The sequence below is a fragment of the Chelmon rostratus genome, chromosome 7 (assembly GCF_017976325.1).
Source record: "Chelmon rostratus isolate fCheRos1 chromosome 7, fCheRos1.pri, whole genome shotgun sequence".
Classification (NCBI taxonomy): domain Eukaryota; kingdom Metazoa; phylum Chordata; class Actinopteri; order Chaetodontiformes; family Chaetodontidae; genus Chelmon; species Chelmon rostratus.
In genome coordinates this window covers 14,537,002-14,665,588 of record NC_055664.1, presented here as the reverse complement: position 1 = coordinate 14,665,588, position 128,587 = coordinate 14,537,002, and the positions used below count along the sequence as shown (strand labels likewise).

Here is a 128,587-nt window from a genome sequence, read left to right as displayed (position 1 = left end):
ACCGCGTCCTTTCACTTGCCACTTGCTGTTTCAGATGCATGAGACGATTTATTAATGATGCCAACAGAGACAAGATTATTGTTCACGTCATACTGTGTATCACAATTCTAATTCACGGTGTCTGCTCTTTCAGTGTCTGCCTCCCACTGGCCCCTGTGCTGTACCACAGTAGATCATACAGCCAATCACGTTAAAACTAACTCACAATACACAAAACTAGTTAATGAGAATATGTGTTTTGCTGAGTAAATATAATTTATGTCCACATTCTATGTCTCCTCCCAACTTGTTTGCTTAATCTGTACGGTAGTGCACTCGCTAAGGACAGGAATTCTTTCAGTATAATTTATAGCCTGGTATGTAGGCCAAACGTTTCAGAAAGTAAAGTAATCCAGTAAGCCATAGTGCCCCGAGCCAGAGCTGACTCACAGCTCCAAATCACCCACGAGGATTTACGTCAATAAGACATTTAACAGAAACTACCCTGTGGAGCCTAATGCTATCCAGGGGAAGGTGGGTACCCACAGCAAACCCAATCAGAAGTCTCAACCAGGTTCAAATCATTCAATCTTTCATTACTTTACGGTAATAACCAGTTCTGAGCCGTGGAGCCCAGCTTTAAAGAAACAGATAAGAGTCACAGCTGCATGTATGCATAGCGATAATTCATGTATGATGTTAATTATTCATCTAATAAGTGAAGTGAATTTAGAATTCATGGAGTCTGAAATGTTTCAGGCAAGAGTGCAATAGAAATCTGATCACAGGCCAGCAGATTCAATGCCTCCTTCTCTCCGTTTGTAGACCTTGCTGAAGACACAGCGTACGGCTTAACAGGCTGCGTCAGTGCTCTGCTTTGATGTCCTCGGAGATTCAGATTGGTGGTGATGGAGGAAAGTGCGAACAAGGGGAACAGCCTTAGTAATGAGGCTTAGTAATGACAGAGGAGGGAGGCGAGGGAGAAGCCTTTTAGCATGACTTATAGCGGTTTCTGAAGGGTCAGATATTTTTTTCCCATTTCAGCAGATTCCCAGTAGAAGAGTGTGACTCTTTGAAGATGAGCCGGTTCGATCTGATTCAAAATCATGTGAGGATCCACGTTTCTAATGTATTACAGGGATATGCGGTACAGTGTGTTTGATCTGACATCGGAAAAAGCAACAGGGGCACTCTTTCAGGTCCACAGATTTAGGGTCTTCATCTACTGATTTATAGCAGGTAATTTGTGTCAATGTTACAAAGTGAATTAGGGCACATTTTAATACAGTTGAAAGACTTGGATCTTGGATTTTGATGGCACTACCTGAGAGTCAGGGCTGGTCAGGTTTGATGTCAAGAAAGTTGATTGGATGAAGAACGTGACTCGTCTTCGGCATCCTGTTACGTCCCTGACAAGGACAAAACAGGACAATACGTTAGAAATGCAGGATGTGGTTGCTTTGGTGACAGCCAACGCTTGAAAAAATAGAGAGGAGCAGTGATTATAGGTTGGAGTGCAAGTGAAGCTCTCCATCTCCATCCGGGCCGACCCTTCGACCACGGGTGTGACGTACAAATGAACAACATCTGAACACAAGCAGTCAGCTGGACACCTTAGAGATGCACGATAGACACTGTGAACGGCGATGTGTCTCGGCTGTCCGCTTGTTTTCAGATGACCGAAATGCTTTTTAAAACCAAGTGTTAACAGGGGCTCTGTAGCGGGTAGGACGTTTGCAACATAGCAATTGCAAAAGCCCTCAGTGATGAGCTGAAACACGCACCAGATGACACAGACTCCCCAGGAGTATTGGCAAACTTTTTTGATATTGAAACAGCAAGATTGGCATGAAAACAGCGACCTGAAAGAGCATAAGATAGAAATACAAACAAAAACACTTTATGCAACCAGTCCAATGGACATTATCTACATACGCTGGATAAAAACAAACTACACAATCTGTTTAACAGGCTTGTTTGCAGACACCGTCTTAAGTTTTTACTGGCTGAACTTGCCCTACTGTGACCCAGTTTCTTAACTCAATTAGAGTTTTGCTAACGTTAATACTGTCTAAATCCTCAGCTGTATCCATTGCACTGTTATCAAAATGCCCATTGTGCAAAGGAGGGCTAAACTGTGCAACATAATGCCCTTGACTGCTTATTCTCAGTACTTAGAGAAGGGTGCAGTGGTTGAGCTTGTTTTTACTGCTATGAAAAAGAAAGCCTGTGCCAACCAAAGCCTGAGCTTATTGTTTGTGTCTCAGTTCAAGTTGAAAAGCTCTTAATAGGCGTTCAAAGTCTGTTTTGTTTTTTTTTTAATTTACAGTCGCTATTGCAGACAATTAAAGATGGAACTTTTATTTTGAAAAACTGAATTGGGTTTTGCCTTACACACTGTAACACAGCATAATGACTTAAATTAGCAAAATTACCTCCAGCGCTGATGTGAATTAGACAGGAAGCCCTGGACTAAGAAAGTCCATAATGAAAAGAGCTAATGTTGCTTGGCAACAGAAAAAAGGCAAAGTGGTATCCGACCCCTGAAACAGCATGTGTCTTTACCTGCCAACACAAATGGCAGCAGTGTATTTGTAGCGTATGCAGCAAGACGTAGTCGAAGTCCCTTCCTGAACCAAATGTCTTCCAGTGGCCTCTCCTCGCATTGGCTCGTCACGACTACCTGCAGCAGAGAAACTGATCTGTGAGCAGCAGCTGATACACGACTGATCCACACACCTGTGGGTCATGCAAGGTATCGACTGGGGTCTCTTGGTTGAGAATTTTTAAAACTGTGCAGCAATGTAGCTTTCAAACGTGACTGTAAAAAGCTCTTCAAGCCTCCTGTAAATTACAAATGTTTGAGCACACAGGAATGAGCACCGTACACACCGTACAGCATATCGATGCCACACTGGCAATCTAACATGCATACCGTGGCATTGGATTTTTACTCATGCTTCACGCTCGGACCGCCCCTCCACCTCTACGTTTTGCCATTTGTAAACTTTCTCACACTCTCTTCACTCATCTGCTTGAATTGTATGTGATCAGAGAATTCAAAGCTCATGAGGGATCAGGTTAGTCAAAATAGATGCTTCCCTCCTCTGATCTCCCCTCCCAGCTCTGCCTCACTAACTGTGTACACCACGGTGCAGCAATCAAAGAGACTTAATCAAAGCTGTGATAGAATCTGGGGTCGCTATTTTGGTCGTAAACAATCCATTACACTGGCGCTTGTGTGTGTGTGTGGCCACCCAGGGGGTGTTGAGGGAGACAGGAGCGGTCAACTGGTCAATTTAAGAACAGGTTTCAGTTCTTTTTGCAATGAAATGAAAGGAACATACAAGTGTATTTTCAATGTTTTTGCTTCTTAAGGACAAATGATATACTTGCTGACCATTTTCAAATGCAGGCTTTACAGGTTAGATTCATTTTTTCCCTGGCCAAGTCATTTGTTTTCATTCGTTTATCTACAGTATGAACATCTATTGGCACAGTCCATCACAATTACATTTGTCTGCATTGATTTGCGTTTTTTTTTTTTGCAGTTTCAGTGCACATTAATTTGAAAACTGCACTGCATTACTTCACAACAACCCTGCAACGTGCAAAATGAATGCAGACTTTATGCTTAAACAGGTTTAAAGAGTGTGCTAATAAATCTTCATTTTCAAAATTAATGGAAACCAGTGCACGTCGGGAATGTCGATGAAATGCATCCAAATCTCTGAAACACAACAGCATCAACGGATGCTGAACGGTCTGGCCTGAAGTTGCACACCTCTTTCACCTCTGACCACACCCGGTGGTGATGTCACGGCGTACTGACACACTCTGGAGTACACTTTTACATCACTGCAGCAGGATGAGAAGTTAAACCACTGGTCAGGTTGGCCAAAAAAGGTTTTCAGGAGATGTTAAGTTCTCTTAAAGATCATTCAGCTCTCTTCTTTTTGGTATCTGCTGGCTTTCAATGACAGAAATGTTTGTGACAACATTATTCATTTTCATCTTAAAAATATTAAGTAAAGATTCTTGGCCACCAAAGTAGAAAAGCTCATGTCATCTGTTCCGTTTTGGTCCGAGTCCTCATGGCAACTTGGGCCAGTGCATTAATAACTCCAGAATGCCAGAAAACAACAACAGTACAGGGTCTACACCTAAATCATGCCAGTTTATCAAAGCCGGCCTCGGTGGTTTCTTTTACATGACGAGAAGCAGGGGATTGCTGCACGCAGGATTAACTTGTGCAAACCAAAGAAACTTTTTGAACTCTGTGTTTTTTTGTGATTTGCACAGTATGAGCCCTACAGGGAGCATGTTTCTCTCATCTTCTTATTTGTCAGTGTCATCCAGAACCTGGTGAGGATGTCTGGGTATGCATCCACTTTGTAGCAGCTCTCATGTAAAGATAGGACAAATTAAAGGCAACATAAGAACCGTCTCAGCATTCGTCTAACAGACCGGAGCTCACAGTGTCGTCCACACGCCATGTAACTGTCTGTTATTATTTCACTGCCGCGTCAATAGGCAGCAGTAGCACTACAATGGAAGTGATCAACTGTTCTGCGCTCAGACTGAAACCCTTGTACTTTCTTTTGATGGTTTGAACCAAAAACATTCCCTTTTTGTATTGTTTGTTGTTTCAGCCATTCTAAAAAGGCGGCTAAGCTCCTGTGCCATAGCATTTTCACATGTATGTATACATTATTTGAATGCTATATTCGTCAGCTTTCCTTGTTTGTCACAAAGGAAACCAAAACAAACTTCTTTTTTTTCACCACCTTTAAAGCAAGACAAACAAGACTGGTGTGTTTTCATCTACTATAGCAGGCGCTTCACGGACTCAGTTCTTGTCTTCTCTCCAGTATCTTGCACTTAACACATGTAGCAATACCTACAGGATGGGGAAATTGTGTGATTCACCAGTATTTGTTTAAGTGGAATATGAAATTTTATTTCTAGATATTGTTTGTCTTTGTATAAAAAATATATACTGTACAGATTCAAAAGTATATTATAACAAAAAAAAACTTTTAGAAAAATATTTATTTTTACTGTTTTGTAATTTAGACACAATACTGTAGCTCCTCTATTGCCAGACTTACTGGAAGTGCCTCTCGACAATGTATTACAAAGTAACTATACAATATATTGGGATTATTAGACCATGTCACTAGCAGAGCAGTGTTGATGTTGTAATGTGAATATTGTTGAATAATAAGATTTATAAATGCTGGACACGTGTCTGTCTTGTTTTTCAGTCGTTTCCCCAACAACTCATGGGAGGATTTTCAGTTAAAATTGAACTAAAAATGGGGAAGTTGACATTGTAATCAAACATCACTGTAATATATGAGTTTGACTTCATATCAGTTACAATTGCAATAACACTGAGCATATATTTCCAGCTAGGAATGAGTAATCACTCTGTACTAAAGTTGACGTACAGAATAGTCAAGCCTAACTAACATAAAGCACAGCTCTGTGCCTTCAGCCTGTCTAGTTGTGGATCTGACCATGTGTGTGCTAATGACCTTGTAATACAACAAATAATGCTTTTTTTTCCCGCTCGGCTGAATCATTCTCACGCCATGCACTGTTCTGCAGGCTATTAAGACGGCGGTGAGTGTCAACAAAAACAAACCACTTACTGTCTTTACATTCCTATTCAAACTCTCACTCACGTGGGGACGGAGCCTATCCGCAGTGCACAAGGTCGGGGACAGGACTCACCTCAGGCAAGATACTGTCTGTTCAGGCGCTAAAGCAGTTCATACACATGGGCTGTTAACTGTCCTCTGCTGCATACCTGACTTGCATTTCAGTAGAATTTGAGAGAAAAGCCACAGTATAGAGAGAACATGTGAACTTCCCACAAGAACCACCAGCACCGGTAACCTATGCACTGCACATCTGAATTCAAGAGAACTGTGATTGGTGAGCAAGTGAATTTGCAGCATGGCTGAGATACTACAGTTAGACATAGTAAACACCTATTCATTGATGCTTCAGGACCCAGATGTGGTGCTTGCTGTGCTGCCATTTGGTCTGCCTTTAGCCCCATAGTTCAATAATCTGATCAATACTGGAAATTATTAGCTAGTCAAAACTGTCATTAATCAACTGAAAACAGCACTCCAGAGATTACCCACAATACAACAGACAAGCAACAGTAAAGTGAGGGATTCAGGGATGTTATGCTAGTAGCAGCTAATGTAGCCTCGAGCCTCTAGCCTGCAACAGAGATGTGGAGGGGGGGCTAGAGAGGTCTGGTAAGCTGACTTCTTTCTGACTCCACACCCCCTGATTTGATTTATTTTGTTGTCTTCGGTCCCAACAGCTGACTCAAGTGACATCACTTAAGGCAGACTTTGCGTAGTCCCCTCTGAAGACACAAAAAGGCTTTATTCAACTTTTTTCACATATGTAGTCGTACTCCCTAAGATCTGCAAACAGACTTTGATGTATAAAATGTTGCTATTTGTGGTAACTTCAAAAGTAAACAAACCCTGTCCTTAAATTCTTCAAATTGCTTTCAATGAGTTATCAAATATCCTGAAGGCAAGGCAGGAGATGCACACAAAGATGATTTCAATGTACAAGAGGTGTCTATGAATGTATTAATATCCTAACCCCCCCCCCCCAATTTCTACAGCATATTGATTGACATCAAAGTACTAATAAAACTCATTTCATTTCTGTACAGGTGTGGTGGCAGTAGGGAATTCAATTATTATTTCCTATCTGATAAACAGCATGTTTCTTAAAACCATGACAGTCAATAGGCGGATTGGCATTTGATATTATTGAGGTTTACACCCTGTAAAGCACATTTGACCATACAATGTTTAGTTTCATTTAGATTTAAGATCTTAGATCTAACCTTGTGAATACTGAGCATGTGTGAGAATCAAGCGTGAAGGGACAGGGAGGGCACTCCCATTCCCTCTGCAGTCTCCAAGGCCAGGTCTATGCTGGGCTGGCTTAATTTTAAAAAACACCAGTCTTACGTCGTCTCATGGGTCATTTTCCCTGGAAATATGGAGCAACCACTCTTTCGCACCAGGAAGACTGGTTGCACTCACTAAATGATGAGCTGTAATGCACTGCTGACGCATAAGTGTTAATATTAAAGGAAAAACGCCTGCAGCCATGTGGTTCTGTCATGCTTATAGGCAGAGCAACGCTTGAGGAATATGCTAATGTCAGCATGATACCATACATTTTTAGCATGTTAACATTTGCTTATTGGCCAAAAACACATTACAGCTTGGAAAGTGACTAATTTTGTAGGTTGTCATGAATTGAATGCATTAAATGTCAGCACCAAGGTGATTGCAACTCATCCAGAGGGGACATGAATATTTGTACAAAAATTCATGGAAACCCATCCAGGAGTTGATCACACGGCATTTCACTCAAATCACCAATGTCATTAGGATTCGTCACCTGGGAACCATGAATATCTGTACAAAATGTTGTAACAATCCATCTTGTGTAAATATATCACAGGATAAGTGAAAGTTTTGACCTGAAGGTGTATAGAAGAAACATCAGGGCATCATCCCAGTATTTAAGATTCATCCTCAGGGGACCATGAAAGTCAATACAAAAATTTATGGTAATCCATTTGGAATTTTTTGAAGTGTTGGACCCAGCTACCAACTGACTGACATTGCCACCAAGAACCATGCTGCTGACCAATTCTCATTGTAGCTGCTATTTTGAAAGCACATTTTGTGTAGAATATATTGAAATGATGTTGAGTTGAACGTCTAGCAATAGATTTTGCATATAACTTGAAGTCCACAAATATGGGCAAGAACTGCAAAAACACAGACAGGTGGCAACACACACAACGCATACAACATACCAACTCAAACATGTACACACTCCCTGACACACAACCAGCACCAAGGCATCGTTTGCGTTTGAGTGCTGCACCCTTCATGCTTTCGTCACCATTAATTCCTCAGACTGTAAATACACTCGAACGATTCAGTATGTTCAGCAAGTGTAAACATGTTGAAACTGCAGGTTACAATGTGGCCATTATTCCTGCAGCACACGACAATCACTGTTAACATGAATGTAAATCGGCACTCCGTCATATGATATTACAAATTAGCTATAATCCATATTTAATCGCATAACATTGCTACTTATATGTAGGCCAAAGCTACAGTCACACAACTGAACTCCTCAGAGGAATCGCAACAGCAGCCCAAGCAAAATCGCTAAGAGACAATACTCTGTTTTCTGTAGTTTTGAAAGGCTTATTCACATGAAGCAGATCAAAGCTTGAGAAAAATCATCGCCAACACACTCACACTTTTCAAGCAGAAGAGGTGTTATACTGTAACGTCTCTCCATCAAACCTTCGTGTGAATTCAGCTCTAATTAGCGTATTTGCTGTTCACTGAGAACATGTAACTTTATTAACTGCCAGTTTGGCATTTGTCGAACTCACAGATGGCTTAATGCTCTTTTAAGTCACATTAAAGGTACTTTTGTGCAGTAAGGATGCAAATGCATTTCAAACTGTTTTAATCAACATAATTCTCAGTTCAGCATCGTTCCACTCGCTGAAAGGACGGACAGGTGACAGGGTTTACAGGGGAGGATGCTGCATGTGTGCAACGCTGTGTACAACTGTACAGTACAGTTCTACTGTATCTCGGCCTTATCCAAGCCCTTCATATTTCACACCACATGTCACCATAGCAACAGGGAAACACGTAAGATTTGTCAATTATGAGTCCTCACAGGACCAGCTGTAAACAAGGGGCGAGCCCCATGCTTCCTTATATTATCACTGCTCTGAACAGGAGGCTCCAACCATTGTTTGGCTTTTTTATCGCTCAGGTTAGACATGGATTAAAAAAAAAATTAGTGAGCTCACCCAAATCTGTTCTTGTCTCGCCTTAAACATCACTTTCTGCACAGGAAATGCATAGGGCATTACTAGAAATCTAAAAAAAATATTATTTTTTTCATGGTTCTATAATGTTTTTTCAGTGCATACTATAATCAAACTCCACATTCTGGTTAATACAAGGCTTAACCCTATAATATCATGGAGTCAGGCACAGTTAATGAACACGTTGGGTCAGCATTTCAGTTTTTAGAAAATCTCAGCAGCATCAGACAAGCTGAAGCATTTAAAAACATCGGGCTGGTGTTAGACGAGGAAGAGATGTCTCTGCAGCCTGAGAGAGCTCATCTTCATTGGTTAGAGAACGAGGGATCAACAGTCAGGCCTGGTCTCAAGGTCATCAGTGCCATCCAGAAACTGTAAAGCTCAAACAGATACTCTACCTGTTGCATTGCCATAGCTGTATAGTGCAACCACTAAAAAACTAATTGAATTAGATATCAGCAGTTTCTGAGGGCAGATATGGGACGTTCAGAATATGCAGGGATGTGACAGTAGTACGCTAGTGCGTACCATGCGCCAGCTGCGAGTGCCAATGCAATCAGACACAGCATGCCAGGACAGGTGGGGGAAGAAAACGGTGTAAATGCTACCAGTCACTTTCTGTTTCCACATGCTTGCCTATCATTGATCCGTCCTGTGGTAATCAGATCTGGAGGAGGAGGAGGTCAAGGTGTTACACTGTTGTCAAGCAAGAAAATCTGTTGACTTCACAGGGGAACGTCACAGCATGCAGCTGTGCGTAAGACACACCACGTTTTGTAGCATTGTAGCAAACAAAAAGCATCCTTTTCTGATGCAGAGCTATGATATAACCCCGCCATGTGCCTCCTCTGACCTGGGCACTTTATTACTATTAAAGTTGTAAGACGTAAACAGGACTTTTATGAGACTGTGCTAGCAGGAGAAGAGATGATACTGCAGTGTGTGCAGAGCAACAAAGAGAGAGAGATACATCAGCAAAATAAACTGTAACTTTCATGAAAAGACAAATTAGCTGCAAGTACAACTCATTACAAAATGCAGACTGTGTGACCATTGTTCAGAGTTTTAATGGGGAATATACAGCAGGATCACATTTAGTAAAGATACTAAAATTATTTCAGAGCCTGATGGATGCCTGACACCGTAAATACCATGATTCCAACAAAGCTCAGCTGAATTGTACAGAAAGGAGGGAGTGCAGGGGAGGGAGAAAGGGAGGAGAAGGGAGAAAAGAGAAAGAGAGAGGAGCAGGGAGACAGATGGGCGGGAGGGTGAGAGAGAAAGAGAGGAGAGGGAGGGAGAGGACTGTGGATTAAGGCAGCCGCCTCCCCGTGGTAAGCTCGTGGTATCTGTCCGCAGGGTCAGTCGGAGAAAAAGGAGGCAGCGGGGTCACTTTGAGCGCATCCGACGCGCCGCATCTGCACGCTGCGTCTCGCTGACGCGCGCCAACTGCTGAGGACATGTTGGAGGAGGTAAAAAGCCTTGTTTGATCCGGACCGGTCGGCCTGAGAGTAACCGGGAAGTCGGCTGGAAATGAACTCTGGAGGTACGTGTCGGTCTCAGAGCATTCATGATAACAGTCGGCGCCTCTCCTCCTTCCCCATCCACGTGAGAAGTTTGACCGGAGCCGGCTGAAGGGAGGCCACCTGCGTTTCCGATTGGCTGTTTATCTTTGCGGCTCCAGCGACTGGACGACTGTTTCACAGGACACTGAGGTAGGTGGCGCGCGGTTTTATTTCCAGCCAGCTGACATGCTGATGCTCTTTGTTGGATATCCCAGCTTTGTGATGTAGGATAGCAAAAGATTAAATGTTTTTTTTTTTTTTATGAAAAATGCCAACAGTTAATTTCTCGTCTCTCTCACAATCTAACCTGATCTTTCACGAATAGTTCCGCTTTAAATCATTGTCATCTCGTTGAAAATGGTGTTTTCCCCACAGTCAGTCATTACACTGTTGTATGAACTGGGAAACGCTATGAGTTTGTGTAGTGAACAGTGGGCTCACCGTAAAATGCGCAGGGGGGGAAATCTCCTAAAGACACCTGCTGTACCTGCAGGGCATCCTGGCTGAGCAGCCTGCGCAGCATCCTGACTTCACATCTGCCACTGGGTCTTTGGATGAAGGTTGCTTGACATGCTTGATGGGAGGTATTTGCCACAAGCATCAACTTGGTAAATTCTGGTCTTTTTGAGTACCTTCAGACCGCTCAATAAGGTCTAATAACTACTTTTTTCTTATTATTATTCTCTCAGTTGTGCACAGCTCTTTGGCTCCATCCCTTCTCCCATATGCCTCCTTGGGAACGTTGGGTTTAATGCTTTTATTCTCAGTGATGACAGACCCAAGTCTCAAGTACAGAAACAGCTGTATAAAACCCTAAACAAAAGTGGACCTATTTATTTGGACTATTATGTGTATTCCCTCTACAGGGATGATTTAGGTCTTACTTTTACTAGACAATAGTACCACATAGATCAGTCATCTAAATAAGATGTTTAATTAAATATGTGGGAATCATTAAAACAGCTGTGTAACCATCACCGGTGTCCAGAGACGATCAAAATGAAATTCAGTTTACAGCAAAGACAGTGGAGCTGATGTGGACACCATCTGCATCCCACCCATTTACCCGAACCGTGACCTTTTCCCTTACTCCAACCACATATCTTAATCTAAGCAGAACCATCTGTGATTTTCTGTGATTTAAACCTCATCTTTCTGTTTAGTGGTTGGTGTGTGTGTGTGTGTGTGTGTGTGTGTGTGTGTGTTTGACCTTGTTAGCTCACGAGTTAGTTGAAGAGGAGAGGGGCTTTCACTGGTTAAATGCTTTTCTGTTTCTGTTTCCTCTAATAATCATCACTCCTTCACGAAGGCGATGTGTCCTGGCTAATGTGTTGAGGGAGTATTTTGACCTTTGGGCAGCTAAGCCTGTGAAACTTTGGATTTTCTTTAAAAAATGAGCCTTTTTTTCTTGCACATTCTCAGTTTTCTAATGCATACTGTACTTAGTTTTGCTGATGGAATATTGTGTGTAAGATCATGGATAGCTGTGGAGTGTAGCCAGTGGCTGCTGTATCACTCTGCTTCCACAGTCCTGCTTTGCACCCCATAATTCACAGTCCATTCACACTGATATCATAACATGGAGTCAGATCAGCCTCTGTATTAATGCACGCAGATGTATTTCAGGATTTCTATATGAAATGACTTTCTCCATCTAAATATTTTTCAATGCACACAAAATAATTTTCATTGTATATAAATGTAAAAGTAATCCACTTATAAAAAGGTACAGTTCACAAATGTATTTCTGTTGCACACACAAATATTTCTTGTTTTTAATAAATGTAGGTGAAATCCACAAATAAACATAATTAAAAGTATTTGCACTATTCATTTTTTTGAACCCCCTCTGAAGAAGCTGGATTCATGCTTTTCTTTTCAACAGGGATCATTATCTGTAGCCAATCAGATGGCTCCTCCCGCTTCAGCCCATCATGTAACTGTAAATCCGTGGGCATCATTTAATGTGATAGCTACGCTGCGATCCATTGCGAATCGATAGTTCCGAGTCAGTGTCTCCAACTTCCTATCTAAATGCATCTGCTTGGTTAAACATGGTCGCCTCAGCAAACTGATGTTCATATAATGTTTAGAGGCTGCAAGTCTCACAAGCATGTTAGCACACGTGCTGCATGCTCGCAAAGACCTCAATCAAGAGCAAATCAACTGGATGGAAAGGGCAAATACAAAGTTGTTGCAACATGTTTCACAACACAAACACTTCTTAAAGTGAAAACAGATGTAAAGGTTATTCTGCTTAGTGTTCATTGTGTGGCCGCCATAACGCTGTGACATAAGGTGTGCTTACGTCAGTGAACTCAGGCTAGATGGATCTTGCCCGAGTTTCCGGCTTTGAATTAAGTCTTGAATGAGTTCCTTGTACAGTGGACAGCATTACATCTGCGCAGTCTGCAGGTATGAATTAGGACATGAGAGGAGAACGAATGTCAAACAGCTGGCTGGAGGTCAGCCTCAGCATGGAGTCCTGTAGCTGCTCACAGGTAAGTGATAACTCTCCTGTTGTGCATACTATGTTTGAGTTATGAACGCTGGCTAGCTAATGGTTGTCTATCAGCATTACACACGCACACATAAACACCAGTGTTAAATGCAACATCATTAACATAGAAAGCATTCATAACTCAAATGTATTCAATCATGTATGACAGACGCGTTTATCACTTACCTGTGGGAAGCAGCTACCAGACTCCATGTTGAGATCGACCTGTGGGTAGATATGACGTCATGTGATTACGTTAAATGATACCTTCAAGTCTACGCTTACATGATTGGCTGAAGCAGAAGAAGCCATCTGATTGGCTACAGAAAATAATGCATTTGTAGGTCGAGCCACAACAGGGGAGTCTAAGAAAAAGTAAAGTTCATATACATATATGTGGATTTCTACATTTATTTAAAACAAGAAATATTTGTGTGTGTATCAGAAATACATTTGTGAACCTTCTTTTTTTTATTTTGTGTGCTCTTAAAAAAAACGATGTGAAGAGAGTCATTTATATGTAAATCCCGAAACACATTTACGAATCCCTCTGTACATTCATTAATACTGAGACTGATCTGACTCCATATCATGAAGTTATAACCTCAGCTTTAGCATGCTGACCTTTAGCAGCATACTAAGGTTTCAGCTGGGACTGTAGTCAATACCTCCAGAAGTACACAGAACAGAAACTGTATGGAAATATGACATATAGCTATGAGAGACGACACACGCCATTTCATGTATATTGATTAATAAGAAGATAAGAAGGAGGAGGAAGGGGGGCTGGGCTGGCGCAGGAGGTGAGCCGCACAGCCAACCAGCTGCGGTTTGTGATGGGTAGAGATCCGAATGAAGAGCTGCAAAGGCTTGATTGGATGACTTTGATTTTAGCTTGTGCTATTACAGTATCTTTGTTTATGAAAAAGGAACATTTGTTTGTACAAGGAAAGATCTATGAACAACAGCAAACATTCACACGTAATGCTTGCCCTGTTTCACCATACGTATGGCATTTCTGTCTTAACTGATTACAGGCGGCCTTTAAAGGCTGCTGCTTTGACAAACAAAGCTCATATCAGAGGTGGGTTGACTGATGAAACTATGTTGGCTCCATTTACAGCAGTCAGTCGGGGGCTTAGATATGATTGGAAAAAAAGTATTTGTTTTTCTCTGGTCTCATGGGTACATTTGTTGATGCACAGTAGCATTAAATCAGAAGCAAAGTGTAGACCGAGCTTGCGGCTAATGTTGCTTATTGGCTCTATTAGTCGACGCAGAACTGCTATTCAGTTACTTCCTTGCTATTTTAAACATTTTTTTTTTTGGCTCTATCATGAAAATGACTGTAACAATAAATGACCATGCTGCAGCAGTATGAAACATGTTGGAGCAAAGAATCACTGGTGAATGAAAGCTTGTGATGTCTGAACAATATATGGTAAAGACAAATTAAGCACAAGGGTCCTCTTGGAGTCTTGATCGAAGACCACTGGATGAACTTTAAAGGTGTAATATGCTATATGTAAGAAAGAATAGTTTAAAAGATCATTTTGATTATTATTTAAAATTATCATCAGAATGTGAAGAAATAACAGTTCTGACGTTGTGTCTAAGACGTCTTTGTATTGTGTTGCAGAAATATCTACTGTAGTTAGTGTCACGTCTCGTCAGATGTGTTAATGTGTTTTGTTCACTGGCGTCTTGTTATGCACTTCCTGTTTTATTGTGAAACCTTAACTCTCCTCTCATTTCAGACCCTTGACTTCCTGGTGTGTTTCCCACCTGTCTGATTGTCTGCCCCGCCCTGATTGTTTTCACCTGTTCATTGTTACCTCATGTATATATAGTCTGCGTCTACCTTTGTCCTGTGCCAGATTGTCTTGTGTACCCTGTCAAGCGTCCATGCCAATTCTAGCCTTGCTGAACACCTTGCCATCTTGTTAAGTGCCGTGTTTGTTCTTGCATCCTTAGTTTTGCACATTTTGGAAACCTTGCACCTTTTGTTTGTACTTTGTAAAACCAAGTTGTTTTTTTTTTTTGTTTTTTTTTGCCTTATTATTGAACCAAGAGCTTTTGTTAATAAATACAGCCTAGAGCGTCAAACCTTCCTCGGTAATTCTGTCTCTGCATTTGAGTCCCGATTCCCTCGAGCCCAACGGTCCCTGATATTTAGCATGCTAACCTGCTAGCTGCAGCCCATCCTGTCTCGTAGTACCACTTTGTACCTCAAGAGGCGATAGCCTGATAGTATAACCCCCTGTAGTTTCAGCCAGGTGATGTATACAAGTTTGTTTTGTTTCACAAGAGCCCTTTTTTAGTCTAATAAATAGAATAAACTCACAAAACGTGCAGAAAGGAAATATTCTTAAACCTAATGGCAGCTAACAGCTACAGCCTTAACAGCGGTTAGCAGTTACTCTGCTGCCCCCTGTTTGTTTGGAATAGCCCTTTAACAGGTGGCCAATTCTTACATATTGTACCTTTAAAGCTCTGAAGCTGGTAAGTGGACCCTGATGCTTAGTTTAATTGAACACACAGACCTGTGAACATTTAGGTACTATATGATTTCAATATTTTAGTGGCTGTAACAAGTGAGGCTAGAAAAAGTCACCCCATTAACGTGACGGCCTAGGGGCTAAAATGATCCAATTCCATCCCGGCTTTAGTGACTATGTTGTTTACCAGACATTCAATAACAGTGAGAATTAAATGATGTTTGATAAAGTGCTGCACTGACTGCAGCACAGTGTTTGTGGCCATGAGAAAAGTGGGTCTAGTGAGTATAAACACTGGTGGTACAAAAGAAAAAGAACCAGAGCTACTGTTTCTTTTCTTTTTTCTTTTTCTTTTGCAAAACCGACTGCTTTTGTGGACTACCGCTTCATATTGCCCTACTTAAAGCTGCTGTTGGTCTAATTCCTTGAAAGTAGGTCAAACCTGTTGCGATTAGCCAGCTCCTTCGTTCTGCTTTGGTCTTCAAGACAGAAAATCACTCGGGGAGAAATGTGTTACATGCAGCGCTAGTGGCACTATCACCGACAGCAATGGTGACGTTGTGTTCGTTTTCTTTCTTGCTGCATAGCAATCGCTGGTCCCCCGGAGCAATTACACTCACTGTTTCACATGACTACTGGAAACGTAGTGAGGGGGGAGGAGAGGGCAATACATGAAATAAGCAAGAGCAGTGTGAGGAGTTAGAATGAAAGAATCCATAGAAAGGGAGAGAAAGAGGTCAGTAAACATGAAATGGTAGACTAGGTGAAAGGAGATGAAAAGAATATAAAATTAGATTTTCATTCATTACATTTGTCTTTGTATACGCACAAGAGAATAAATTGGAATATATGAATGCTTGCATAATGTAGGAGTCATATTCATTTGGACTTTAGTGTTGCCATATTGTTATCAATATGCATTTGAAAGCCCACAATTTCTGACACGTTTTCCTCTACGACACTTTGTGGGACCGCAACTGTGTTAAATGGATTGTTTGGATTATTTGAAGTACGGCTATATGAGGTCTTTATCAATAAAATTTAAGCTACCTAAAACAAGCAATACCACTTTAAGTATAGGCTATATTTTTAAAGGATTTTCACCGCTTTACTTTGCCATCAGACATCCCTTTCTGACAGGAACTGAATCCATTAATATCGCTCTCTCCAAACCTCGGCCCAAACCAAACTCCTTTGACAAAAACACAAATTCACTGTTTTACACCAAATGTCTAATGAATAAAACAAAAATAAAAACCTATGAAAATCTAACAATCTCAATCCAATCAAAACATATGCAGTAAAAGAAACACCTCTTGAAGGCTTTTACGATAAAGCAGCTGCTACCAGGAAGCACTGATTTTGTATCTACGATAAAATACTACATAAATTCAATGTAGCTTTGCAAAGGGAGCATTGAACTTAACTGTCATTGTCATGTCATGCACATTGAGTCAAATATACTAGCAATTAGGGGGGTCAGATCAGAAGACACAGATTTTCCAGATGGATTGTACAAATAGGAACAGAAAAAAATGAGCACAACTCCAACAACAACACCTGCTTTACACAGGAGCCATAAAACTACTGAGTGGACAGCAGATGTTACTGCTTTACGTGACGCCTTTTTCCTTTGTTTGAGATATAGCTCAGCTGAGGGTGGTTTGGCCCTGCTCACGAGCGCTGCATGGATACTGCATGGGTTAGCTCAGGAATGTCCTGCAGCAAATGTGTGATAGAACAGATTGGCACAACACAGAACACCTAAAGTGGGAAATACCATGTTAGTTAGTTAGTTAAGAAATGTTAAAATTTAAGTATGCGGATGAGAAAGGCCCAGAGTGCTAAAAGTACAAGTATGTAATCCAGATGTTGCATTAATCCAAAATACTGTGTAAAGTATAAGTATGTGAAGAACAATGGCACTTTTCCATTATATTTCTTTACTTTATACCTTAATATTTATATGTAACATACACAAGTCCATAACTTTTAATGCTGCATGTCACTCACACATGCTGGCCAGCCAAAAATAGAAAGGTAGTGGAGGTTGCAAAAAGTTCAGTGCAAGACAAGCCCAGCTCAGTTAAATGGCACCGTGCTGGCTCTGCATCAGAACGGCTTCTGGTGAACCTGAGCTGTCATCAAACTTCTTGCACTCCTCCAGCCTTATTAGCAGATGTTGCAGAAAAACAAGTGAATAGCAGAAAAGCCTCGATAGATTAATTAAGACAAACACCCGCTTCCGCGTGAGAGCGTCAGAGCAGCACTTCTGTCAGTGTTGGGGAGATTCTGACACACAGAATTCATCATCTTCATCATCATCATCATGCCTTCACACTGTTTGTATAACCTATCCACGCTGACTAGTCACGTCAGACTTATAGCGAGTCAAATTTTAACAATACAGTAGAGTATGTAGCTGTGATGTGTGTGAATGGTGCCTTAAAATAGCTGACTGGAAATAAAAACCTTTTGTTCTGGAAAAAAGCACACTTCACCTGCGTCATTACAGTGTTGACTTTTTAGTTGCGATTTAAGCCTTAAGATCTCAAAAACCAACACAGAGGCCTCTTATTTTGTGTTTGTGTATCAGCCTCCCCTCTGCCGGCTGCTGCAGACATGTTTCTGTTTTTGTGCCGGGGATGAGAAGTGGGTCACATGCTTGAATTATCCATTTGCAGGGTTGCATGCATCAGTGCCAAGAAATTGCATTACGTGGGAGACTTCTGCTAAGGAGACACAGAGACATTTCTGGAGGATGGCAGCTGAGCAAGGACGCACACAGTGGAACGGACGCAGTGACGCCACGGCCAGAGAACCACGCTCCTCTCCCTGCTCCAGCCTGAAGGTACACAAACTGACACGTCTGGGATGAAGCAGCTCCAGCTGGCGTCTGTTTCTCTTATGGATGCTGTGTGTGTGTGTGTGCTAGGGAGGGGTCACATGCTCTCTTAGCATGTATGCTTGTCTATGTGTGCGTGTGTGTGTTTGTGTGTGCAGAGACCAGTACTAACTGAATAACCGCTGTGGCATTCTCATCACTTTAGAGTTTGAAGAAAACTTCACAGGGCCATAGTCTTTAAACTCAAATGTTTCCACCGTTGGCTGTCAAAGGTTAATGAGTGTTGTTAGTCCATATCAGAAGATAGTGTCAGGCAGCCAATCAGCAAACGCTGATCACTGATTATCTCATGGATTGGCATCTGAGCAGCGTCACCAGTGAGATGCGCGTGTGCGCAGCAGGTAGAGGACAAACCAAAATAACTGTTGGCTTATGATGAGGTCAACATTTGAAACTTTTTTTGTGCCTTAAACTGCATGCATTGCAAAATCGGTGGAACATTCCAACATTCCAAATGGAAAAATCTAGCTGATATTTTCTAGCGACCTGGTCAGAGCGCGAGGTGGCGGATATAGTAGCGCATATAGAAACTGCAGGAAAACAGGTCCGTATTGAGGTAAGACAGCTCCCTCTGCTTCATGTTTAGCACTGTTTATTCAATTATGCTGACATTTGTCTGTGGCCGATCAACACTTCGCCGCTCAGTTTCAAGTGTGTTTAGAGTTTCATGGTTTGACTTAGTGACAGCTGAGAAAGGTGCAGACCATGACTGGAGGATCAATAATAACTTATTAAATCCTGTATAGACATAGAGTGAAGCTTGCCTGTATGCAGTCGTCTACTATGAGGTTTTGCATCAAATCTGACACATATACATCTGGCAAACATACTAAACACTAAGGCTGGTGTATTTTGATGGTAAACAGCAGGGCTTTCATCTTGTTGGCACTTTTATATAGAGTCTTGCCTTCTCCCAGAATTCATTTGGGAGAAGGCAAGGCAGTACAGTACTGACGCTTCCTTCCTTCCCTTCACACACTAAACAAAATGCAACACATCCGCTCCCCTTTATGTCAAACACATCATTAAATCTGAATCTTAAAGTTCAAGGTACTTTTGACCTTGGAACAACAGTTGCCAAAACAATCTCACTCCCAGGTGAGAGGCAGCTGTTGTTCTGGACATTTCAATCATATCACACCATCTTAAACAGAAGATGGCTCAGTTGTTGTGTTCTCAGCATGTCAAAGACTTTCCATTCAGTAGCTGTTTTGGACCTGATGATCACATGATCTTCATCAGCAAATGGAGTTAGCGGAATCTATTTAGTCTGTCCTCACAAACACAGCAGAAAAAACTCTAAATCTATGTTCAGATCAACTTCAGTACATTTTTGCTTATCTCACTGTTATTCCCTGCACTTCTCTACAGCGTCTTCACATTAATTCTAACATGAAGCACCACCCAACGCCACAGGAAGTGGCGAGTAAGTACCAACTGTAATTTTCATGCATTAAAATGACATGACATGACAGCACAGATAACATTAGGGCTCAAGATGTGACATTTCCATTTGAATAATGGCTGCTGTGCAATAAGGTTTATACACAGGAATCACTGTGGTGCTGAAAATCCAGATGTATTGATGCTGTAGTTGGGAATAAAGCAAGACTGTGTTCAACATTTGACAGCAGAAAAGACCCTGCAGTTTTGCTGCCGCAGCCTCACTTGTCCTGCTGTGGTCAGTAGCACAGGGTGGCTATGTTGCTAATGTGGCCTCTGGGGCTAGTGTTTAGCAAAAGGAATTTGTGACATAGATGCCGCACACGGGACTGTGGAGCATCTTTATTTCCCCAGAATAACGATTGAGACGATTTAGGTTCATTTAGTTCATTTTCCAAAATAATTGTTTTCAATATTAAAAAAGTTGCTTCACATTTCTGCGTAATATCAAAGAAGCGGCATCTGTTACCTCCATTTTAACCTTATTTTTCAACAGGCAATACAGGTGATTCATTTGAGCACCATCATCTCATAAGAGTCAAAAAACAAGTGTGATATCTTGTCCTCTTGAAGGGAAAAAGTCATTTCGAAATAAGGACCCTCAAATCAAGCACACTTAGGCTAATGGCTTTCTACTTTAGCAAATACATTTTTTTTTTAATACAATAATGTGACTCTTGTGTCCTCTCACTGCCATTGTGAAATTGTCATAATGGTTACAACATTTCCCTCTGAGGAAAGATCAAGGAAATAAGGCAGAACATGATGTGAATCTTACATTGTTATAAATAGACCACCTCAGGCTTTTCTTCCATCTCTTTTCTTTCTCCCACCTCAAACAACCTAAAAAAAAAAAAAAACCCTCAGCTGGCTGAAAGCGTATCGTCTGCAAACAACATGAAAGTTCGTAAAGCCCAAAATGAGATCAGACACTCTTGTTGCTTTTTCCTCACATGAAAGTGATGTGAGACAATGGCGTTCAAGCAGCTTATCATAATACAGACTGCAGAGGCAGGACAGACTTCTGTTTCTTCTCAGAATTGTTTGGTTCCCTGACCGGTTGGGTGGGACATGGCACAGCCCGTTTCCACGCTAATCCTGTGCTCGGTGCTATTCTCTGCTTTTTGTTAATTCCACCAGTAAGACAGGAACGTCGATGCTCCAATGCCCCATTGTCTCACTCAAACACCATCTCAAAACAGTTTCTTATCATGTTATGTATTGTATAATAAATTCTTTTCACCTTTTTCACAATACTGCCAAATCATGTGTATGTGTGTGTTTGGCAGACTCCTGTGTTAGTCTAAGCATATCAGGAGGGTGTTGAGCTAAGAAGAAAAGCGGGTCGCAGGTCAGAAGGAGGCTTTGTTTAAATTTTTAAGCAGTCTTAATGTGAATCTCTTTGTAGTGATCTTTAATCTCAATGAGGCCACCGCTTGCTTGGCACCTGCTAAAAGCTAATTAAAAGTACACAGTGAAAATGTCACAATGCACGCCTTTGTTTAAAATCCCCAAAATGAGCACGCCGTTACTCAGAAAAAGTAATCCATTACTAATTGTCACTTATCACAAAGACTGAGAATAGCGGGAGACAGCTACAGGTTGTTCGGTCTGAAGGTAACAAAATCCACCTGCCAGCACCTCTAAAACTCAAATGAACTCTTCATATTTTGTTTGTCCGATCAAAAACTGAAATGTAAAAATAACTTTGCTTGCTAGATATAATTGACACAAGTATAAATTCTAGATATTGGAGCAAATGAAACAATTTGCAGCAGCCCACTACCTGTATTGTAATTATAGAAAATGAATAGTGTGCTTCTTCATAAATGGTTTTCCACGGAGCCTAATCTGTAAAAGGACTGATTTTTCATATTCACATGAGTTGAGAGTCTCATTTTTAATTATTCCACGGTATCAGAAAAAGTTGAATAAGTGCAAAATACCACAACAAATACCTCTGAATGGGAGGGTAGTGTGTGTTTGTGTGTGTGAGAGGCTGACATGCATCAGACATCTGAATCTACCAAAGCTACCAAATAACTGAACAACAATAAAAACAGTAGAATTGGGAACGTGACACCAGTGTTGTCTTAACTCCCACTGAGGGCCACTGCTGATAAAAAAAATAAGTAGGTTTATGATTAACAGGCTTGTACCAACAGAATGAGTGAGGATAGACTGGAAGTACAAATAAGAAGAGCCTTTTCCTTGCTTCGGAGGGGAAAGAAATTCTATGCATACTTGCAAGTTAATCCCTCCAGGAAACGCACATGTGATGAGCTGCTTCGGTTAGTGCCCCGCAGCATGATCTCAACAGAGGGCTGTTTGCATTGATAGGCCCTCTCCCATCATATCGTGCAAATGGAGACATGAGGAGAGGTACAGGGAGAAGAAAAGTTGTTACTATGAGAGTAATACTTCTACTCAGACCTACTGTTTTCCTCTATAACTTTGCTATTGTGGGTTTACCATAGCCAGCTGCTTCCAATTCAACTCTTACTAAACGGTCAGAAGGTCAGACTGCATCCTCAGTGCTGATTATTTGCATTTATGAGCGAGTTTGTTGGAATATCCTGTAGGTTATGTACGTATGCAAGCACCACTTCCAGCCATTGTTCAGTGTCTGAACGTGGCGTGTCTCCGCCTGATCATTTGTGTAATGTGACTCTCATGTGTGCTGCTTTTCTCATGTCAGGCATAAGAACCATGACAAAGGTCACAAACCGTTACTTATTTACAAGCACTTAGGGAGAAAGAGATGAAACTCAGTGTATGGGCGACACAAATCTGTTATTCCTCCTCTGTCAAAGCTCTGCTCAGAGAAATCGTTAGAGTGAAACCACTGTCACATTTTTAATTTGTCAAGCCATTTGTCAAGAGAGGAGCAGGCAGTCACATTATTAAGTTAAGGTTAAAGAGTTAAGGAAAAAGAACTGCGTGGCCATGTGGAAAAAGGTAGATCTCACCCGTGCAATCTGTCCAGGCTTTCACAGGGGTTGTAGTTTTTCAAGTGAATACTGAAATAGTCATTTTACTTTAACAAAGTCTTTAGGTTCCCCATAAGCAACTGGCCAATTTTAGCCTGCATGTGTAAACATGTGGATGTGTGTTCATTCCTAATGAATACAAACAATAATCATTGCTCAACAAGCATCCTCTCATCTGGCCGTAGCATAATTGGTCTCTATTTATCATACTGACATCTAGCTGTAGTTTGTTAGCTAGCTCAATGGGCGAAAAAGAAACATACACGGATTAACATAATTGAATAACTGGGGTTGGCATGTCCCAGTTCTTATGACATTATGACTGGATTGACATGGTGGCTCCTGTGTGTCTGTGTGTGCATCATCAGAGCATGTCGTGTCATCTCTAATCTAAAGTCGCTGTATGCACCGTTATGCTCGACAGATCGGTGCTAGTTTGGAAATAAATAGCTATATAAAAAATGTCTCCATGCTGCTGTTCTATGACACGGATAATTATGCATGTTTTATTTATAACATTATCTCTACTGCTTGCTCCTATAGGCATGCAGGGGCAAGCATGTGACCTTCGGTCAGATTAGTCAACTATTCCTGAACACAAATTAGCATTTCACATGAAGCTGGGTTTAAAGTGTTCTCCATGACACACTGATTAATTAACCATTCAATAAATACCCAACACTAAAATGTTAACATCCCAAAAGCATAGGAATGCAACCTATAGTCAAATCAACTCAGTTTTAGTCATATTACGGTAAATCATAACAGAAGTTTTCTTAGGACGCTTTTCATATAGAGCAGGTCTAGATCATAATCTTTATGAGATTATGAGCCAGTACATGGCAACAGTGACAAGGAAAAACTCCCTTTTAACAAGCAGAAACCGCAAGCAGAAGTATAGTGGCGCTAATAATAATGAAGAATAATTACTTTCATTTATGACAATGATTGCATTTTGCTTGTTCATTTATACCACAACAGCCAATAAAAAGCTAATAACCCTTAAAAGACTGATTAAGTATGTAAAGCAGTTGTGGGTGAAATGAAGCGATACTTTGGAGCACCTGTCACTTAGAATACATCTCAAGATGATGATTATTGATGATGCTGCTCATGAGTGCCGGGGAGTGTGTCAATAACTGAGACACACATCCCATAATGTAAAAAAAAAAAAAGCCAGAAGCAACACATTTTGTCATTTTACTTATCATTTAATTTGATTTTAGACATTTCCTACTCAGTGAAAAAAAAAAAAAAAAAAAAAAAAAAAAAAATACCACTTTGATGCTAATAAGATAACCGAATTTGTCTGGCATGATGGACCTCTGCCATCAATGAGTCTGTTAATTAGATTTCCTTTGGTCATAATTGTAGGAGAATTGTTGATCTGTTAGAGACGGCTGACCGCTCTTCAGACGCATTGTAGGACAAATTAAAACAATTCTGAATAGATGATCTATGGGGATTCCTTCTGTGTCTCAGCCTCTTTTCACTTTTCCTGTTTGTCGTCACGCATCGTTTTGACGCCTGTCCAGCCCTGCGCGAGTTCATCCTGCACCGATTCTCTCTTTGATCAATCACTTCATCCATTTGTCAGTCTGGCTGTCTTAACTTAAGCCAGCTATTCTCTCACTGTTGTTGACTGTTCATGCACTCTGTGTACATCTCAGCCCCATTAATCCTGTGATGCTGCCAGTTGTTCATTAGTGAACGTTGGACCGATGAAAGTGGGTTAATGAGGGGGGTTCATGCATCGTAGCAACTACAGCGATGCCTCTTTTTTTTTTATGTCCACTGCGATGTTTTAATGTCCGTGTGATGATTTCTATTAGTGATAATTAGGTGAAATCACTGTATTTCCTTGCATGTATTTTCACACTTCTGTGGGCATTAATGTAAAATCTGTTTCTTTGTTTCTTTCTCTCTCCTGTTCTCATCTCTCTCTCTTCTCCCAGATGTTTCTGGTGGCTTTGTCCTTTGCCTATTTTGCAAAGGCTCTGTCGGGGAGCTACATGAAGAGCACAATAACTCAGCTGGAGAGGCGCTTTGACATCCCTAGTTACCTAATAGGTGTCATTGACGGGAGCTTCGAGATAGGTGAGTAGGCCTGCCAGTCACTGCTGTTATTTTGTTGTTCTGTTTGCAGCCTCTGTGTCATGGGCTCCCCTCCCTTCTCTCTTTCTGCCTTCGGGACGGAAATATGAATGGGTCACAGAGGTATTCAAGCTGCAGATAAAGGATTCATCAGGCTTCCGAGAAGAGGACAGAGGGGTGTGTGTGTGTGTGTGTGTGTGTGTGTGTGTGTGTGTGTGTGTGTGTGTGTGTGTGTGTGTGTGGTGAGTCACAGTGTCGAGCAGGGACATAGCAGGTTCCGAGCTTTCTTTATGCTGTGGACAGCCGGACGCTTGAATTTGTAAGGTTTTCTCTACGTTATTAATATAATTTCAGCTTTCCTCCAGTAATATACACGAGCATTTACCAGCTTCTATTTGACATGTGAATCAGCAACAAGCAGATGGACCCTTCGGGCAACACTAAAATAATTTGCTGCTCTCTGCAGACACTTAAAACATCACATTCGTTCTTTTCTCGCACAGCATGTCCAAGTCATATTTTCTGCTGGGAATGCAGGTTAACATAAGGACAAGTAATGTTTTCAATGTGAAATGACGTAGATGGTAGAACAAAAATAAGCCGGGCGGAGAACTACAAGTTTGAAACTGAATAAAATCTTTCGGTGTGGAATTACAAAGCTCTGCAGGTTACTGTAGCCTGCTGCTCATCTCTGTTTGAGGCTCACCGTTCAAGGCTGCATTAGCTGCCACAAGCATAATACACCCAAACCTCTGACTGAGCTGTTGTCGGTGTGGTTGCATTTTTTATTTAAAGTTTCCATTCTGACTTCAACAATGTAAAAGGAGTGCAAGTGCTAAATTGGTGGGGTGCTACAAGTGCAACACTGTTCAGAAGCTTGGTTCAGGACAGTCAGATGGCTGAGACGGCTACTCTACATTTTGGTTTGGTTTGAGATGTCCTCTTTATAAATAGGTTTCATAATAATATTATGCATTAAGGGTTTACAAGTAGTGATGTTTTGCACATGGGGAAAGAAAAGAAAGAGTAGAATAAGAATATAAGTGATCAGCAGTCATTAAAAGAAATTGGAAGCTTAGCATCAAAATCTGTGCAGATTTAAATAGAAACTGGTTCCTGCTTCAGTGTCAAGTGCACGATACTGCCTATAATCATAAACCTATAATAATAAACAGGCATGTTGCTTTACAGCTATTCCTAAAACTTCTAAATAGAAACAATTGGACTGGATTTTTTAATATCAGCTGAGCATACTATGGGCAGACAAATCAACCTGTTCAATCTAACCACTGAGTACTGCAGAGGACCCAAGGAAAAAATGGATTGCCACAATATATAGATCCCGGCTGCACAGCTGTGGTTTAGTAATGACCTAGGGTCACATATGTTTTTATTGAAAGAAACAGGTGATTCTAAACCTTTGAAAGGTTGTCTATACCATACATATTGGATGCATACTTGTACAGTGCCACAGGGAAAATCAAATGATCAAAATCACAAGCTATCACACATCCTGCAGGCCCAACTGTTGACTATAGCAACTTAAAATACCTGATGCAGGTTGGATTTAGATTATTTGACCAAACCAAAGGTTAAATTTGTGAAAATGCACTGTAAGTTAGAAGATCTGGCTTATAGCACTGCCGTATAATGGAAACAAATACTGTACAAACTGTATGTAACCTGTGGTTCCTCTCAGCACAGAAGAATTCTTGATGACATTCAGCAAAATGTGTTCCCTGATTGTCCACTGACCAGTTTCTAGGCCAGTTATGTAAGGCTAGTCCATTCAACCAAACTGTCTCTTGGAGGTTATAAATCATACATAGCTTGCAGAGCAAGATGAGACCCAAAGAGACATGATTCATACAAGATAAAAGTCATTATACACTCAGCCATTCTACTTCTGTTCTTTGTGCCGTCAGGGAGGCAGTTTGGGCTTGCGGTGACACGATAGTAGTGAAAAATAATTAACATTTTTCTTCAACAACATTAAGGGGGAGTGTGCGACCTGCTGTTACTCTGATGGAGGTGGGGTGTATTTGCTGGAGGAAAAGGTGAGGATGACGCCTCCGGTGCCGTCAGAGCTGAATACCCTGGATCTCGCTCTCCCTCCATTTCTCCGCCTGCTGCGAAAGCTGCTTCTCTCGTGTGGCCTAGGCAACAGGCTTTTTCTATAGGACCGTTGCCAGGGTAACATAGAGGCAGAGCAGGGCAGCGTGAAGAGGAAAGAAAAAGGAAAGTGCACGAACCAAAAGGGGAGAACAGAGCAAAGACAAGAGGAGGGGGGAGAGGAGAGGAATAAGACTAATAAGGCAGAGAAAGGAGAGGAGAGAGAGCGCAAACGATGGATGCTGAATGGAGCCAGCTGAGCTCAGCTGATGTTTGTACTCAAACATATGCTGCATGACTCATTCTCAGCATGTACTGAGCACATACTGTATATCAAAATCCAAAAAGTTAAAACAAGGACAAAAACATAAAAAATGATCGTGAAGAGAGCTCTACGATATTAGTTTTAAAGGAAACAAATATCTCCTGTTTTGCTCTGGTCCACACAGCCGCAGCACTTAAACTCTAATTATGTATTAAGGTACAAAACTGTGTAAGAGGACAAGCCTCCAATCATTTCTTCTAAGCACACAAAAAGGTTACACACGCTCATTTTCTCATAATTAGCTGACATCTTGTCTCTCTCTCTCTCACACACACACACACACAATAGCTGAATGATTGCTGGAGGGTTTGACGTCATCCTGTCGAATGAACCTTTACAATAGAGGAAGGTCATGCAGCACAGCATAAGCTTATCTCTCTACCGCCTGGTTTACAGTGTTTTCAGTGTCACTGATCGTAGGCAAAATGCACCAAAATAGCAATGTTCCCGCCCGACGCCGCTTCATTGTCATGCCATCTCTCAGGTTTGCTGCTACACGCCATAAATAACAAACAATCTCTTGGAGCGCGATGACAATGCTTCACGTGTGAGAACACAAGCCCGTCTGCCTTTCAGATTAGCCACATTAGCTTAGAGAATGCACAGCCTCACCCTGAATCCCTGATATTTCTGCCTGGCTCCACCCTCGCAGGTAACCTGATGGTGATAGCTTTCGTCAGTTACTTTGGGGCCAAGCTCCACCGGCCAAAGATCATTGCCGTGGGTTGTGTACTGATGTCCATCGGCACCTTCATCATCGCTCTGCCTCACTTCATCATTGGTCGGTGAGTAAAAACAGCCCACAGGTAACAGAACACATCGATAAAAGCTGCACAAGAGCTACATAGCATATTTGTTTATCTCTTAATTTAGTTTTGTTGTTGATGTGCAACATGTTCTCATCCCAGGTCGTCAAATAGCGATACCACATTGTCACGCTCCTCTGCGTCTCATACAGACACACAAGGTACCCTATGGCATCTTTGTGCTTCACACATGGTTAACACTATCAAACGGTCGCTCCTGTGAAACCCTCTGTAATACTTCGTTACCATAAAGAAAAGATTGTGCAACGGCTGCACTTTGGTCAGGTGTAGGCACCAAAAGTATTTAGTTTAGTTTAGTTTAAGTACTAGGTTTGGGACGCTAACTAAACATTGGTCTCCTGGGTGAAAGTCCTGTGTGTGACCCACACCTCTACTCCATCCTACATGCCTCTGTATACTATGTCACCTTGTTCTGAGCTTTTCATATTGCAGTGGATGGATTTACATTGCAGGCAGCTGAAAGCCCACACACAGACACAGTGTGTGAGATGCTGAGGGGCGTGATGAAGTGTTGGCATTTGACGCTCTGGGAATGAGATCGGGATCTGATGTGATATATTTTTGCATGCGCGTTGACTGAACTGAAAATGAAACAGCCAATTCAATTAAAGACATGCTGAGACTCAATAAACAACCAGATAAAGTCTCACTGACACAACGGGAACACCCAGTACATACAGCACAATGCACAACAATGAATGTTTTAAGGGCAAATCAGGAGATTTGCATCTATACGACAGCAAAACATCATGTCAATATATCACACTATTTTCTATTTTACTTCGGGTTAGTATTCAAGTGAGGATGGTTTCACATTCCACTTTTTCCAATGTCCATACTGACATGTTGCTTACGAAAATCTACTTCCAGTCAGATTAACAGATTGCACCCTAAGACTACGTACAATTATTGGGTTTTATCTGTTTTCCATTTCGTGCGCAGCTATGAATTTGAAACATCGGTGCGGTGGGTCGTGAACTCAACAATGAACCCCTCTCCGTGTACGATGGGCTCACCAGCAGACCTGACCCAAGGTGGTAAACTGCCTGAAGTGCCAGCCACAGGTGAGCATTTACGCACGCACGCACACACGCACACACGCACACACACACTATTGTAGACAAGTAACGATGTGCTGACTCATCTTTTCCTCCAGGTTGTGAAGGCGAGTCCAACCTGTCCATGTGGATCTATGTGCTTCTGGGAAATGTCTTGCGGGGGATCGGAGAGACGCCTGTGCAGCCGCTTGGGATCTCCTATATAGATGATTTTGCTACTGAGGAGAATGCCGCGCTATACGTTGGTAAGAAAAACATCACTTTATCACTGAGGATATTCCATGCACATGATCTCCAAAATGTAATTTAGAAAATGCGCAGCTAGACTCCAGCACCAGTGCATCAATTCTACTCTTCTCATCCTTATGCATTAGTAATAAAGGTTCTCATTGCTGACCTGATACGGGGAAACATTTACATATATAAATATAAATTTACATAAATAAATAAACCTGATTGTATCAGATTTGGACAACAGCCTCTATAACAATCTGCACTCTGCAATCAAAACAGTTAATCAACCGCTGATTTCAGGGTAAAAATCCTTTATAATATGCACGTGGCGCACTTACTGCATGAAGCAATAATTGAAGTCTGGCTGCAGCCCAGCCGCACATGGCGAAGCAAACACAGCCTTGTTTATAGCACAGGACAGTATCTCACAATAATGCCACGCCTGCTGAACGCTCTGCCATGGGCAACAGTGGTGTTTTGCTAAAAATGAGCCTGTAGTGTCCTACAGTCGCAGATTATGAGTGCTACTGCAAAAGAACAAGCTGATTTAGCAAGTCGTTCCCAAACAATGAGGTCTTTAATACAGGCTGAAAAAATGTGCGTAGCGTAAACCAACATTTATGTAAAGAAAATGTGGCAAAATGTCTGTGCAGTACTATTATCTACAGTGTCTCATCTGTTAATACAGACAGCCAGAGTCCTAACTGTTTATCGTATCCTAGGCTGCGTGCAGACCATCTCAGTGGTTGGCCCTGTGTTTGGCTACCTACTGGGCTCCCTTTGTGCCAAAATCTATGTGGACATTGGATTTGTAAAAATGGGTGAGTTTAAACATTTCTAAGTATTTTAAGGTCAGACAGTTACGTGACTTCAGATTGCCTAGACAAATTTGATGTCATTAACTCCTCATCCTAGACTAAAGAGCTCATGTGAATGGATTTGAAAAATAATTCCTTGCTTTCACATCATCATATGGTGACTTACGCACCTCTGACAGCTTGTAAACACTGTAATTGTTTAATGTTAGTGATCAGAATAAACAAGAATAATAACTCTTTATATAACCGGTGGTTTCCCCGCAACTTATTGCAGATTCAATTTTTAATTTTGTAATACATCCATTCCACATCTAAATGTCTGCTCTGAAAAAGGCCTTTTCATTCATAAAACTGAGGCATGACATTATCAGATGTGACTGCAGGTAGATCTCAAGCAGTCCATGTACTGCTCTCTGAACAGGTGTACAAGATTAGCATCACTTAGTTAATGAACGGGCCACGGTGAGGGAAAAGAAGGACAAAGCCTTGTGATAGACTACAATCAAATAGAGTGCAGCAGAGGGAGAACTAAGGCAACAAAAGAAAAAAATAGAAAAGTAGCAGAAGACAGGACTGAAGAGAGGGAAAAAATAGGGAAAAGGGGATGGGTGTGCTGCACTGAATTTTAGGTGGGAGCTATGCTTCAAAAAGGCAACTTCAGTGTGTTTGTTTTCCTCAAAATATGTATTATAATAACAAAAAACCTCACAGCATTTGTCTTGCTTGGGTAATTTTAATTAAATCCAATGGACTGACAAAACTATATATAAAAAAGAGGGAATTATGACAAATAAGTAAACAGGTCAGAAGACCGTTTAACAGACAACTGAAAATAGATCCATTAAAAATAGCAAACCCAAGCCATAAAGTCTGGCATGTGTAATGAGCATGCTGACTACAGGTTGTTAGGGTTGTCTGATGCCCTCTGCCACTCCTTAAGGGCAAATCTGCCTCAAGCTTTGCATCCATTTAGTTGATTAGCCCGTCAAGTAAACAGAGTTCTGTAGGCCTTAGATAACCTGCTGAACTAAGTCAAAAACATAATAAAATTGCCCCCTGCAGGGTTTATATGTGGTCTGTGTTTAACAACAAGCCACAATCAACCTGAGCATTGATTCACGTCTCGTCGTCTGCACCCCCAACGCAGAAACTATCACCATCACCCCAGCAGATGCTCGCTGGGTGGGCGCCTGGTGGCTGGGCTACCTCATAGCTGGGGTCATCACCCTGCTGTCTGCCATCCCGTTCTGGTTTCTGCCCCGCTCCCTGCCCATGTCCGGGCCCCGGGGCCCAGAAAAGTGCACACCAGAGCAGACAAGTTTCATTAAAGACTCTCCTCTTCTGAAGCACAAGTATCCTGCAGACGACAATACGAGTTTCATAGAGATGGCCAAAGGTAAGGACGGACTTCGAGGTCAGCAGTCATTAAAAGATAAAATGGGCTATTTTTATACTCTGCGCTGGTAAACTATGTTCTCTGGAGGGCTATCTGAAGTACTGAATGCTTATTCTATTATGTGAGTCAAATAGTTTTTCAGATTCCAACAATGGTGCCTGTAGTTGTTGTTGTTCATAAATATTGATGATAGAATATTTTATACGCTTGAAGCCATTACACTGCATGTAGAAATGAATGAACTGAAAACAACACATAGACTGCACTGCTTCTCATCTACTTTTTTTTACAAACAAAAAAGTGTTCCATCACAATAATCCACAATATTGCCATAATCACATCATACTTCTACACATAGAGGCTTTAACATTGAGATTTCTTTCTGACTGATCAGACTGTCAAAACAATGGACTAATTTGACCAACTGAAAGGTGGCCTGAGGAGGTTTCATGTGAAAAAACAAAGGACCACAAATGAAAAATGTCCACATTTAGTGTCTCTCACCCAAACTCATTGAGTGTATCCTTTAGGAATACACTCAATGAAAATAGTGCGAAACCAACAGCAGGATGTAAATCATGTAAAACATTGCTCTATAGCACCCCTAGTGGCAAATAATTCCACATGCTACCTTTAAATTTAAAGTCACCACATGATTTTCACGCAGGTGTGTTTCAGTTCCGATTTGTACCCCTCTGCAGACTTTATTCCGACCCTGCGGACTTTGCTGGGACACCCCGTGTATTTGATCTACCTGTGTGTGACGATCATCCAGCTGAACTCCCTCATTGGCATGGTCACCTACAAGCCCAAGTACATCGAGCAGCACTTCAGGCAGTCCGCCTCGAAGGCCAACTTTCTGATGGGTACATGTGCTTTGAATATTGCTCTGTGTCACACAAGCAATTCGTGTACTACAACCTGTAAAATCGGCATACACCAGGCCCAGGGAAGGAATTTCTGCTTGGTTTACATTATATGGGTGAAAGAGCTCTCGGATGCGGCCACTTAATTCTAGTGTTCACAACATGCGCTGTAGAGATGACATATTTAACATGTTTATCATTCCAAGCCTTTTTCCCCTGTTAATTTGTGGTGTTTTGCATTTGCTGAATGAAGCAGAAAAAGCCCTTTGGAGGGGAGATACTGTTAAAGAAAGGAGAACTGTGTTGATTATGTTCTAATTATCCCACTAACCGCCACAACTGCAGAGACGAAAGCTTTGTGAATATGAAATGAAATATCTAACGAAGTTGGCAACATTAGATGAAAGTATCTACGTGCATGTGGTCTCATCAAGGGAGATGCCTGCACAGACCAGACTGGCTGCATATGAAAGAGAATGCATTATTAGTGACCAGAGCTAACGACATGGGTATAGATAAAAGACCATGCCTTCACATTGATGTTCAATGAAGGTATAAGAGAACAGACTGAAATAATAAAAAGCAGGGCTCTTCTCTGATCAAAGGGATTTGGAATTTGTGTCTTATTTTTTTCTCTGAAAGTGTCTCAGTAGCTTACTTGCACGCGTCATTAGCAAGCGTCTGAAAGCTTTGATACAATATTAAATCACATTGTCTGAGTTTGCTCAAATCCAGATTTAGCCTTTAAAGCACCAGTGTGAGGGATTCAGTGGCATCTGGCAGTGAGGTTGCAGATTTCAACCAACTGAATACCGCTCACCTCACCTCTTCCTTTCTAAGCGTGTAGGAGAACCTACAGTGGCCACGAAACGTGCAAAAAATGTGAGCAGCGCCCTCTAGAGCCAGTGTTTGGTTTATCTATTTTGGGACCCCGTGGAAGAGAACCCACTCCCTCTGTAGATATAAAGATCTAAGCAGGTCTAAGGTAACAAAAACACAAGACTTATGTTCAAGTGATTACCAAACAAGCAGAGGACATCCCCCAGACATTTAGGGGACGTTTATGACGTCCACCATTGGTCTGATACTCCTACCCAAAACCTAACCAATCATAACTCCTTGTGCCGACACCTAACCAGCCCAACCAATGAGGGCAACAAATTTGTAGTTGGGCATTCGTAACAAGGTATCGTTTGATCTGGTGTGATGAGTGAATGAGATGTAAATCAGACCTTTAGGGAACATTCCCAGACCTTCAGAAAAACATGTTGAGAACGTCCTGTTTTGGTCCCCTATAATGTTAATGAGGACATTAACAGGACTTTTCTGGCCTTGTGTATACTCACACAATAGCCTTGTGTGTACAGAAACACACACACGTACATATACTCATATACACACACATACATGTATATATAAACTAATGAAAACACTTCTGAATATCAGAATCTATGTCTGCCATATTCTGCCAATAAAGTCCCCTAAATCTCACACATTGGACCTTCAAGGCAGCATCTACCCTCGGGCAATATTGATCGTGTGTTTTGCTGTTTCTCTTAATCTTAGGTGTGATCAATATCCCAGCTGTGGCCCTGGGTATGTTTTCTGGAGGTCTACTGATGAAGAGGTTGAAGCTAAACATCATGGGAGCGGCCAAGTTTGCCTTTGGCACGTCACTGATCGGCTACATCCTGTCACTGTTGTTCTTCGCAATGAGCTGCGAGAACGCCAAGGTAGCCGGGGTGACGCTTTCCTATGAGAGGTGAGTCACAGGTAGTTAAACGGTGGGTTGGTGCTCTGTTGTCAAATTATGTTATTATGCTAAATTCAGCATGGCAACATAGTACAGACAGACCAGAACCCCGTGACAAACGTTAAACTGAGAGTGAGAATGTGGAGTGGCATCTTAGCAGAGCTGGCACCGGATGGGCGTAGGTTTCCATGGGGGCCACACATGAAGGAACAGCATGAGAACCGCTGACAGAACAAGCAGCAACATGCAGACTGCTGTTCAACACCGTGGCAACCGCTGGGTGATCGCAAGCTTCACCCGAGCCAGAAATAACATAACAGAGCAACAAAACAATCATCTCCTGTGTGTGCCCGATGCACCGCTGAGTCTGCAAACCGAGCTCCGGCGGCAGACACAAGTGAAGTGACACTGCCGACAAAACAGATGAAAAGCGGCCAGATGGGCGCAATGCGCTAATTAAGCGGCAGTGAATGTGCTATAGTTGGCACACGCAATCAAAGCCCAGCAGTCCTTGGGGTAAATAATATTTCCTAATGTTCCATTAACTCTGTATTTGCTTTCTCAAATGTGAACCCCACACTGACACCACCCACGTTTAAAGAAAATGCAAAATAATAACATGTAATAGTAAGTTTTCCTACATGATTTAAGTTTTTAAATATGTGCATATCCACGTGTGTGTGTGTGTGTGTGTGTGTGTATTTAGGAGAGGAAAGCGATATTATCATTAAAAGAATGCATCATTTACTCAAATACATTAAACTGTGCATCAGTTTCTGCTAGTAATATTGCTTTGGCCTTTATTTTACTAATGCATTACAAGTATGCTAAGCACTTAGCATTGGTATAATTATGTCAAGAGTACTACGACAAATTATGTAGTGACATTATAAATAATTGCCTCTAATTTGTGCTTTCTCTTGCTTGCAGCGTGGAGACGATATCTTATGATAAACACTCAGTGTTCACGGCCTGCAACTCAGACTGTTTTTGCTCGGCGAGTGACTGGGACCCTGTCTGCGGAGAGGACGGCATCACGTATGTTTCTCCCTGTCTTGCTGGCTGCACCAGCTCTGCCGGCACGGGAAAAAACACAGTAAGTTGTCAAGTTATAACAAATATTATGCATGGGAAATGTATTTATGGTTTTAAAACTCATAGCAGTGCGCGGGCTGCGGTCTTAGCGCTATGTGCAGTCAAAGACACTGTTGATGCCATTAAGCGTTGTTGTTAATGTTATCGTGAAGTATTATAAAAAGGAAAGAGTGGACAAAAATGTATAGACGTATCAGTCTGTTGTGACAGATGTTTAACGTCTGCTGCAGTTTGCTGTTTACTGTGCGGTCTCTGTGCATTTCTGTCCTGGTATACATGGTCACATGTGTGCGGCTATACATGTCTCTCCAGGTCTTCTCCAATTGTACCTGTGTCGGTGTGGCTGGTAACTTTACGGCCAGCACGGGTCAGTGCCCCCACACGGACGACTGTGACAGGATGTTCCCGTACTTCCTGGCTCTCTCTGTCATCACTTCCTTTATAATCTCCCTTGGGGGGACACCGGGCTACATGCTTCTCATCAGGTAAGATGGAGGACTTTGGCTAAATTACCGTCACTCACAATGCTACAAAGGGTGATATTAGCTTTAATGTCATCATGAGCGGTATTTCAAGTTTTGTATGTTTTGGTATATGTTGCATTTTCCAGATTCTCGACATATGAAATCATTTTACATTTGATATACTGATGCAACCTTAATTTGGGCCTAGAAGATGTGCACCCTGTGGAGCTTCTAGCTGGTGCTGATTTTCATTTATAGCCCGCAGATGCTGCTCGATGTTGATTCAGTGGCAGTTTTTATGTAATCTGCTACTTTGACAGGAAAAAATAGTACATTTATTTACATCTAATCACTTTTTGCAGATCTCGTGTCTGCTTGAGCTGCTCATTGCCCAAGACTCATGGGAGGTGTCACATGTATTAACAGTGGCTTTGTCAAAAAAAAAAACAACAACTGTTTAATCACATGATTTCTTGAGCTTTAAGCTCCTTGGTATGATGGTACTGGGTAGAAGAATGTGGCCAATTGAGAATCACTTAAATCCTTGAAGACCAATTTCTGATCTAATGTGCTCAAATCAGGTCAGTCAGGGAGACTCTTGAGTTAACAACTGAAAAGTGGAAATGCCTGTTGACTTTTTTGGGGGGGGGCTTTTTCTTGTAGCAAGAGCATCTTTCCTTACATCAACTGTCAAATGACTGATACAACAACTGATGCTCCTGACAGCTGTGATAGAAGGAATCACTCAGTAGTTAGTAGTTTTTAGTGGTTAGTCGTGTTTTAGAGATCTATACAAAAACGACTGGCTGTCAAAGTTCTAAATCTTGAAGCAGTGGGAGGCTGCAGCAGAATGTTTCTTAAATCTGAATTAATATTGTGTTATGAATGACGATAAATGACGGTCGGGAGTGAAACAGGGATCTCATCCCTCATTAATTTCCTAAAATGAATGGTTCTTCTGATACAGAAGAAATAGGTCATGACAATTGGTGCTGTATCTCTCCCACTCATTTTTCTCAAGGGGATCATGAGACGATTGGTTGTTCTGTGTTGCTGCCATTGTAATTATATTATTTTGTTACTTGTCAATTGCAGGTATGTGACTCATTACTTGGGGCAGTTCTGTCTGGCTGATTAGATCAATTTGCTCAAGGTTAAGTTCAAATCCTCTCGGATTCAGCGTTTCCTGACAGATGCATGGAGAGCAGAGAATGCAGTTCATGGAGTGGAGGCTGGAATGGGGGGTTTCACTCCTTGGCCCCACTTGATAGTACCTGTTGAACATGCATTCTGGAGTTTTTTGTGCCAGCTCCTGGTCCAAGACCCTACTAGTTTGACTCATGCACACATATTCATGCACATCCCTGTTTTAAAGAAAATAATTGGAATATAGACATAATGTTGTAGATTAAATACTAATATTTTAGGATTTTACCACAGGAATTGCACTGGAATAAACGCAGTATAGATGTAGCCCAAATCATGTTTTATGAACTAGACATAGATTCTCTTACACCACAGCACCCCCTGCTGGCTGATGCTCCACTTAACACAGAGACCCTGTGTACCGATGAGACCTTCTGTAGAAGCAGGATAGCACACCCGATGCTTTCTTTTATCCTCTGCTTTGTTCTCAACTTTTTTTTTCGATATACTGGTGTGAATTTTCCAGGTAAAAAGGTTTGCCGCCTACACGCAACACAGATGCTCACACACACTTAAAGACACAAGTACAAGATCTCCTAAAGCAGCAAGGAATGCACTGGCAGCAAACATGTTGAATGTTTGAAGAGTGTGTTACGGAGCAAGCTTTGTTGACATTATGTGTGTACATTGGTTTGTCTGAGCACGAGATGACTCTTGTTTTATTGGGTAAGAAAGGAACTTGAGTTGACTGGCCTTGAATGTGTTCTGTTTTGCGCTGTAGACATTTTCTAACTAGTTTCTGATGGTATATCCTGGAAAACCTACATTGTTTTCTTCTTTCAGGTGCATTAAACCACAGCTGAAGTCTCTGGCCTTGGGTTTCCATGCTCTGGCGACTCGTACACTTGGTAAGTCTCCTTCAAAACATACAGTATATCATCTGTCGAGCATGTTCCAGTGGCTCGAGGCCAAGATGCAAAACTTTCCTGTCGTTTGAGCCTCCGTGTGACCAAAAAATGGTTGAGTTTGCCAAAAATTAAGCCTAAATGTTTATTCTGACTGCTCTGAACAGCATTTGCAGAATCTGTTGAATCTGTTCTGGGGGATGTGGTGGTGAAAATATGCTTTTGGTCCTGCAGCGGGGATCCCAGCACCCATCTACTTCGGAGCAATCATCGACACCACATGTCTAAAATGGGGTCAGAAGAGGTGTGGGGGCATAGGAGCCTGTCGAATCTACAACACCACTGCCTACAGGTAGTTCTCACATTCAGGAACACGACAGAGTTTTGGTCATCTCTCATTTATTCATTAAGATCAGATTTTTTTTATATTTCACGTGGGAATGATTACAAGGTTTTGTACAAAGTGGAAATTGAACCAGATTAGCACAAAAACAACCACTGAGCACCTTTAGGTTGGTATATGTTTGACATGTCTGTTAACTTCTACCAGCGTGCAGTACAAAGCTTAAATAATAAGCCATTAACACTTGGAATGGTCAATGGCCAACTTTGAAGGAACTAAATCTGTGTTGAAGTCGCCGCTGCAAAGCTGACTCATAGTAGGCTCCATCTTTGTGTGTGTTTGCAGATATTGTGACTGCAGATTCCTTTGACATGTAAAATAATTTTGTTTGTGATCTGTCTCATGTTGCTTTAAGGATTTAATCCAATCCACAGATTGCCTGACCTCGTTTTATGTCTCTCAAAACTTCCTCAGTGCAACCGAAGCTATTATGAGCCACCTTTGGTAGCATTTGCAACAGTAATAAACACTAAGTGTTGGTGAAAATATATTGCAGAGGTTTTCAAACTGTGAGGCATGTGAACCTCAGACAGAGAGAGAGGGAGTTGAAGAGACATGAGGTGAAAGGGACAGGTGGATGCCAGTGATTTAAAACAATGGGAAACGACTTATTTTACGTTGGCCCCACAGCGGCTCTGGCCCAGCTCACGGAGGCAGTGGCAGTTTAAGTACTATAAAAGTTATCATCACCTTACAGGAATTTGCTTTAAATTTGTCACAACTCAGTCACATCTGAACATGCACACATGATAAGATAAGATTCAGGCTAACTTACACTTGACAGCTGATATCATTTTCCTCGATGACCATCATGACTAAATGTCCATTAATCCGCTTACGAGAAGAGGAAAGATGATCCTTATAAGTCCAGAACTGGCCTGAGAATGATCATATTTTTAAGTTTCCTTGAGCATGAAAGTAATCTCTTGACACTCATCTCTACATCAATGGTCATGTTTCAAACAGGAACTGCTAATATGTGTTTCGCATATATTAATGGTGCCAAAATGGAAACAAATATAGGCTAAAAAAAAAAAAAAACAGGCTCAAATTACAGCCCACAGCTGAGTAATTAACTCCATAGAAAAATGATGCTTTCTTACATCTCAAACATTTGTTTTCCTCTCCCACCCCCAAAATGGAAGTTAGCCTTCACTGAAACTCAGTCCTTCCTCTCCCCCATTCAGTTCCTCCTCCTGCTTTGTCCAGCGTGTTGTTAAAAATCTAATCTTTACCAAACGACATATCTGTTTTTACATCCTAACCTCAGGATAGCATATCTGGGTCTGACTCTGAGCCTGCGGACTATCTCATTCATCATTTGCATCCCGGGCTTCATTCTGCTCAGTCGACAGCTGAAGAAGGAGGAAAGAAATGGCATCCATGGAGCTCTGGCCAACGGCGGGACAGAGCTGGAGGCGCTCAGGAAGGAAGAGTTTGTGATCTCTAATTCTGACCAATCACAGCAAACCTCAGACAGCAGCACAGACAGGGAGACGCGGCTGTGACAGCAGAACTGACCTTCCTCGTTTCCCACACACACACAGACACACAGACACACACACACACAGACACACAGACACACAGACACACACACACACACACACACACACACGAGATTTGCAGGGAATCACATGTTGTAGCCGATCATCTCACATAAAGCATAAAATCTATATTTGTACTACTGGACCTGTGAAGGCTTTGTGAATTTGACAGAAATTTGATATAACTGAAATATTTCTTGAATGTACATGCTGTTTTTTTCCTTATAAAGAAAAGTATAAGAGGATTTTTCTTTTTTAATGGTGGCACAAGAGATTAGACAGGAAATGTGACTTGTACAGACTGCTACAAAGAAACAGAGTAATTCTGAAAACCAGCACTTAGGAAGCTTTTTTCTTTCTAAATTAGTTTTTCTTCCTGACATCCCTGTTCCCGAACAGAAGAGGAGAAGTGGCCTTATTAACCAGAGGCACTAAACTTAAACAAAAATATAAGGACGAGGAAAGTAAGGCCTTCGAACGGACAGAAAGGGAGGATGTTCCTTTTCAGAATTCTAAATAGAGAAGAAAACTGTCGTGGAAGTATGTGTCCCAACATGTATTTCAGTAACTCTTAGAAGGCTTAGCAGTTGTTGATTTGATATGTGCCTCATTCACTCAACAGTTACCTCTAAATCACACGTGTCATCTGTCTTGCTGATGGTGGAGAGGAATTTTGTAACATTTTGAACAGATATTTGAACTCTACTTTATTTTTACGGTTAGATTTCAGACTGAATGTACATCTTTGCACTCATTTAGAAAAACAAATGCTTCATTTCTGACTCTTTAAAATTTTGTCTTTCACTTTAAGCCCAAAGTCAGGTCTGATTGTATCGCAGTTTGTGTTGTGTGCTTTAGGTGTCAGCTTGTTCCTTTGGCATTCATACTCACTAAAAATGGAAAATGTCTTTTAGTGGGATCTGCTTACCTCTTTGTCTGGTGCTGCTTGGATTTCAATATGGATGTCGTCCATAAGTGGGCAGGACCATATGTTTATGGTTGTGTTTGAGCTCTGCCTTCAGGTTTCCAGCCATTGTCATACCCTATGTGTTATTGATCAGTCTCTTTAAGGTTCCGTTTTTTTTTTTCCCTGTATTTTTGCACATGCATGATCTCCTGTTCCAAAACCCATTTACAGAAACCTCATGGTCTAATTCTTAGGTTTTTCCTATCACATTTTATTCTCATAAAAAGCTTCATCCCAAATTTAGAACACTATTGTGTGGATTCTGTCAAAATAATTCCTCAAAGTAAAATATATTGATTAGCTACTGTATCGCAAAACAATTGTTTTCAAAAAATGATACTTTTGTCTTTGTAAATGTGCAGCGGATTATCAAGACTTTATCGCCCAAATGGATATGTACCATGTTGGCAACTTACAGTATGTGGTGACTGTATTGTCTTTTGAATTCAGGTTCAGTTTCAGGCACAGGTGAAGAATAGACTCAGAGAGGAGCAGCAAGTGGTATAGAGGAAGGAAGTCATTATCTCACTAATGTAAGGCATTTAACTTGCATTAAAGAAATCAGAATGTAAATAACTTTCTTGGATTATTTTTGTAAAATTTCAAAGGATATCTTAAATGTAATACTAAAATAAAACTTTTAATATCCAATCAAATTATGTGTTGGTGGTATGTATTCAATGTGCCAATTATTCAAAACGAGGCAGAGCATGAAGAAGTGTGTGTTTGTTAAACAAAATGTACTACATCCAAATAAAAAAGGCACGTTTAGCAGATATTTGTCTAAATCAGAGATGTGAGAACACAACTCCAGCAGGCGTTTTGCAAATACATGACCTGAACTGTGGCAATAAGCTATTTATTTATCATAAAAAAGGGGGGCGGGGGGATGTTGAAGCATCCAATGATTACATTTTCAACACCTCTGTCTGGAAAACTCAAATCTAATCATCAGAGCATCCTCTTTTCATGACACATATAGACACAACTTGCACTGACCCAAATATGAACGCTTGAAACTTGCAGTGGAGCAAATTTACAAGTCTGAGGCTTCTGTGGCTCAGAAACATACACAAGACATATCTGAACTCCTACCCGTGACCCAGATTAATCTTTTTTATTTTATTAAACCTTAACTAAGATTATAAGTGGTTGAATCCAATTCCATATCCCGACAGATATTCAGTTGTAATATATATCCACGGATACATTGGATTTTAAGGAATTAAGGAAGAAACTAAAGACAAAAGAACATTAAGAAATGGAAATCTCCCATTACTATCATTCACCACCTCTACTTAGGTAAAAAAAAAAAAGTACAGATTATCAAGTGTAAAACAACAACAGTTAAGGATAACTTCTCTAGGTGCAGGTGCACATGCAAAATATATTTGAACAGCCATGTAAGCACAGACTCATTTACATACAGCTATCAAGCTCAAAGTGGGTGTGGCAGGTGTCCCTGCTACATACACCATTAAAGAAACAAAACCTTTGTATCAAAATACATTCATAGCTGTTGACCACAGCGATAGAGTGCTCTAGCTTCTGACAAATCTTCTGCTCTACACGGCACACTTGGCTAAAAACAAATGAGACAAACCATAAAACACCACCCATCCTTGTTGCATATTCCCTTAACATATTAAGGGCTCTGTGATCAGAAATGGGCCGATTAACGGCTGAATTCTCAGCAATTACCTTGCACAATTAATCTGCCTGATCGAGTGTGCACTTGTAAAAGCAATCTGCTTAGTCACACTGTGCCAAGCAGAGGCAGGACGCCATCAAATGGTACTCTTTGCATTTAAGCCAGTCTAGTGCCCTCATAAAACTTCACCTTTAAAACCATCACTGTTATCAGCCAACGTGTGTACCTCAGAGGAGTCAATCCTAGTTGTGTGATATGTGCTGTGACACGAGGTGTTGCATGAAGATAAAGCTCGTGTTGCAGTGGCTCTCTCGGGATTGGGGCCAAGTTGCCTGATAATCACTTCAACCTTTAAGCATTTAACGATTGCTAGTCGTCCTTTTTGTTTCCACTATCTTGAAGATTCTGGAAAGACAAAAAAAATGAAAAGATGAAAGGGTCAGCTGATGTGGTGTGATATTATGTAGGGCCATATTAAATGTGTTGGGGTTTTACTAAACTTGAAAGAAGAAATTGATTTTCACAACTAATAATGAAAGAATATCTCTTCCGTTTATCGACTGTAAATCCAACCTCTGTGTTTCTTTAGTTGATCCTGAAAATTGATGGGATTTGTTGTCCTTCGCCAGTATTAACAACACTGACTTAGACTTAGACTTTGAGTTGATGATGAAATAAACATAATTATGGAGAGGCCATGCCTCCAACCTGCCTGATGCTTATCAATTTGAATGTCACTCTGAAATTGTCATATCTAGTGAATGACCCAACAAGTCATTATCCTACAGTGTTTCAGATTTAGCATCACCTGAAGCTCCTGATGCTCTTTCAACAGCCTGTCGTACTCCCTGGCAAGGCCCTCCATCTGCTTCTTCATTGCATCTGACTCGGACTGCGAGTTCTTCAGGGCTGGAGAGGAAGCAAGCATCCATCAGCACAGGGCATCCACATTGTCTTTAGCTACCAGAAGTGACAAGTTTACAGTCTACAGCTCTTGTATAAACTTTCCTGCGGTCAAAATATAAATTTAACATTAACACATGTATAAAAGCAAACATTACATGGATACTGACCATCTACTGAGGTCTTCAGCTCTTCTTTCAATTTCTCCACGTTTTTCCTTAACAGCTCCATCCCCTCTGCGGTAGCCTTATCACCCTTCCCTTCCATCAGAGTCTGAAATACATCAAGTACATGAAATAAAGTTTTTCAGCTATGTGCAAATGCGGTATGAAGAGTTCAGAGTGTGTATTCACATCTAAAGGTGGATGATGAGGGGAACCAAACTAAGTGTGGGGGTTAGCTCAGTGTCTCAAACAGAAGTGGTATAGTCTAAAGATGTATTGTTCACAGGCCACTTTGTGAAGGCAAAACAGCGCAATTCCAGGTATCCCAAGGTATAAAAAACTGAAAAAAACACAAGTTCTATCAAACAAAGACAGCTTCCGACATAATTGTGAATAACAGGGTTGGTGACAGAAGACAAAAACAATATGTGATCACAACTCAAATAACTGAGGGGTTATGCCTATCTGAGTCTGAATGTAATCTTGACAAATCAGCGGAGTTACAATGATAAGCAAACCAAAAAAAAACAAACAAAAACCCTGCAACACCTCATATCTGCTGTTAAAATTTTAACTTTTAACCATCTCATTCATTAATAGTACAGTCTGAGTCTATTAGCTTGTTATATTTAGGAACTGTCTGATGCAGACTTTGCAGTTGTTGTTCTAACCAATCATTAATCTCAAGGGCTGAAAAATTCAGTGCCAAACCTGCAGCTCCTCTCATGGCCACTTGAGGCTGGCTCCAAAAGCGACTCAACCCCCATATTAAAATGCTCAACTTAACAGCCTGATACAAAAAACAGTTTTGGTCTCTATAGCTCCTTTTCTCCTTCATGACAGCTGTACAGGGGGTGAGTTTTGATATAACTCACTCGTTTAAATTATATTAAGGCTTCTTTTTATGCAAATTTATGTGGGTGGCTGCAATGAGTGACAGCTAGCCGCTAGCTTTCAGCAACCAGGCTTCATTCGACCCATTCTGCTTCCACCCATGCTCCACCTTATTGCCCATTCTTGGATTAGCCGGGAGTCCTGCAAAATCAGGCACGGCCAAGTTGTCGACGGCCAGAGCCACTATCACTAAGCTTCACGATGGCTCTTCAGGAATCTATGGATGGAACGAAGACTACATCCATGGTTTTACACATTCTATGGTTCTAACAGCTGTGATTTGACCCAACCAATGTAGAGCCTACCTGTTTCAGCAGCTCATTGTCCTCCATGTATTTCTTGGCAGCCTTGTTAGCACCGTCAGCCTGTGCCTGAAGAGCAGCCGTGGTGCTGGATACTGATGCCAGTTGGTTAATCAAGGTGATCACTCGCCTCATAACCCTGCAAAAAGACACAAAATAACAGTTAACTTATTTTCATTGATTATTGATCTGTCCTCAGAGTATCAATGTGAGAGAGCAAAGACTCACAGCCAGAGGAAGACAGCAAAGCCAGAGATGTAGAGGTTCCTCTGGGCTCTGAAAAGCTTCATGTGCAGGTGATCATACATGTTCGGTTGCAGCTTAGCATCTGTGCCAACTTCTTTACCTGAATATTTCCTCACCTCACGCACTGCATCTGAAGAAAAATATGCAAAAACTAAACAGTTAAACCATTTCAAATATGCACCATAGTCCTGTAGCTTTCAGTTTTGAACTTTTGCCAACCATTATATGGTCTGATTCTGTTACAAAAGTCAAACTGCCGACAGTGCAGCAAATCCCCCAGTCTGCCCCCAGGTCACTGTTGATGTTTCGAAACGCAACAGTTCACACAATCTCAAGTGGTCAGTGAGCAGGTCACAACTCCAATTTGGAGCTATAATCTACAGTATCCACAAGTCTGTATGAAAATCTTAACACCCTTTATGTTTCACTTACCAAGGAAGAGAACAATAAGTACAATGATCATTGTGAGAAACACTTTGTTCCATATCCATGTCAGACTGTTCCATATCCTCAGGTGGAAAATACTCTGCCATCTGCAATCACACACACAAACACATAATCACAACCCTATATAGGCAAGAAGTAAAGAAGTATGTAACAACATGTCCCTGAATCACTCACTGTGCAACATACAATCACAACCTTCTGCAAGATCACCAAAATTGACAGTTGATTTGTTACTGCGTATCCCTTGCTTTGGATTTTAATTAAATTGATCACAAGCCATTATGTATTAATTCAAACATGACACACAGATATGAGTCTGTTATTTACCTCCTGGCTGAGATGAAGGGTAAACAGAGGATGACAAGAATGCCAATTTCCACATAGAGAAAAAGGGCCACAGCAGTCCACTGCAGCGTCATCTCTACTGAAGGTCTCTGAAGATAACCTGATATAAACATGAAATGTTACCGAATTACAGGTTAAAACAACAAATATATAAATAAATAAAATTAAACAAAGAAAGAAACTATCAAGATAATTCTCAATCGGTACAGTTGGGAGGTTTAGCTAGCGTGTATGGCTTTTCTTCCACTTGGACAACAATACAGCCTCTGTTGAGAAAAATTACTTAATCTCTTTATCCACTCCTTTCACAGTTCACATATCTTAACGTAAACTCACAAAGGCTAAAGTCAAGTCTGTCAAACTCTTGCCATTATAATACAACTTATTTACGTTACACCGTCATCAAAATCAATGTGTGACAGCAAATGCTGTTTATATGCTTATTTGAGGCAAACACCCATAACAGTAGCTTTTGTTTTTCAAAAAGACTTTAATCGTTTCAGCTTCTGTCCATGTTCAAAACCACAACGTTAAATCCAATGCTCCGTTGACACAAACCAAAACAGCTAAAGCTAGCTAAGTAGTTACGCAGTTTGGAAAATGGCAATACGGCAAGTATCTAAGTTCATATTACAATTCAGACATAGATACAGAACTTACCAGCAAATCGAAAATAATGACTGAGACAGAATGACTTCAGCTAACTTCAGAAATCATCCACAGCAACGCTTTCCTTCCTGTTTCCTGTTCCACAATCACCACGCTCGTGTCAGCACCGGCTAGCGCTCGCTCGTGTGAATGACTCAACTTCCGGTTTCGATTTAGCAAATAAAACTAACTTCAAGATCATGTTGATATTTCAACGTTAAACTTACTTTAAACGTTTTTCATTCCATTTTGTTATTAGACATTCATATCAATTAATTAATATATCCGGTTTGAAAGTTTATTGTCTGTTCAGACTTTACCTTTACCTTTTACCTTCAGGACACAAACCTTGACTTGACTTTGAAGGCAAAACTACAACACATCCGGCATATTCCTTCGGGAGGTTAATGGCAAAACTAAATTTACATTCAATTATGCTCGTTTCCTTTGACTCAATATTTTTATTCATTCTGCTGCTAAAATTGCAATGCATAAAGAAGTAATCATCCATGAAGTTGATACAAGTTACCTAGCTTGCTGTCAGGAAATTAATCATTGCACCGCTGTCTCCTTGTACTTTTTTTTTTTTTTAGCATTTCTTCTATTGACCTTTGAATATTCTTCATACATGATGATCTTATTGATGAAACTGATAAAAATTCTTCTGATCTTTGTAATCATGTTACATGTGCTAAATATCGCATGAGAAGCCTCAGTATGCACTTAAATGTACACCTCACAGTTTAAGACAAACATTAATAATAACAAGGTATTCTGTTAACATGATACTGTTTACATGGACTGGATAAAATAAAATTCTGCAGTAATAAAGAAGAAAGACATCAGCTTTACAGATTTATTTGGCATTAAAATAAGGCAAAAACAAAAAGCTAAAATCAATTATAATACATTTCAATATGTACATGTTCCCAGATCATGCACTGACCCGTATGTGTTTTGGAGGTAATCGATTACAGCTGAGGTACTGGACAGAGAATTGAACACTTTTCTCTCAGGCTGGGAGCTGACCCTCTCCAACATGTAGATTAGATGGTGGTGGAAGCAGGTGAATGGAGTGCCCTGCTCAATAGAGATGTCCACCCAGTCCCATATACACTCCAATGGAGTATCCTCATAGCCAGTGAACATGGCGGGGTTAGCAAGTAATCCCCGTGCAGCCATCACACCTAATGAGCAAATCCAAACAAACAAGAAATTAACAAATTCAAAGGCAATATTGTCATTTATGCACCTGTAATAACTTGATAAGTGTACTTAATTCAAGAGTGAAATGTGTTTTGAACACATTTCACTCTTGAATTAAGTACAAAACCAACCTACCATCCACACCAGTAAGCTGGTGAGTAGACTCCACATCTCGGAGGTACTTTATGTCCCCATTGGCAATGACAGGGACGGATACGCTGTCTTTGATTGTCTTTATGGCATCATAATGGACTGGCTGGTGGCGTTCATCTGATGTACGGCCGTGGACTGTTATCCACGACACACCGGCTGATTCAGCCTTCTGGCACAGATCCACCGTCTGTCTCAGGTCCTTGTGAATTCTATGGGTGATGTGACATTCTTTCATTACTATAATTATCATTAGGTTATGACCCTCATTTTCACACAGTTAGATATAGGTACATGCTAAAAATAAGAGAATATGTATTTTGACATACAGTTTTAAAAATCTGTTAACAATATGTCATTTGAGAGTATTTCTTTAAACATAAACAATCTTGACAAAGATCACACTGATCTTTTTTTCTAATACTGACCAAGACTACCACATGGTACACTTGACAGTTAGAAGTTGGTCAACAAACTACTGTATGTATTGCTCAAACTGCTTCTAAATAACCTTAAACCTAGTTTGGTATTTCTCTCCTACAATGTCTTACAATGTTACTTATCTGCCAACATATTCACAGATACTACTATATCTGGGATAAGTTAGTACAATGTCAATGTCAACCTGGTTCAGGGTTGTTGTTGTTGTTTTTTTTTTACCTGATTTTGATTGAGGCTGTATAGTTTGGATTGTCCACTTGATTTCTGACATGTTTGACCATGTCTTTTACAAGTTCAGGCTTGTTGATGAGACATGCACCATAGCCAGCTGACATAGCCCATCTGAAGACACAACAACAAAGCTAATCAAACAACCAAGATAAAACATTGCAAGTATGTTAAGGGGCCACAAGGTTCAATAGATTTTTTGTCTAATTATCCATCACAAGCACTCTGTTAGTATTCAAAATTAAATGGATTAAAACAGAGGTATATACATTACCATTACATATAAATAATTCTGCTATTAAAATGCTGAAATAACAGAATAATAAAAAGTGAGTGGGGGCCAAAATGTGATCACAGCCTATTGTCAGTAGTTGCACCTTTGGGGACAGCCACAGTTGAGGTCAACTCCATCTGAGAAAGGTGCTACCACACAGGCTGCATCAGCCAGAGTCTGGGCATCATGGGCAGCAAACTGCACTATTAGGGGCCGATCATCTGAGAAGGAAAAGGAAAAACAAACAAGAGTGATCAGAAAGGTCTTCTTAACTTATGTCAATAACAAAGCTCACGATTAATAACACATTCATTCTGACAACCTTGTGTAAAGATGTTGTGCATTAGAAGTGTTGGTGCACCAAGACATTATGATGGTACATCATTACAGCTCATATTGCATGTTGCTACTTACGTTCATTGGTAGTGAATTCACTGTCTCTGGCTTTGACAGATCGCATGAAGTCAGACGCAACTATCATTGGGGTGAAGCAGATATCACAGTTGTATTTCCTCACCAAGGACCTGAATGCAAGCCTATGGTGACAAAAAAATACTCTATTGACCACAGTGTGCAACAGACAAGGACAATAAAAGGTAGTTGTGCCTAATATAGTGCACTAGTGTTGGAAGCAGGTGAGCAGAGCCTTGATGTAACACTTGACAATTAAAGGTTAAATGTTATAACGTATGCATTTAAATCGAAGTGTTTTTCTCCTTGAATTTTACATGTGGTTCAGTACTGGAAAACAACAAAAGGTGATATCTACCATAATTGAAAGAACACAGACTCCACTTACTTTGAATATCGAACCATTGGGGCACATATTTTCAGCACCTTTCCCTTTTCAAACATGTCCATGATACTCGTGTTGCCATTAGAAGTCTTCATTATTCTCACGTAGCACTGCTAGCCAGCTAGCATAACAAGCTAACACGCCAAATATCCAAGAGCCGAGCGTCGTTTCAGGATAGGTTCTGTCGTCTGACATCTATTTCATTGTTTCGGAGACGAGAAGAAAGTCGATATGTATCGTAAAATCCCACACGTTCATATAAAGCTACACAAACACAGCTAGGTTTACTTCAGAACAACACTAAAACAACGACGCCTGAGTCCACCATGCGGGAAAAATATGTGGGCGTGTGCGCTGAACGCTTACGTCACACAACGCAATCTGTATGTTTATTTTATTTTATTAAATACATATTTATTTTTCAGATCATAAACATCCATTGCCAATATAATTAATTTAGAATGTGCATGACGATGTAATTATTATATAAATATTTAAATTGTAGTTCGATACCACCTCTCCATATCTGCGTCATGGCCATTCATGCAATGCTGCCTTCAAGTTCTGCAGGGAAAAGGTAAACTCGTGTTTTTGAAATTACTAACGCACATAATATGGCCTTCCGCTTGTGGAATTGGAACAACTTGATGAAAAGGGGCTCATTACACACATGCAAATTAATTCTTGGTCCTCAAAACGGCCTTGCTGGTTTGCTTTAAACAGTAAACATGTTAAACTACTTATTTTTTTATTTTTTGCTTTCTGCACCATACAGACAATTCTGTTGTCATATTTTTTTTATATTTGCCCTTTTTCCTACTTTGTGCAGCAACTGCTGCGCAAGAATGTACCTGACAAACTCAGCACCTGGAAAAATTCTCAAGAAACATTGAACTATGCAAGAACAAATGCTGCACTTAAGACAGTCAGTAGAAGAGACTCAGAAGTCAAAGGATTACAGAGAGGCTGTGAGTTAGATAAAAAATACATATTTCTGGCAGCTGTCAGAGGTTTTCTGATTTTTGTGATTTGATTTGTGTCACTTTGTCATTATAATCATTTACAGTGACTACTACAACAATTTTCCCTGATAATACATTTTCTTAAGACTGGGGCAGCATTTGCATTATTACCTGCTATATGTGTCTAATGCCCTGGCTATATATGGTGGAATTTTGATACCGGCACAGTTGCATGTTATCTCACTTATGGCCATTTTCCAGTGCCTCTATTGTGTAGTGCAGTCAACAGAAAATCTTTCTAAAGCAAAATTAAGATCTATAATGTTAGACATGTGGTCTGAAGCAGGGAACCAAAACTGCTCTGGAATGAAAGCAAATTCCCTGTAGTATTTCCCCTCTCCGACCACAGGAGGGCATCAAAGCAGCACGATTCTCGTCTCTAAAAGGAACAATTCAACCACAAATGTTATCTTCCTGCCTGAACAGACTGACAGCACATCCATCTATGCAGATTGTTTTAGTGTGATTTGCTGAGGTTTGAATATATCATTCACTCAATGGAATCTGACTTCAGTCAAAGCATCAAAAATGATTAAAAACCACGTCAAGTACAGATATATGTGATTTTCTCTGGGCGAGGCAGGAAAGACGTGTCTCATGCTCACGCATTTTTAAGAACTTATACCTGCCATTCCTGTGGTCAAATTTTGTTAGTGTGTTTGTGATTTTCGAGGCCAAAATAATGAATAATTACCTCTGCAGTCACCTTTAAAAAAAAAGGACAAGGACAACCATCTCATAAAACACACAAGTACTGAACTAATGAACACTTTATTTCAAACTGGCACTGAAAAAGAGACTAATACCAAAAACAAGCATCACAGATACATCAATAAGGCAGAGAGGCCATCACGAAAATATGCCTTGCCGTGTCTGTGGAGAGACCCGTGAATCAGCTGATAAAAATCTCACAACCTAAAAACTTCAACAGAATAAATACAATTTCAATCCAAGTCAAGCCGAAGAATGTGATAGCAGTGGAATGCAGCTTGTATTTTCACTAGTAAGCTCGTGAGTAATATCACAAATACAATCCACTTCTCAGTAAACTCCACACACTCAAGATCCATCTATACTACCTACTTAATCGGTTTGTTTGAGCTTACGCAAGTTCTCTTCATCTACCAACATTTACATAATACAATATGAATCGCAGCCTAAAACAGTGGCCAGAGGGAAGGCATGGGAAGAGCTTAGCTTGTGCTAATGTGCAGAAATACATAATACCCTGTGAAGAAAGTATATTCACCACAACCTCTGTACAGTGTGGATAAGTTAGTGATTCCTTAGCATGCACCCAAACTCCAGCACCACATTTAATTGCCCTTCCTCTCCCTCACATACCCGTCCGTCACACATACAGTTCTAAAAGCACTCTTCTCTAGGATTACAGACAAATTCTTTGAGCTAAGGCGGGCCTCTTCGTTCCAATTTAAACCAATCACTCTGCATACTTGACCAGCTTGATGTGACATGAGGAGCGTGAGAAAGTCTTCTCATCTCCATATGAGTTGACCTTAAAAAAAAATAAAAAAATCAAACATCAGCATGCCTCTGGAAACCAACAAGCTGCAAAGTGAAGCATTTAATGAAATATCCATTCCTGATATGGGCTGATGTCTTGTCACCTCTGATTTCTGAAATATTGCAGCACAGATGCTTCCTTTCCACATCTTGGGAAGGGACCTTAAAAAGGATAACAGGCTACACAAGTGTAAAAAGACAAAACAGCAGGTCAGTGGCAGCCAGCCTCGGGGGAGTTACAGTATTGGGGCCTTGGGAATAACCACACTTATGTGTCCCCAGCCACCTGTCAACCCCCTCCCACCCTCACTGAGGTAGCTCTCTGCGGCCAGTCGCCTCCAGTTCCACACTGGAGAGGAAACGCCTGGATAGCCGGTGGCAGTCGTAGCTCAGCTCCGTGGTGTAGACCGCGCTGGTTTTCTTGGGGTAGATGATGGTGGTACTCTTGAAGTGCTGCGGCCGATGGCGAGGCTGGAACTCCAGCTGCGTCTTGTAGTGGCGCCAGGTACTGTGGGGCATGGCCATGATGGTCTGCCTGCAGTGTTCAAGGCCCTGGCCCCATGGCTGCAGGGCCACGCCCTGGATGAAGTGGCGGTCCGAGTTGTAGTGCACGGATGAGGTGTATCTGTGGAGGAGGGAAAGTGGAATGGTTTCACTTGGCACAGAAGTATGGATCATCTATTACGCTACAATGCAAAGTCTATCCAAGTCCACCGTCCTCTTGTTCACACACTTTGCAGTTGTTTGCCTTCTTGGTGCACGTTAAAGCACAAATACCACAGCCTGCATGTCCTCATGGTGTGCCATTTCTGTAATGCCTATCTTCACTCCTCTGGCAGGTCCAATGCTGCACAGAGGTCACATCAAAGCCAACCCACCTTACTTCCTTTGCAGGTAATGGATCAAGTGCTATGCCTTCCCCAAAGGACAACGGTTGTAGTTGCTGGAATGACCCAGTGGGTAAAACTGGAACCTGCAATGCAAAAATCAGACTCACTGTCAATACAAAAGGGAGCCAATACTGGAAGCTCTCGCTGGCCCAGTTCAGCGCTGAAATGACCCACTTTCTTCAGCTGGCCAGAACATGCAAGCCGGGACGTGTTATTGTCAAAGGACTCTCACAAGCATTTGTTTTGTTAGACTTAAGATTGGCTCATAGGTAGTCAGCAAACAATGGGCACGGTGTGATTGTGCCAGCAACAATGTCAGAGCTAACTTCCTGTGCAGGCAGTGGCACAGTTATTCCAATGCAAGGCTAAAATACCCCACAACATCAAGCTGTGCATTTGTGGAAACCATCAAGCTTCCATGCGTGGAATGGTGAATTCCTAACAGTACGCCAATTCTTCCAGATCAAATTGCAAGTAATGGAATGTACTGGCATATTAAATAAGAAATGTCCAGCTGCAATTTGTGGTCGTCTGCCTTTCTGCAGAGGGAGTTCATACATTGCTTAGAACAACATATAGTCAGGAAGTCGTGTTACCTACCAGGGAGCCCCTTCCCTCGTCTTCAGACACCGGGCTCACGCCCCCGGCTTTCTCCGCGCACGCAGGCAGCAGCCAGGCGCTGGGGCTCGGGCTCGGGGGTAACCCAGAGTCCGGGCTGTCAAGTCCTCTATCAGCCCTGCAGCTCATCACATCCAGTGGGTCTCCTTCACATACATTTGGCAAGTTCAACCTGCCAACCATTTCTGGTTAAAAGTTGCAAAACTCCAGCGGGTAGAAAACGCAGGTTACGAAAGAGAAACACTTCCAGATTGCAGTTCCGTAAAAGGTCCTCGGGTTTCGTTTTACTGCAGAGTCCCCGCGGTGTTACCGCTAACCTCTTCCCGGACAGGATGCACGGCTGCCCGCTGGAAATATAATCACCCGGGCGGTAATTCAGTCCCACGACCGCCACCAGCACAGACCTTAAAACCGCTTCACAACAAGAAAACTAAACGCTATCCTTTACTTTAACATCTAAGACTATCAAAGCATGACCCAGGTCCGCGGTGAGTGGGTGCTGAAGAGTTGAGAAAGTTTGTCCACTAGTGAGGGTGTCCTGCCGCCCGCGGCTCGTCTTCAGATCCACAAATATTAAGAGAGGAAACGCCTTTTGAAGCACTTTCAGGCTCCTGATTGGCTGGTGGATAAGTGGCAACCAGACACGGAGCTGGTCATGGGAACTTTTCCAGAGGCCTCATTCAAAAGCGGACCCTGGTAATAAAATAAAATAAAATAAAACACAAAAAATAAAACAAAACAAAATAGGTTGATATTTTTTCCTGGTATTGTGCATAACCTGCAGATTCAAGCAGTTCACACACATTTGATGAAGCACAAGGGAAAAGTCTGTGGCAATGTTTTAATAATGTTCAACAATTGCCTGTGTTAAATACAAGTCAGACAATACAAACAAGTAACATTTTGTACCTGAAGGCAGGAATGTGTATTTTGATCCCCAAAGGACCTGCTAAACTGAGAGGCATCAATGAGCAGGGCACTGACTTCAATAAGTTGTCCTTTCCTTCCAGAAACTGTGATGTACTCTTACCATCGTTGAGGATGTGGGGGGCACTTGGCAAATACGGATAAAGATTAGTTGCCAAACTATATAGAATTTTGCAATTTCACAAACAAACAAAACCTTCTTTTCACGGCAATGCAAAGAAGACAGAGGATTAAATTACCAAAGCACATTTTGGATTGACTGCACGCAGGTGTATTTATGTCACATACCCTGTTTTAATTGCCAAGCCAAACTACAGGGATTTTAAATGCCAAGACAAAGCCGGCCTCATGTCTGACTGAAGATGCAGGAAATCCAAAGATCCTCTTTGTCCCAGACTTGGGGTCTCTCAACCCGGAGTCTGGGATTCGTTTTAATCCACCGTTGACAAAAACAATCCTGGTACCTACGATGCATATCCACTTTAATGGGTGAACTTGAAATTAAAACAGTTTGTTCAAACATCAATTTAAATTAAGATCATGCTGCCTGTAATCATCCAGGATTAGACATGTCCCAGAGAAGCGGCCAGAAATTAGTTAACAGCGCTGCATTCGGGTGTAAACACACTATGTAACAACGTACTAATGTTACAAAGCGCAGACATTAGTGTCATGAAGAGAAAAGGTGGGAGATTACAGTAGTAAATGACATGTGTAACAATAGCAAGTAGCAGTTGAGGAATGTTCTTTATGATCCAGCATCAGCTTGGCTTCGTGTTACTGTCAGTCCGAAAATTCGGTCCACTTTTTGCTCTTTCAGTAATTCTCCACGATAACTGAAGTCTTTGAGATGAAAATAATTTGCAAGAGAGGTGAAGACCATCCCATCCTGCTGCCTTTTCAATTTTCAAAATGCGATTTCAGTGTGTGAGTGTGTATGTCTGTTCACAGTCTCTTCTTGATGAGCTTCTCTAGTTTGCGGATGCGGGAGGACTCCTGCTCAGGGGTGGGGGCACTGAAGGACAGAGAGGGGCCGTCGCCTCCGGAGGGTGGAGTGGGGAGCCTCTGCCTGAAGAGGTCCAGCATGCTGCTCTGTTCACTGCGCTTCAGACCCTACACACACAAACACAGAGGAAACCACAAAGCATTAAAAAAACCTCTGTAAGCAAAATAAGAGGAAAATGTCAAACGAAGAGTGTGTTAAAATGCAAGGTCGCAGTGTTAAAGGAATTGTTCCACATTTTGGGAAATAAGCTCATTTGCTTTTTGCCAAAAGCTAGATGAGAAGCTAAATACCGCCAACAGATCTGTACGTTCAGTATGAAGCTGGAGCTGCCGGTTAGCTTAGCTTAGCATAAACACTGGAAGCAAAGGGAGACAGCTTGTCTGGCTCCATCCAAAGGTATCAAAATCCACGTACTGCCAGCTCTAAAGATCACTAGAGCACCTTATATCTCATTAGTTTAATATGTACAAAAACCAACTTGCAAAAAAAACCTACAACTTGTGTTTTTTGCAAGGTTATATGCACATTAATAAGTGAACTTTAGAGGCGCTGGCAGGTAGATTTTGCAACCTTAGAACACAGACAGGCAAGGTGCCCCCCCCGATAAGCTAAGCTAAACTAACTGGCAGCGAGATCCAAGTCCATATTGAAGATACAGACACTGTGCGAGAGCTGTATCAGTCTTCGCATTTAACTGCCAACAGTAAAGCAAATAAGCACATTTCCCCAAATTTTGAATTATCCCTTTAAATCACTGCTTGAGTCACACCAACTGACCTTCATGTCCAGAATCTTCTGGAAGGTCTCAGGGTTGCCATCAGCCAGGAGCTTGATGTAGTTATCAACAAACACCACTGGTGGTTCATGTGGGGCCATCACCACCTGCGGAAAAAGTAGAGTTTAATGCTGGTTTCACCCCTCCCTCCTTTCCTGTGAACCATCATGGGGCGACCCAAGCGATCTTTAAATGATCCCACATGGGGCAGCTAAGGCCCAAATGAGGGGATGGGGGGGGGGGCAAGGACTAACAAAACTGAGCAGTTCTAGCTGCAAACAAAGTTGAGACTATGCTGCTATATTTAGGAGCCCACTCCTCACTGTTTTTCCCCTTTTACACACCAATTACTCCATGCTTGAGTGGGCAAGAATTAGATTCACCGGTAATTATTTTTGGAGTATAATGAGGCAAAAATAAGCATTACTCAAGAGCAGGCAGAAAAGGCTTAATGGGGCACAAGTCTTCCAGGATTGGACTCTCTTAGTTGTTGTTTTTTTTTCCCAACAATAGAGGCTGGGTGGAAAACGAGGATCGGATAGCTTTTCTTGCAGACGCTAAAGAGCAGGCAGACCAACACATGGCTGACAGACCCCCACCTCCTGCCTCATGCATACGCATGCACACAGGGATCATCTCACAAAATGTTTCTCTTTTCCTCCACTTCAAAAAAGGACCTCTTCTGCCCTTTTAGGCTTTACTCTTCTCTTCTTACTCAAGGTAAATATATATGAGAAGGTGAGCAGCACAGGGAGGGAGAGAGAAGAGCAGGCATGAAAGGCTCAGGATCGTGTGGAATTCTTTGCTTTCTTACTAGCCTGACTGAGTGACTTACTTAGCAACTGTCCTGGAGCCAGGCCAAGGGAAGGCCTGTAGGGACCTTGTAAAAAAGGGAAAGAAAGGGGGGAGAGGGAGTTTAAGAATGAAAACGGGCATAAAAAGGGGAGAGAAACAGAGTCGGGGGGGAAACATTCAGGCTGAACAAGGGTGGAGGGGGGGGGGAGGAGGAGGAGGAGGAGGAGGAGGGGGTGGTCTGCCTTTTAAATTCTCCCCAGAAGAGAACTTCAGAGGTGGGAGAGAGAGAGCTGGAGCTATGCTGGGCTGGGCTGGAGGAGTGTGGAAAACAGCCACGTCTCACAAGCATCGAACTGGCCAGGAGAGGCCGTCTCAGACAGACAGAGCAGAGCTGAGCGCTGGCTCGCCATACAGGCAACACAAATACATTCATCTCTAACACTCAAAGCAGATACTTCAAATCGATTTAAGAGGTGGGAAAAACACAGTGATTACTCTCTTCTGTGAACAGTTTAAAGCTGCGCTAATCAATACTTTTATATTAACAATGAATCAAATGGCTATGCATTATGGGAAAGCTGTCGCTAGTGGCGACGAACCCACAGAGATTTATCACCCGCTTTCCCCTCAGCGTTACCGTTTTAGCATCTTTCAGCTCATTGTTTGGCTTTGCGACACAGGACTTTTATTGTTTTGGTTCGACATTCCCTCCCTCTTCAGCGTGGCAGCTTTTTTTTGGTTTTTCAGCAAACAAGCTCTGCTGCGGCGACTGTTCACTACCTGCCTTGCACCACACAGCAGAGAGACAAAGTTAGCGACTAGCTGGAGAATATTTTGGAGAAGTTGGCAGCTAAAGAGCCAGCCGTTTTCCTCAAGAGTCAACACCACAAACTGCAAATAAATGCTTTTGTTAGTCCATGTTTCCTACATGTGTAAAAAGGTAACTGTTCGCTAACACGTAACGACTTTATAAGGTGATAATATGTCAATGTTGTGATTACAACATGTTTTGCTGCTCCCGAGGGGGCAAAAAGGATTAAGGCTGCTTAAGGTCATACTACTTGACATCTATTTGCAACATCAACAGGATGGTTTTGATTAGTGTGAGATCATTAAATCAACTCCATAACACAAGCTGACACAACCTTCAGTTGTCCCAGTGAATTGCAGTTTCTTGGTGGGGGTAAAGCAGATTTAATTTCAAGCCCTAGCATCCCAGAGTGTAATTTAAGACTATTGTTGGAGCGAGACAGAGGGATTCTTGTGCTGGCCCTCTTTTGATGGGTTTGTCTTTCAGAAGTGTCATTCTCAGTCCAAGGTGGAAGCAATTACCTGTGAGGGACCCTGATGGTACACAAGGATGATGGATAAAATGCTGGCTAGAGCGCAAAAGTCTCTCTTTAATCATATGGGCTTTGTCTTTCCAAGGCCAAAAATGGCCACAGAGGCATTATTACTATTTTTAAATTTAGTTAGGACTGTATTTGTCTATCATTCCAATTATTACTAAGAGTTTTCTTCTGCCGGATGTCTATTACCAGGGTCTTTCTTTTGCTATTTCTTATAGTATCAGATTCCGGGCCTCCAGGATAATTGCTGTATGTTCTGCTGTCACAGTAATGTATGCAAATCACTCAAGGGGCCTTCATGCAGTGTCAGCTACATCTGTAGGAGCCATATAGATCACATTCCAGCTGAAAGGGCTCGCTGGCACTCGATTCCATAAAAAAACAACAAAAAAAACAAAAAACAAAAAAGAGACAGTAGTGGGCTAATGTGAATGCATTCTATAATTCCATAATGTAAAACCCCTTTTAATGTGTGGCAGATGAGTGGAAATTCATGTGTATACATTCAAGGCATTTTTCCAGGGAACAAAGACAGGCCTTACACAGGCCATATGGAACAGTGTGCATCCCAGCAGAAAACAGTCAGAGGAGGCAATCAAATATGAAATGTTGAGAGGGGTCTGTTAGACAGTCAATGTCTGAGACGATACAAGGAAAGTGCACCTGGAGGCCAGAGTCTTAGACAATACAATACCATGAACTGAAAATATTTGCTGTCTGCCATTGATCCACTGTTTTTCACTGCAAAGCTTGATTAGAGCAGGTCACTCCAACTGCTACATCAAGACATTCCAACCATGATAACTTCAGGAAGGAAACAAGGACTTGTGGGAGTCCAAAGGAAATCAAAGGACAGACAGGCGTGTACTGTGTGTGTGTGCATTTCTGTACACTCCAGGGACAGTTAATTAGGGTGGGGTTAATCTATGGCAGTCGCATACCAGTGTCCTCCAGGGTCACATAAGGTAATTCTGAGGCAACCGGCTCAGCCATGTGTTTGCTCTCTCACTGAAAACAAAAATCCAGCATACACCATGTTATAGTGCACGTGTGACTGTGTGTTTTCGTGAGTAGACGCACGGTTGCATGCATTTACTAATTGACTCACTCACACCTTTCCACTGGCTCAAGGTCAACCACATACCGTGTTTACAGAATATGTGCGTGTGTCTTGCGTTGGCCCATCTCTCACTCATTAAACCAGCAGTGCATGAGCTCCATTCCTATTCCCTCCCTACCTCCTGTGAGGTGGCTTATTTTATGGAAACATGCTCATAAAGTGCTATTGTGAGTGGGGTTAAAGACACAATTAAAGGGTTATTCTGCCCAAAAATAAACTGTAAGTAGATAATCTGCTCGAGTGACTCAAGACAAACATTTTAAAACTGACTCGCCAGTCAAACCACAAACGCTCAAAGGAGAAATGTTTGCTCAGTCTATTGTTGCTTCTAACGATGGAACCTCAATCAGTGGAAAAAGCAGTTCGCTGCAGGTTGTGCTAGACTGTTCTTGGTCAAGCAACACCAAAGCTAATGTTTAACAGGATACGGCAGAGTTTCAACATTAAATCTGTGCAACGGCAAACAAGAGATAAAGAAAAGTCATTCAGACCACACTTGTACAAAAGTCTCTATCTGAGGCTCCGAGCCTTTAAAGGTCACAAACTGAAGCTCTGGTTGTAAAAATGACCAGCATTAACTGAGCCACCCAAGTTAAATGTCATAAAATTTCAATTGTCCCATAAAGATTGAGCTGCTCTGATAATGTGTTTAAGTTGAACTCTTTTGTATTTAGAGTTGAACTCAGGTTCCCATTAAAATCCATCAGTAAAAGATGCAGGGGCTCACCCTGAGTTTACATGTGAAAGGTAAATTGTTTAAAATTTATCTCTACTGGTCTTAGGAGCAAGGTTGAGTGTCCTTTCAACATTTATCTGAGGAAAGTTAGGCTCTGCGCTTAGACATATTTGTACCTGAAAGCTGCATGGCCAAAAGAGTCTGAACAGAGCTGCTAGTCTGGTGTTGGGTTTGCATTAATGAGATAACCCCCTCCCTGCTCACCTTAAGGATCATCTCTGCACGGGTCATGCCTTTCACCACTATCTTGGTGTAGCTGGCAGGTGCCTTGCGGAGCACCTGAGAGCCTATGGAGGGTAGATCCAGCAAGACTGTCTTCAGGGAGTGAGTGTCAAGGAGGAGCTGGTGGAGAAGGATACACAAGATGGCAATCCAGGCATATAAAAACAGTTATTCAAGGTTAAACAAGTATACCAGCGCACATAATGAAAGTGCGGTGTGAATTTTCTGATGTAACAATCATGAAATAGCGCACATACACGTATGGATTAAAATGTGCTTAAGATGACATCTCACAATGCAGCTCAAACGAAGCTTTAGGGCAGATTAGCATAAATTAAACTTACTTGTTCAGCTCCCACCATGCTGATTGGTTTACATCTGAACAGGTGGTTGATAAATTTGGGAATGAAAGAACTGAGGAGAAGAAAGAAATGACAAATACATCAACTTTAGGAGCCATTAATCAAATTTATGGATAGAACAATAATGTGTGTGTGTGGGTGTGGGTGTGTGTGTTTATTGTACTTTGTGAACTTGATGCAGAATTGTGTGAAATATTTGCGTGTGGAGGCCAGATTGTCCCTGATGATGGGCACATTTTGCTTAATGTGCATGATGATAGACGTCACATAAGGACTCTGGTCACCCACATGCTCCACACTCTGCCACGGCATCTGAGAGAGGGGGAGACAGGCAGAGGGCGGAGGGAAGCATTAGCATCAGACGCTACACACAAGTAGTGTTAAAATATTATATCATCAGGCTTATGTGGAACTTTTTAAGTTTCTCAATGATGATTGGTGGCAAAGAGACATTCACAAAACCACCAGGAAATGTGTGAAACAACATCTTCTCACAGCATCTTTTAAGGACAAAAATATGTAATGTTATTTAACTTGTGGCAATGGTATTGGTTTCCAATACTGTGAGTGTGTGTCTGTTTGTGTGTGTGTGTGTGTGTGTAACCTTGCTCATAGCGGTGAGAGCAGGGTCACAGGCAGCATCGAGATCTTGAACGAGTAGCTGGATACTGTTTGAGATGACACTGAGAAAACATGAAAGTACATAAAGGACACCATTAAAACACATCATCTTCACATCATACAAAGGACGCCCTTTTTCACAAAGAGAGAAATGGTTTACTTACGTGCTGAATGTATCCATTTCCCCGGTCAAATTAATTCTCTCCACCAGGACTTTATCGACTTTCTCCTTTAGCTTCTCTTCCAACTGGAACAAATGCAAACACAAACATGAAACATGTAAGAAGATACTTACAGTGCATCCTTTCAAATGCGTGATGGTCTATTTCTTTGAATATTGATTTAAGATTGCTGAATGTGTGTTGCAAAAAAAACCCAGCAGGGAAGAAAACTCTCCGGTTGTGTTGTAATCATAACGGCCACTGTCAGTTCCTCTAAACACTGATGAAACACAGGTCAAACATCCTGTAACTGCTCCATTATAGGCATCATGCTCCTGTGCATGTGCGTGTGTGTGTGTGCGTGCATGCCTGCTGTGTGGTAGCCAGGCAGTACTCTGCAGTGCTAAGGATGCTGCAGATCAGGCAGAGCTCGTCCACAGTGAACTTTGCAGCTTCTGAGCCTTCCTTCTCTTTCAGCAGGCTGCTGATGGTAAGGCCACCGCTGTTACTGCTGGATCTGGATGGATGAGAGATAGATGGAACAGATTTAGCCGTTGTATTGTGTTAGCACTTGTGAGAAGACGTCTAACGATTTCTGAGTGAAAGCTGGTTTCACTCTCGTTTGTCTTTACATTTGGATTACCGTATGCCTTTAAGTTACAGGGTGAATTAGAGACGAACGCCATGATGCTGTGTATTGCTTTTCCAAAGACTGGCTGATGTGGGCCCCCTTTGCTACGAAGCTTAAAGAAAAACTCCTTGTGGAACACATCTTTTTAAACCACAGGTAAAGAAGGCCATTTTTAGTAACCGAGACACAACAGACATAACTGCAAGCAGACGCAAATGTCAGGATGCTGCGCCAGTGGCGACCCAGTCGTTAATAAATGTCATAACAGAGACGTGGGTAAAACCACAACATTCTGTAGTTCAAGCTCCTTTCGAGGGCCCCCTTCAAAACCTCACAAAACCAATTCACAGCACACAACGTTGGACGGCCGTGCCTGCGTGTGTCTGTAAGTGTGCACACTTGCAAAGCATTTGAGGGCACCTCTGAACAATTTTTGTAAACGGCTCAGAATATGGTATACATTAGTCAGCGAGTGCGTAGTGTGTAATTAGCATGCATGCATATCTGGGACAGAAACAGAGTTCCTCTGTGTGTGTGTGTGTGTGCGCGCATGCACACCACAGCCCAGCGATGACTTCTAATGTGGCCAATGAGCCAGAGATGTTTTTGCTGGTAGCATATTAGGCTTTGCCACAACATAACCAACTCCAGATCCCTCATAGCGTGCCATCCCAATCCATCAAACACAGCGAGGACTGAAGACATTAAGTTTCATACTGAAACTCCTAAACAGCTCCATCACCATACCAAAAGAATGAACAAATATGAGCGTGACATGCTTGTTTGTGAAAAGTTAATCCCGAAAAAATCTGTGTTTGTGTTACTGCCCAGAACATTGAATGATTATTGTGGATGGAAATGGTTGAAATACTAGTAAGACTAGTGAGTGAACAGTATGGGATTTACTCCAAACACACAGAAGTGGTGTTCATTGTAATAAAGGAATATGTCATCCAGCGCAGCGATGCGGCTAAGGATGTGTTTTCAATAGTTTTTGGAAAGCAGCGTTGAGGTCTATGGCTCAGTGGAACACACACGTGCACACACGCACGCACTCACGCACACACACCACTTGTTTTTAAGATCAATTCATTGTTGGCTTTGGACTTGTCATGGTAATTGTTGAAAATCAGAAAAAATAGATTACTGCCAGAATTATACTTCAATATCATCTTCTGCTAGAATAATATTTAGAGAAGGTCACAGATTAGATAAGTCAAATTTTCTACTTAGACTCTAACTTTTGTATATCAAGGGAGAAGTTGAGGGTTTTTCCTGTCATTTCAAATCAGTCAGTTTGTCTCAGAGCCAGCATCTACTGGCCCTTACGGGGCGTATTAAGCCACTTCCATATTGGCTTCAGCAGCTGCCACAGACAGGACTGTTGAAGCAGATGTAAAAGTGACTTAATATTGAAGCCGTCAGATTTGACAATGCCAGCAAAAAGTACAGTTAGTTTAGTTTTACTGTCGTTTTAATTCTAGTATGGGATGAAGTTTAATCAAAGAAAACTAAAGGTAACTCCAGTTCTATGCCAAGAGTCTGACTTGAGCCAGTCTTACTTAGGCAGGTTTCCAGAGAGGATCTTCCAAGCGTACTCTCTCAGGAATTTCTGGAAGATGGTTGTGAGGGCGATCATTGGCTCTCCAGTGCTCAGTTGGGAGCACTGCACCATGCACTTCTTGTAATAGACAAAGAGGTCAGCACAGCTGGGCAGGACCGCTCCGCCCTCCTCCGTGCCTGCCTTGGGTGGGCCTTGTGCTCGGAAGTCAGCCACAAACCGGTCAATCAGTTCACCCAGGTTCCTGCAGATTGGACAGCCAAACCCACACAGGTTCACGCACGGACACACACAGACACACACGGTTGAATTAAAGGCACATGAAAGGAATTAAAAAACAGTAAAAACACACATACAATTGGTCCCTAACCCCAATAAATAAATAAAAGGATAAAATAACAGGCACATGGACAGAAAGCCAGATGGATAAATAGGTGAAAATAATCCAAGCATATCAAAATCCTCAGTACTACAGTCAACAGGTCCACAGTCGGTTGGTGTGGCCCGATCCTACTGAATCTTGGAAATAAAGCCAAGAACAAAACAAGCAGGCCACTGTTCTCCCCTGCTATGTCCCACTGGAGACAAGCTGATCTGGCCTGTTTAAGGCCTTTGGACTGAACTGAAATGAGGTTGTAGCTGCAGAATAGGTCAATTCTGTTCCCTTGGACAGACAAACAGCATTTAACGCTCTAGAGAGCCAAGAGCCAGGGGCTGCATGCAAGCACAGCAGTCCCAGAACTGTGTTCAGTTTCAGGAGCCTTCACCATGACTGGGACAGGGGAGGGACTGACGGAGGATAAGTAAAGGATGGTGGGAGGTGAAAAATAACGCAAAAACAGGAAAGAGACACTGCAAGGAAAGGGGGAAAAATCATAATAAAGAACAAGAATGAATGAAACAAAACAGGGATAGTGTGCACAACAGGAATGAAACAAAAGTTGCACAGAGAGAACGAGACAAGAGGAGGGGTACCGAGCAGAAAAAAAATAAAGAGGTGGGAATGAAAATAGGCAGATCTGCTGTGGCAGCACTTATTCAACCTCCCTCTCTCTTTTTCTCTCTACGTCTGTGGTCGTGCAGCTAATGGGAAACATTTCTGCCACAGTGGAGACAGAGGCATGTACAGGAACAAGGGCTGGAAAGACAGAAGAGGCAATGAAGTAGAATGGGAGGTGGGGGATCTGATTGATGAGTGGGCAGTGGAAAAAGGACGCATGTGCCAGCTTTACACACAACCTGCTCCTGATTCTGGGTCTGTGTACCACGACCCAGTTTGGCCCTGTCTGGCTTGTGTAAGTGTGTGTTGCTCACTTGTCTTGGGACTCTATGTAGACATATAGATGTGGTTCAAAGCACTTGGAGACAATGCCATGGAAAGGGTTGTCCGGAGCTTTCGGCTTCCTGGGCTAAAACAATGGAGGCAAAAATGAGGAATCAGTGAAATAACAGGTTTTAGTTGTAGCTCCTCTGAGTACCAATCAGTGAGTTTATGTTTTGCTTCCAACTCAGCGAGCAAACGTAAATGTCAAAACACTGAACGCAGAAACAGTTTTTAAAGATATGGCCTTGTGGGAGATTCTACATTTGATACAGTGCCACGTGAAAACGAAGCAATTGACTTTCCAAGCATAAAATACACTCAGCTACCACTTTATTAGCTCTACCTAGCTGTAACTGGTGCAGTCCAATACAACAGCCCTGCAATAAATCCTACGTTCAAGAAGGTAGTAATGTTCAGTTTTTGTTGAAATTGCTTTAAAGAGGTGTGGATTCAACTTTATGGTCATTTTGGAGGCTGCAGTTTGTGATGCTGTTGAACTTGTGTTATACTGAGAGGTATTTCTAACCTCGTTGCAGAGTGGAGCAGTTTTACTTCAGTGTACAAAATGGATTACATCTACATAAAAATTTTTGACCAATTTAAACACAAGGGATTGGTCTTATTCTTGATTAATCAAGCAGCACATTGCTCAGTTCTTTGTTAATCCATTGCTTAGTTAATGCCAGATGCACGCTGGAGGATTTTCAAATCTTAACTGATTTTAGAAATGTGAGAGACGGCAGACATAAAGGCAGATCTGAACGATTTAGAATATTTTATTCCATATTTGTGACTTCAGAGTGGTGATTGCGGGGCCTTGGGATCTCAAAGAAACTCGCATGCTGAAACATGACTTCAGACTTCATTCAGACCCAAATGGCGTTTTAGGTCACTTGAACAGAGATTTCCTAAAACGCCTGCTTAGGTGCATATTTTTCAAAACTTCCATTTCTTTGCATTAATGAAATCATCACCTCAATTCACGCATGCTCTTTGTCGCTTTGTGCAGCGAATATACGACTGAAACAACAACAACAGTGGACTACAGATTAGTTTACATTTGGTTAGCACTGCTTAGTTGTGTGCCACAAATGTGTTAAATAACTACAAATAATTAAATAATTAACTACTGTTGTTTGTGTTTTTAAGTTGCTACCACCTAAAGGAAAATAAGCTCACTACGCATGGTCAGAACGTTCTTCTCTGCTATTTGACGCATCATTGATGGAGACTTTATCGCCACCTACAGGCCAAACATGCTTGTTTGAGCATTTGTAATTTTGCATTCCTGTGTGTATGGACATAATTTGTAACACAAAGCTTGTGTGGACAGATTTTTTTTCGAATGAAACGGGAATACATCTATTTTAAAAACATCCATATATGTATGGTCAAAGCCTGAAGGAAGAACATTTAAATAAGGCTGCTACACTCCTGTTCCACTTCCCAATGCATTGTCATGAGCAAATGAATCATCTTCTCTTTAAAGAGAGCACTTTAGAAACAAAATGGCCTAAAGAAAGCTCCACATCAGAGGAAGCAACTAACATCTAACAGTCCCTTTATGTAGCAGAACAAGTCAGATGGGGGTCAATCCAGGTTAACTCACCTTAGCCAGATCCTCGTCCTTCTCTGTGCCCACGTCCTCGTCTGGCTCATCCTCCAGGAAGGGGTTAGTGGGGTCCAGAGGGCTCTCTGGCCTCTTCTGCTATAAAAACAGATAAAACTTCAGTATTCTTTCTATTGCACAATTATGAGGATCATAAGGGATTTAAATGCTGCTAAGGCATCCGATGCCAACAATGCTCTTGACTCACAGATCTGCTTCTGTAATTATTACAAGCTCTTTCAAATTAAATCCAGGTTTCATCACTTTCTTCCATCTTCATGTAGACCATTTCGTGGGAGGCTTTGATGAAACTGCACCTCCAATTAGAAAATTCCCCTCAACCAAATCCCTGATTGAATTACAGAACTCAACAGGCATGTGTGTAAACTGAACTGAAGACAAAAGGCCTCTGTCTAGCTCACATATTATCAGTTCTGAACAAGCTCAGCCTAGTTGTGCGCCGACATTAATCATAATCTGTCCATTCTGTGTGTATCGCTTCCACCTCCAGACACCAACATGACCTGGATTACGGGGTATCTTCAAGATGAGACACCAAGAGTACCTCTTTGTGTGTGTGTGAGAGTGGAGAACACAACAATTACAAATGAGCAGTTTCATGTAAGCTTGTCCAAACACAAGCAAACAACATCAGAGGGATATTTTCTGTGTTTGGACACTTTCAGCTTGAATAATTCAAAGCAGCTGGAGTCGATTGACGTGCGTGTGCTGTGTGCGCTTTTCTCACTCCGGGTATGTCCGTCAAGGTGCATCCTGTGAAGCGTTTGGCCAGAAGACCTTCGAAGTTTGTGGTCCTCTGAATAGCGAACAGAAGCAGCTTCACCTCAATCTCCTTCGCCCGTGTTCGCATCACTTTGGCGAGCTCCACCCTGGGGAACACGCAAAAAATGGAATATATTACCTCTAACTTCTACACTTTGACATCCCAAAAGGCTTCAAATGATCCTTGTTAGTAAATAACCGTAGTCTACATCTGTTCTCTTAGCAAAAACATGTCTCGTCAGGTTTTTTTCTGATGACACTACTACGATTTTTGCCAGACTTTTGTTTTCTTGTCAGTTGCCGCTGGGAGTAACACACAAACAGAGCGCCACTTTTTCTTCTCTCGTGTAGCTGAGGGGAAAGACCGAGAAGTGGGGACACTAGGTCACTGCTCATGTAGGCCACCTACGTCAACTGCACTGAAAGTGCAGACTCACACCAGGCACGCCAAGCCAGTGTGGTTTACTTCATGATGCAGAAAAGTCCCACAACCAATTTCTCAATTCAGCCTTTTTAATTTAATTACGTTCAACCTCTTTTTCTTTTATTCTTTTCTTCTCTTTTCTTGGGGACGGAGAGGCAGCATAAAATACCCATTAAATAGGCTACAGCCACATTTGAAACGCTCCTCGGTGGGTTTTCATATTATATGTTGTGTGTGTGTTCACCTGGTGATGTTGCAGAACTCTACAGCAATGCGCTCTGTCATGCACCACTCCTCAGGAAACATGCGTCCATACTTCTCCTCATAGTCAAGCAGCTGACGTTTGATCCAGGCATAGCGGCGATCGATTTTATCCAGCCACGCAACCTGAGGAACAGGGCGGGGGGATACTTTTTCATTAAATACCCTATTAACACCTAAGATGTGATCTCGTACATCACGGAATTCAAACTCTCACTCACATCTTGGTTTTCCTGGAATAACACCAGGTACTCTGAGAGGTGCTGCCGGATGAACTTTTTGATGATCTCCTGTTTGATGCGCGGGTCCAGCACATTGGCCACCAGACAGGCATCTCTCAGCACATTACTGGGGCCACCTGGTCTCTGGACAGATTGTGGAAAAAAAAGTTTGACATAAAGTTTCATCAAGAGGGAGCGCAAGACAAGAACATTGCAACTCTACAACATATTTACCTTGGAGCCCTGAGAGGGGAAGGCTTCTTCAAAATCTGCCAGGATCTGAGTCCCTAACTCACTCTGCGCTGCCTTTACTCTAGATAGGACAAAAAACAATCACACTGAATAATGGTTTTCTCAATCTTACAAACATACTGGATTAACAACAATTTCATGTGGAAGCATCCAATATAAAACAGATTTTTGCCTCCTCCGGCTTCAATATTTTGGCTCAATTACCACTGTGGCAAAGAGTCTTTGAAAGTTAAAAGATACCTTCTTTAATTATTGTTCAAGGATTGCAGAGAAAAACACCCTGAAAACAACACTGATGGCTTTAAAATGCCTGAAGTGTCACAGCATCCACAATAAGATTGCTAGTGTGAAATATTTCAAAAACCCCAAAAAGGTCTGTCACAGCCAATTATTTCCCAACATTTGGTAAATGTTTTTCAAAACCAGCACATAAGTATGCAGGTGTCTTTATGTGCAATGCATTTTCTACCAATGTGAACACACTGGTTTCTGGTCGATAAAGCAAACAACAAAGACGTGACAGGAAAGCATTTACATAATGAGGTTTGCTTAAGAAAATCTGAGTCTGTAGAGTCCTCAGAGAGTCTGTGCTCTCCAGAAGGACTCCAGGCTGGGTTAATCCAGGACAGCACCCAAGCCATGACAGTCTTCCAGAATAAACACAAGAGGGTGGAGAGACAGTATCACAGATGGATGCCGACTGAACTAGTAGCCTTATGTCAAGTGTCCGTTCCCATCTAAATGTGCAACTGTCCCCCTCTGTCTGGTGGGTCTGGTCAGTATGAGTCAGCTGTTTTATCAGACTGAGAACAAGCTGTCAGCGGAACCCATCGAGACTCATATCGCGGGATCTCTTGAAATAACGCGACATCATTTAAAAAAAACATCGTTCAGCCCTAGTGCAACACAGGCAAACATTTCATCTCACTGCATTGAGCGACAATGAGGAAAAGGCTCATTTAAATGCACAAATGTGTGGCCTTTTAACTATCTTGCTGTTATGAACTAGACAAAATGACAAAAACTGCACATGTAACAGTGACAAGTAAACGCTTTAGCTCGCTGCTGCAAACATCTCAGAGCTACTTTTCCTCCTGGCTGTAATTTGGCAAATCCCCATCTGATCCTTCATCTATATGCACTGCCTTTGTTTGTCTTAAATACTGCTTGCGTCTGTCTGTTGTCTGCTTCTGCTATCTTATTGTGGTGGCTGATGTATTAGATCTTGATTCTTGCTGTTAACCCTTTTCGTCCAGCTGTCTGCCCTGTCTTCATGCATTCCCCTTCCCTGTGTCTCTCCTATCATCTGTTTCTCCAGCAGAGTCACTTCTTCCACGCAGCTGTTATTTGGTATGAACGCTGTCTGCCACACCTCAGTCAAAACAGAACAGAAGGTCACGCTTTTTTTTGTTTTGTTTCTGGGGATCAGCACTGCTTTGAACCTGAACATAAACTTGGCCAATGTGTCCCAAACCGATTCTGGTATTCTTGGAAAATAATAGCAAAAATGGAAATTTAATCAGCCAGAGCTGTGGGAAACAACAGCGTAACAATGCACTTTGTTCTGTGTGTGTAAACCTTTGTGTGAGAGCTCGTGTGTTTCCACAAAAGGCCACATCCAGATATTGGCACAACTCTGTCCAGACCAAAAAACATGAATGTACAACAACTGATAGGCATGTTGCAAGCATGAAAAACAGTCTCGAGGGCATAATGTAATAAAAACGCATCTTCCACACACGAGTGGAAGCACATGCATGGAGATACAGACACGCCCTCACAGAAGTATGCCTCTTATCTCCCACAATGGGAGAAATTCTGGCATAATAGGGCCCTATTGAGTGGGTTTCCTTCCCGTGTGTTCCTGCATGTGTGGGACTGTGCATGTATGTGCGTGAATGACTGCATAAACAGGATGTAATACGCAAAACACCTCCAGCCAAATACTGTAACCACCCCTTTCAACAGTTCGGCTGAAGAGCTGTGGAATATTTCAGCTGAAGGCAGAGACAGAGCTCTGAACTGGCTACTGGAAATCACCAAACAGTGAGCTGGAGCGAAGCACTAAACTCAAGGGAAAGAAAGAAATTAGCTTATGTAAGCAGACATCAGAGTGAGTGTGTGAGTGTGTGAGTGTGTGTGTGTGTGTGTGTGTGCGTGTGTGTGTGTGTGTGAGATAGTGTGCACATATTAGTTACCTCTCAGAAAGCTGTCTGATCTGGGGTATGCCCATGTACTTGTGGAAATGTTCAAGCACATTGACCACCCCCTGCAGCAGGTTGGCCACCTCGCCGTACTGCCTCTTTCTTGTCATTGCTCTGGAACACAAATGCAAAAAACTTCTGTTATTATTTTAAAAACAAAAAACAAAAAAAATCTATCTTTATATTATCCACAATTACAGTTGTCAAGCGTTTACGCCACACGCCTCTGTAAACATGTTTATCCATATCACTGGAGCGTCAATCTAGCTGTACATCGCTCGCAAGTGTAATTTCAGCCATACTGCAGGTTAAAACCACCCACTCGCCTTAAAAAATAGGATACAGATTACAGACAGATATGGATGCTATAGATTAAAATGAGTAAGGCCCTTGTGGGGACTGCACTGTATGCTTTTTTCATATATATCTGTAACAGGGAGACATTCTCTAAATCAGGTGTTGCATCATTATGCATTAGCAGCTTTTACCCCGCCCCCTAGTTTTTTTTTATTTTGTCAACATTACTGAAAAAAGATCGGACTGCAGTCATTCGGCCGGTGGTTTGTGGGCTATTTAAGGTTTGATACCAGACCTGCCTTGTTCTGGCAGCAACTAATCCTTTATCCTAAAATTAAGCGCACATGTCACAACGACAGTCTCTCGGAACAATTCCAAATGCTTTGTTTTGGTCAAATAAGCTTTAGGTTAAACTGTCTAGGTCTTTTGATCTGATCTGTTAAATGTGATTGTACCCACTCTAAAGAGTCAACACCCCCTGCCAACATATGCAGGTGGTTGAGGGTGGTGATGGATGTGGTGAGGTGGCGCTTGGCATGGTCCAGCTGCTTTATGTCCCTCGTTATCTCCTTGACCTGTGCAGGGAGAGGAACAAGACAGACAGGTTGGTCGGGTGGGAAAGGAAAAAGAAAAGGTGAATGAATGTATAAGAGAGGCTCACTGGTGATGGGAAAAAGAGAAATGGGTCAAGATGAAGGACACACCCGCTTTGAGAAATAATTGTTCCTACGTGCCTTCTGAGGGAGGGTCTGCTGGTCCCCCTCAATCCTTTCTCTACTCACCCAGCCTACTGGCCTTCCTCTGACTCTCACAGACACACACACACTTGCAACAGACAGACACATGGAAGCTGCATTACCTCGACTTTAAATAACTCTCCCCACTGTCCTCTATTGTAACAGAAGGAGGATACAGGCTGTATCTCCACTGTGCTGGGGCCGTATCCCTGTTAAGCTTCGACAAGCCACCTTTGTGTGTGTGCGTGCATGTGTGTGTACGTACCATTTGTTCAGACTTCTCTGCCTTGTCCTTGATGTCTTTGATTTTGCCAAAGAGCTGCTGGATGGCTATCTGGGCCTCTTCCAAAGCCTGCACAAAGCAAACAGGGCAATATGAAACATACACAGCTGTATGCTGCACAATAACCACTGACAATGTGTGCATGTCTGTATTCTTGGGAGTGAGCAACACTACAATCAACGGGCTGAAGGGGTTTGGAAATTTGGGACCAAGGAATTCTGAGGCCAAAGTCCAGCATGTCAGAATCACACCTGAAGCAGAAACAGGAGCAGGAAGTGGAGGACACATGGAAAACCAACAGACCAAAACCTTGAGAGGAGCACAGGGGTGAGAAACCTCTCACCAAGTTAATTTCCACATACTGAGAGTAGAAGAAAGCTGAAGAAAGCTATCATACAGCACGACTGAGTGGAAGTTTTCTACCTGTTGGTCTGGTCAGCACAGACGTGAGAAGATCTTTCATTTTCTCATCTCTAACAAATGAACCTTCTTACAACCTAAAATGTTCTGTACTGCGCACGAAGTGTGAATGAGGCAGCCTAACAAATGCGCATCTAAGTGCCGCCTGGTGTCTGTTAGAAATATTAAAAATGAAACAAAAGGGACAGTCTGGATTTTCTTTTATCCACAAGTTCATGGGAGGAGAACATGGAAACTTTAAGCCGCTGATTTATTTCTCATTCTGTTTCTAATCACCCCATACATAAAACATCAACTTCCTTTTAGAGTTCCTTAGAAAAAGCTATTCTAAGTTTGTAACAATACTTTGTTGTGAGAAGAACAGCGGTGCAGAATAACTGTGTGTCAGTTGTCACATTTCCAGGGATTTTTTTTTAAACCACTCTCACCACTGGCTTTGATCCATGTGAAAAATTATCCTGCTCATATCTGTTCCCAGTTCTGGACAGGGGGCAAGGCGGGTGGGTCAATTCCAAAAACACTAATTGGCTGTCTAATTGATGAGCTATCTAGCTGACATACAGAGGTCTTAGGTTGACACATGAGCCATAAGGCTAATCTCTGTATAAAGGCTGTCACTATAAAGAGATTATTAGCAGTTTAAACAGCCTATAAAGCCAGACCGGATTAGATAACACTACACAGTTACAATTGTAAGATAGTTAACGTGCTATTCTAATATTTCCCCATCATCTGACATTGCAGCTGTTCTTTGATGTTCCCAAACAGAGATTGTGCTCCGACATCTGATGCCAAGGTAATTGGCTCCTCTTGGCCCGATGCTGTGGCGGCACTGCCACACAACTTTGACTCTCCTCACACACACACACACACACACACACACACACACACACACACACACACACACACACAAGGAATGCTAACAGCCGGCACCAGCTGTGCAAGGAATTTACCACTTTTACAAGCACCTCTAAGAGACAGCGAGTGAGCAAACACGCGAAAACTGCACACATGCACGCACACACACATAAATAAATACAGCTTCCATTGACAGCAGGGGATTCATTTTCCTTCTTGAATGCAGTCAAAGTGACAGTGTCGAAGAGACGCAGTCAAAGTCAAGATGCCACCATATGACCACACCATAAAACCACAATGAAGCCATGCTGATCTTTAGCTCTCAGAGGGCAGTTTTAACCTGAATGTCCTTTAACTACGCTAAAATTTCACCTACTCTGTGTAGTATGATTTTGTGTCTAGACAGTCTGCTTTGGAGGAAAAGACAGAGAAGGACTCTTCTTCAATCAAGATAAGCGATTGCCGACTCTCGCCTGCATGCATCCTTACTTCTTTTTATGCTTCAAAACACTCCTTTGGTTGTTAGGTGATTGGATAAATGAAGCGGTAAAAAAATGAAGGCAGGTTAAGTGATTGCTCTTTGATCCACGGGTGAGGAGGAAAGGAGTACCACTGAATCTTTAAAGAGGTTCCCTGGAGGAGTTCTTGAGCAAACAAAGTGCATGTAAAAGAGGCCAGAGCCTCCGAGGCTGCAATTGTCGCTCATGGAGACTCAGCTGAGTCGATCTGGCTCGCTTCCTGGCGCTCATTTCCTGTATTTAGCCTTGAGGAAAGCAGAGAGAGAGAGACCACTGCCCAGAAGGCGCCTCCGTGCCCGAGATGTTATCTGCTCTCACACAAACACGCACATGCAGGTTAGTGTATCCCTAACATGCAATAAGCAGCACATGCTCCATGGCACACATAGTCAATACTTTTCAGCACTTTTCAAAGCTTGAACAGGCTTGAGATGCACTTCACTCTTCCCTCCGACATATTAAATGGCACTTGCGAGTTCAGGGCCAAATACGATAAATCAGATCAACCCAACGGGGTTATTTTGACGGTTGGAACGCTGCGTGAGTGCAACGCTTCATGTAAACGTTTTTAGGGAGACAATTTGGAGAGAAGAGTGTTTCACTTAACAGAGAAAAGTGTAGCTCAGGAAGCACTTTGTACAGAATCACTCCTCGAGTTAAAAAAAACTGTTTTGTCATAGCTATGCCTGAAGAAAATAACAAAGCACCACTTTCGAATGCATTCTGTTCTAAACAGCAATACGCTGCTATGTTGCTAGTACGCTTCTCCTTGATTGTTTAATTTCTCCTTCATATTCAGTCCTGGAAAACAATATAACACTTTCGGTGTCAGTGTTTGCAGATAATGTAACGATCAAATTTAGTAGGCTATACTGAACAAGTCACTAATCATAAATGAGCCACAGACTGATAGAATTCACAGAGAATGTGACCCAGATTTCCTTTTAAAGAAACACAAATGCAAAAAACAGAAAGTTACAGGCACTGCAGAAGTATAAATTAGGAGACAGAAGCAAGAAAGTGACGGTTAAGAGAGTGTCAGGCAGAGTTCTGAGAAGATGAAAGCATGGAAACTAAAACAAGCCGCGAACAGCCTTTTCTGAGTTAACGTTAAATATTTACATTAATGTCGATTCTATAGGAAGACCACCCGACACTGTGTTTTCTAATGCTGCTCCCTCAATGCCACAGTGGACACATAAAGAGTGCACACACATACACTCAGAAAGAAAAAACGCAAATGCCAGGCTGCCAACCATGCAAGCAGCAAGTACAGCCTCACTATTAGGGTGTGTGAGAGTGTGTGTGTGTGTGTGTGTGTGTGTGTGTGTGTGTGTGTGTGTGTGTGTGTCTTTATACCCTGTGCACAGCAGCTCTCTATGGCAAAAAAAAAAAAAAAAGTTACTCAGCCATCAGCTAACAGGAACATGAATGGCAGGCAGTAACTAAGAACAAATGTTTGCTCTCATTAATGAGATTCTCCAACTCAGACTTCCACAAATAGATTCCAACCAAAGTGCTTTCAGATCCTTCATTTCCATGAAAAAAAAAGAAGAAAGGAACAAACGCAAAACAACCCATCATTAGCGCTATGATATTGAGTTCAGCCGACTGTGGAGCAGGTGTGCATGCGGTATCTGAATCGCCATAACAGGCAGGCGAGAACACCGTGTGTGGTAGGAAACTCTGGGCTGGCAGACTGGTCAGGAGATTCCCACAATCTGCCCTCAGTCTTCAGCACTTTAGCAAATAGCATCTGTTATATTTTGATCACACGGAATCATGCAGGTTAGAAGGATTAGTCTGGATTGGCCTGAAATGAGCCACACATGAGCACTGTTATACTGTCTGGTTAATGACAGAGTTCATGTCATTATAATTGAGGCTGTCTCTCCGCCACTGGACACCCTGTATTACAGTCAATCATACTGACACCAATTTAGCTTGCAAGGCTGTGCGTGCATGCATCTGTGTTAATGTGATACAAAAGTAATCTCAGTATTTCCTGGGCATGTATTCAGCGGAACCGCCCATGCTAACTAAATGCTAAATATGGGCTCACGGCAAATTAAGCTAAATTTCATAAAAGTACAGCATATACACCAAGTACTGATCTTATGTATTGCCCAGTAACACAGCCATCAACACATTAATATCAGTTCACCAGGATCTGACCAGACAGTCACATTTCCATATTCTCAGTCCTGCAGCATATTATTGTCTGACTCCCTACAGAAAAAAATAACACAAGGGAAATCACTCCGCAGACCTCCTCCTCCACGCTCTCCTCCTATCTTGCGCTCTCCATCCTTCACCATAAATTTAACCATCTTGGGTTTAAACCCAGGGATTGCATTTAGCTCAGTGAGTGAGTTCAGTCAACAGCAGAACTGACTAAAATGCTGATCTTGTTGATTTTATTCTATTGCTGTCTTTATGTCTCAATCACCGTCTTGAAATGAACACCTCTCCATCTTTCCGTCTGCAGAAAGGATTTTCCCTCTGGAAATGTTGGAATGGCGCTGTGGGGGTTGGAAAAACAAACTGAAATTATTGTGTGTGACTGTGTAATGTTATTGGTCTGGAGGGGATTTAGAGCGTTTCCGCTACCAAACGGTAGCTAACAGTGAAAGACAAGGCCACCAGGCCAGACACCCTGACGACAACACACACCTAATCATGTCAACTGGTCAGAACATACATGGCTCGCCCATCAGGTGTCACGTTCCCTTTAAGCCGCAACTCCTTGACAGAGAAAGGAGCTGGATTAAATCAGCAGGGGCTGTTCTTTCCCATCATGCTCCCACAAGAAAAGGCAAAGACTCAAAAGCCTGGGTTTAAAAGAAATTTAAGTATTTACATACGGGAATCTCTTTCCCAGACGTGTTTTCCGTAAAGAGGGGCAGTTTGAGCAGTGGGAATGGTTCTGAGTCATCTTGTCCTTTTCCATGGAAGCAATGTGGAGAGAGGAAAGAGCAGGCGAGCGGGAAGAACATGTTTTTTTTGGGTTGGGAGCAACCTATGGCAACATTGTAATTTCAGAAGAAGGATGCTGTTTTAAACAAAACAAGTGATCAACAGGCCTGGTGCTGTGTGTGTACAATATGCAGCTGTGATTGTTAATCTTCCCCTTCAATGCATGCAAGGTCCACATGCTGCGTTCCTACAACTGATCTTCTGTCTTAGACCGACACACATCTATCAGGCTTTTGCAATAACAAATGCTCTAATGCTCTACTACTATCAACAAAACATTATTCAATGGCTTCTTCAAAACTTGAATCTGATATCTAATGAAAATTATAAATGAGATAAAAGCAAAGTGATTTTTTCTAGCCATATTGCCAGAAAGATGATGAAAAAAATAACAAATTTAGGTCTAACCCCTGCAGTCTCTTCCTCTATGGCCTGTAGTTCAACTCACCTGTCTGCCATCCTGGCCCACGTTGGTCTGGCCTCGCACCACTGTCCTAATATTGTCATCCAGGCGCCTATCAAATGTGACAAAAAAAAAAAAGGTACACATTTAGGGTAAAATTCGAACAAAAACAAGAAATGTATCATTAAGTCATTGACATGAACTCACCTAATCTTCAGACGAATCTTGTTTACCACATCATCAATGTTAGCCAAAGACTGTGGGCAAATACGAAGACAGGAAATTAGGAAAACATGAAGCAACCTTTCGTCATACATCCAAAAATCCTAATATTTGACTTGAAGTTGTTGCTTGCAGCTGTCTGGGAGGCCAACAAGCCACAAAGTGTGTGTACATGGTAGAATGGATGGATTATCCACACACACACACATACTATTTTCTATGAGTAATAACCTTTATTTTATCATTCTGGGACCTTAACCTGCAGTTTCATGTGTTGTGCTGTTAATCTCATATAAAACAAAACAGACCTATATACTTTGCAGCATTTAATGCATTTGTGCAAATAACAATCTGTATGTCAAATACAGGGCAGGTGCACTTCACCTGTTGAATAAATACCCAAAACCCAGTCAGGTAAAAAGGCATGCATACTACTGGGAGTAGTTCTGCAGGACATAAGCACAAACTACAGAGTTACAGTGACCCCTCATGGAGATGGAGTATACATAGACCTGTATGTCAATGAACTATACTGTATATACAATTCCTAAGATAAAGTGAAATAGACTTATTTAGGATTCACAATACACACAAATGGTCACATACATGTAAGCACACATATACATATGCAATGACAGACATCTACACCTATATATCAGTGCATACACTGTCATGTGCAGTACATACACATACAGACATATGTATACGAACTTATATAGAGTCTATTTTTCTGTTCAGTAGCTTTTATTCTGTATCTGTTTTGTCCATGTGTTTGTTTAGCTGTAAAACAGTTGTTTAAAAGCCTAATCAAAGTTAGTAATTATAGTAATGTGCTATAAACAGCACATTACATCTGTTCATTAATTTAATCATCAATTTTCCTTTGGTTATAATGGTTACTTGCATTGTTCCTGTTAAATAAAACAACGTACATGATCATCCATGCACAAATAAATTCCAATCTAAGTAAATTCTTTGTTTAGTGAAATACATAAAGTTTTTCCAAATTTAAATTCAAATTATCAAGATGCAATTTTTCACACAAGACACTTTGACATGTCAGAGTCATAACAACACAAGCGTATTAAACACAATATCATTAATGATGGCTTCATTTCTGGTATTGCTCATGGGGTCCTGGCAATGCTCATGCTGGCTGACTGGACTGTCATGACTTACTGGGACACCTGAATCAGGACAATAAGCAACACCTATGCTTTTCCTACTATGACAAGTCAAAATGTCTGAAAATGGCCTCTTATTTTCATGAAAACAGCTTTCAAACATACCAAAGACAAAACCTGTCAACCCACTGGTACCACACTAAAGTAGACATCAGTATGCATGTCACCAGGGTAAGTCTGACTGCAGATCATTCCGTGTCACTTCACTGTTACCTGCTCGGTTGGAAATAGTGTGTTGATGTACTCCACAGCATTGAAGTCCGCTCTGTCCAGCGGGTCTTGGCTGGGGAAAACCTTGAAAACACAACAGAGAAACGACGTTCAATCAGACAGCCACGGCCGCTAACAGCCACTAATATTTGATGGTGTAGGGATCATTTCAGTATGCAAACAGGTGATGCCTTGTAACTCTACTCAGTGGTTTAAGAAATAAATTTAGTCAATCATTACTAACAAACAGCACAATGATGTAGGATGAATGGAAGGACTCATGCATAAGCAGGTGGCGTCCTAACATTTTTCGACGACAATCACCAGAGGGTAAAAGGCAGAGACAACTTCGTATCGCATTATGTCCTACTAACGTTACCATAAGACTGAAACTATTTGACAAACCTTTCTGTAAATTAAATGCTTTATGTGTAAGTTAACTACATTACATCTAGCGGTCGTAATACAGCAGTGTCATATCTAGTAAGCCCCCTGTTATTAGCCTGCTAACAGCTGGCTGTGTGTTAGCAAGACGAGCAACAATGTTAAAAAAAAACAAAAAAAACTGCAATAGTAACAAGGTCGACCCGCTACCTGTTCAATGGCTAGTTGCACCTCAGGGGTTAGATGCAGAATAGCCTCCAAATCCTCAGCAAACTCAAATTCTTCCTCCTCCATCATTGTCAAAACAAATCCAAAGACCTCTCCGGCATAACACTTCCTGGTAAGGAGGCCTCTGGGATACCAGATGACGTTAGAGAAATGGTGCGTTCAGCGCCCTCGGAAACCAGACCACAACTATGTATTATAATTTACACATACACGGCTCGCTTCCTCTTTCTACCGCACCCATTACCTGACACATTGGGTACAAATTTTATCTGTAATAAGATAATTTGTCCCTGAAAAGAACGCATGAGTGGCAAGCGCGACAAATATTTGGGCTAATATCTAGGCTAATGCTAAAAATTACTGGTTGCCAAAATGTGACAATTGATGAGAGTCAATAAGTGATGCGTATTATAATTAATTATAAGGATGTAGCATATTGTTATGCAAATCTTTTACTCTTTTACACATTTACCAAATTCATATGTCAGTAAGAATTAAATATTTTTCTGACACAACAGCAGAAAGTGATGTTTCAAAACAGCCATCCACAGATTCGCTATTAAGCTACCCCCAAATTAACTTGTTAGACTGGTCATTTTGTTTTTATTTAAGATCAACCGAAATTGTATACAGGGTAGCAACCATTTGTAGTTACTGAGCAAGAGCTGTTGAAAGTGAGCATCAGACCCCACCCCAGGGTACAGCCAAGGTCTGAGTGTGTGGTTTAGTGACATAAGGGTAGTATTTTATTTTTTATAAACACAACTACATGCATCAGTCAGAACAACAAGGGGGGAAACATGATGCCAGTGAATGAAATTTTAGGTTTTATCAGCATTTTTGCCCCCCTTGACTTTCTTATTTAACAACATAACTTAAAAACCAACATAAGATATATGTGTTGTTTGCAAATGAGACCTTAGCCGTAGCTTCATATGATCATGATCTTGCACAAGAGCAGTTAACAGTAAGAACTCATGAGGAGCATGTGGAGTGCATTTAAACAACACCCCTAATAATTATGGGCAAAGGACATCAAATATAGATAGATTAGAAAACATGCACTTTGAATTCCACCTCCAACCCTTAAAGCCCTGCTTTAGACGAGGTTATGAAAATCCCTTCACAGAATATTTGAATAACATTTTTCACAGCCACAACCTCTTCCCCCATTGTCTGCCTTCTACACGTCTTTAAATCTCTTCATAGCTCTGCTCTGATCTCAATACATCATAGTCTGTCCTGAACTGAAAGTCATTCCATGGCTTTTTGTCTCTACCACACCTACTGTATCAAGAAATTTACCTCCTACTGCAGTGACATATTGCTGTCATCTGTTCACACGTCACCATTTAAGGAGCAACAGTGCCCCCTGCTGCTGCTACAAAAAAGCAACACACAAACACTCATGCCCCCATAAGCCTCAGCTTCTAAGCATTACACTGTTATGTTTTATTCAAGGGAGAGGCATATAAACCCATAAGAGAGCTTTTAGTGCAGCATTTAAAGGACAAGACAGAATAAGAAAGGAAGCATGGCAAGACAGACAGAGAGAAGAGCAGAGGAGGAAAGCAGTGGAGTGGTGAAAAAGCACAATATGACAGAAGAATGAGGAGAGCAGAAGTATCAAAGAACGAGCGGGGGTTGAGGAGGAAAAAAAAGAAGACAGAAAAGAAAGGAAAAGACAGAAATGGCGGTATCAGGTTAAACAGGATATTATTTATAGGGATGAAAATCAATAGGGTACACAGAGAGCAAGACACATGATGATCCGGTGGAACAGGTTCTCATTGTACCTCAAGGATTAAACAGTCATCATGAAGGCTCATTTTTATAACTGAAAGCAAAGACATATAATTGAAGAAGCATGGAAATGGTTGAATTTATGACTCATAGGACGAAGTTGCAAAGGCATTTGATTGAACTGAATTGTTACAATTCATTAAGTGTTGTCTGACATTTCTGAAGGATGTAAGGATGTAATGAAATGCAAAAGAGGAGAGTAGAACACAGATGAAGTGAAAGAAAAGCAATGAGAGAGAGAGAGAGAGAGCAGGAAGAGGGAAGAGATGGCTGTAGTGTGTTTTGTTGGTGTGCACCAGAGCATCTCTCCCACAGAGGAAACACATCATGTTGCACAACTCACCAGGGGTCACAACTAACACTGCAGACAAGCAGTGTGTGTGTGTGTGTACGAGCAAGAGTGTGTTTGTGCACATACATTTTAATACCATGTCTGTTCACATGCGCACACACACACACACTTACACACACACACACACACACACACACACACACACATATATATATATATATCTATATGGCCCTGAATGGTATGCATTTGTCTGTCTGTTGTAGCTGGTTGAGGTGAAGATAATTGAACTTCTTTATATACTGTTGTCTAACCTAGAGTTCTGGCCACCACCAAAGTGTCACAAAAGAAATGGAAGGGACCAGAAGATGATGAATGGTGCAGGGAAGAAAGAAGAACAAACTTCTACTACAAATATTTAATGTCTGTGGTGGACAACTGAATCATGTGTCCACCACAGACAGTGTGCCCGGCACTGCTTTTTTGTTAGAGGCAACAAGCCAGTAAAGTAGAGATAATCCAGTAGTTTAATCTTAAACTATTAATTGTATTTCACAAATGTATCATATTTTTATGTAAAATCTTAATCTGCAAAGTAACACATTAGTCTCCACATCTGGTATTAACACATTCAAAGTCAGACTGGAGAACATGAGTGAGTAGATAACCACAGTCATGATAGCACTTAATTAGCCGGACGGTCTCTGATAGCTTGTGGAAAGCCGTTTGCTGCTAATGCCAGAGCTGACTATGCTGAACTGTAGTCACTGACAGCTTTTTGTCTTTCCTGTTGGCTGGGCAGCGTTCAAGAAACAAGAGCCGTCAGGTCAAGCAAAAGCAAGTGGTTCAGCAAGGCAAAGCATGCTTGAGTCTCTGGAGAGGAAAAGAAAGGCAGATGAGATTAGTGCACGCAGGATGAAGTAATCAGGAACTCTTGGGCTTATTCGTGCCGATTAACGTGATGTCTTTCAGGGTTGTGAAGAGGTGAAGATTCAGAGCACTGATGAGAACAGTTGTTTCAAACTCCAGAGAAGGACACCCTGAATATGTACCTATGGGTCAGGTTTTTGTGACAAATCTCATTTTCTGAAATGGAACACATGTTTTCAAGTTGAGCGTTCACCTGGTGAAAATGCCCAACAGTCACTGAACTGTGAACTCTTAGTGGGACGACGGCCTGGGAACATCTGTGCGTGTCACCACTCACCACCGCCTCCAGGGCTGCGTCGAAAGCTTTCCTCCCAAAATCAGCTGCTTCGAGCACATTTTGCAACTGGAAAAGCACCGAAGATTTGCAAAGTGGATGCAGCAGAGTGGTCCAGGGGTTTAACTTCTCCTGGAAGGGGGGGGGGCAGAACCAAATTTCCCTCAACATCCAGTCCAAGATGTTCTGTATGACGGGATTTCCAAAGACTGTTGCATCAGTCAAACACCAGCGCCTTGTGTTTTGATTGTTTTGCGCAATTTAAAAAATGCATGTTGACTTCATGTGCAATTAATGTGAGAATAAAATGTGGAACATTGTTGGACCTCCAAATTGCTTTGATTGGTGAAAGGCAACAAGCTCTGTGAATGTGTCAAAGTGTGTAGAGCGAGTGGACTCACTCTGGCATGCAGCATCTGCTCTACAAAGATGTCTCGACGAAGCAAACTGAATCTGTTGCAAATGCCAAAGTTTGGGGAATTTGAGAAGGATTAATCAAAAATTAATCAGAAACCAAAAAGCTTGGGAATGAATTGGCTAAGATCTCTGACTGGCTCAGGATTTATACCCCTGTGACACGAGGCAACATCGCATGAATAAAAAATATTTATTACATCTTCTCGTGTTCTCTGCACTCACTTGCCTCAAGGAACAACCTGGTGAAGGAAATGAAGCATCCCATCTGTACAGACCTTTAAGAGCGATACAAAGCGATAAACGTGCATCTTTGACACTCATTTTTATCATCTGCGGTAGCGTTCGTAGGCTCCATCCAAACACATTTTTTGGACCAGGACTCACGGGAGGTTTCCGCTGAAAGCCAGATGAGACGCTTTCAGCTCTCAGGATCCAAACAGCTTGTCTGGCCTCTTCAAGATGATCACACTGCATGAAGAAGTGGAAAACAGCATGAAACAAACAATCCGCAAGCAATCCACTACCAATATCACTGTAGGTGAAGAGCGGCTGCGGCGCAGAAAAACTCACAAGGCAGAGATTCAAGCCTGGCAGAACTAGACGCTTTGCACTCCAGCCCGTCTTCAAGCGGCACCCAGACGGCTTTCTGATCAAGCTTGAAAACTCATCAACTTGAACATGCAGATTTTGCCATATGAGCTCCTTCTTTTCCCATTTGGTCTCCACCACTCATCTACAAATGTTTGTGATTTTAATGAGATAGCACCAAAATGTGACACATGCTATCATTGAGTAAGCAGATAATTTAATAACGGTTTGGGTGAAAATAAGGGAAACATGATATTCTGTCTTGTATATTTGTTGCCATGAGGCACAAAAGACATAAAAGATACTTAAAGATAAATTTACTTCATTAATTAGCCCAGTAATAAGCAGTTGGTGTCACGACAGCCTTGGTATGCATCATGCTTAAGTGTGATTAAGCTAAGCTAAATGTCATCCTGAAATAGAACATCCAACCATTAGTCCTCTCTGGTACAGTACCTACATGCTCTCTGCGACACTAAGCATAATAAGAGCATACGGTTTTAACCATCCCTTGATCAGTTAAAATTAATATGCAAATTCAAATGTCAAGGTTAAATTTAATATGAAGATTTAAAGAGCACCGCAATCATCTTATTTTGCCAAGATTATCTGTCACGGTGGATTTAGAGCCTTATTTGTCTGTAAGCTGATGAGGAAAATGAAAGGGAAACAGAATGATGGTTAATTTTAACTCTTAAATGAATTCACCCACAGGGACTTCAGCATTGCAATTGTCACAGTGGCAGGTAAATTCAAAATGATTGTGTTCATTTATTTATGAGGTGCAGGAGGATGACTCCCTCTGTGATTTATTTCATTACTCATGTAAATGGGAGGTTTAACAGGAACATGAGGATGTCAGTGTTTTGGCTTACAGTTGCAGTTGAATTTAACACATTTTTTCAATTAGCTTTCGCTGACAGAGTTGGATTAAAGAGAAATGTACGTGCTTTTTAACAAAGTGAAAGTGATTTAGCACCCTCTTTGCATCATGCTTACAGCAGCGTGGCAATGAATGGACACAGTACACCGTCGGCCTTGCTTTGGGCAAAGTTAGCGTGCTAGTTTTGGATGCTATCGCACATTACGTGGGAGCAAATGTTCAATCTGCAAAGTAACACCTGTTCAAGTCTTACAGCCATTAAAGCATTCAGCCCAGCATGTTCATATTCACATGTGCAACTGATTTGACACATTGTAGCCTGGTTTAGCACATCTCTCCAATGGGTGTGTGTGTGTGTGTGTGTGCGTGTGTGTGTGTGCTGATCGAAGGGCAATATCACACCTGGCCTGAGTGTGCATATGTCTTTAGGGTATGACATACCCTAAAGACCCCAAAGAACACCTTCCTCATGTCAATCAGCATGCGCTAATTTGTAGGTGCGTCCATGTTTCTTTTCATAAACATGCACGTGTCTTCACGCACATGCACGTGTCCTCGCACACGTGCGTGTCTTCGCACACACGCCTGTGTATGCATATGGTGTACATGAGTGTGCCGGCATGTGCGCCAGTGCGTGTGCGGTAACAGATGGTCCATTTAATAACCTTGATAGCATGGTCGCCTGTGGAGCTGGCATACCCAAGATGTGGGGAGTGACCTTGTTTTTTATGACCACAGAGAGAGCAACCTGTTACAACTGGGAGTCTGTATTGTGTGTGTGTGTGTGTGTGTGTGTGTGTGCCTGTGTTGACTGAAGGTCAAAGTTCAATTCCTTTCCTCACTTTCTCAAACCAGATACCCACTTGGATACTTTTAGCAAAGGTTAAAACAGAAAGCAAACTAGTATAACAAATAGTAGTGGCAGTAGGCTAAATTACCTTGAAACATTGGTAAACATAATTTAAAAGCAAATTTTAAAACTTGCCTAGTTTTGGAAAGGTGCTCATTCACTTTCGAGGTGAGAGTTAAGAAGACTGATACCACTCTCATACATTATTTGTCGATTTAGGTGGCAGTCAGCGGCCGGTTAGCTTAGCATTGCATTAAGACTGGACAAAGGGGGGAAACTAGCTAGCTAGCTAGCTAGCCTGGCTCTGTCTGAAAGAAACAAAATCAACCAACCAGCGCTTCTAGCTTCCAGCTTTAAGATTTATCATTTGTATTCCACAAACAAAACAACTGCTCTGTACTCCTCTCGTTGCTTCGCTAAAATATTACCGAACAAAATTGTAAAACTAGGAGGAACAGAACAAAACTGAATCTTTCCAACCCACACAAAGCCTGAAGACAAAAACAAATGTAGGGCTTTAATAAAGCTGCATCTAAATTTACATGAGGGGCATTAAAGACGAGCTAGTGAACAGGGATCTAAATCATCACCTGGGAGGACATGTCAGCCAAAACGTACTGGTTGAACAGCGAGAGAGCGCCTCTTTGCAACCTGGTGTGACATACAGCTGGGGGGTGGAATCCATTTCCTGCAATAAACAGTGGTGCAAAATGAGACAGAGCCCCAGAATTAAAGTGAGAAAGATGAATCACGAGCAGACATCGCGTTTAGGTTAGCGAGGAATCCTCCTTCTACTAGCACGAGAAAAACAATTTCTGTTTCATTAAAACAAATCCTTTCAGGATTTTTTTCCTCCCAAATCTCGCACCTCCATCTGTCTGTATTTGTTCGCAAATTTACAATTCTGCCTCTTTTTTGTCTCATTTCACCTCTTTTTGTCCGCCCTAATTGCCTTTTCCTCTGTTTCATATGACTGAGCTGAGAAGTGCTGGGACAAAAACAAGAGAATTACCGTGTGTAGGAGTGTTCGCGTGTATGCATGCGTGTGCGTGGGTGCAAATGGCCGTGACGGGGCGCGCGTGCGATCGAGCCGCACGCTTGCGTGTTCCCAGGAGCATGTGTGCATGAGAGTGTCTGTTAGAGTGTCTGCGCACCTTTTATGCCAGGTTGTGTAGGACCAATCAGAACACGGAAGACCCTGTAGTGGCAATAATAGCTGCAGAACACAGGAAGTTTGAGGACAGTAATGACTCTTTCCATCTCAGTCTCTCTCTTGATTTTTAATGTCTGTCAGAGAAATCGACGGGGTAATTACACGCATGATTCTGCTGCTCTCTTTCATCCTCCCTGGGTGTTTCTTTCCACTCCGTTCCTGCGTTCTTCTTTTTTAAACGCTCCGACTGTTTTTCCTCCGTGCCTCTCTCGGGGTGTTTTGGAGCGAGAGTGAGGCTTTGTGTCGACGTTCTTTCATGCATCGAGGCGGCGGAGAACTTGAAACGTACGGAGACGATGCGGAGGAGAGGAGAGCATGAGACGGCGAAACGCATGTGGAGGAAGATGGGCCAGAAAAGGAGGAAACGAGGAAGAAATGGAAGAGGGACCTTGAAAGAAAACAGGAAACATATGAGCAGAATTTGCGTGGACTTTTCATGTAAAACTACACATTCCCTACTTTACTTGTTATGTGTGACGTCACTGCACTTGAACGCTGCTCAGAGCTCCATCTTCTCCATCTTAAATTTAACCTGCTCATCATAGCTGTGGTCTATGCTGTAATCAGAGAGTAGACCCCAGATTTAGTACTGGGGTTTCTTGCTTTGGGAGGCAGCAAGTATCAGATGGACTGTCCTCGCCCCTTTTCTTTATGCTTCTCGAGTCCAAAAGGAGCCACTTTAAAGTCCACTATATTGCTCCTTCATGGTCATATATTTATACAGCCCATACAAATATTCTAAGCTTAGTTTGAAACACTATGGATGATAGAGGGCCATGCCTCTCTGCCTCTCTTCTCTTCGTGGGCGTAATCAGTACCTGTTAAGACCGTGATTACCCCTAAATATTGATGAGTACATTTCAGCGGTGTAATTAGTTCACTGGACTCATTCATTTTCGTTGCCAGATAAATGCGCCCTGGAGCTGTTGCATCGACACACCGGCACGCGGGCACGCAGGCTAACACACACTTCATCAGACCGGATTTCTGGGATCTTGAGGAAAATCCACTTCTGGAATTAACCGCAAATGAAGCGAATGGGAGCTCTGGCAAGTTGAAACCACTTCTAATGCTCGTGTTTCTGTGCCCTGCACTGTATCTCATCCTGGTCAATCCACCCTGGCTTACTCCAAACCAAAATCAAACTTCACTGTATTCTACTGCTTCACTCTGCCAATCGTACATTTCTGAAAGAAAGAAGCCCTGATATGGAACGACAGACTGTATACGCCTGAATTTACACATGCTATCTGCATACAACAAGCATCTGATTTACTAAGACAGCAACTCATTGCAAAATCTGTTCCTGTCTTCCAATATTAGCTAGCTATATTAATTAGATAGCTATAGCCTCGTGCCCTAACACGTTCTAAGAGGTAAAACTTTCAGCCAATTGATTTGCTGGCTGAAACGATAACAGCTGGTGTCGGTTCTAATCATCTGTAACTAATCAACATCTGTGATGGGCCAGCTTACATAATTAAACTCTGGCTATTGAACTAGCTATTATGTGCTTAATGTGCAATAAGACTAGATATAAGAGAGACTGCTGAATCTTTCTAGAGCCCTGTAACAGGTTTGGTACCTCATTTCCCGATCTTTTCTGGGATAATGTTAGCAATCCTAGCAACCAGTCTTGCCACTTAAGTGAAACAGTCAATTGCTATAGTCACTGTTTAATCTTTTCATTATTAACAGCTCAACAATACAGTAGGAAATCAGAGAAGTGCCTATTCTGTGGCTGGTTGAAAGATATAAATAATTAGTGTTGGTACCGACTGTAGACTCAGCTGTGTATACATTAAACACAAAACCCAAATTACAGACTGCAAATGCAACCAGCATACCTGTTGCTGCCGTGTTTTTCTGTTTGATAAGGAAAATGGGTGCAAGAATGTTTCCTTTCATGACATTTTGTGAGTTTATTTTGTGTATTTGTTGGATGGAAAAAGTTTAGAGAGCTTGTGAAACGTAGCAAACTCGCTGCTTGCATGCAGCGCTCAAGGAGTGTGCCAGTTCTCGGTATCGTGCAGCAGTCTTTGAGCCATTTTAATCCCAGTGACTATCTTTATGACTGTAGAACCTAACCTTGATAAACACTGTGGTACAGTTCTGTCATACTGCTGTACTGATGTCAGCTCCTCACGACCCACCTGTGGATCCTAACATACACTCAGCAGGTTGACGGTTGTGAGCAATGACTTGACCTGTTTAAATTCAACTCTTTCTTTGGGTAATTTCTTCTTTGCCTCTTCCTCTTTCAAACCTCTTTGTCTTTTTGAAACTCTGTCTTTGTCTCTATTGCACAAAGTAAAAATACCTTCAAAATAATGCAAAGCAAACAAAGAAAGCCACTATTGTTTTGTTGTGTAGTGCCCTGTGTTGTTGCAGCTTTTGAGGGCATGTATTTTCTGCTAGTTGGTGTTAATCTCGCCTTCATAAAATGTGTTAATGCCCAGTGTTAATCAGGGCTTCTGCTGAATGTGTCTGTGCGAACAACAGGCTGCTAAATGTCAACTGTTACCGGATAATCTGCTGCCTGGAACCCCGTGATAATGATATATGGAGTATGCGTTTCTGTGTGGGTGCCCCTGCAATGGCGCATGCGTGTGTGTGATTGCGAGTGTGCATGTGGTGATTAAGACGGGCTATTTCTATTTTCCTGGCTCCCTGAATGATTTCCTTTTGAGTGCAAACCCTTTATTCTGCCACTTTTATTAAATCAGAGGGAGACAGAGAGAAATCGCGACAGAGGAAGAAAGAGAGGCTGAATAGAAGAAGGATACCAAGCCAAGGAGAAAGACAGAAGAAAGACAGACTGAAAAGGAGAGACATAAAGACAGAGAGGGAGAGTTTTAGAAGGGAGTATAATCCCTGTACTGTTTGTTGTGGTTCCTGTCTGCAGGGTGGTAGAATTTGAACGCTCAATAAAAGCCTGACTTGGGCTCAGATATCCCAACTCACACAGCAGTCTTTGCCATAAGTGCTTCATTCATTGTTCCTTCAGCCTGGGAACCAAGAAAATGCATGAAATGAGCAGCCAAGACACAACATGATTAAACACTGAACAACTGGATAACCGTAGCGATTGCCTGTATCAAGACTCTTTGTATCTCATGCGGCAGTACACATCACGCAGAGATACTTAACGTAGATACACACCAGCATGCATACGAATAATCAGCGTGTCTCATTAAGTGAGGTTATCAAACCTCAGTTAATTGAGTCATTCTGCTAGATAATAAGGTCACCTTAATTTCCTCTCCCTTCTGCCTTCATTTTAACCTCCCGTTGATCTTTTTTCTCCCTACTGATGAACTCGACTTTCCTCCTTCCTTCAATCCTTCACCTCTGGTCCTCTTTCTTTAAATCTCCTCACCTTTCTCTCTTTCCATTCAGCAGCGGCAGCAGAGATAGAAGACTGTCTCAGTGGAGGTGGGGGTGGGGTTTCTGCTTGTCTGCTAGCCCTTATCATGTACAATTAAGTGAAAGATGGCCCATGCTCCACCTCTTTGCTGAGTTTTGCCAGGAGTTGGGGCGGAGTCAAGGTGGTGTCAGCTTGAGTAGCTGTCACTGAACGTCACAGTGGCTCTTCAGAAACCTGTGGGCGATGTCATGAAGACCACATCCATGTTTTCAACAGTCTATGGTCAAAACACAACAGTTGTTTCACGTAGCGTAGCGATATATGCCACCCGAAGCACAGACTGAGTGTAGCCTATACACTGCACAGCTGTTGACACTCATCAGTGCTGGAAAGCAGGACAGTGGCTTCTCCTCTTATGTCGACAGGCATCATCTCGCAATGATGCATCAAGATGCTGGTCTGGGTTACCTTTTAGCTTCACGGGCACCCCCCTTCTCTGTGTCTCTACATGAGCACCATCTGTGGTATTCCTGTGTCCACCTGATTAATCACTGGGTAATATTTTCTATGGGGAACCACAGAGGAACACTTCCAAGGACTGCAGAGTAAATCAAGTTCAAGGTAATTTCATTCATCTATTAAAAAAATATAATGCCGTCATTCAACATATCATCCAGAGTGCAGTATAACTGTGAAGCGCTGTTCTTTGTACTGAATAAATAGAATAATCACTTCACTAGTACACTAACATTGACTGATTTAATATTTTTCAAGGGGTTATGCTTGTCTTTCACAAATTTTTCTTCTTCTACTTTCTACTCCCAGGAACTTCTGATGAAACATTTGACTGGAAGGACCAGGGTCTAAATTAGACCAAGAGCAAAGAAAGAGGCCTCGCATTGTTTATCCAGGACACAGAAGATTTTTCTGATCTCGCAGCAATATCTGCAGGACAACAAGGTTCGTCAGTGCCCTCCAAAACCAAACTTTAGCCATAACGACAACAAGTTAGGGAATGATTGTGGTCATGCAGCATTACTGACCGTCAGTTTGAAACAGGAAACAACTCAATGGGAGAGTCAAGAATTTTGTAGCGAATGGCTGCACCTCACTCCCCCCTTTGCTCCTGTCAGAAACACTGCAGCCCCTTGATTGCTTTGTCACTTGAATGTAGAAAGATGTTGTTTTGGGGCTCTTGCTGAAATGACTGATGCTGTCATTCTTCTTGAGAGGACAGTCTTCCCAGAACTGTCAGTGCTGAATTTGCTGCACTGACTGTTGCCAATTTGTCAAAGTCAAGCCTCAAGTAAACACTTTTAGTTCCTGATACAGATACGGAGCTCAGTTCCCGGGGTTCTTTTGTTCCGGGGGGACGAACAAACATTTACTCTGTTTATTACGCCGACTATTCGAAGAGAGGATGACCCAACACTAAGCTCCTAACTGACATCAATGTGTTTCTTCAGCAGGAGCTGATCAGCAGCATCAGCCTAATCAGCTTGATGCCATATTTGCCACCTCATGTTCTACCTACAGCCGCTGTAAAAGGGTGTCCCTGCCCTTGAAACGTGCAGCACACGGGCACAGCAAACTGAAGTGCAGCCACTGGAAGACTGCCTTACTTTACGCAGAGTAACCAATGAGTAAATTATGAACAGCTGTGCAGGCAGATGGCAGATCACAAGAACAGGGACACAGCAGAGGCAGGGACTCATTATGGGCATCTAGTGGCCAGGTATGGCATGACTGGTGCCATACCATTGTTAGACTTCATAGGTATACCTTTCCCGACCCAAAGACCGTTTGCTAGCAAAGGTATGGTGAGAGGAAGTCAAGGTCAGAGTCTCCACAGTAGTTCAAGTAAAAAACAACTTTCTGGTATAAGATTTTCACATATCCTTGCAATTAAATATCATTTACATCACCCACATACCCTCTTCTCCAAGCCGTCAAACCAGAAAGCTTCACATTCACGAATTCCAGTTGTCACCATATCTAACAAATGGCCTTTCTTCTTGCATTCAACAAATCAGTCGGCTGGCGGATGTTGAACTTTAAAAGTCATTGTTGAACCTGTCATTCTGTCTTTCAGGCCGAGTGCTGCACAACCCACCTCGTCCCCGATCACCACGGCGATAAGGTCTTCATACTGTATTAGAGTCACCCGTGAAAAAGGACTGTCTGTCGTCTCTCCAGCACCACCAGTGTCTCAAGTCTGGGCCTGAATTTCAGTAAGATGTTTGTAGAGATGTAGAGTTTAATCACCATCATAAATTCACACCAAATATTGTCATACTTAAATTAATCTCTCCCAAGTGAAATATATTTTTCAAATCTAAGATGCAGGATTATGAAGTAAGCCGATTCAAGTGGTGCTAATTGTGCCTTCTCTTAAAAACTCTTGAAACTTCACAGAACATTAACAAACTACTCACAGCTGTGTTTAACAATGCCACATAATGACCGCTGGTGCTCCGCCACTTTCATCCCTGAGCAGACATCATTTGATAAAAAAAGGAAATAGATCTGCTGGGAATGCCTTGTTTTATGACGCCTCACCGGGGAGGCAGCTTGCAAACGTTTCACTTTTACATCTACCAACTATGCACTTACTGCCAAATCTGAATGCAAGCGATTAAAGATTTTAGAAAGCAATCTGGAGAATCTGCTTAATTTCAAAAGTCCATGATTTCCCTGCTGGCACAAACCAATGTTACACATTCAGATGAGTTCAGCAATGAAATGTAAAGTGCAGAAAGGGAGAGGGCAGTGTTCTTACAGGCTGCATGGTACTGATGTTTACTTTGAACAACAACGCTCTTTATCTGATCCATAAAGATGCCACAAAAAAAAAGACTAATGCTGACACTTTTATGACCCAGGATGTGAATGTGTGTGTGTGTGTGTGTGTGTGAGTGTGAGTGTGAGTGTGAGTATGTTTGCAGTGCTAGACTCATATTTCCTGTGCTGAGTGTGCTGAGAAAGTAGTTCTCTGATGCTTTCTAGGCCAGAGATACACCAAGTGATTTCAGTAAATGCAGCATTTTTGGAGTGTATAGTCTCTCTCTCTCTCTCTCTCTCTCTCTCTCTCTCTCTCACACACACACACACACACATGCAACACAGATTTGGGAGCACACACAGGTGCATTCAGATATTTGCTCTGTACCGAAGATTATTTAATTCAGCACCAAGGTCACGACAGTACATAATCTTTAAAGTTGTTACATGTACGTGTACACACACACACACACACACACACACACACACACTTAGAGCTGTTATTGACAAGAGTTCCCTGGTGTGGTTTACCCTGCAGCTCCACTACAGATGAAACACGTTAGCCTTCCCTCCTCTGCTCTGTCCTCTCCTGAGCTGGTCTGGTCTGGTCCTTCTGCTCTGTCTCATCTGCTCTCCTCTGCTTCGGTTATGATTGCTCTGGTTTTGATCTTTTCCATTTGGTTCTACTTCATCCTCTTATGTTTCTCTCGGTGTCTTCTCTTATTTTGCTGTGGTGTTGCTCTGCTCCGGTTCTTCTGGTTGTTACGCTTCCATATTCTTTTTTTCTGTTCTTCAAACAACATCACAAATGACTGATTTTGGATAATAACACTGCACAGAGTAACTTTTTAAATTATTTAAAACTACCAGTGGACGAATGTTCAAAAAGATGCCTGCCTCAAGATCTACTGCTTCATCCCATTAATGACTGTTGTTTATCTTCAGCTTTTCCACCAGATGATGCTTTATTTAACATGTTGAATGAACTTCGAACATATTTGCAAAACGTCTGTGTTAACATCAGGTTGAGATGTTTAGTGGTCTTACCTCTGACATTATTTCATACATGTTCCACTTATTACTCCTTTTTTAACATAGTGACTACAAAACAACTCCATTTTGGACCTTTTGAGTCTTCATATCTATACATATATTCAGCAACACTGTTGCTATTATAGACAGGGAGCAGACCTGACAATATCTGTATTGATGATAGTCTTCGAGCGAGTCATTTTGATAAAATTGTCAATACGTGATTACACCAATCGACCAGTGTGGGTTTTTTTTTTTTTCCTTTATAAGAAAGCTGTTGTTTTGTCGAGTCAATGTAAGAACGAGTAACACAGGTTTATAGAGAGTGTTTCCTTCCTCTGTTTATGTTTGCATTTGATACTGCTGCCAGTGGGTCTTCAAACAGAACTGAAGACGTGCAGCTGTGCCTTCAGTAGATAGTGAAGGAGACCCTTCAAACAGACCATTCACCAGCGGGTCCTTACTAGGAGGCTTTCAGCAAATAGTCAATAGACCAAAATTATATTGCTGATTTCTCTTACAACAAAGCAAGAAGAAAACCTTACTGAGACGTTTCTTTGATGAAAAACTTTTGACGCCCCTCCACAGAACAGGCGTTTAACTTGATTTAGATAATCATCTCCTGGAAAAGAACAACTGGCCTTCACAGGCAGTCTTTCGGGCAATGCAGAGAAGAAAAGCACTAATGCTTTTCACCTTTGACTGTCAGCCGAAGTGGATTTTAGGCTTCACGTTTCATCCTTGAAAAACAGAGGAGGCTAGCCGGTGGACAGTGTCTCCACACAGGCTGGATAGCTAAACGGCTAGCTCACGGCCCGAAGTTAGTTAGTTAGTCACAAGGGGATATAATTCAATTTGTAGTGACAATTGTACAGCCTGAAAAGTCGCTCTGATGTTGTTATCAAGGTTGTGAGTTGCATTATGGGAAATGGAGGATCCAGTCTGTTCAATTTTAACAATTATTTCTTGTCAGTCGTTCATTTTGTAGAGGAGCAGGACTAAATACCACTTCAACAGAAAATGTGTTTAGATGGTAACGTCGCATTTGAATAGGTGTTTGTACGATTTGTTGGTTGTCGAAACGGATCTGCACGTACAGGGAACGGTGTGTTCCTGTTTCGTGTCCACAGGGCTGCATTTGTTCATTTAGGTTGACACTGATAACGTTCCGCTGGCTGCAGCTGCTACTCAGGGAAACGAGGTGGCACTTGCATCCATCAATTATTGGCATGCATTATTCAAACGTTCCATCTCCTGTGGATGTCAGTATGAGTGGACTCTAAAATGTAAAAACTGTGTTTTGAGTGTTGCTAATTTAATAGAATTGATTGTACAAATAGATACGGTGACTAATGCAGAAAAAAGTTCACACGGCAGTCTCCCACCTCTCCCCTCCCCCCTCTGTCTGTCTTCCTGTCTTCCTGTTCCCTTTCTCTCTTTCTGTCACTGCTTTTCTCCATTTTTCCTCCTCACACCGTCTCTTTTCTCCACACACACCCCTTCTGTCCATGGTGATTTCTCAATCTTCCTCTCTGGTCACTCACCCCCCCCCCACCTCTTCCTGTCTTCCTCTCTGGCTGTCAGTTGGTCTTTTCCCCGGAGGCGCAGTTGCTTCTACAGAAACAATTTCAGACAGCAGACAGAAAGAAAGGCATAGAGAGAGAGAGAGAGAGAGAGATCAACAATGTGTTTATCATGGAAGTGAGGAAGAAAGGAAGCAACTGTGAAAGATCAGGAGCTGCTGACAGAAGGATGGGTAAATGAGGAGAAAGACAGTGGAGGGAAGGTGACATAGAGAGCTGGATGAGGTATAGCACCCTTGAAACCTGTACCTACATGGACCTAAACCCTGGATCTGTTTTGTGTTTCCGCTGCAGACACTATTCTTGAACGTAGGCAGAGTTGTTTCCGGGGCTTCAGATTTAACCCCCTTTACTTTTCCAACAAACAACAGACAAGACTTCTCTTGGCGTTGAGAAGCTGCAGCATTTGTTAACTGACACGTTGTAACCTACACTGCACACTCACTGCCAGACTGACAACTTCCTGCTAACCTTTTCCTCCGCTTGGCTCACATCCACAGTCACTTTTCAACCTTCGAGTCCCAGATATGCCAGGCACCTCGACAGAGGGGCCGCTCGGCGGAAACTTGGCTTAAGACTGCTGGTGAAGTGAGGAAATAAACCATCAAAACACTGCATTCAAACTGGCATCGAACGGTGTTAACAGTATTTCCCGTTTTGCTTCTGGACTGGTCTGAGCTCTTCACATCACGATAAACACATCTGACGCGACAGCCTGTTGTATGGAGGGGTTCAGAGGTTTACAGATTCAAACCAAAACTAGCGCCAGCTCATTGCACAGTAAGATAAGGTGGAAGTGGTTGTTATATACAAACAGCGCGTATTGACTCCCATTAGCATGCACAACATATACGTGTGGCTGATGTGAGTGATGTTTCACTGGCTAATCAGCATAAATGTGTGAGAGCTGCTCCATCTATAATTGTTTTGATCATATTTATGATTAACAGGTAATGAATACTGAATGCTGTAGTTCTTTAGTTCACCATAGATGTTTAATTATCATTATATATGTATATATATAATGTAAAATATGTGTTTTAGGATTCAAAGCTTTAGTTATTTAAACTACACTGGCTTATTGACTTACTTACATTTTCAAATGGTTAACAAGTCCCTGCTATCACTTTAGTATTAAATACTTTTCCCCATTTTGCATAAGCCTCTTACTGTGAAATATTTTACACCCTCCTCCACTCGTGCACTTTTAAAACAAACCATTTTTAGGTTGAAACCCTGAACTGAACGAGCTGTGGTCATAATAAATGCTGCACAAATTAAAATCTCTTGGCCTCTACTGCTACAGATACGACTGAATTAAACACTGACCACTGTATTAGATATACAAAATTAAAGCTCTAATCCTATTTGGACACTCATCTGTGTATCGACTGATCTACTGCTACTACAACCCAAACTGTGTGTGTGTGTGTGTGAGGATACATACAGTATGCGTAACCAGCATGTCTGATTTAGTACATTGAGAAAGTTAAAAGACTGTTGTGCTGTGAAAATGCACAGTTCATGCAAATACATGCTTTATTTTCTTCACAAGGTTCCAAAGTGCTTTACAGAAAAAATGAGTAGACGTAAACAAAACAAATAAAAACAACACAGTGATCATAAAACAAGGAAGAAATACAGTAGAAAATAAACTAAAATGGCAAGAGTGAAATGAAAAGATCCAGCAGCATGTTAAATATTCATGAACAGTTTCCTATAAAAGGCTGTTGTGAGAAGGTATTTCAAAGGTGCTAATGATGAAGCCTGTCTGATTTCAATAGGCAGAGTGTTCCTCAGTAGGTGGGCTCAGGAACAACGAGCAGATCCACTGATGTAAGGGAATGCCCAGGCACATGGGGAGTCAATATATCCTTCATATAATGTGGAGCAAGGACAGGAAAATAGATCATCAGATGATTAGTAGAATTTTAGCATTTCATATATATATATATATATATATATATATATATATATATATATATATATATATATATATATATATAAAGTGTATTGAACTAATCCGTATGGGAAAAAACAAAGCATGTATGACTTCATGTAAATCAGTGGGAGAAAAGCCCGACCTGATTTTGGGGATGTTCTTGAGCTGAAAGAAGCAAGACTGCATCAAAAATTACTCCAAGATTTCTAACAGCCTGCTTAATATTTTTAGTCAGGGAACGTAGAATGAGACACACAACCTGGCATCATTCATCCAATTGATATCTGTGTCTACTCATGGCCCTTTTTATCTGTTGTCATGCTGTTATTGTCAGTATGATTTCTTTCTGAAGAAACAAAGTAAGTAAGTCTAAAACACAACATGAGAGTGTTTTATAATGGATGGTTTCTACCTGCCTGTCTGCAGTGATCCTGTCATTCACTCCAAACCCTCCAGTAAACTCAGTTTAACCTTTAGGAGCTTATGTTGCTGTACGCTGGCACAGGGTAAATAAATTCCGGAGGAGTGGAAAACATCTTTATTGCAGAAATGGACCTGAGTCATATATCAAGCAGCCAAGAAAGACGGTGTCATGGAATTGCTTGTTGATGGCGAGACATTATTAAACACGGCTAAAGTCGGAGAAAATCTTTCCGTGGTCGCAAAATGACCCACGAGCCGAGGAGCTTGACAGGCGAGAGCGAGAGTGCATGACTGAAAAACACCCTGAAGGAATATCCATAATCTGTAGGAATGCAGCGATTCCATTATTTCTCTTGTGATACTATTTCTGAGGCCTAAACTGGATGGTAGCAGTTCTGTACCAGTGTTCATTCTTAATTTTTAACTCTCTCTATATCTCAGATATACACATAGGTGGGTTAAAGTGACTGGCAGGGGAGGGGAATCCTTGTCCTATCAAGGTCCATTTCAATTTTATAAAACATCCTTCGAGGGCCACACTCAGTGGTGTCTCTTTGTGAGAGTCCGCTTTGAAAAGAGTAGGTTGTCGGTTTGCAGCTCAATGATTTAATTTTCTTTACCACTGGAAAAAATAATAAATAAATAATGTAATTGCATTTTTTGCATTTACGAATTGCCTACTTGATCCAGCCCGCAGCTGGATCAAGTAGTCTCTCGGGCCATACGGAGGCCGGAGTTTCCCAACCCCCGAGATAAAATAAAATGAGGCAAATTTTGGTATATATTTGGGCTAATAGTGCCAAAAATCTGTGCTCAAGCTTGTTCCCCATAATGTAAATTTGTGGAATAAGATACTCACTAACCAAAGCAAAGCTCATAAATCAGGTCTCATATCGCTAATCATGTTTCATCTTGAAAACAGGCCATTTATCAGTGCAGAGCTGCGAGACTAATGTAACAGTTATTATTATCTCAATTACAAAGAGGAAGGAACAAGAAAGCATAGGACTACAACTCCAGGATGACAGATTCTATCCACCTATTGAACATCTATCATCTATATATTCTGAACACAGAGCGGGGATTGAATAAATGTATAATGAGGTTTACATGTATTCAGAAACCTAATGGAAATGTTTTGAAATGTGTAAAGTGTGTGCTTGTGCGTTCTTGTCCATGTGTATGCCTACAACTGTTTTTTGTGTATCTCTGTTTGTGTGTGTGTGCATGAGAGAGAGAGAGAGAGTGTGTGTGAGTGCAGCACCGTGGAGAATATCTGAGAGCAGGCCACGTAGCTGAAGGTCACTCTGAATGGAGGCAGATAAATGAACTGGAGACACCAACAAGCTTATTACTGTAGAGCGCGTTCACGTATAGCACACACACACATACACACACACACACACTGCTGTGCACGCTAGCACACACTGGCACACCCTGCAGAGACTTATTACTGCTACTGTAGCGACATGAATTGCTCCTCCTCTGATTCCCTCTCCCTTGCCTCTCTCTAAATCTCACTGTGATAACCTCAATTGCTGAGACCTACAGCAACTGATACAGAGGGTCTGGAAACAATACTCAGAACACCTATACAATATCATGCAATCCAGTTCAAAGGGCCTGCAAAAAATAGCACTTTTGTGAAGCTTATAATGTGGTCAACCTCTTGTTTGTGGCCCAGTACCTCTGCAGCCTAACGTCTTTACAAATAAGTTTATAATTTGATGAAGTGTCCTGGTTTTATGCATGCATATTATGTTCATAAAATCATTAAATCAATCCGTGAAACTTGTTAGTGTAAAAAAAACCTGCTTGCTTTTAATTAAGTGGCATTTTTGAGTCAGTGGCCATTTAGTGTGTATGTATGTGATGCATACACACATCAAAATGTTCTTTTTTAATGCAGAAGAAACTGCTGGATACTAGCAAACCCATTCACCAAGTAGTGCCTGTACCCTGTTTCCTTTTCTTATAGACGGATCAGCAGAAAGCTTCATTATTATTATACAGGTTTGCAGATGAATGGCCTTGCTGGAACAAAAACTTTAGAATTGTATTAGGAATTTTCAAATTTCATATCCCACCTTGAATGATACTACAATTTTAGTCCAGATTCCACCATAACTGAAGGGGTACATTATGCTGTTCATGCACCTCATGTGGTTGGGGTTAACATTCTAAACTGCTGCAAGGACACTGCAGAGTTTTTCAACTTTTTCCAGGAGCTTTTGATTTTTTTGTGTCTGACCCTACTTCATGCTGGCAGACTGTCACTGCAGGCAGGCTTAATGACAAGAAACAGATGGAAATGTCTCTGCCTGACACAAGATGTTCCACACATGCAAAAAAAAGCCAATATACAGCGTTTACTTTGATATTGACCAAGACGTGACCATGCATAATGAAGCATGGACTCTAACCATGACAATGTGCCATCTAGAAACTGAATTTCTGGGAGGCCTGTGAAAATCCTCTCTCAAGATTTGAGTGAGTGGTGCACTACAAGCAATTGAAATTGACTTGTGTTGCCCTACAGACCTTGTCCATTTACAGAGAGAATGTGTGTCTGGTGTTTGACAGCAATATGTGTCCAATAGTTTGTGAATACTAAGAAGAAGACACACAGCAAGTGACAAAAAAGCGACTGTCTCGATTTAGAGTGTGAACTGTCTGGTCCGGTTGAGGTTTTCCTCCTCCGTGTTCACACTTGTAAATGACAGCCTGTTGGACAACTCATATCAAAATGTTGAGGGTGGTTGTTCAGTCTTTTAAAACACATTCACCTCCACCTTTGCTAAAACTATCCACACACTGGCATTGAGGCTGCAGAGGGAATAGCTCGAGGACTCATAGGGAGCAATTCAGTTTGGGGAGTTTATGCACAAGGAATATAAATACAGTATCTGCCCACCAAAGCTAAAATTAATAAGATTGCACTGCTTATATATCCAACGTTGGCACTGTTCTATGCTGAATTTACATGCTTTTGATGTGGTGGGACTCACCAGCATCCCAGTGTGCAAAGGTACATTGGGTGGTTATGGTGGATGGGTGGATGTGAGGACCACAGGCTTAGCTAAACCCAGGTTTACATGGTTAAAGGTAGGGGTATGCTTGGAAAGAACTACTTTGTATTACACATCGTGGGGCCACGTCTGAAGGAAAAAGGCATGTTCCCACCAGATGAGACATAACACTAGCTTGCTGTTAGATGATGTTCTTTGACACTATTCACACCATGAAATTATAACCAGGGGCAGGAGCGTCATGCAAGCCAAAAATCTGGGAAGACACAATTAGAGTGGGCGGCATTGGTGTCCTTCCCCAGAAAAAAAAAGATGTAGTAAAGAAGAAGAAGAAGAATGACAGTTTTCTGCAATTTGACAAACATATTGAAAGCCTGTTGACCATGTTGTCTGCTTCCTCCAGAAACATTAAGGAGCATAAATCACCTAATCACGTAAACAGACTACATCGGCAATGTAAATTCATTTAGCGAACACAGATAATAAAGCCACAGGTGAAAAGAACCTGTCGAGATGGTCACAGTTGTGTTTTCAAACACAAGCAGCAGGAGTACAGGCCAGTCTGTACTGTCATCACAGAGCAGTGGCTGCTCCATTGCCAATAAAAGCTCAGACTGAGCAGTAGTAAGATATTTTACAAACTGCTCAGCCTCCTTGAAAAATGTGGGTGGCACTATTAGTCAAATGAAGAATTTTCATGCCTACCGTATGTGCGCGTGATAAAAGTGTTTATTCTGATTAGTGCTGAAGAAAATTAAACAAACAGGATAGTAATGGTACAGATAATGAAATCGGGAATGCAGGATGTTAATGATGGTTGTCAGATCGAATCACGATCTGTTGAGTTATTTTTAACGGAGACTGACAAGTTTTCCATTGAATGTGATCCAAAACATCTACTGGTTTTTGCTGTATGTTCACTCGTAAAAAAAAAAGATGTTCCTCCAGATCTGGTTTCAGAAATCTTCAAGTCAAATACAAAACAGGTGCCTAGAACAAACAGTATGGGTCACCATGACAGCAATGCAGATATGAGCCCTCACTGGCTTCCCACCAATAATATCGATACAAGTATGGTTAAAAAGAAACATTTTTTTCAACTCCTGCATGAGCCACACCTGCACATATTCTGTTTATTTACTCAGGCATGATCTTGGCTTTTCCCGAACCCTCTTTGAAGAACCTAAAACACTTTGAACCATCATGCTGCTCTGCTCATCATGTCTGTGAGATTGTGAGTTAAAAGTGGGTGAAGGAGACAGCCAGGGAATGATTGCGTGGCAGTGCAAAAGAACAATTATCAAACTCTGACTTTATAATTCCACATCTAGTTCAAGGAATCTATAAGAGGCCCTTAGTTTTTTGGGAACATGATGATCTGGATTCTCTTGTCTCATCATTCAGCCTCATTGTGTCATTTCTTGGCTTGCGCAAAACCCTTCATGGCCGTGTCCCAACAACAAGATTATGGAAAAGATTAAGCCACATTTTTGACAGTTGTAATGAAATCTGATAAGTGGATATGTTATGCTTATTTTCTGTTCTGTCTTGTTTTGGGAAATTTGATTCTTGATTAAAAAAAACTATTTTTCTAATGGAGGTAAACACACATTGCTAAAAATAAACAGAAAACATGACACCAAACAGCTATATTTCGCAATTTTACATGTGATGTGAACGTTACATGTGCAATACAATATAATATGTATTGAAATAGACAGCCAGGTGGGAGTTAACTGAAGTTAGTTTTCTGAAGTGACAGAAAATGGATGTTTTGTTTTCTGTGTACTTACATGTGTGCCTCTTTGTGTGTGTGTGTGTCAGAAAAAAAGTAAATCCAAGGTAGCCAGATATGCGTCACTCCATCCTGTGAGCCTGGAGGGTCGGTTTTAGAAATAACAGACTGGTGCGTGTAGGTGGGCTCTCTCACTTTTCCTTTCTTTTCCCCTCTTACATCTTTTTCTTTCTTACTTTCTCTGTCTTTCTCTCCGACCACAGGTCCTCCTCTCACTTCCTCCCACTTGCATTTAAGAGGGAAAGCATCTTAAGAGAAGCTGCCTTCCTTTTCAGGCCAGTAATCCCGCGTCTATTCATCTTTTCTCCCATCCTCTCTCTTTCACCAGACACTGAAATGTCAAACACATGATTATCTGCCTTCCTCTCTCTTATCTCTTCCAGCTGCCCATCTCCTCCATCTTTTTCCTCTCCACCCTCACTTCCACATTCTGGTTAGTAGCCTGTGCGTCTGATCTGTTAATTAAACCCATGAAAAGCTATTTTATCATTGGTTGACTGCAAGTTCCCTAATATTAATTAAGTGTTGAGTTTTGACAAGTGTTCACTGGAGTCAGATATGGTTTTGAACTGGGTATTGAAAATGAGGTCAGACAAATACAAACACTGGCTTTTGATCGATGCAGTTTTTACTCTGAGCAGAAGGTTTGCAGTGGAGATGGCTTTGCTAGTTTTTTTTTTTTGCGAAAGGAGTGAAAAGACCTTAATGTTGCCTTCACTATCAAAATCCTCCACCTGTATCAGAATCTTGAACAAAACAAAAGCATCCCCAGCTGACCAAACAAAGTTCTTGCGTTCTCGACATGGAATCTTAGTAGCTGCTGCGGCTCAGATGTGTAACCTTTGAACGCAGCGCCATGTGTTTGCTGTAACCCCTTAGCACACAACTACAAACTCTGGCTTCACATTAAACCTCCACTTAGGCTTCTGGACACCTCCATCACTCAACCTGCTGAAATCCTACGATTCACAAAGTGATGTGAAGTTTGGCCCGTCAGAAGAAGCAGCTCTAACAGTTCGGGAGTAGTTGTCCCTCATGGAAGGCAAAGCAGTGGGGAGCTGTTGCGGAGGAAAGCAGGAATGTCTACAGCTCAAAGTGATGAAAGATTTCTGCAGAGCTGGAGCAGTCCCACAAAGCTTTAGAGGAGGAGATAAAAGCTCTTGGCAACAAACTGAATGAATTTGATACTGCCACAGTAAATCCTACTCAGAACCTTTCACCAGCTGGGTACTTGAAGGGACTGTTCTGAGGAAGTTCTGCTAGGGCACCGTTGTGCTGTGCTGGTATAGTTTAGGAGGACAATGCGACAAGCTCTCATACGCCGACCTGATGTAACAGATAGAGAGTGGACTCTGAGAGGTCAGAGACTATCAAGGCTGTGATAAGGGTGTTTCTTGCTTGAAATAAAAACTGATTTCACCATGCCTGAGCCCTGGAAAACACATCACAAAGAAGATGAGAGCCTCATTTCAAGGACCAGCGGTGGGTAGAACTGAAAAATCCTGGAAAAAGTACAATTTTTCCCATAAAAAATATCACAAGTAAAAGTAAAAGCTGCCATCTGACAGACCAGCTAAAGTGCTCCAAAACCTTCTCAGAGTACAACTTACTTTGTGTTGTTATGGTTTTCAGTGTGGGTGAGCCAGAGATCTCAACAAGTCATTTTATGCAAGTTCAAGTCAAGTCTCAAGTCTAATAATAAGTGTGATATCTGCTGTGTGTTACACCCTGAAAAGGGAAGATATCAACAAAGATGCGTCCTCTCTGGCAGCTTCATTGAGAATTTTCAGAATCATTATCATTATTATTATTGACACAAAAATTATCTCAGAATACAACATTTCAAAATAAAATGCATTTTCTGTCCATTTGAAGGTCAACTTAAATCTACTTTTCCTCTTTTCTTTTACGGCTAAGTATTTCAGAAAAATAGACCATTAATCACAAAAAAATTCTAATGATCAAACCTCAATATATATTGAAAATAAACAAGAATATGTCAAACATTGATAGCGATGTGTCTTTTCTATCCGCGGTATTTCTTGTTTCTTATTATACACAATTATTTTTGCAATGAACACACAAATGCAGAAGTAATTTTGATCAGTAAAAGTTAACCACACATGTACGTCAGTAACCTCATGCTGCTCCGTGTTGGCCACTGGGGGAACAGAGTTTATCTAGCTGCTTAACAGTGAATCCATTAGGAAGCTCAACAACACACACACAAAACAACTCAGCAAACATATTCCAAAGTTTGAGAGCATGAATACTCATTTCATACCTGAAAAGGGAAGACATCAATAACGATGCAGCCAATCAAACAACTTGGATATGAAAGGCGCTGCATATGATTTGCCTTCTGTACAGGCAAAGAACCCAATACTAAATGATTATTCCTCAAGCGCCTGTTATATACATATCTGTGCAACGTAAAGGAGGATTATGGCAGTAACAGGGGAGCAGCCCATTGCTGAAAGAAATAGGGTAAACCTATATGTAGATATATGCAGAGGGAGACCTGAGCATTACGTGTAAAGCCAAACAGGACTGCTTTATCCACCCATATTTGCTCTCTCCCTGTGCTTCTCAAAAAAGGTTTCCTGAATAAATAACTCCTCAAATCCTGTCTACTCAGACCTGAAGCAACTGTTTATCCTGCATGCAGCTGCTTCACAGGAAGGACTTTAAACAGTGCTCCAACAGTGCAGTAATGGCGAGCTAGTCAAAAGCTAATGGTTCCAGATAACTCACCCCTTCCAGAGAGAAATGCGATCTTTTCTGTCCCCGTGCTTAAGCAAGCTAAAGTTTCTCACACTGAAATAGCAGTCTTTGCAGAATCTGCTCACATATTATAGTATATAATATAGTATATACTGGGTTTAGGTAAAGCAAAGCAAAACAGCTGGCCAAGAACATCAGTCAATTTTAACAGATTTATACGCGTTAGTCCACAGAGAGAGTCATATGTCAGGATGCAGTCACAACAACAGAGCAGGGCATCCCAGAGCTGCACTCAGTCTGAATTCAATGCACTCCAGGAACACACAGAAACAGAGGCTACGCTCCCCACTGTTCAGCCATTTTCCAAAGAAGAGATGAAGGCAGCACAACAAGGCTCTGTGACAGGGAAAATATTTGACTACAGAATGAGAATTAAGAGACCTGCTGCACACACACACACACACACACACACACACACTGAAAGGTGAGAGTCGTGAGGCTGTAGTCAGGAAATTGGGCAAGCACAGAGTGATTAGCACAGATGGGACCACGCACAGAAGGAATCAAACCAAATGGCAGCCTGTGCTTCCAGAAGTGTGCTGCTCTCTCATTCTAAATGAGCTGCATAAACGAAATGGGTCACTTGGGCACAGGAAGGCCATTAAAGCTGATAAGAAACTGTTTCTTTTGGCCCCGAATGCAAAGAGATATAAGCCATTTTGTCACGAAGTGTCTCAAGAACAGAAAGCAAACAGACACACATGTGCACCCGCAATAAGTATTGAAACCATTCCAGTTGGTTGACTTTGTGCATCTTAGAGAATTTATTTGAGGTTATGGGTAGACACTTGTGATAATGAACCATTATACTAGCTTTATCTAAGCAAATGCAAGAACCAGCTCATGAGCAAAGTTTTTAGAAATGCTGCACCACAACTTGGGATGGGATTCAACGCTCTCTATAGTATCTGTAAGTTTCAGCCTGTATCACTCTCGGGGACGAGGGCAAAGAGAGAGGCTTTTTCCCACTTTGAAAAGGCAAACAGAAACAAGCACGTGACTGAGCGTGCACAACAAATTGGTAGCTAAGATGAATTGGTTGATGATATCCCTGCAGCCATAGTCACATGCTCTCCTGTTAAAACGCAAATGCAACCGCAAAGTATTCAAGTGACGCATGAATACAGCTGCACAGCATTCATGGTTCATTCAATCACAAGCTATAAGGCGGTATAATTGAGTGTTCAGGCAGGCTTAATTTACATTTATACTGTAAGGCTGATTCACATGTTGTGAAGCGAATTCATGTAAATTGAATGTTAATTTTGTTTTGGAATCGCATTTTCTACATATACAAGATTTATCATTCTATTTTTTCTAATTTTAGGTGGGTAAACATGGGTTTATCCTCTCATACATAATGAGGCGACTAACACAGTTCACACGACAGATGAAAAGAAACCGAGCGCGTCTGAAACACTTTGTCATACAGACTTGACAAATTCTGCATTTGGGGATTTTAGACAAATCATAAAGCTTAAGGCGCACAGATGTCATAAAGCCAAAAATACAGCCAAAGCTACGGGGCGACATAAAGAAAGCTCACTGTATCCTCCACCTCTCGAGGGTGGAGGAATCCATCAGTGAAAGTCGTTTCAGGTTCTACAGGTATACGATGACCACCAGGAAAAGGAATCGTTCTTTTGGGCAGGATCCGCTCCAGGTCATCTTATATTCATCATTTTTTACCCAAGCAGCCACTCTGGTGAAGAGCAGCACATAGATTTGTGTATTGCTGTCACAGCTCCTAAACCTCAATGACAAAGTTCAGCTGTTTGGGCATCTATTTCTTCCATAGGTGTTTTTTTGTGAAAAACTTGATGACATCTGCATTTTGTGTGAGTGTGTGTGTGTGTGTGTGTGTTCTTGAGAAGTCAGGACATTTGGTCTTAAAAAAGCTTCATAGTTTCAAGCTTCAAAGTCACTTTTTGGTGGCGGTGCCAAAGTCTTGCCGGCTTGTGTGAGAATTCTTGTGCACATGTGTTCTATTATACTGCGAAGTGATTGTTATGCCAAACCCTCTGTCTTAAACCCAGTCCCTGGCAATGACTAACAGAGGGCATTCAAGGCGTAATGTGAAATCATTGCAGCATGCTGAAAGTAAAGATTGTAGGAAGTGATTCATGACATGCACATGAACCAGAGGAACCGAGCTTTGTGCAAACAGGCTTTTTTAAAATATCAGATTAATGACGAAGCTCAAGAACCTGCTTATCATTGAGGGCCGAAATGAATGCAGGACCTATTCAGACTTATTTTTTTATGGAAGACCACAAGAACTGATGGTAGGTTCAGATCTGCAGGTAGGGCTGTCAGACAGCTAGCTTAAGCCTGCTGTCAGCTTTTTGATAAGTAATGGTACCCAGAGTTCTTTTTTAGCCTTTTAGCCTCCCACTTTTCCTCTCTCTCTCCTTTGCCAGCCACCATTTTCCCTCAACAGCTTTGATGTTTCTCTCTTCCACTCTTCCCTTCTGTCCTTTATTCTAATCCACTTAGTCTCCCCTTTCTGTGTCTCTCTTTCCTCCCTGGCCCTCCCTGTCTCTCCCCAATCCTTTCCTCCCTGTAAAATTCAGGTGAAACTTCCAAAGTTAAGACGCTGCTCTTCTCCACTCCAGTCCTCCTATCATCCTTCCCTCCCATGCTTTCTGATTAGCAGCTGCTCTTCTCCACCTTTGTCCTTCCCCCTCGCCGGCGCAGACGTGCTGAGAAAATTATCCTGACTTAGAAGGAGGCCTGATATTTCATATAGAGGCTGAGCTGTGAGAACGAGGGAGAGAGACAGAGGAAAGGCGGCGGGCAAGAGTACAGAAAAGGGAAAAGGGGATGAAAGTGCTTACTGATGAGCTGACAGAGAGAAGACAGGGGAACAGACACAAAAATCAAGCTGTGCAGACACTGACAAGGAAATTGACAGGATAACCAGGATCAACAAAGTTAAATGCAGACAAGTAGTCAGAGAGGGAGACAGTTAGAAGCAGATACGGATACATAATAGACACAGACAATAGGACATAAAGGGCACATGCTGCAAAGAAAGATGGAAGTGACAGAAAGACACTTTTACATTTTTGGCATATAGCTGAGGGACACGGAGTGACCACAACACTAGAAAAAGCCCAGACTAAAGTCAAAAGACGAAGACAGTAGCTGTGCGTGTGAATGGATAGACAGATGCAAAGGTCAGAGACAAGGCAGACAGCAGCCATACTGTATTCAGATGGGGAAAAATAAGCAGCCGCTGAAGAAGACGGACAGGAAATTGTACAAAATGAGAGAAGAGAGACAGGAATGTGCAACGTGTGAAAACAGTCAAACAGGCAGATAGGTTTGGCAGACAGGCTCAGAGGTGTGCAAATATGCAGGCAACTGGGTGGGCAGACAAACAAACAAACAGAGAGGCGAGCAAACTTTGAAATGAAAACGCAGACACACAGACAAGCAAGCAAACAGGCACAATGAAAGACACAGGCAGGGACGAGGAGGGATGAAGATGGGAGGAATATTCACTCCGTATCTTGTGATGGTATTGCTCTACTTTTCTCATCAGACACACTCTGTCATGCACGCACACACACACACACACACACACTCACACACACACACACACACACACACACATTCTTACAGACACAGGCATACAGCCGAGCAATCCAGTGCTTACCCAGGCACGCCAGGCTGAGTGCCATCAGGAGCCAGGGAGAAACAGCATGCAACTTTTGAGTGCTTACACACACACACACACACTGAAAGAAAAAGCGAGAGAGAGCACTGACATCTGTTACTGGCTGCAGTTCATGCAAATCTACTTAACGCTCGAACAGATTTCACATATGTTATTCCTATGATGTGAATATGGTGACCAGATCCCAACAAGCCAGAGTATGACTGCGTGGGATGATGCGGGACACGATACCAATGCTGAGAGGTAATCTACAATTTAGACGTGTGTGCAGTTTGATTGACATCTAACACAAGCCTATGATGACAGCCGTCCCTGCTTTCTCCACACCCACTGCAAAAAAGCCAGATTTTGGAAAAGCGTCTGTCGAAAACGAGAGCCAATCAAAATGTGGGCCGTCGTCTCAGTGTGTGGGACGCGCGGGATGAGCGTGCAGTGCTGCATGAAGCAGGACACCGGGTCACGCGAGAGGTGAAGCTGCTCCATCAGTATTTCTCAACGGCACCGACCTTTCACGACCAGAGGCCGCGGGTATCACGAGTTGCCAGATGTGGTTGGTGAGCACAGGCTTTGGTGAGCAAGCATGCAACCTGGCAATTTCACTGAGATGAGTAGAGTCACATAAATATCCCTAAAACCACAAATAATGTTGATTTTGTACATGATTGTTTATTTACGGGTTCAACAATCAAGATATAAGTTTTAATATCCTTTAGAATTCTCGCGTTTGTAGGTGTATGTGTAAGTAGGTGACTCTGCAGGTCCCCTCAGCCCAGTGAGGCATTTTAGCATCTTTCAGCTCACTGTTTTGGTTTTGCAGCACACACTCTTATAACACTCTCATCAGCCTCATTTCCAGTCACAGCAGGTGGCCATTTTTAGTGAGAAAAGCTCCTGTTAACCAGCTGTACCCTACCTAGCGAACATCAAATGACAGAACAGGTCGAAACTCTGGCAACACTTGTAGTATAACTACCAACTTAATTAGGGACACGGGGCAACGTCCCGAGTCACTGGCTCCTACAGCTATTTCATAGCTGCAGGAGCCAGTGACTCGGGGCATAGCCCCGAGTCACTTATTACTATCCCGCGCGTTTCTTCTTCTTCTTCTTCTTCTTCTTATTAGGGACACGGGGCAACGTCCCGAGTCACTGGCTCCTACAGCTATGAAATAGCTGCAGGAGCGCGTTTCTTCTTCTTCTTATTAGGGACACGGGGCACGCTCCGAGTCACTGGCTCCTACAGCTATGAAATAGCTGCAGGAGCCAGTGACTCGGGGCGTAGCCCCGAGTCACTTATTACTATCCCGCGCGTTTCTTCTTCTTCTTCTTATTAGGGACACGGGGCAACGTCCCGAGTCACTTATTACTATCCCGCGCGTTTCTTCTTCTTCTTATTAGGGACACGGGGCACGCTCCGAGGCACTGGCTCCTGCAGCTCTGCTGCAGGAGCCAGTGACTCGCCCCAGTGACTCGGGGCGTAATAAGTGACTCGGGGCGTAGCCCCGAGTCACTTATTACTATCCCGCGTGTTTCTTCTTATTAGGGACACGGGGCAACGTCCCGAGTCACTGGCTCCTACAGCTATGAAATAGCTGCAGGAGCCAGTGACTCGGGGCGTAGCCCCGAGTCACTTATTACTATCCCGCGCGTTTCTTCTTATTAGGGACACGGGGCAACGTCCCGAGTCACTGGCTCCTACAGCTATTTCATAGCTGCAGGAGCCAGTGACTCTGGGCGTAGCCCCGAGTCACTTATTACTATCCCGCGCGTTTCTTCTTCTTCTTCTTCTTCTTATTATTTTTCATCTTCCTCCAAGTTTTCGTCCTCAAACTCGCCCCGCAGCTTTGAGAAAACCCTCGCAAATTATATATCAAAACGTGCGTATTGTTCGGGATCGGTGTGCTATTACTTTTCTCAAATTTATCGCAGTTTTTCGCGTCGTAAGACGCGAAAAACTGCGATAAATTTCCCATAAGAAATGAATGGGACGGGCGAAAAAAACAAGATTGAAATTGGAGTTTTTCAAACATCTGTAGCTCAGGCATACATTCACCGAGAGACTTCATTTCAACTTTAAAATGTAGACCCAAGTCTGGTCTATTGGTGTGTTCATCCACATTTTGATTGGTCCTATAGTTTTTGATCAGTCACTGTTCAATGACAGTGATCGTTTGGCGGGAAATTTTGAGATTATAATGGGTGTGTATTGCGCGGAATGTTCGTGCTAGAGTGCGTGCTAGAGTGGCACAGAGTCTAAAAACGATCTGAAAATCTTCTCTTTTTCTCGTCGCTACGGCCACAAATTACACTCTACACGCATAATTTTGGGATCAGTTTGTAGACAAACTTGTCCTCTTTCGTGTGATGTCCTCGAAAAAGCCGAGAGACTTACTGAATTTAAATAGTGAGACGTTTTGTGCAGCCAGCGCCCTCCTGTTCTCCCATTAAGTCCCATGTTAAAATTCAGAGCTGTTTTGTGAGCAAAGCAGAAATGCCTCCTGTCTTTAGATCGCCATAAAACGAAAAGTTGTTGTGTCAGGAATAAAACGAGATGATGGTCGGACTCAGGAAGTTCTCGGGAGTCCGATGATCTATAGTACACTCTGATACGAGGTACGGTTCTCTCACCAGAGGATTTAGTTCAGGAGGTTCGCCGAACCCAAATCTCACTGCATACAATACAAACTCCTGTTCTCTGAGTGGCAGAGTCTTTTTAAGTCGACCATTTTGTCATTTTTCTAAAGAATATCTGGACATAAAACACACGTACATCTGGCCCAGACTTGTCCGCATCTCACAGTGTAATCGGTTTTTTGATAGCAGCTACGGTTTTGACACAATCGCAAGTTGTTCGGAAGAAACCGACAGCGAAAAAGCCGCTTTTCAAGGGAAGAGTTTAACAGGTGCAACTGTCATTTACACACACACCGGTCAAGAACCCACGCACACACATCTGCAGGACAACCAGCCTGAGAATGATTATCTTAACGAGCTCAGTCAAAACAAGGGCATTGTTTGAAAACAATCTCCGTCCAACAAGCAGTTAAACTCAGCTTCAGAAAGCTCTTTGCCAAAGAGGTTGAGACAGTAGTCACACAAATGCACACACAAAAAGGACTAACCAACAGCTAAAAAGTGATTAAAAACAGCACGTCAAAACTGAACAGGAACAGGTAAACAGTGGGAGAGGTGCAGAGGTAATTATCAGCAGGTGGGGCAGAAGTTACACAGGCACACAGGCACGCACACACACACACACACACACACACACATTGAGACACACATATACCATACACATCTCCATGTAGGAGCAGGTTGGGCTGCTTGTGTAGTTCAAGCAGACACACACACACAAACAGACGAAGACACACACATACGCAGTCACACACAACGACAGATACATAAACACACACACACAGACAAATGCATAATGAAAACCCCATCCCCCCGCCCCCTTGTTAACGCCGCTAGCTCTATTAGCTCTGTTAGCACAGTTAGCTCTGTTAGCGTTAGAGCTGTTAGCTGTATTCGCGCTGTTAGCTCCGTTAGTGTTAGCTCTGTTAGCTCCGTTAGCATTAGCTCCATTCATGTTTATTGATTCAGTTCATTAATTCATGTTAACAGAGACATGAAGCAGAGGAGAGAAGCAGACACAGTCAGCTGAGGTGATCAACAGAGACAGACAAGCAGAAAGCCACAGAAACACAGCTGGGACCAGTTCATTAATCAGGGACTGACTACCTCTGACATCTGCTGTTTTCTCAAATTGCAGCCTTTTTCAATTGTCCGCTGCTTCGCCATAGTTTCTCCTAGAGACTTCATTCAAACTTTAAAACGTAGATAATTTTGTCGGCTCCAAATGACCCTCGGCACATTTTGATATCTCTTACGGTTTTCGAGCTATGACCATCGAAGGCCGACGTAAGACGCAAACAACTGCGATAAATTTCCCATAAGAAATGAATGGGGAAATTTCCTCAAATTTCAGCCTTTTTCAATTGTCCGCTGCTCGGCCATACTTTGTCCTAGAGACTTCATTCAAACTTTAAAACGTAGATAATTTTGTCGGCTCCAACACACCCCGTGTCCCTTTCAAAATTTCCCAGGGGGAATTTTCTAGTTAGGGACACGGGGCAACGTCCCGAGTCACTGGCTCCTACAGCTATTTCATAGCTGCAGGAGCCAGTGACTCGGGGCGTAGCCCCGAGTCACTTATTACTATCCCGCGCGTTTCTTCTTCTTCTTCTTCTTCTTCTTATTAGGGACACGGGGCAACGTCCCGAGTCACTGGCTCCTACAGCTATTTCATAGCTGCAGGAGCCAGTGACTCGGGGCGTAGCCCCGAGTCACTTATTACTATCCCGCGCGTTTCTTCTTCTTCTTCTTATTATTATTATTATTTTTCATCTTCCTCCAAGTTTTCGTCCTCAAACTCGTCCCACAGCTTTGAGAAAACCCTCGCAAATTATATATCAAAACGTGCGTATTGTTCGGGATCGGTGTGCTATTACTTTTCTCAAATTTATCGCAGTTTTTCGCGTCGTAAGACGCGAAAAACTGCGATAAATTTCCCATAAGAAATGAATGGGACGGGTGAAAAAAACAAGATTGAAATTGGAGTTTTTCAAACATCTGTAGCTCAGGCATACATTCACCGAGAGACTTCATTTCAACTTTAAAATGTAGACCCAAGTCTGGTCTATTGGTGTGTTCATCCACATTTTGATTGGTCCTATAGTTTTTGATCAATCACTGTTCAATGACAGTGATCGTTTGGCGGGAAATTTTGAGATTATAATGGGTGTGTATTGCGCGGAATGTTCGTGCTAGAGTGCGTGCTAGAGTGGCACAGAGTCTAAAAACGATCTGAAAATCTTCTCTTTTTCTCGTCGCTACGGCCACAAATTACACTCTACACGCATAATTTTGGGCTCATTTTGTAGACAAACTTGTCCTCTTTCGTGTGATGTCCTCGAAAAAGCCGAGAGACTTACTGAATTTAAATAGTGAGACGTTTTGTGCAGCCAGCGCCCTCCTGTTCTCCCATTAAGTCCCATGTTAAAATTCAGAGCTGTTTTGTGAGCAAAGCAGAAATGCCTCCTGTCTTTAGATCGCCATAAAACGAAAAGTTGTTGTGTCAGGAATAAAACGAGGAGATGGCCGGACTCAGGAAGTTCTCGGGAGTCCGATGATCTATAGTACACTCTGATACGAGGTACGGTTCTCTCACCAGAGGATTTAGTTCAGGAGGTTCGCCGAACCCAAATCTCACTGCATACAATACAAACTCCTGTTCTCTGAGTCGCAGAGTCTTTTTAAGTCGACCATTTTGTCATTTTTCTAAAGAATATCTGGACATAAAACACACGTACATCTGGCCCAGACTTGTCCGCATCTCACAGTGTAATCGGTTTTTTGATAGCAGCTACGGTTTTGACACAATCGCAAGTTGTTCGGAAGAAACCGACAGCGAAAAAGCCGCTTTTCAAGGGAGGAGTTTAACAGGTGCAACTGTCATTTACACACACACCGGTCAATAACCCACGCACACACATCTGCAGGACAACAAGCCTGAGAATGATTATCTTAACGAGCTCAGTCAAAACAAGGGCATTGTTTGAAAACAATCTCCATCCAACAAACAGTTAAACTCAGCTTCACCAAGCGCTTTGCCAAAAAGGTTGAGAAAGTAGTCACACAAACACACACACAAGCAGGGCTAACCAACAGCTAAAAAGTGATTAAAAACAAGCACGTCAAAACTGAACAGGAACAGGTAAAAAGTGGGAGAGGTAGAGAGGTAATTATCAGCAGGTGGGGCAGAAGTTACACACGCACACAAACAAACACACACACACACACACATTCAGACACACATATACCAGACACATCTCCATGTAGGAGCAGGTTGGGCTGCTTGTGTAGTTCAAGCAGACACACACACACAAACAGACGAAGACACACACATACGCAGTCACACACAATGACAGATACATAAACACACACACACAGACAAATGCATAATGAAAACCCCATCCCCCCGCCCCCTTGTTAACGCCGTTAGCTCTGTTAGCTCTGCTAGCACAGTTAGCTCTGTTAGCGCTAGCGCCGTTAGCTATATTCGCACCTTTAGCTGTTAGCTCAGTTAGTGTTAGCTCTGTTAGCTCCGTTAGCATTAGCTCCATTCATGTTTATTGATTCAGTTCATTAATTCATGTTAACAGAGACATGAAGCAGAGGAGAGAAGCAGACACAGACAGCTGAGGTGATCAACAGAGACAGACAAGGAGAAAGCCACAGAAACACAGCTGAGAGCAATTCATTAATCAGGGACTGACTACCTCTGATATCTGCAGTTTTCTCACATTGCAGCCTTTTTCAATTGTCCGCTGCTTCGCCATAGTTTCTCCTAGAGACTTCATTCAAACTTTAAAACGTAGATAATTTTGTCGGCTCGAACACACCCCGTGTCCCTTTCAAAATTTCCCAGGGGGAATTTTCTAGTTATTTTTCATCTTCCTCCAAGTTTTCGTCCTCAAACTCGTCCCACAGCTTTGAGAAAACCCTCGCAAATTATATATCAAAACGTGCGTATTGTTCGGGATCGGTGTGCTATTACTTTTCTCAAATTTATCGCAGTTTTTCGCGTCGTAAGACGCGAAAAACTGCGATAAATTTCCCATAAGAAATGAATGGGACGGGCGAAAAAAACAAGATTGAAATTGGAGTTTTTCAAACATCTGTAGCTCAGGCATACATTCACCGAGAGACTTCATTTCAACTTTAAAATGTAGACCCAAGTCTGGTCTATTGGTGTGTTCATCCACATTTTGATTGGTCCTATAGTTTTTGATCAGTCACTGTTCAATGACAGTGATCGTTTGGCGGGAAATTTTGAGATTATAATGGGTGTGTATTGCGCGGAATGTTCGTGCTAGAGTGCGTGCTAGAGTGGCACAGAGTCTAAAAACGATCTGAAAATCTTCTCTTTTTCTCGTCGCTACGGCCACAAATTACACTCTACACGCATAATTTTGGGCTCATTTTGTAGACAAACTTGTCCTCTTTCGTGTGATGTCCTCGAAAAAGCCGAGAGACTTACTGAATTTAAATAGTGAGACGTTTTGTGCAGCCAGCGCCCTCCTGTTCTCCCATTAAGTCCCATGTTAAAATTCAGAGCTGTTTTGTGAGCAAAGCAGAAATGCCTCCTGTCTTTAGATCGCCATAAAACGAAAAGTTGTTGTGTCAGGAATAAAACGAGGAGATGGCCGGACTCAGGAAGTTCTCGGGAGTCCGATGATCTATAGTACACTCTGATACGAGGTACGGTTCTCTCACCAGAGGATTTAGTTCAGGAGGTTCGCCGAACCCAAATCTCACTGCATACAATACAAACTCCTGTTCTCTGAGTCGCAGAGTCTTTTTAAGTCGACCATTTTGTCATTTTTCTAAAGAATATCTGGACATAAAACACACGTACATCTGGCCCAGACTTGTCCGCATCTCACAGTGTAGTCGGTTTTTTGATAGCAGCTACGGTTTTGACACAATCGCAAGTTGTTCGGAAGAAACCGACAGCGAAAAAGCCGCTTTTCAAGGGAGGAGTTTAACAGGTGCAACTGTCATTTACACACACACCGGTCAATAACCCACGCACACACATCTGCAGGACAACCAGCCTGAGAATGATTATCTTAACGAGCTCAGTCAAAACAAGGGCATTGTTTGAAAACAATCTCTGTCCAACAAGCAGTTAAACTCAGCTTCAGAAAGCTCTTTGCCAAAGAGGTTGAGACAGTAGTCACACAAATGCACACACAAAAAGGGCTAACCAACAGCTAAAAAGTGATTAAAAACAGCACGTCAAAACTGAACAGGAACAGGTAAACAGTGGGAGAGGTGCAGAGGTAATTATCAGCAGGTGGGGCAGAAGTTACACAGGCACACACGCACACACACACATTCAGACACATATATACTATACACATCTCCATGTTGGAGCTGGTTGGGCTGCTTGTGTAGTTCAAGCAGACACACACACACAAACAGACGAAGACACACACATACGCAGTCACACACAATGACAGATACATAAACACACACACACAGACAAATGCATAATGAAAACCCCATCCCCCCGCCCCCTTGTTAACGCCGTTAGCTCTGTTAGCTCTGTTAGCACAGTTAGCTCTGTTAGCGTTAGCGCCGTTAGCTCTATTCGCACCGTTAGCTGTTAGCTCCGTTAGTGTTAGCTCTGTTAGTGTTAGCTCTGTTAGCTCTGTTAGCATTAACTCCATTCATGCTTATTGATTCAGTTCATTAATTCATGTTAACAGAGACATGAAGCAGAGGAGAGAAGCAGACACAGACAGCTGAGGTGATCAACAGAGACAGACAAGGAGAAAGCCACAGAAACAGACGAAGACACACACATACGCAGTCACACACAACGACAGATACATAAACACACACACACAGACAAATGCATAATGAAAACCCCATCCCCCCGCCCCCTTGTTAACGCCGTTAGCTCTATTAGCTCTGTTAGCACAGTTAGCTCTGTTAGCGTTAGAGCTGTTAGCTCTATTCGCACCGTTAGCTGTTCGCTCCGTTAGTGTTAGCTCTGTTAGCTCCGTTAGCATTAGCTCCATTCATTTTTATTGATTCAGTTCATTAATTCATGTTAACAGAGACATGAAGCAGAGGAGAGAAGCAGACACAGACAGCTGAGGTGATCAACAGAGACAGACAAGGAGAAAGCCACAGAAACACAGCTGAGAGCAATTCATTAATCAGGGACTGACTACCTCTGATATCTGCCGTTTTCTCACATTGCAGCCTTTTTCAATTGTCCGCTGCTTCGCCATAGTTTCTCCTAGAGACTTCATTCAAACTTTAAAACGTAGATAATTTTGTCGGCTCCAACACACCCCGTGTCCCTTTCAAAATTTCCCAGGGGGAATTTTCTAGTTAGGGACACGGGGCAACGTCCCGAGTCACTGGCTCCTACAGCTATTTCATAGCTGCAGGAGCCAGTGACTCGGGGCGTAGCCCCGAGTCACTTATTACTATCCCGCGCGTTTCTTCTTCTTCTTCTTCTTATTATTATTAGGGACACGGGGCAACGTCCCGAGTCACTGGCTCCTACAGCTATGAAATAGCTGCAGGAGCCAGTGACTCGGGGCATAGCCCCGAGTCACTTATTACTATCCTGCGCGTTTCTTCTTCTTCTTCTTCTTCTTATTATTTTTCATCTTCCTCCAAGTTTTCGTCCTCAAACTCGTCCCACAGCTTTGAGAAAACCCTCGCAAATTATATATCAAAACGTGCGTATTGTTCGGGATCGGTGTGCTATTACTTTTCTCAAATTTATCGCAGTTTTTCGCGTCGTAAGACGCGAAAAACTGCGATAAATTTCCCATAAGAAATGAATGGGACGGCCGAAAAAAACAAGATTGAAATTGGAGTTTTTCAAACATCTGTAGCTCAGGCATACATTCACCGAGAGACTTCATTTCAACTTTAAAATGTAGACCCAAGTCTGGTCTATTGGTGTGTTCATCCACATTTTGATTGGTCCTATAGTTTTTGATCAGTCCCTGTTCAATGACAGTGATCGTTTGGCGGGAAATTTTGAGATTATAATGGGTGTGTATTGCGCGGAATGTTCGTGCTAGAGTGCGTGCTAGAGTGGCACAGAGTCTAAAAACGATCTGAAAATCTTCTTGTTTTCTCGTCGCTACGGCCACAAATTACACTCTACACGCATAATTTTGGGATCAGTTTGTAGACAAACTTGTCCTCTTTCGTGTGATGTCCTCGAAAAAGCCGAGAGACTTACTGAATTTAAATAGTGAGACGTTTTGTGCAGCCAGCGCCCTCCTGTTCTCCCATTAAGTCCCATGTTAAAATTCAGAGCTGTTTTGTGAGCAAAGCAGAAATGCCTCCTGTCTTTAGATCGCCATAAAACGAAAAGTTGTTGTGTCAGGAATAAAACGAGGAGATGGCCGGACTCAGGAAGTTCTCGGGAGTCCGATGATCTATAGTACACTCTGATACGAGGTACGGTTCTCTCACCAGAGGATTTAGTTCAGGAGGTTCGCCGAACCCAAATCTCACTGCATACAATACAAACTCCTGTTCTCTGAGTCGCAGAGTCTTTTAAGTCGACCATTTTGTCATTTTTCTAAAGAATATCTGGACATGAAACACACGTACATCTGGCCCAGACTTGTCCGCATCTCACAGTGTAATCGGTTTTTTGATAGCAGCTACGGTTTTGACACAATCGCAAGTTGTTCGGAAGAAACCGACAGCGAAAAAGCCGCTTTTCAAGGGAAGAGTTTAACAGGTGCAACTGTCATTTACACACACACCGGTCAATAACCCACGCACACACATCTGCAGGACAACAAGCCTGAGAATGATTATCTTAACGAGCTCAGTCAAAACAAGGGCATTGTTTGAAAACAATCTCCATCCAACAAACAGTTAAACTCAGCTTCACCAAGCGCTTTGCCAAAAAGGTTGAGAAAGTAGTCACACAAACACACACACAAGCAGGGCTAACCAACAGCTAAAAAGTGATTAAAAACAAGCACGTCAAAACTGAACAGGAACAGGTAAAAAGTGGGAGAGGTAGAGAGGTAATTATCAGCAGGTGGGGCAGAAGTTACACACGCACACAAACAAACACACACACACACACACACATTCAGACACACATATACCAGACACATCTCCATGTAGGAGCAGGTTGGGCTGCTTGTGTAGTTCAAGCAGACACACACACACAAACAGACGAAGACACACACATACGCAGTCACACACAATGACAGATACATAAACACACACACACAGACAAATGCATAATGAAAACCCCATCCCCCCGCCCCCTTGTTAACGCCGTTATTAGCTCTGTTAGCACAGTTAGCTCTGTTAGCGCTAGCGCCGTTAGCTATATTCGCACCTTTAGCTGTTAGCTCAGTTAGTGTTAGCTCTGTTAGCTCCGTTAGCATTAGCTCCATTCATGTTTATTGATTCAGTTCATTAATTCATGTTAACAGAGACATGAAGCAGAGGAGAGAAGCAGACACAGACAGCTGAGGTGATCAACAGAGACAGACAAGGAGAAAGCCACAGAAACACAGCTGAGAGCAATTCATTAATCAGGGACTGACTACCTCTGATATCTGCCGTTTTCTCAATTTGCAGCCTTTTTCAATTGTCCGCTGCTTCGCCATAGTTTCTCCTAGAGACTTCATTCAAACTTTAAAACGTAGATAATTTTGTCGGCTCAAAATGACCCTCGGCACATTTTGATATCTCTTACGGTTTTCGAGCTATGACCATCGAAGGCCGACGTAAGACGCAAACAACTGCGATAAATTTCCCATAAGAAATGAATGGGGAAATTTCCTCAAATTTCAGCCTTTTTCAATTGTCCGCTGCTCGGCCATACTTTGTCCTAGAGACTTCATTCAAACTTTAAAACGTAGATAATTTTGTCGGCTCCAACACACCCCGTGTCCCTTTCAAAATTTCCCAGAGGGAATTTTCTAGTTAGGGACACGGGGCAACGTCCCGAGTCACTGGCTCCTACAGCTATCCCGCGCGTTTCTTCTTCTTCTTATTAGGGACACGGGGCAACGTCCCGAGTCACTGGCTCCTACAGCTATGAAATAGCTGCAGGAACCAGTGACTCGGGGCGTAGCCCCGAGTCACTTATTACTATCCCGCGCGTTTCTTCTTCTTCTTCTTCTTCTTCTTATTAGGGACACGGGGCAACGTCCCGAGTCACTGGCTCCTACAGCTATGAAATAGCTGCAGGAGCCAGTGACTCGGGGCGTAGCCCCGAGTCACTTATTACTATCCCGCGCGTTTCTTCTTCTTCTTCTTATTATTATTTTTCATCTTCCTCCAAGTTTTCGTCCTCAAACTCGTCCCACAGCTTTGAGAAAACCCTCGCAAATTATATATCAAAACGTGCGTATTGTTCGGGATCGGTGTGCTATTACTTTTCTCAAATTTATCGCAGTTTTTCGCGTCGTAAGACGCGAAAAACTGCGATAAATTTCCCATAAGAAATGAATGGGACGGGCGAAAAAAACAAGATTGAAATTGGAGTTTTTCAAACATCTGTAGCTCAGGCATACATTCACCGAGAGACTTCATTTCAACTTTAAAATGTAGACCCAAGTCTGGTCTATTGGTGTGTTCATCCACATTTTGATTGGTCCTATAGTTTTTGATCAGTCACTGTTCAATGACAGTGATCGTTTGGCGGGAAATTTTGAGATTATAATGGGTGTGTATTGCGCGGAATGTTCGTGCTAGAGTGCGTGCTAGAGTGGCACAGAGTCTAAAAACGATCTGAAAATCTTCTCTTTTTCTCGTCGCTACGGCCACAAATTACACTCTACACGCATAATTTTGGGATCAGTTTGTAGACAAACTGTCCTCTTTCGTGTGATGTCCTCGAAAAAGCCGAGAGACTTACTGAATTTAAATAGTGAGACGTTTTGTGCAGCCAGCGCCCTCCTGTTCTCCCATTAAGTCCCATGTTAAAATTCAGAGCTGTTTTGTGAGCAAAGCAGAAATGCCTCCTGTCTTTAGATCGCCATAAAACGAAAAGTTGTTGTGTCAGGAATAAAACGAGAAGATGGTCGGACTCAGGAAGTTCTCGGGAGTCCGATGATCTATAGTACACTCTGATACGAGGTACGGTTCTCTCACCAGAGGATTTAGTTCAGGAGGTTCGCCGAACCCAAATCTCACTGCATACAATACAAACTCCTGTTCTCTGAGTCGCAGAGTCTTTTTAAGTCGACCATTTTGTCATTTTTCTAAAGAATATCTGGACATAAAACACACGTACATCTGGCCCAGACTTGTCCGCATCTCACAGTGTAATCGTTTTTTTGATAGCAGCTACGGTTTTGACACAATCGCAAGTTGTTCGGAAGAAACCGACAGCGAAAAAGCCGCTTTTCAAGGGAAGAGTTTAACAGGTGCAACTGTCATTTACACACACACCGGTCAATAACCCACGCACACACATCTGCAGGACAACAAGCCTGAGAGTGATTATCTTAACGAGCTCAGTCAAAACAAGGGCATTGTTTGAAAACAATCTCCGTCCAACAAACAGTTAAACTCAGCTTCAGAAAGCAGTTTCGCAAAAAGGTTGAGACAGTAGTCACACAAACACACACACAAAAAGGGCTAACCAACAGCTAAAAAGTGATTAAAAACAGCACGTCAAAACTGAACAGGAACAGGTAAACAGTGGGAGAGGTGCAGAGGTAATTATCAGCAGGTGGGGCAGAAGTTACACAGGCACACACGCACGCACACACACACACACACACATTCAGACACACATATACCATACACATCTCCATGTAGGAGCAGATTGGGCTGCTTGTGTAGTTCAAGCAGACACACACACACAAACAGACGAAGACACACACATACGCAGTCACACACAATGACAGATACATAAACACACACACACAGACAAATGCTAATGTTAATGAAAACCCCATCCCCCCGCCCCCTTGTTAACACCGTTAGCTCTATTAGCTCTGTTAGCACAGTTAGCTCTGTTAGCGTTAGCGCCGTTAGCTCTATTCGCGCCGTTAGCTGTTAGCTCCGTTAGTGTTAGCTCCGTTAGTGTTAGCTCTGTTAGCTCTGTTAGCATTAACTCCATTCATGCTTATTGATTCAGTTCATTAATTCATGTTAACAGAGACATGAAGCAGAGGAGAGAAGCAGACACAGACAGCTGAGGTGATCAACAGAGACAGACAAGGAGAAAGCCACAGAAACAGACGAAGACACACACATACGCAGTCACACACAACGACAGATACATAAACACACACACACAGACAAATGCATAATGAAAACCCCATCCCCCCGCCCCCTTGTTAACGCCGCTAGCTCTATTAGCTCTGTTAGCACAGTTAGCTCTGGTTGCGTTAGCGCCGTTAGCTCTATTCGCACCGTTAGCTGTTCGCTCCATTAGTGTTAGCTCTGTTAGCTCCGTTAGCATTAGCTCCATTCATGTTTATTGATTCAGTTCATTAATTCATGTTAACAGAGACATGAAGCAGAGGAGAGAAGCAGACACAGACAGCTGAGGTGATCAACAGAGACAGACAAGGAGAAAGCCACAGAAACACAGCTGAGAGCAATTCATTAATCAGGGACTGACTACCTCTGATATCTGCAGTTTTCTCACATTGCAGCCTTTTTCAATTGTCCGCTGCTTCGCCATAGTTTCTCCTAGAGACTTCATTCAAACTTTAAAACGTAGATAATTTTGTCGGCTCAAAATGACCCTCGGCACATTTTGATATCTCTTACGGTTTTCGAGCTATGACCATCGAAGGCCGACGTAAGACGCAAACAACTGCGATAAATTTCCCATAAGAAATGAATGGGGAAATTTCCTCAAATTTCAGCCTTTTTCAATTGTCCGCTGCTCGGCCATACTTTGTCCTAGAGACTTCATTCAAACTTTAAAACGGAGATAATTTTGTCGGCTCGAACACACCCCGTGTCCCTTTCAAAATTTCCCAGGGGGAATTTTCTAGTTATTTTTCATCTTCCTCCAAGTTTTCGTCCCTTAACTCGCCCCGCAGCTTTGAGAAAACCCTCGCAAATTATATATCAAAACGTGCGTATTGTTCGGGATCGGTGTGCTATTACTTTTCTCAAATTTATCGCAGTTTTTCGCGTCGTAAGACGCGAAAAACTGCGATAAATTTCCCATAAGAAATGAATGGGACGGGCGAAAAAAACAAGATTGAAATTGGAGTTTTTCAAACATCTGTAGCTCAGGCATACATTCACCGAGAGACTTCATTTCAACTTTAAAATGTAGACCCAAGTCTGGTCTATTGGTGTGTTCATCCACATTTTGATTGGTCCTATAGTTTTTGATCAGTCACTGTTCAATGACAGTGATCGTTTGGCGGGAAATTTTGAGATTATAATGGGTGTGTATTGCGCGGAATGTTCGCGCTAGAGTGCGTGCTAGAGTGGCACAGAGTCTAAAAACGATCTGAAAATCTTCTCTTTTTCTCGTCGCTACGGCCACAAATTACACTCTACACGCATAATTTTGGGATCAGTTTGTAGACAAACTTGTCCTCTTTCGTGTGATGTCCTCGAAAAAGCCGAGAGACTTACTGAATTTAAATAGTGAGACGTTTTGTGCAGCCAGCGCCCTCCTGTTCTCCCATTAAGTCCCATGTTAAAATTCAGAGCTGTTTTGTGAGCAAAGCAGAAATGCCTCCTGTCTTTAGATCGCCATAAAACGAAAAGTTGTTGTGTCAGGAATAAAACGAGGAGATGGCCGGACTCAGGAAGTTCTCGGGAGTCCGATGATCTATAGTACACTCTGATACGAGGTACGGTTCTCTCACCAGAGGATTTAGTTCGGGAGGTTCGCCGAACCCAAATCTCACTGCATACAATACAAACTCCTGTTCTCTGAGTCGCAGAGTCTTTTTAAGTCGACCATTTTGTCATTTTTCTAAAGAATATCTGGACATAAAACACACGTACATCTGGCCCAGACTTGTCCGCATCTCACAGTGTAATCGGTTTTTTGATAGCAGCTACGGTTTTGACACAATCGCAAGTTGTTCGGAAGAAACCGACAGCGAAAAAGCCGCTTTTCAAGGGAAGAGTTTAACAGGTGCAACTGTCATTTACACACACACCGGTCAATAACCCACGCACACACATCTGCAGGACAACAAGCCTGAGAATGATTATCTTAACGAGCTCAGTCAAAACAAGGGCATTGTTTGAAAACAATCTCCATCCAACAAACAGTTAAACTCAGCTTCACCAAGCGCTTTGCCAAAAAGGTTGAGACAGTAGTCACACAAACACACACACAAGCAGGGCTAACCAACAGCTAAAAAGTGATTAAAAACAAGCACGTCAAAACTGAACAGGAACAGGTAAAAAGTGGGAGAGGTAGAGAGGTAATTATCTGCAGGTGGGGCAGAAGTTACACACGCACACAAACAAACACACACACACACACACATTCAGACACACATATACCAGACACATCTCCATGTAGGAGCTGGTTGGGCTGCTTGTGTAGTTCAAGCAGACACACACACACAAACAGACGAAGACACACACATACGCAGTCACACACAACGACAGATACATAAACACACACACACAGACAAATGCATAATGAAAACCCCATCCCCCCGCCCCCTTGTTAACGCCGTTAGCTCTGTTAGCTCTGTTAGCACAGTTAGCTCTGTTAGCGCTAGCGCCGTTAGCTATATTCGCACCTTTAGCTGTTAGCTCAGTTAGTGTTAGCTCTGTTAGCTCCGTTAGCATTAGCTCCATTCATGTTTATTGATTCAGTTCATTAATTCATGTTAACAGAGACATGAAGCAGAGGAGAGAAGCAGACACAGACAGCTGAGGTGATCAACAGAGACAGACAAGGAGAAAGCCACAGAAACACAGCTGAGAGCAATTCATTAATCAGGGACTGACTACCTCTGATATCTGCCGTTTTCTCAATTTGCAGCCTTTTTCAATTGTCCGCTGCTTCGCCATAGTTTCTCCTAGAGACTTCATTCAAACTTTAAAACGTAGATAATTTTGTCGGCTCAAAATGACCCTCAGCACATTTTGATATCTCTTACGGTTTTCGAGCTATGACCATCGAAGGCCGACGTAAGACGCAAACAACTGCGATAAATTTCCCATAAGAAATGAATGGGGAAATTTCCTCAAATTTCAGCCTTTTTCAATTGTCCGCTGCTCGGGCATACTTGGTCCTAGAGACTTCATTCAAACTTTAAAACGTAGATAGTTTTGTCGGCTCGAACACACCCCGTGTCCCTTTCAAAATTTCCCAGAGGGAATTTTCTAGTTATTATTTTTCATCATCCTCCAAATTTTTGTCCCTAAACTCGCCCCGCAGCTTTGAGAAAACCCTTGCAAATTATATATCAAAACGTGCGGTTTGTTCGGGATCGGTGTGCTATTACTTTTCTCAAATTTATCGCAGTTTTTCGCGTCGTAAGACGCGAAAAACTGCGATAAATTTCCCATAAGAAATGAATGGGGACGTCCTCAAATTTCAGCCTTTTTCAATTGTCCGCTGCTCTGCCATACTTTCTCCTAGAGACGTCATTCAAACTTTAAAACGTAGATAATTTTGTCGGCTCCAAATGACCCTTGGCACATTTTGATAAATCTTACGGTTTTCGAGCTATGACCATCGAAGGCCGACGTAAGACGCGAACAACTGCGATAAATTTCCCATAAGAAATGAATGGGGAAATTTCCTCAAATTTCAGCCTTTTTCAATTGTCCGCAGCTCGGCCATACTTTGTCCTAGAGACTTCATTCAAAGTTTAAAACGTAGATAAATTTGTCAGCTCAAAATTAATACCGGCACATTTTTTGATATCTCTTACGGTTTTCGAGCTACGACCATCTGAAGACCATCAAGTTTCTCACAAAAATGCTCAGAATTTCTCCCCCTAGAGTGGATAAATTCAAAAGTTAGAGTGAGACAGCCGGTGAGAAATCGCCTGAAATGTGTTTCTAAAATTGCCGTAAAATCCAAACGGTGAATAGGAGACACATAATTTTGGGATCTTTTGTAGACAAACTTGTCCTCTTTCGTGTGATGTCCTCGAAAAAGCCGAGAGACTTACTGAATTTAAATAGTGAGACGTTTTGTGCAGCCAGCGCCCTCCTGTTCTCCCATTAAGTCCCATGTTAAAATTCAGAGCTGTTTTGTGAGCAAAGCAGAAATGCCTCCTGTCTTTAGATCGCCATAAAACGAAAAGTTGTTGTGTCAGGAATAAAACGAGATGATGGTCGGACTCAGGAAGTTCTCGGGAGTCCGATGATCTATAGTACACTCTGATACGAGGTACGGTTCTCTCACCAGAGGATTTAGTTCAGGAGGTTTGCCGAACCCAAATCTCACTGCATACAATACAAACTCCTGTTCTCTGAGTCGCAGAGTCTTTTTAAGTCGACCATTTTGTCATTTTTCTAAAGAATATCTGGACATAAAACACACGTACATCTGGCCCAGACTTGTCCGCATCTCACAGTGTAATCGGTTTTTTGATAGCAGCTACGGTTTTGACACAATCGCAAGTTGTTCGGAAGAAACCGACAGCGAAAAAGCCGCTTTTCAAGGGAAGAGTTTAACAGGTGCAACTGTCATTTACACACACACCGGTCAATAACCCACGCACACACATCTGCAGGACAACCAGCCTGAGAATGATTATCTTAACGAGCTCAGTCAAAACAAGGGCATTGTTTGAAAACAATCTCTGTCCAACAAGCAGTTAAACTCAGCTTCAGAAAGCTCTTTGCCAAAGAGGTTGAGACAGTAGTCACACAAATGCACACACAAAAAGGGCTAACCAACAGCTAAAAAGTGATTAAAAACAGCACGTCAAAACTGAACAGGAACAGGTAAACAGTGGGAGAGGTGCAGAGGTAATTATCAGCAGGTGGGGCAGAAGTTACACAGGCACACACGCACACACACACATTCAGACACATATATACTATACACATCTCCATGTTGGAGCTGGTTGGGCTGCTTGTGTAGTTCAAGCAGACACACACACACAAACAGACGAAGACACACACATACGCAGTCACACACAATGACAGATACATAAACACACACACACAGACAAATGCATAATGAAAACCCCATCCCCCCGCCCCCTTGTTAACGCCGTTAGCTCTGTTAGCTCTGTTAGCACAGTTAGCTCTGTTAGCGTTAGCGCCGTTAGCTCTATTCGCAACGTTAGCTGTTAGCTCCGTTAGTGTTAGCTCTGTTAGTGTTAGCTCTGTTAGCTCTGTTAGCATTAACTCCATTCATGCTTATTGATTCAGTTCATTAATTCATGTTAACAGAGACATGAAGCAGAGGAGAGAAGCAGACACAGACAGCTGAGGTGATCAACAGAGACAGACAAGGAGAAAGCCACAGAAACAGACGAAGACACACACATACGCAGTCACACACAACGACAGATACATAAACACACACACACAGACAAATGCATAATGAAAACCCCATCCCCCCGCCCCCTTGTTAACGCCGCTAGCTCTATTAGCTCTGTTAGCACAGTTAGCTCTGGTTGCGTTAGCGCCGTTAGCTCTATTCGCACCGTTAGCTGTTCGCTCCATTAGTGTTAGCTCTGTTAGCTCCGTTAGCATTAGCTCCATTCATGTTTATTGATTCAGTTCATTAATTCAT

General features: G+C 42.1%; 4 protein-coding genes across 5 annotated transcripts; 1 reads left to right on the top strand and 3 right to left on the bottom strand.

Annotated features, from left to right (window-relative positions):
• The first annotated feature begins 10,594 nt into the window (after positions 1-10,594).
• LOC121608745 (solute carrier organic anion transporter family member 1C1-like) lies at positions 10,595-40,943 on the top strand. Its single transcript, XM_041940076.1, has 15 exons — positions 10,595-10,620; positions 18,153-18,319; positions 24,762-24,903; positions 27,990-28,122; positions 29,107-29,228; positions 29,321-29,467; positions 30,179-30,277; positions 31,422-31,670; positions 32,372-32,536; positions 34,103-34,298; positions 35,220-35,385; positions 35,697-35,869; positions 37,838-37,902; positions 38,134-38,251; positions 39,573-40,943. Exons 2-15 carry the CDS (start codon positions 18,230-18,232, stop codon positions 39,808-39,810), a joined length of 2,103 nt encoding a protein of 700 aa, XP_041796010.1. The 5' UTR covers positions 10,595-10,620; positions 18,153-18,229; the 3' UTR covers positions 39,811-40,943.
• On the bottom strand, positions 40,895-49,636 carry dus4l (dihydrouridine synthase 4-like (S. cerevisiae)). Its single transcript, XM_041940766.1, is given in 15 exon segments — positions 40,895-42,869; positions 43,273-43,373; positions 43,538-43,640; positions 44,731-44,866; positions 44,956-45,103; positions 45,406-45,506; positions 45,748-45,865; positions 46,426-46,445; positions 46,740-46,746; positions 47,337-47,600; positions 47,755-47,981; positions 48,430-48,552; positions 48,816-48,933; positions 49,127-49,248; positions 49,512-49,636. Coding segments are annotated over 15 exon segments (1,749 nt in total). The 3' UTR covers positions 40,895-42,833.
• Positions 49,637-51,266: 1,630 nt separating this feature from the next.
• On the bottom strand, positions 51,267-54,121 carry rflnb (refilin B). The gene is made up of 3 exons (XM_041941089.1): positions 53,545-54,121; positions 52,933-53,027; positions 51,267-52,679 (listed from the first exon to the last, which is right to left on the bottom strand). The coding sequence occupies exons 1-3, from the start codon at positions 53,743-53,745 to the stop codon at positions 52,361-52,363; spliced, it is 615 nt and encodes a 204-aa protein (XP_041797023.1). The 5' UTR covers positions 53,746-54,121; the 3' UTR covers positions 51,267-52,360.
• A 268-nt stretch (positions 54,122-54,389) lies between these two features.
• Positions 54,390-79,724, bottom strand: vps53 (VPS53 subunit of GARP complex). Of its 2 annotated transcripts, none has more exons than XM_041940297.1 (22): positions 79,609-79,724; positions 79,018-79,098; positions 77,606-77,655; positions 77,444-77,510; positions 72,206-72,292; positions 71,663-71,778; positions 70,901-71,020; positions 68,685-68,763; positions 68,451-68,594; positions 68,213-68,355; positions 67,510-67,651; positions 66,762-66,860; positions 65,143-65,237; positions 63,830-64,072; positions 62,006-62,153; positions 61,640-61,722; positions 61,459-61,537; positions 61,018-61,166; positions 60,837-60,906; positions 60,475-60,612; positions 56,273-56,377; positions 54,390-55,602 (listed from the first exon to the last, which is right to left on the bottom strand). In XM_041940297.1, the coding sequence occupies exons 1-22, from the start codon at positions 79,693-79,695 to the stop codon at positions 55,435-55,437; spliced, it is 2,493 nt and encodes an 830-aa protein (XP_041796231.1). In that variant the 5' UTR covers positions 79,696-79,724; the 3' UTR covers positions 54,390-55,434. The 2 variants fall into 2 exon arrangements, with proteins under 2 accessions (XP_041796231.1, XP_041796232.1); XM_041940298.1 differs by having other exon boundaries at positions 66,762-66,857.
• Between the last annotated feature and the right edge of the window lie 48,863 nt (positions 79,725-128,587).

Bases quoted from the DNA above. Each gene is read 5' to 3' on its own strand.
- LOC121608745 (XM_041940076.1), top strand. From the start codon at position 18,230: ATGGCAGCTGAGCAAGGACGCACACAGTGGAACGGACGCAGTGACGCC. The intron at 31,671-32,371 runs GTAAGGACGGAC...ACCCCTCTGCAG, and splicing joins TTTCATAGAGATGGCCAAAG to ACTTTATTCCGACCCTGCGG. The intron at 32,537-34,102 runs GTACATGTGCTT...TCTTAATCTTAG, and splicing joins GAAGGCCAACTTTCTGATGG to GTGTGATCAATATCCCAGCT.
- rflnb (XM_041941089.1), bottom strand. From the start codon at position 53,745: ATGGTTGGCAGGTTGAACTTGCCAAATGTATGTGAAGGAGACCCACTG. The intron at 53,028-53,544 runs GTAGGTAACACG...TTTGCATTGCAG, and splicing joins ACGAGGGAAGGGGCTCCCTG to GTTCCAGTTTTACCCACTGG. The intron at 52,680-52,932 runs GTGGGTTGGCTT...CCTCCTCCACAG, and splicing joins TTACCTGCAAAGGAAGTAAG to ATACACCTCATCCGTGCACT.
- vps53 (XM_041940297.1), bottom strand. From the start codon at position 79,695: ATGATGGAGGAGGAAGAATTTGAGTTTGCTGAGGATTTGGAGGCTATT. The intron at 77,656-79,017 runs GTAACAGTGAAG...ATTTGCCCACAG, and splicing joins CACTATTTCCAACCGAGCAG to TCTTTGGCTAACATTGATGA. The intron at 71,021-71,662 runs GTGGGTACAATC...TTTGTGTTCCAG, and splicing joins GGGGGTGTTGACTCTTTAGA to AGCAATGACAAGAAAGAGGC.